The 144,179-nt window shown below is 45.0% G+C and overlaps 1 protein-coding gene and 1 long non-coding RNA gene across 4 annotated transcripts; one reads left to right on the forward strand and one right to left on the reverse strand.

The window, feature by feature from the left end:
* Positions 1 to 4,985: 4,985 nt before the first annotated feature.
* On the forward strand, positions 4,986 to 7,301 carry LOC120640453. The gene is made up of 2 exons (XR_005661808.1): positions 4,986 to 5,734; positions 6,017 to 7,301. It is a non-coding gene; the product is annotated as an uncharacterized LOC120640453 (long non-coding RNA).
* Positions 7,302 to 24,710: 17,409 nt separating this feature from the next.
* Positions 24,711 to 47,583, reverse strand: LOC120640454 (NAD-dependent protein deacetylase SRT1). 3 transcript variants are annotated; one of them, XM_039916293.1, is made up of 15 exons: positions 46,913 to 47,583; positions 44,637 to 44,772; positions 43,718 to 43,747; positions 43,541 to 43,633; positions 42,755 to 42,874; positions 42,402 to 42,502; positions 42,186 to 42,294; positions 36,435 to 36,514; positions 31,360 to 31,438; positions 30,815 to 30,868; positions 30,368 to 30,461; positions 27,041 to 27,120; positions 26,670 to 26,737; positions 26,467 to 26,577; positions 24,711 to 25,341 (listed from the first exon to the last, which is right to left on the reverse strand). In XM_039916293.1, the coding sequence occupies exons 2-15, from the start codon at positions 44,733 to 44,735 to the stop codon at positions 25,305 to 25,307; spliced, it is 1,155 nt and encodes a 384-aa protein (XP_039772227.1). In that variant the 5' UTR covers positions 44,736 to 44,772; positions 46,913 to 47,583; the 3' UTR covers positions 24,711 to 25,304. The 3 variants fall into 3 exon arrangements, with proteins under 3 accessions (XP_039772227.1, XP_039772225.1, XP_039772226.1); XM_039916291.1 differs by having other exon boundaries at positions 24,724 to 25,341; positions 26,475 to 26,577; positions 46,913 to 47,582; XM_039916292.1 differs by lacking the exon at positions 46,913 to 47,583 and adding an exon at positions 44,859 to 45,078 and having other exon boundaries at positions 24,724 to 25,341; positions 26,475 to 26,577.
* Between the last annotated feature and the right edge of the window lie 96,596 nt (positions 47,584 to 144,179).

A 144,179-nucleotide genomic window follows, 5' to 3' on the forward strand; every position in this document is an offset into this window, starting at 1 on the left:
CCCACCGATCCACATCAGGCCCGTTGGGCCCAGCAAGGCCCAGGCATTTATAATTGCACCCACTCCATCTCTAACCCTAATCTCTCCTCCCCCACCCCTGCCTCAGCCATCGCCGGGACGCGCAGCTCTCTCCCGTGCTCCTCCCTCTCTCTCCGGCGGACCCACCGGCGACAGCGCTCCTCCCCGGCTCGGGTCCGGTCGGCGGCGCTCCACTCCGCTCCTCTCGCGGCCGGATCGGGCGGCGGAGGCGCGGATCGAGTAGAGACGCGCACGCGGGCGGACCGGGTGAAAGCATCTAGGCCCCTAATTTGAGTTTTGGTAATTAATGACAACGGTTTGTGGATTAACGATTTCAATTGAGATAATGAGTATAGGTTGATCTACGGATGAAAGAGATTTGGTTGTGAACGTGTGGAGTTTTGGAGATGATGAGCAGAGCTCGGGCTCAAGGCAAAGGTATAAAATAGGGGTTTTGTATTTTACCGGTCACAAGGTGTTTAGTGGATGAAAAGTGACCGGATTTGTTGCATAGATAGCCGTACTATCAAGAGGGGTCGAGTACTCGTGCTTGACGGGTCGTTAGTGCCATTTTGATCAAAATATCTAGGTGCATGCATGAGGGCTAATGGCGTTTTGAAAAGATTTGAAAAAGATCAAGTTTGAGAGCTGACTGCACAAGCGCGGACGGTCCGCACTCGTACCAGAGAGCATGTTTGGCTCTGATGGAAATTAGATGTGACTGGCGGACAGTCCGGCCCAGGTGGGCGGACGGCCCGCAGCTCTAACTCAGTTTGTATCAGAGACATTGTTGTCTCTGCTGGATTTCAAGGATGAACAGCGGACGGTTCGCCGGCCTTTTTCAAAGTTGTACCAGAGACGATGTTCGTCTCTGGTGGTGTGGAACACATAACTGCGGACGGTCCACCCTTGGGGCGCGAACGGTCCGCCAGGGCTGTAACGACTAGTTCTGACACACATTAAATGCACTCTGACTCACTGGTTTATAACGGCGGACGGTCTGGTTTTTGAACCGCGGACGGTCCGCGACTTCGCAGAAAAGAGTGTAATGGCTAGTTTTTGAAGGGATGTCTATATATACCCAATGCCCAGCCATTGGGTCACTCCCTTGGCCATTTGGACTGCATACTTGACACTATAGAGCTAAGGCATCCCTCTCACACACACTTGCATAGAGATTGCATTCTTGAGAGTGTGAGGGCTTTCTAGTGCATTGCATCAATAGTTTGAGCTTTGTGGCACTAGGGAAACTTCAAGCAAGCGTCACGACTTATTACTCTTGGGAGTTGCCGCTCCCTAGACGGCTTGGAGAAGAGGATTTCGTGGAGCTCCTCCAAGGAGATTATTGAGGAGCCCCAATTTCGGTTGTGAGAGGTCTTGTGCTCACCTCACCGGAGTGGTGAAGAGTAACTCTAGTAGAATCGAGGTGTGGAGAGGTTTCTTGATTCAAGCCGGCTCAAGATTAAGAGGTTCTTGATAGAGGAGCGGTTGATTCTTGGAATCCACCTCAACGTGGATTAGGGGTGACCGGCAAGTCATCGACACCACGGGATAAATTCGTGTGTCAAGCTTGGTTACTTCTCTTGCTCACTTTAATTCTTGTTTTTACTTTGAGCAATTTACTTTACTAGAGCTTGTTTTGTATCTTGTCACCCTAGGTTGCAAACCCATTTAGAGATAGTAGTAGCATGACATAGGGACTTCCTTTATTACTAATTAAATTTCTCTAGTGTTGTTAGTCTTAGATTTTAAACCGTGTATTCACCTTCTCTAGTCGGTGTTCTTATCCTACACCGGGGAGAAGGAGGTGGCTGCACGGCAGGAGCTGCGCGGGCGCTCCACGGCACGCGGGGCAAAGGAGCAGTGGCGGCCGCTGCTACAGGAGGCGACGGCAGCGCTGATCGGGCAAGAGGCTGGCGAGCGCGCGCGGCGTGAGCCAGAGCAAGCGCAGCATGGCCCTTGCGAGGCTGCGAAGGAGCGAGGCAGCCAGCGGAGCGCGGGGCGCAGCACGCGAGGAGCTGAGGCGGTGCACAGCACTCGAGGAGACTCGATGGTGGTGGTGCGCAGCATGCGAGGAGCCGAGGCTGTGCGCAGCATTGCGCGCATCAAGCTGTCGAGCTGGAGGGGCCGCCGGAGCCGCGCACGTCGGGCCGTTGGAGTTGCAGCTCCTCCCCTGCACCAGACCCACCCGCGCTGCTGCTGTCCCAAAGGAGGTGGTGGCTCTCATGCTCCGTTGCCGCATTGATGCTCTCCAACTGGAGGAGTTGGTTGCTGTGTGCTGTGCCGCGGTGCTTGCCATGGGAGAGAAGAAGAGTAGTGCCGTGAGGAACAGAGAGAAAGAGGAGAAGGTGCAGGTCGCTAGTTTGCTTGCTTTTTTTTATCAATAGTTTGCTTGCTTGGTGGTGATAGAAGCAAAGAGCGTAGAAAACAATTCACATGGTCATAGTTTTCTTTTGTTCCATGCATACAAATGGGTGGGTGTTTCTATGACATAACAGCGTAGAAAATAATTCATATGGTCATAGTTTTCTTTTGTTCCATTTAGATTCAAAATATTCGTCTCTCGATGTTATGTCTCTTTCTATGCGTGTATGTACATATCTCTATGGCATCTTCGGTATCTGCTTCTATGCTACCATATAAATTATTCTATGACATGTCTATATGACCTATATTTGCTGTCATAACTGCTGGTTATATATGATCTGTATCGCTGCCTTTTATGACATGTCTTATATGAACTGTATCGCTACCTCCTAGAATATAATTTGCCCTTCTAGGACCATATATGATCTGCCTTCTATATATGACCTGCATCGCCGCTGCCTTCTATATATGATCTGTATCGCTGCCTTTTATGACATGTCTTATATGACTTGCTTGATCAATAGGTATTGGCAAGCAGAGGAGCACAGTGATGATGCACACCGTGAATGATTGATGCCACCGTGTATGATTTTTGAATCTGTTGTATGGTTTCTATGCATTTGGGTTGTATGACTTTGTTAATCCAAATGCAGTGAAATAGACACTAGTTCATATACACTAGTTCTATGACACGCTACTTTGATTTCTATGGACTAACTAAATTTGAATTCAAATTTCTGATCCCTAACTATTATGTCTGGGTTTATACGTGTATGTACAAATTTCTGCAGAGGACGTTTGATTATATGCCAATGTTCATGCGTATATATGTCAACGTTCAAACTCTACAGAATACGAATTTGGCTGTGTTTTTCAAATATGATTGATTTGATTACAAAACCTATTGAGGTTTCTATGACAACGATGTTCTGTTTTTATGCAACTTGAGTATGCAATTCAAAGTGAATATAGATTTATATGCTCGAGTCTTAAAGATTCAAGATTCTATGCGCTGGAACGCTCCATGGAACCTCTGCGCATTCAAATTTCAAATTTGTAGCAAAAGGTAGACGTGGTACTATGCGAAGGATCCGTGCATGTATTTCTACGCTACTTGGGCTAAGCTTCTATGATCTGGAATCATCAACAAATCGTTGGATTGTATTTCTACGCTACTTCTGCTATGTTTCTATGATGTGAAATCATGAACAAATTGGACTGTATTCCTAAGCTACTCAGGCTAAGGTTCTATGATCTGAAATGATGAACATATTGTTGGACTCATCACTGGAGGTGCATTCTTAATACTTATGTACTAGTACTAAAATCTATAGATTTTACAAGTCATAGAAAATTAGTTGCCACTGGAATTATATGCTAGTGGAGCGCATCCAATTTATATGCTTGCTCGTCCTAGATTCTATTTTCCGCTAATATTGGTTTCTACACCAGTGTGTACAGCGTTCTATGCCTACGATTTTATAGTAGTTGGATTCAAATTTAAAATTCCAATAAAAAGCCATTGATCTCACGTCTGATTTTATGATGCCTAGATTCAAATTTCAATTTTTTTCAAAAAATTATTCAAAATGGATCTCATATGATGCAAAAAAAAATGTCAGTAATCTAGTGGTGAAAACCGTTTGCGAATTGAATATTCAAGTAAAAAGTTATTGTGAAAAAACCAGCGTGAAAAATCATGTTTTTACTCTCTCTCTTCCTCACCTACGCATGCGGCGGATGCGGCTGGCAGCGAATGCGCGTGGGGGGCGCATGCAGCGGACGCGCCGTGGGGTCCGGCAGGCTCGCATCAGCCGTCAGGTGCCGGGAGTTAGCTCAAATTGGCCGGGGCTTCCGTTTCTTATTGGAAGCTTTATATATATATATATATATATATGACGAGTTTTTTCTACATTCGTGTGTAGCTACTTTCATTATCAATATACCATCGTGTGTATGTCCGCATATTTATTTATCACTTTGAGTATGTTCATATACTTATTCTAAAATATTTCAAAGGTATATACATGAAAAATTTCAAAAACAGCCCTATTTTTTAAATATACTATGATTATACCTTAGTATTAGTATATAAAATAAGTATGTCCATATACTCTATGTATGATCACATACCCAACATATATATCATCATAAATATTCTAGTATGAACACATACTCCGCGTACATATTCTTAGTTGGATCAAGTATCGGCCCTGTTTGTTTTCGCTTAGCTTATAATCTAAGCGTGGCCGAGAGAAGTGAAGATTTTCTCGCTTCTCGATTCTCGCTTCTCGTAGTTCAAATCTCTGAAGCGGATTACTAGAGAAGCGAAAATAATCGAGGCGTTTGGTGGGATTATCACTTATTTCCATCGATAAATTGATTATAATCGAAAACAAACAGGGTCATCATGAGATACACATATGGAAATAGCTACAAGCAGAAATAAAAAATGCATATATATATATATATATATATATATATATAAAGAGCCCATGACTTCCTATAACAATTGGAAGCCCCGGACTAGCTCCCCCTCCCCATGCAGCCCAGGCCCACAGACCACCCAAGGCCCATCAGACCCTCCCCACCTGATATATATATACAGACAACCTAATTCCGCACACCCCTTCCCTCCCTCTCGATTCAAATCGGCGGCGGTGCTGGGTCCGGCCGACAGCGGCAGCTGCCTCCTCCTCAGATTCAGATCCAGTGGTATCAAAAAAAAAAATTCAGATCCAGTGCCTCCCTGGCTCCCTCCCCTCCCGCCCGTTGCTCGACCCCGACCCCGACCGCCTCCTCCGCGGCTCCGGCCGTCGCGCACGCAGCTCCTTCCCTCGCCGCCGGGCGGATCTCTCCACAGCCGTCCGCACGCGCAGCTCCTGCCCACGGTTCCGAGCGGAGCTCTCCTGCGGCCGCTCGCGAGTGGCTCCTACGCGCACCGCTGGGCGGATCTCCCACGGCCGCTCACGCACGCAGCTTCTGCCCACGGTGCCTAGCAGAGCTCTCCCGCTCAGCCTGGCCTTCTACCAGGACAGCTCGACCAAATGGACAGCAAGGGCAAACCAAAAAGCAGGATTTCGTGGCCACGGTCTCTTCACCAGCGGTTCAAATCCCCTTTTCTCTTGCTTGATTTTTCTGATCCATTCATTGGCCATGCAGCTTGAGGTCAAGAGAAGGATGGGACGGGGAAATAAGAAGCCAATCTACGTTTGTCTACTTTCTTTTTCTAATGCTGCTGCTTCTTTTTCTAATGCTGCTGCTTGATTTGGACGGTGATTCCGAGAAGCAAGTCTTGGCATGGAGGGAATCATAGCTGTTCATGGTGCTTGTATATGCCTCTGAATCTGTGAGTACAAGCTCCACTTGTTCATATGGCTATTTGAGGTGGCAAAATGCTATTAGTAGTACTAGGTTTGCTTTCAACAGCAAATATTTGGATAAAATATTATTAAGTGTAGTTCTTCACTGCTTCTCGAATAAACTATGTTGGTAGAGCGCTGATTATCTTAGCATGATAAACTGAACTTTCTTATGCTGTATTTCTGTAATAAAATCAAACATCGAAGTACTCAGAGCCATGATTTTGTTTCTATGACTGTTCTAACTGGATTCTATGCCTCTTGGCTAGTGGAGCAGAGCCTCCTCAACCTCAGTGACTGGCGCTCACATGGATTTCTATTGCATTTATAGAAACCCATCTGGGTGAGTGTAGAATTTCTTTCTATGGTCATGTGTAGAAACCTCATCTGGCAAGCACCATCACTTTGGCCTATTTTTTTAAAATCATATATATGTTTGTGTTTGTGCATAGATACTATTAGTTGACTGTGTGCCCATGCTATTAGTTGATTGTGTGCCCATGCTTGCAATAATATACATGCTAGTGTCTGATCATAGATACTATCTGTTTGCTGGTAGTCTCTTCTATGCATAGATCATAGTATCATACACATGCTACCCATGTTTTTTATGATTACCCTCACTGGTTTTTATGCCTTCTGTTACCGAGGTGGGTTGCTGAGGTGGATCCAATTAATGACAGCTCCCACAATACATCATATATTTGTCTAGTATTTTCCTCCCATGTTTATATGATCGTCCTCACTAGTTTATGATCACATTCCATTTTTGGTACTCCATCGGAGCATCCATTCCTATCAAATGCATGCTTCTATGCCAAAAAAAACCCAGCTCTTAATGTATTGACCTGGCCAGGGCATAAAATTAACCAGCTTACCACCATCCCAACATTTGAATGTATGTGGAGAATTATATACTAGTGTAGAGAGCCTTGTACGATGGCATAAACCTGTAAAGTCAAGCATATAAACATGCATCTAATCAGACATGATGTTTGCCGCTTCAACACGACATCATTTGTTGCTTGAGCCTAACCATGCTTCTATGATTTTCGTCACTGCTTTTTATGCATAGACACTATATATCTTGAGCGTTTGAGCATAGATACTAACCTGTATCTTATGTTTCTATGATTGCCCTCACTGGTTTTTATACCTTTTGTTGCTTCATGTAGTTGCTTAGATGTATGTGATTGCAATTATATATTTGTTTTGTTATTTTTTCTCTCATGTTTCTATGACTGCACTCACTTAATTTTATGCCTTTTTAAATTGCGAGGTGCATTGTTGATGAGGATCTGCCGAATGACGACTTTCATAACTACAAGCTAGCATCATAGTCCTTACCAGCGGAGTGCAAACATCATTGATTTTTGTATTCGTAGTTTGTATATTTCTTATTTCTTTTAGAAAATTTATGGTTCACACAACTGTACATCTCTTTTTGTTTCAAATTCTAGATGGATATTGGTTTATATGCTTCCTTGTGAGGTTTATATGCCATGTGAAAGTATAATTTGGAGATATATGCACATTTATATGTTTGCATGAACAGATTTGAATTTCAACTTAAAAGTAGAAGATATTGATTTTATATGCTTACAAGCATAGGTTTCTATGCACGACGAAACTTTGCCCACGAATAGTCATATCCATATTTCAAATGTGAAAAGAAAACAATAGTGGCTCAACATAATTGGGGGGGTGGGTTGTTGGCATGCATGCATGTGCATCACATGTTCGACAACACCTTAGGTCATAACATGCGCTCGACTGATCGAGCATAGAAACCCAATAACATGATCGTAGACATGTTATTTTTTTATAGCATTTGAAATTTGTATCTTCTCATGGTAAAATATAGAAACCTAATGTTATGATCATAGAATCAAGCATTTTACTTTCTATTTGAAATTTGATTTTAACCGATCGATATACAAAAGGATGTTGTTGAAGTTCAAAATCCACCAGTTGTGTGCAGGTGTAGAATCCTAACGGCATGATTATAGAATCAAGGTTTCTTTATCGTTTACCTGAAATTAGAAATTTGATTAAAAGAGGACGTTACTGAAGTACAAATCACAGGTCGTCCTTAGGTATAGAATCCTAAAGATATGATCATAGAAATCAACCATGACCACTACATATATATAAACACTAGTGCCAAACATAGAAATCCTATGCGCGGTTCTATGGGTGTATGCACAAATTTCTATAACATGCTAGAGATTTGTCTCTATAGTTCAAATTTCTATAGTTGAAATTTCAGATTGCAGAGAGAATTTTGTGCCTCTGCATATATGATTCTATGACTGCACACATATGTTTCTATGTCATTATTCATGACAGATGCATCTATGACTATAACTCTGAGTATCTATGATGTCTAAATTCAAATTTCAAAATTGTGCATAAAAATCTTACAGATCTTATGACAAAAACCGTTTGTGAGTTGGATCCTCGGGTGAAGAAACTACTATATGTATGCTCATGTCCGTATGTTTTTATGCTCGAACATATTCTATTCCTGTCTCTCTACGTTTCTATGCTCATGCCAGTTTGCTTCTATTCTCGAAACATTTTCGATGCTCATGTCTGTATGTTTCTATACTCGTGCTCATATATTTCTATGCTCGAACAGATTCTATGCCTGCATCCCTATGTGTATGCGCTTCCGTCCATATGAGCCACTTAGATTCAAAATTTAAATTTCCCGACCCCCTAGCTGTTATATGCGGTTTTATGCGTGGATGTACAGATTTCTATGACATGTTAGATATTTATTTCTATAGTTCCAATTTTGAATTCCAGAGGGAATTCTATGCTCTGCACATATGTTTCTATTACTACACACATACATTTCTATGACATGTTTCCAAGACAGATGCATCTACGACTATAACTATGGGTTTCTATGATGTCTAAACTCAAATTTCAATTTTTTTCAAAAAGATATTCAAAATGCATCTCCATGGACGCCAGGCTTGCACCTCCATGGACGTATACGGCTTCAGGCTTGGAAAGGCCTTCCTTGGATGGATACGGCTCCAGTTTTATTCAAACAGATGATGAACAGACGACGATATTTATTTTTACAAGCATTCATTCATATTTATATTTTGCTTACAAGCATTCGAGATATTCGTACATTCTGCGGCATAAGCATTGATTCGAGAAAATTTATTCGGTAACCTTCTGCCGGGACATACGTGGCTTACCACACCCGGAGATTTGGTAGTACCACTACCAAATACTGAACGGGGGAGGGTCTTCCCACGCCCAATTATTGATATTCGCGAGAATATTAATATACTTTGACTATATTTCTGGAATATTTCGGATCTTTATCCAGATATTGGTAATATTAAGGTACCTTTGTGATATTTGGATCTTATTTGGTATTCTGGCCATAGCCTCGAATATTATTCATCATTATATTCAAGCATTGGTGCGCATTCAGTTCCATCAATTTCATCGGGTTGCCATATTTCCTGCCATGACAACAATTCCTTATATTCTCTTCTTAATTGCGAATCTTTGCCATATTCTGGCTTTATTAATCTTCCTATACCTCTTGTTATGGTTCCATAACTTCCATGATATTCACAGAGGAATATTCTTTGAATTTTATTTTGATATATCATATTGTATTCAGGATCAAACTTCATATTTCCTTCTAATTCTTTTGCTTCATTGAAGATTCTCCAATTATCATGATTTGTTTCTTTGGAGAACAGCTCTTCATATTCTTGAGATAATTCAGAAGGCCATATGCTTGGAAATGCATAGCATCCTTTGGTAATATAGACATCGTGAGATGCGGGTCTCACAGGATATGTGAATTTTGGTGGATTTGAATAGAATAATATTCTATAAATTCCTTGAAGATAAGATAATTTCTTGCATGCTTCTTTTATTGCTTTTCTCATATCAGAAAATATGATTTGCTGTAAAGACCCATAGATAGCATGGACTAGGCCATGATCTATGAGACATTGTAAAATATTCTCATCTGGAGATATATACATACTTCTGCAGTGTTTTAAATTAATATCAGCTCTTAATATAAGATATTTATGATGAGCTTTAGTTATTAGTTTATCATCAAAATGAATCAAAGGGAAAATATGAGTGTCTATGGAAATACCTTGATGTCTATTTCTTCCTATATATAAATTCATAAAATATTTTTGGATATTCTTAAATATGTTGTATTGTCTTTCAGCATATTTTTTCCAAATTAGATCTTTAATATCTTGCGTGAAGCAAGATAAAGTTTGCTCAGTTTTAAAGCTCATTTTGGGAGTAAGGAATTCATATGGCATGCTAATATTCTGTTTTGATGTATCATGTGAGGTACTTGGATCCCATTTACTTTGTATATTTAGTTTTTTATTTATCTTAGTAGCATAAGGCATATCTTCGTTATGAGGTATAAATGCAATTCCTTGTTCAGTTACCATGAGTCCCTTTGTGGAATATTGTAAAAATCTTAAACCAATTATCATGTCATCATTGATTAATGACAAATCTCTTATTTCTACTTCGGCTATGACATATTTGGCTCCATTTATATATGAATTAATATTATATGCTTTTTGATTATTAATAAATTTTAGTCCTGACATGTCTATGGATACTTCTACCTTATCATCTTCTATAGTTGATATTAATTCTGGACATCTTTCAAAATATTTACTATGAATTATAATTTTAGTGCAACCAGTATCTAATAATGCTAAAAGCTGATATGATAGATTTGGTTTTAAATTTATGATTATTGGAATTCTTATTCCTAGCATATCTTTGATTGGGATTTTTACGATATATTTGCTTCCTAAACTTATATTTATTTTATCCTCCTTTTGATCATCTTCAAAAGCTAATAGTGTAACTCTATTGGGTAAAATCTGTTCTTCATATTTTAACTCAACTTGATTCATCATTTCTATTTTTAGACCAGCTAGTTCTTCAATTAAGTCTATTTCCTCTTCACTAGAGCTATTTTCTAGCTCTTCATTTTCTACTTCATCTATTTCTATGATAGAATATATAGATTCATCATCTTTTATTTCATCATCACAAACCAAAATATTTTCATTGACACTATCAACTATTAGTACTCTTTCTTGTTCTTCATATTTGCTAGAATATTTTTTTTATCTTTGTTTGGGCAAGTTTTACTGAGATGGTCCAGTGAATTGCAAATAAAGCACCTGCAAGTTTTATCATAATTCTTTCTTGGATTATATCTTGTGACATTTCTTTTATGTAAGAAAGGTGCTCTATTGTCTGACCTTCTCAAGAAATACCTCTTCTTTGTTTTAAAATTACTAGTTCCTTTATAAGGTTTATACTGCTTCTTTTTATGTCCATATTCACGGTCTCCATATGTCATGGGGATCTTAACAATATTATTGCAGAAATTATAATCTGACTTTTTCATTGATCTTTGAGCTTGTATGCTTGTGCATATTTTCTTAATTGCTTAAAGACAAAAGTTATAGTTTGAGAAATATTTACATCCATTCCTTCAGATTCCTTTTTATATTCTTCGAATATCATAGATCCTAAAGGATCAGGTAACTTATTAAAATACCTTTCAACTATGCCTTTGTTATAACCTTGCTTTGCAGTTGTAGCATTGTATAAGTAGTGTTGGGAAAATTCCTTTATACCTTTCCAACTTGATAAAGTTAATTTTTCTATTTCTCTAAGTCTTTCATTTTGCAAACTTGTAAAACCTAATTCTAGATCTTCAGCTATAATTATATTGGAGATTAAGTTTGCAAAATTATTAGGATTATTTCCTGCCCTTTTTAATTCTGCATATAAAGTAGGATAATTTTCTACCCATTGTTCCCATAGAACTTTTACTGCTTCTCCTAAGAAAGTTTCTAAATAAGTGATCATATCTTCTACCTTATTTTCTATATTAAATTGGTTTTGTATATATTTTTGTACTATTAGACCTTTCCAAACGCTTATTATATTAGGCCAATCTATAGGATCATGTGCAGCAAGATTTAATACTGCACCATCACTCTTTTGATTTTGAAATTTTACTACCCTTTCAAACTCTCTACAATTGGATCCCATATATCTATATTGTCCTGGGATATAATTATAAGTATGATCTTCCTTTTCTGGAGGCCATTTTCCTGCTGATCTGTGGGGGTTTTCACTTTCACCTTCATTTTTTAATGAAGTTTCTTCATAGGAAAATCTGCCTCTTTTTCTTCCTGCTATATCCATTGCTTCTATAGCATTATCTAAATTATGTAAACTTTCTTCATCTAATTCCATATTTTGATCAGAACTTGTATTATATGTTTCTTCTTTATCTTCTTCTTCGTCTTCAAAACTTTTTAAAAGAAGTTCATTATTAATATCCCACTGTTCTTCTTCACTAATCTCTTCATGTTTCCTTTCTATATGATCAATATTCTCTATCTTATCGGTTTCTATAATTGTGCATGCAGGTTTGCAGTCAGCAGTGGTATTTCTTGTAACTGGGCATGCAGGTTTAGGATCATTGTTTATTATTGGGGTTTCTCTACTAATATTTCTTCTAGATTCCATGCAACTAGTGTTTCTTTCCTGGGTAGATGTAATCATTTTATCTTTCTGTAACTTCTTTAGTCTAGCTATTTCTCTAATAAAGTATAATTCCTTCTCTCTAATTTTGGACCATTCATGTATCATTGACTTATCATATTCCATTCTAACATTTTTTAGAGTTTGTTCATAGTGTTTTATTTGAGTATCTATGTCTGATGTATCCATGCATTCAGATATGCTTGTCCTTCTACATTCAGAGGTTTCTGGTTCTAAGGCTCCTACAGACTTTATTTTATAGTTTGTGAATCTTATGCTAGTTCCTCCTATACAATTACTATAACTGATATAATCTTTAGGCTGCTTCAAAGTTTTACTTTGTATTAATTCACTAATCTCCCATTCTTCACATGCTCTTTCTTCAGAACTTATTTTGAGTGGGCTCATAAATTTTATTCCTTTGGATTGCATACTTTCTATGACATCATTGACATTCACTCTATATTTTGTACTACTATTGGTTAATCTTCCTATGAACTCTATGCTTACTAGCAGATTTGTACCTTTAAAGTCTTCGTATCCCTTTGTCTGGAAACCAAGACTCATCTTTTCTATGAATTCTTTTATTGGCATCATGAGATCTGGAGCTATATATGTGATTAGATTATTCTCATTCATATCACCTTCAACAAAACCTAGTGCTGCTTTGTTCACTGTGTCCCATCTTTTATCTAATAAAGTAACAAGTACCTTTGTTCCTAGCTTTTTCCTGGTCATTCCTTTTATTCCTACAATATACATACCTTGATGAATATATTTGTAACCTGAATATTTTAACTGAGTCTCAATATCTGTATTTACTATTCTTAATTCAACAGGATGTGTTAGGACACTTAATTCAATTTCTCTGGATATTCTGTATAAACCACTTCTGCTTTCAAATATTCCCATATGATAAAGTTGTTGTGGTCTTAAACTTCTCAGTGTATTCTTTTGATATCTTTCTAAATCTCTGTCTACATCTATTACTTCTTCAAGATCATTTATATCATCATTCTTGCATTTTATTCTATTGAATAAAGTCAAAGGCTTTGACTCCTGCCTTATTAATTGGATACTTCTGTCTCTTCTGGTGAAAATTTTAGATAGCTCCATTTTTCTGAATTGATTGCTTTGCTTGATGAGATTATACCTGAAGAGGTTAACATTAATTCTTTATTTTCTTGGCAAACTTCGAGCTTTTCTATTATTTGGATAAGCAATTGGAGGATAGTATTATTTTGCCTTATTATAATATTAGAGTCTTCTTTTGGAGTCTCGTAGTCTGAGAAACCAACAGGTGGATTTAAATATTTTGTTGTTTCCTTTAATGCTCGACTGTATACGGACATATATTCACTTCAAGATTCAAATATTTCAGCCCTTCAAATACTTGACAGTATGAAACCTTAACCTGATACTAGATAAACCAAAATAATATATATATTAAAATATAAATTTGTGTATATGATATTCGGATGGTATGGGGTCTGATTAGCGCCAATCAAGCGCGATCTATATTGTATTCGGGAGTACGGATATTATATTCGTACTGTTTCTTTATTCGGCTTGATTAAGGAATATTGTATTCGGCGCGATTAGGGGATATATAAAGTATTCGGCGGCAGATATAATATTCAGCACATACGTATTCAGCTCCGTATGAATTCGTTCTTATATCAGGATCTTCTTCTCGGGCTGGCGAGGCCAACACGGCTACCGGGCTGCTTGTCTCTCTGTTTGTAAAAGCCCTACTCGGTACTCACCGCACTTCTCGCACACTCCTGGGCCATAAAGGCTCAGCACCTCTCCGCTCCCTGGACATCTACGGACACGGCCGACACGGTGCGGGATCCTGCCGTCTCCCTAGGCAGTTCCACCCGAAGAGAACACTTCTCTGCGGACACCAGCTCTCAAACTAGCCGCACACAGGCACACAAAAGAGCCATCAAACACGGAGGCTTCTCCTATAGGGTCCCTAACGCAGGCGCTCGCACCACGCACGGACATGGACGGTAGACATAGGGGTAACAGAAGGGAGCTACTCCATTAAGACACGAGCGGGCTTACATACGGCTTTCCCTTTTGGGAAGCCCCAAGAACTAGGAAGAATAGAGGAGGCTCAGCTCAACTCGGCTATGTTACTGCAGATGCACTCTGTGGCTATGTATTATATAGTGGAACAGGAATTGGAACACTCTCCCTGCTAGCTACTCTCACTCTGTGCGATGCCTTTCTCTGATGCTTTCTCCGATGTCCTCTCCGATGCTTTTTGCTCGATGTCTCCTTGCATGCAGCAGTGCACAACCTTTTATAGACGCGGCTGGCAGTGGTTGCAGCAGTGCCATCCTAATCCCTGTGCGCATGGGCTTGATTGCCATAGAGTTGAGCACTTCAGCGGCGTCGTCCTAATCTTCGCAGGCATGGGCTTGATTGCCTCGCATGCCACAGAGCTGTGGAGACGCCTGGCTTGCACCTCCATGGACATATACAGCTTTAGGCTTGGAGACGCCTTCCTTGGATGGATACGGCTCCAGTTTTATTCAAACAGATGACGAACAGACGACAATATTTATTTTTACAAGCATTCATTCATATTTATATTTTGCTTACAGGCATTCGAGATATTCGTACATTCTGCAGCATAAGCATGATTCGAGAAAATTTATTCGTACATATGTGGATGTTTATGCCGCAGAATGTACGAATATCTCGATAGTACTACCAAATTTCCGGGCGTGGTAAGCCACGTATGTCCCGGTAGAAGGTCACCGAATAAATATTCTCGAATCATGCTTATGCCGCAGAATGTACGAATATCTCGAATGCCTGTAAGCAAAATATAAATATGAATGAATGCTTGTAAAAATAAATATCGTCGTCTGTTAGTCATCTGTTTGAATAAAACTGGAGCCGTATCCATCCAAGGAAGGCCTCTCCAAGCCTGAAGCCGTATATGTCCATGGAGGTGCAAACCAGGCGTCTCCGCAGCTCCGTGGCACGCGAGGCAATCAAGCCCATGCCCGCAAAGATTAGGACAACGCCGCTGAAGCGCTCAACTCCGTGGCAATCAAGCCCATGCGCGCAGGGATTAGGATGGCACTGCTGCAAGCACTCCCGTCCGCGTCTATAAAAGGCGGTGCACTGCTGCATGCAAGGGGACATCGAGGAAAAAGCATCGGAGAGGACATCGGAGAAAGCATCAGAGAAACGCATTACAAAGAGCGAGAGTAGCTAGCAGGGAGAGAGAGTTACAGTTCCTGTTCCACTGTATAATACATAGCCCAGAGAGTGCGTCCACTGTAACATAGCCGAGTTGAGGTGAGCCTCCTCTGTTCTTCCCGGTTCTTGGGGCTTCCCAAAAGGGAAAGCCGTATGTAAGCCCGCTCGTGTCTTAATGGAGTAGCTCTCTTCTGTTACCCCGTCTTCTGGCCATGTCTGTGCGTGGTGTGAGCGCCTGCGCTAGGGGCCCTATAGGAGAAACCTCCGTGTTTGATGGCTCTTTTGTGTGCCCGTGTGCGGCTAGTTTGAGAGCTGATGTCCGCGGAGAAGTGTTTCCTTCGGGTAGATCTGCCTGGGGAGACGGCAAGATCCCGCGCCGTGTCGGCTGTAACACCGAGAAATTAGCGTATAGCCGTTGACCAGGTACTTTGTAGAAAGATGGAAAAATTGACTTTTTTGAATGATAACTCGTATGGATGATCCGAGACCATAGATGCGTAGAGCTCGACGAGACGAATCCATTTTACTACTCATATGTTTCATTCCGACGGAGCATGAACACATGACCTGTGGATGAAGTTTGGTTCGGTTTGAAAAAAAAAAAGTAACGTGCCTGACCTTGTTACCGTGAGTTTAATAGCCATTTATTCTCTCCCACGACCTGATCTGTGCGCCTTCTTTATTTCCGTTTCCCCCATATCTCCCCAGCGTCTCCTATTTTCTTTCTTGCGTGCGTTTCCCTTGCCCCTGCCAGCCCTAGCTGTGCTTCTCCCTCCTGCCGATCTACTGCTGCTGTCAAGGGAAACTAGAGCATCGAGAGAACAGAAGACAAAAAGAGAAAGGAAGGAAAGGACAGGGCTGCACAAACCCTAGGCCTTTGGGGGATCAAGGTGAGATGGTTTTGATATAATCCCTTTGTTTTGGATGAGATTTAGGGCCTGCAATTACAAAGTTTTGTTGGATTAGATGGGGGATTAGACTTGATCTCGTAGTAGTCTCTGTAGAACGTTGGATCGGGCAGTTTCTGTTCGTCGCATGTTTTGGCTATCTTAGAGGCCGATTTAAATTCTTCACATGTAGAACTTTTTGTAGTGGATTCAGAGATCTTTCCACGAAGTCCTATTTCATAATTTTTAGCCTTATGGTTTAGGTGATATTGCAGTTCAAAGATGACTGTTTTGTTTTTTTTTTTTTTGAGAACAAGATGACTGTTTTGTTCTGACGAGTTCCTGGACCGTAGTAGATCTATTCTGTTTTTGACGACCTTAATGGCAGAATCTGTTCTATCAGTGAATACCAAAGTTGTAGAGTTTTTATTAAGCTTTCCATGTTGGTAAAGTACACTTTTATATGAATTTTGGAGCTCCGGTTATGTCAGTTCTTTTTAAGCTGTTCTGCAGTGGCTGTCAGATTTTCAGAGTATGATTCATCTGGATTTAGCCCATGCTAATGATTTTTCATCCCATTTTGGACAACTAGAAAGTTGTTTTGCTTGAAGTTAACATTCGGATGGTAAAAGATGAAATTTTATTTCCATCAGAATTAAAGTATCCAAAAAAAGAGAATCAACAGTGCTGCTGTTTTGACTAGTTTTGCATATGTTGGTGTGAGGACGTTAGGTTTGAGCATATGAATGCTTTACTCGATATTTTATTTTGAAGTGTGTTTGTTTTGGTGCTGAGCTATACTTGTGAGCAGGTGGTGCACCTTCGGATCGTGCCTAGTCCAAAGCTCTCTTGATCTTCGTCGAAGGCAAGTAAACGTAGCCGTGGTTTTTGCTACAGCTTTAACTTGTTATTTATCCTACCTACACATTAAAATGCAGAACCTTACTCAAAGCAATATGATCTCAATAACTTAATATTAAATTGTTTTGTAAATCTATTTATGTCGTTTTATGAAAAGAATTGTGATTTTCTATCATGAGGTAAGTTGTATCTTCATATATGGGGTTGTGTATGGCACAAATGAGGAGCATACTTGTAGTGCATCATATCATTGCATCATAATGCATTTTGCACAGCATTCATGGATGTCGCCGTCTTATGGCCACGACCGTACCGGTACAGCATCGTACATTGCCTGAGGAGGGGTACGATGCAGCTTCGTACCTTGTTGGGTATGGAGGCAGTAGACATGTCATATGCATTACATTTGCATTCATGGTGACTTATATATTGAAGCATTGGACATTTTTTTTTGAGATGTGGATATCAGGTTCTATGTCTTTATGGTTGAGGTTTGTTTATTTATTTCATATGAAGTTGGATGTCTTAAATGTTATACATCTCCGCTTAAATTGTTGTCTAATGAACCTGTAGTTTAAATAACTTGTTAAAGCAGTTTGCATGCTGAGATTTATTCTCACACCCGTTATCTTTCCAGGTGCTTGAGTGGATGCTTTACTTGAAGGGATGGGATTAGCTACACATCATCACATCTTTGACCACATGCTTTTATAGCAATAATGACAAATTTTGTCTTGGTGTAATAAGTTTTCTAGTAGACCTTGTGTTGGTTTTTCTTGGCTTCATAAGATTGAGTGTGGATGACATTTTTTATTTATCCTTTGTTTAAATTGCTCTTTAATTGCTAAGGTGTGGTTGCTTCCGCACTTTACTCTATTTGTGGGGTTAAGCTGTTGAGTTTTTCATACTCCAGCTTGTGGGAAGGACATGGAGTGACATCTTAGGCTTTGTGGCGCCTGGGTGTTACATCGGCCGTGTCCGTAGATGTCCGGGGAGCAGAGAGGTGCTGAGCCTTTATGGCCCAGGAGCATGCGAGAAGTGCGGTGAGTACCGAGTATGACTTTTACAAACAGAGAGTCAAGCAACTCGACAGCCGTGTTGGCCTCGCTAGCTCGAGAAGAAGATCCTGATATAAGAACGAATTCATACGGAGCTGAATACGTACGTGCTGAATATTATATCCGCCGCCGAATACTTTATATATCCTCTAATCGCGCCGAATACAATACTTCTTAATCAAGTCCAATAAAGAATACATATCCCCTAATCGCGTCGAATACAATATTCCTTAATCAAGCCGAATAAAGAAACAATACGAATATAATATCCATACTCCCGAATACAATATAGATCGCACTTGATTAGCGCTAATCAAAGCCCATACCATCCGAATACCATATACACAAATTTATATTTTAATATATATATTATTTTGGTTTATTTGGTATTAGGTTCAGGTTTCATACTGTCGAATATTTAAAGAGCTGAAATATTTGAATCTTGAAGTGAATATATATGGTCAAGCATTATAGAAAATATTTATCTACATGGTTTGAATTCTCAAGCTATAACTTTTGTCTTTAAGCAATAGTCCGTAGGAGCCTTAGAACCAAAATTATCTGAAGAAATAGCATGATTGAATATATGGATACATCAGATATAGATACTCAAATAAAACACTATGAGCAAACTTTAAAAAATGTTAGAATAGAATATGATAAGTCAATGATACATGAATGGTCCAAAATTAGAGAGAAGGAATTATACTTTATTAGAGAAATAGCTAGGCTAAAGAAGTTACAGAAAGATAAAATGGTTGCATGTATTCAGGAAAGAAACAATAGTTGCATAGAACCTAGAAAATATATTAGTATAAAAGCCCCCCAATAATCAATGATCCTAAGCCTGCATGCACAATTACAATCAATAACCCTGCTGATTCCAAACCAGCATGCACAATAATAGAAGCTGACAAGATAGAAAATATAAAGTTGAATAGTTTAAGTGATGATGAATTAAATATGACTAATGATACACTTGATCTAAAATCTGAAATGATGAATCAAGTAGATTGTAAGCATGACTGGATAAGAGGCAAAGGTGATTACAATATAAAATGTTCTTTCTGCATATATTATCCAAGTCAAGACAATAGAGCTACATGCAGTGTATGCTTTAAGCAAGCATGCATAGAGTGTTTAAAGTCAAAAAATTATAACTGGAGAATGGAAGTAGAATTAGAATCGGAAGAAAAGATACTAGCTAGCAGAGTCGGAACACTAGAGAATAGAATCAATAAGTTTGAAGTAGAATTTGAAGAGTTAAAAAATAAAGTTGAATACAATAATATTAAGCAAAAGGGTGTGGCTATAGAAAATAATGAACAAATGATAACAATAAGAGATCATAAAGGTGACAAACTAATACAACTAAAAGATGCAATAACAAGTTTTGGTAGTAAATATATAGTAAAGTTTCCATTTAAAGATATACTTGGCATAAGAATTCCTATAAAAATAGTTCTAAAACCAAACATATCATATAAGCTTCTAGCGTTAGATACTGGTTGTACTAAGAATATAATCCATGACAAATACTTTGCAAGGTGTCCTGAGTTAGTAACAACCATAAATGATGACAAGGCAGAAGTATCTACAGATATGTCAGAAACTAAAAAGCTCCATAATCAAATAGCATATAATATTTATACATATATTAATGGAACTAAATATGTTATAGATGAAGTTACAATAAAAGACTTGTCACTAATCAATGATGACATGATAATTGGTTTAAGATTTCTACAATATTCTACAAGTGGTTTAATATTAACTGAACAGGGAATAGCATTCATACCCTATCATGATAGTGTTCCCTATATTTTTCAAAAGTGCAAAAAATTAGAAAATCCCCACAACGCTTGCAAATAAAAGATGAAGAATCTGAAGATAGTGAAATATTAGAACTTGGTGATAATATAGAACATGATGTGCTGAAAACTATAATAGAGTATGTATTGGGTTACAATCTTTTGCACCAAACCGGTATAGAGATATAAAATCTAAAAAGGATATAGAAAGAATAATACAAAGGTTAGAAGATATTCAAATAATTGGTGAAATCCCAATGAAGCATTGGGAAAAATGCTATAATCTGTAAAATAAATATTATTAATCCTGATTATATAATTAAAACCAGCCCAATAGAAGCCACTCCAAAAGATATAGAAGAGTTCAAAATGCATATTGAAGAGCTACTAAAGTTAGGAGCAATCAGAGAAAGTAGAAGCCCGCATAGATCAACAGCCTTTATAGTTAGAAACAATAATGAAATAGCTAGAGGGAAGTCGAGAATGGTAATTAATTACAAAAGGCTAAATGATAATACAATAGATGATGCATATAATATACCCAATAAGCAAGAATGGATTAATAGAATACAAGGTAGTAAATACTTCTCCAAATTTGACTTAAAAGCTGGTTTCTGGCAAGTAAAAATGGCAGAAGAATCAATACCTTGGACAACCTTCATTTGTCCACAAGGTCACTATGAATGGCTTGTTATGCCATTAGGATTAAAAAATGCACCTGCTTTATTCCAAAGAAAAATGCAAAATATATTCAATGAATATCATGAGTTTATACTTGTCTATATAGATGATGTACTAGTCTTTTCAAAAACATATAAAGAACATATTGCCCATTTAGAAGTTTTCTTTAGAAAAGTTGAACAACATGGTTTAATTTTATCCAAAAAGAAAATGGAAATATGCAAAAAAAAGGTCAAATTTCTTGGTCATGAAATAGAAGGAAAAATATATCTACAAGAGCATGTTGCCAAAAAGATTTTGGATTTTCCTGATAGAATGGATGAAAGAAAAACTTTACAACAATTTCTTGGAATAGAAAATTATGCCAGAAACTATATAGATAATTTAGCTAAACTAGCTGGTCCTTTGTATGCTAAGCTAAGAAAGAATGGACAGAAATATTTTAACTCTGAAGATGTAAAATTGGTAAAAGAAATTAAAGAAAAAGTGAAAAACATAAAACCCTTAGAATTACCTTTAGATAATAATTATTTTATAATTGAAACTGATGCATCTATATCAGGTTGGGGTGCCATATTAAAACAAAAGCCAAATAAATACTCTCCAAAGTCAGAAGAAAGAATATGTAGATATGCTTCAGGAACCTATAAGCTAAAGATAGTAAACAACACAGATAGAGAGATCTTAGCAGTGATCCATGCGCTGAACTCTTTTAGACTATACTTGGGTTTCAAAGAGTTTACTGTGAGAACAGATTGTGACAGAAGGGAGCTACTCCATTAAGGCGGAAACTGGAAGCAAAAAGGTATGTTTGTGCATGTTTGTGGTGCCTCTATTCTAGATGAGGGTATGTGTATGGCGTCGCCTCGCCACGCGCCTTATTCGCCTAGGCATCTGGAAGGGGGTAGCTTGCCACACCTCGCCTTTCCGCCTTAAAAACCATGCTTGGGAGGAGGTTGTCACCACAACTCGGGAAGCCGACTCGGTTATGTCATCCCTATCCGAGCCTAGGCCTTTCCAGAGAAGGCACCGACCCCCGCAGTTGAAGGCCATGCACAGGTCTTCAAATTCTCACAGGATGGGGCCTAACATCCGCAGAAACTCGGCGCCGAGGATGACCTTGAATCTGCTGAGGTTGATGCTGGAGAGTGTGATGACGAACTCTTCTGTGCCGATGGCAAGCGCGACACCGCGGGCGACCCCGTGGCATGGAACGCGATCCCCAGTTGCCACCAAGACCAGCATCGTGGGGTGTGGCACCTTGACGAGGCGTAGACGACTCATGAGCCACATGTCGATGAAGTTGTGAGTGGAGCCGGAGTTGGAGCCGGAGGCAAGCAGTGCCACCAGCCAGCACCCGTGGATGCTCACGGGTAGGCGCATCGCGATCTCCATTCGAATCCCAACGATGGTGTAGAGGGAGACGGTCGGCTGTGCAGCAGTGGCAGGCCCGATGGACTACTCGCCCACCTCCTCGGGTCGGACCGCAACTACAACGACGTCATTCAGGATGTCATCGTCAACAAAGGCAACACACTCCAAGTAGAACAGGCGCTGACACTGATGACCCCACACATAGGGCGCTTACACTGATGCACGTAGGGCTCATCACAATTGTAGTAGAGACCCAGGCGGCGGCGGCGGCCCAATTATTCCGCTAGCGTTAGGCACCGAAGGGGCGTGATGGGGCGATGCGCCGGCTGCAGGAGGGGCCGGCAGGGCCAGTGGAGCACCTTTGCCGACTGGTGCTGCTATGGGCAGCCGAGGCAGGGCAGGAACGATGGTGTGCTAAGGTGGTCGCGCGGCGAGGGGGCGAAACTGGAGGTATAGCCCATAGTCACAAAGATTCGGGTTGATGGGATCGAGGGACGGGATCGAAGAACGGGATACGATCCTTGTGAGAGGTTTTTATAAGGCGGGGACGAAAATGACCCTGCATTTCCAAAACGGGATCGTTGTTTCCGAGTCGTGGAACGATACCCTTGACCTAGATTTCTATGACTATGGTATAGCCGTCGTGCAGCGCTCGAACGTCCGTGCAAGGTGCACACCGTTTGTAGATCTTGGGGCGCACGCAGTTCCGCATCCACCCGGATGTGGTCGAGAATGCCGCCGATGAACAATTTCACCTCTATGACACGGGCAAGTCCCAAGCATGGCACAAGACGGGATTGAAGCGATCGGCGTAATCTTGGACGGTGGACACGAAAGGCAGCCAAGCTAGCTCGGATAAGCGCATGGACCGCCGGGCCGAAATGGAGATCGCAAAGCTCTCTAAAACAATCCCAGGGAGGCATGCCCTCGTCCTGCTCGAGGGCGTAGTATCAGGTCTGGGCGCCGCCTGTTAGATGGTGCAATGCCAACCAGGTACAGTCCGAGGCTGGCGTGCGTTGGCCACAAAAGAACTGCTCATAGTGATTGAGCCAGTCCAGGGATCGGTCGCGCCGTCGTACGTTGTGAAGTCGAGCTTGTAGTAGCGTGGGGGATGGTGGTCGCGCCATGGCTAGCACTCGGCGTCGGTAACACAAGGGCGCCGCCCTCGTAAAGCAGCGACCCATCGCCTCGTAGAAGACGCCGGCCGCAGGCACGTCGTGCCCCCCTCCCGGTGAGGCGGCGCGGTCGTAATGGTCGGTTGGGAGCTTACCATAGTGAACACCGGCCCTGACGACTGGAGGACCTAGGCCGATATTGGCGACGGAGATGGGATGGCGGCATGGTTAGCCGATGGATTGGGATTGGCATTGTTGATGTGGTCATCGACGGCGGCCATGTTATCGATCCATAGCTGGGCATCCCATAGGGAAACCCCGTCGGCGGAGTGTGTTAAGGCAGCGACGGCCGAGGAATGTGCGGGTGTATGGCCGTCAGGTGTCCGTAATATCGGTGGGCAACTTGAGTAAGGGGTCCTGCTCCGTAACTGAGGACCCCGCGGCCAAGGTAGACATCGGCAACTGCGGTGGAAGCAAAAGGGTGGAGGGCGGCAGCGCAAGGTTGGAGGTGGCCGGCGATATGATGGAGGAAGAAGGGGGACCTGACATCACTAATACCAAATTGATAGGAACTCCAATTCCGCTACATATATTGTATAGGTGTGAGGTTGGAGAGCGAGGACTAGGTGAGCGAGGATGGTGGCCGACGCCGTGAAGCAGAGAAGGAGGGCAGTTGGGGCTCCAAGGGGAAGCCAGCAACAATTAGCTGCTTCTTGCTTAGTTTACAAGATTGATGGTTCTTTAGGGTTTTGCTAAACAGAAATAGAGAATTATATTGAGCCATAGGCCCGCTATGTGGCGTGGCCCTCCTAGCCACTTGGTCAACGGCTAGAATAGGTAATACCAGTAGTGTGGCCCTCCTAGCCACTTGGTCAACGGCTAGAATAGGTAATACCAGTAGTGTTTCACAAGATTGATAGTCCTTTATGGTTTTGCTAAACAGAAATAGAGAATTCCATTGAGCCATAGGCCTGCTATGTGGTGTGGCACTCCTAGCCACTTGATCGACAGCTAGTATAGATAATAACAATCGGGTGACGCCCAACATACTTTCACACTAAGCATCCTCCAATTTTATGTTTTGGACCTAAACTGATCCAACAAAACAGCCCACGTGTATAATTCAATTAAATTTGTTCCAAAACAATTTTTTGTTTCTGAACAATTTTTTAATTGTTCCAACAATAGAAAAAATTTGTTCGAAAAAAATTTGGAACAAAAATAGTTATTGAGCCTTGCGACAATTTCACTACCAGTCACATGTACTACTAGGGATGCATGTAGGTGCTACTAGAGATGAAATGGATACCGTGGATACCCATCGGTGTTTTTGGATTTGTCATTTTAGTTCATTTTCTCTCTCAAACTAATTACGTAGCATATCATTCTAGTTCATTTTATCAAATTTTAGGTCGATCCAATAACCCAAAAGGTGGGACTTCATCCGGTCATCCCTACATGCTACTCTTAATATTTGCGACTCCCCAACATGAGGTAGCTAACCTAGTTGTATCATACAAAAGGTCTGTCAACTTTCCTATGCAACAAAAGAGCTGTTCAGCCTTTTCTTAATCTACACTTTGCACGTCAACTTCTCATGCATCTATGTTATCTAGTCTAACAACCAAAACAAAGATCCATGTTCTACGCATGCCTTCACCTTTCTAGCAGTTTAGCTTCTCATCTTTCAGAAATAAATACTTTAGCTTCTTCGGCGCTGCCAGATGGCAACCAGTGCCTTCCATGTTCCGTTTGGCGGGGTTGCTGCTGCCACAGTTCATTCCGGTGTCCCTGGGTAGTCGAACCTTGTCATCTCCCATGTCGTAACTAACAATGTTTGTTACGATTGCATGAATAGCGGTCTCAGCTCTTGGCGAGCACTCCCTTTCGAGAATCTCTTGTTGCCCAGCGCAAGACTCATGCTCCGCAGCACATTGCAACTCCCGTGTGACTAGAGTTCTATCTCTGACAAAGCTGCCTTTTTGCTTCTGCATTGATAAAATTTGTCATCAATATTTTATGCAAAACAGATCAACGTAATGATAACCAAAGCCTTCACAAGATAGTCATAAAGAACTAGTCTAAAATAAATAAATAAAAAGTAGCGGTAGCAAACTATCAAGGACAGGAGGCACAACCAAATTGCTACCTCCGGATCTGGGTGGCGACCCAACTTTACATGCACGACACAAGTGCTATGTATGGTAAAAATAAGGCAAGCACTACATACATGTGAGGATGCACATGTAAAATATATTTGTTGATCCATAGGTAATATATGACACCATTGACTTCTCATATCTTTACCAACAATACTTATTCAATTAGTTAAGTAAACTAAGTACCACAAGATCTATCATCAAATGTATTTTAGGTTTAACTTGTAGACTTATAGAAAAGAGAAAAAGTCAAATGGATGAAGAAAGTCAATGGCTTCGTGCATTTAAGAACGGAGGTCAAATGAAATGTTGAGGCGCACACACACAAAAAGGCACATCGACATTGACCACAAGCACCTGAAGGCTGAAGTATCGAGATTTCAAGTCAATGTCAGTACCCAGAAACTTTGGGAAGACAAACATCTAGATATTTCAATTTAAATAAAAAATTCAAATTTTCAATGCAACAATGCTTCCACAATTCACAAGCACTTCTATCTACAAACAAACAGTTGCCCACAAACCGTAGATCATAAGGGGATAACCAGAAATATTGGGAAGAAAACCATCCAGAGATTTTCAATATATATTCGAGTTTCAAATTTTCAATGCAACAATGCTTCCACAATTCACGAGCACTTCTATCTACAAACAGTCACCACAAACCTTCGATAATAAGGAGATATATATCGCACTGAAGGCTACATAGCAATAACTGAACAGAGAGGGACTTCAGGATGATTGTAAAAAGAAAAATATGGCACCTATTGTGTAAGGCTAGTTAGTGGTTACTGGCAGCAACCCCTACCTACAGGGTGGTCATTTTTTTTTTTCTCTTCCTATGCTTCTGCAAGCCTTAGAATTAAGGAAAATCACATTCAAGAAAAAAATACACATTATAATTACAATGTCAACTATGGCCAATGAAAGCTGGAAGAAAAGAGTGTCCAGTACCTACTCACCTGAAAATCAACATGCCATCCAATTGCTGAGCTCAAGCAGCTGCAGCCATCACTGAAGTTCAATTTCAGCAGCATGAAAAATGATCTATTCATGGATGTTTCCCTACAAAAGTAGGCAATTCACCTCTGTGAAACACAACAAATAAAACATACTGGAGCAATACATTGATTGGAAATCATTCCCCTCTACTTTACCTCTGCAAAGAAAATGGTTGCTCCCTAAGCACTACAGGCTTCATGTCAGGTCTTTCTGGAAAGGAAACCTGTTGATAGATGAGAATTTTTAATCAGATACCTGAGTATTTATTAAACAGATTTATATGTGGGAAATCATATAGGGTCAAGTTTCCAGAAACTTCAGAAGTATAATTCCTTGAGCAGCAGCATATCCCTAAGATTGCAATGGCAGTACAGTTACACTATTAGTCACTAGTGCACATTCAATTTTCTGTTTAAACCTCAATGTGACATTATATCTGCTTAATCAAGTTTATAATGACAAAAGTGCATAAAGAACACTGCAACATAAGATTGTTGATAAGTTACAGGTGTCATAATGGCACAACCTCAATTGACTGAATAAATGGCAATGGTGCTCGGAGGCCATGAATACTGGTTACTCGGAGAGTCCATCTAACACATTTCTCTGCAAAAAAAAAACGATAATTTGATAAGGGGGAATGCAACTGGTACACGTTCACATAAGATATAAAGATGTAAAAACATTTAATTCTTGCAACAGGTTTGTAGTATATTTGGTAGTTGTAGATATACGTATGGTAGACTGCCATATGTATCCCAAGGAGCCTTGCCCCCCAAGTATTGGATGCTAATATATATATCGGGCCGAGACCTCAATGCAATAAATCAATCCATTATACTCATCTATCTTCCCTTCTACATGGTATCACGAGATTAGGGTTTGGGATCATAGGCTAAACCTTCCGCTACCGCCACCTGCGCCCCTGCCTTCCTCACGTCGCCGGTCGTCCTCCACGGTGCGCCTCCAGCGCGCCCCCTCGATGACCTCCTAGCACGCCCCCGGGGAGGTCGCTCATGATCTCCGCCAGGGGCAGCACCCCTCTCTGGTCATCTAGCGCCAAGCAGCAGCACATCCGAAAGTACCTCATCATCCGCCACGGAGAGGTCGACGACAACTCCGTACCGTGCTGCCGTGGTGGCAGTCGCGGCCTCCAAGCAATGCCCGCGCTCTACCCAGTGCTGCCGTGGTGGCAGCAGGTCCAGTGCGTGGCACATCCACCTCGTCAGCGGCGGACTTCCTGGCAGCCCCTCCGTTTCCACCCCCTCGTCGCTGTCGCTATTGGCGGGGATCTACTCGCCACGGCGGGATCCACCGCCGCCGCTCTTGGTGGTGAGCCGATGGCCAGCGGGATCCGCCGCCGCCGCCGCCGCCGCCGCTCCTGGCGGGGATGACTCCGCTCAAGGCACTCCGCTTGACTCCGCGGGACCCGCCTTGTCCTCCACAATGCCGTTCGCTGGCCCCTCCGTCGACTCCTCTGTTTTTCCTCTCCCGTGGCTGTGTTCACCGTGAGAGGCGGAAAGAGATTAGAGGATGAGGGGTTGTGATAGGCACACCCGGGGTTCTACACGAGATGCTGATGTATCTTTTTCTTTCGCCCGATCCTAATCGGGATTGCGTCGCCCACCGCCCGTCGACCTCGCGCCTCTTCTTCGACGTCGACATCGACTTCACCGGCCTCCTCTTCCTCTCCAACCCTGCGGCATGGCGAGATGGCCGGCACCCTAGGGGGCGCTCTTTGCGTCGCCGCCTTGTCCGCACGTCGATCTTCGCCGACTTGTCGTCGCTTCCACCGATCGAGACGCCTTCACCGACTTTGACCACCATCGTCTCGCCTCACGCTACTCGGTCTGGTCAGCCGACGTGCGTGATCCACCCAGCTCCCGTGACGTCTGTCCTCGTCGAGCGCGTCCCTTCACCAAGTATGAAGGGTTGCCGCTGCATCGCCTCGTCGAGCAGCAGCAGCGCCACCCGTGGTCTTCTCCGCTGTTGCTTACTGCCGCTGACCACATCCACGACTTCGTCGTCGACTATGCGTCGTTGCGCACCCTACGCATATGGTCTTCATCAAGCCGTTCGAGTTCTTCGTCGTCTCCTTCGAGTATCGCCGTCACATCGCCTGGATCGTCCGGCCTTGCGCTGGAAAATCCGAGCTCTCCTACTCGCTTCCTCCAACACAACCATCGCTAGCATTGCCATCACCTCTACTCCAAGCAACAGCAGGAGTCAGCATCTTCTACCCCCGCCGTTCTTCTGCGCCTGCGACCGCCATGGAGGCCTTCTCTGTTGGTCCCCCTCGACGACGGCGTATGGTTATGCATCCTCCCTTGCACGTCTGGTATTGGCAACACCAGTGCGTGCCCATCGTCCCCGACGCATTCCCGAGCCTTGCAAACCCGGGCATGTGTCGCCCGATGGCCGGAATGCATCGACTTCGGCATTGCTCCTCTACGACTGCCTCGACGCGTCGCCATCTTCGTCTATGGTGCCTTCTCCGTCACGCCACCATCATGGCGCCTCCTCGTGTGCCCACGGCTTTCATGTGCGGCTACCTCGTCTAAGTCAACATCAACAGCTCTACATTGACCACGGCTATCCTATGCACAGCATCTGCGACCATGCCTCCTCGCCCTCCAGGTCGGCTACCTTGACATCAGCACAAAGGGCTACTATCCGCATGAGTTACTCGCCGGTTTTCCCTCCAGTCGCAGCATCCACACCACACCGACGTTACGACTGCGGGGGCGTGTTAGTCCGTTGGCTCCAGCTTTCGACTTCTCCAGTCTCACTGTTTGCGGTGCTCCCGCTGTGACTGCAGGGGAGTGTTAGTGTATCCCGGGGAGCCTTGCCCCAAGTCTTGTACTCTAATATATACCGGGCCGAGGCCTCAATGCAATAAATCAATCCATTATTCGCATCTATCTTCCCTTCTACAAGCTTAATCAAATGGTGTTGATAAATGAACAGAAAGATCTTACTGTCAAGAAAAAAATATTTCCAAATCAAGGATGAAAATCATACTACCACTTGTAGTGATTTTACAGTGCACTGAGAATACAACATTTGCAAAAGAAAATGTCAAAATCTTCTCTTGCTGAAAACCATGTGAGTAGGGTCACTTTGGCCACACTAACCCATAGTCACCAAAAAGCCAGGTCCATCAGGCCAAGGAATGGAATCACAGGATGTGGGTTCACTTGAAAACATACTAGGGTTCCAAGTCAACGAGCCAACATAGTGACAGAGAGCGGAATGCATTCACATATTCATGTCATCAGATCAACAAGTCATCCAGCCCTACTCCAGTCACAACCGATCATTTTCCAAAATGGAGCCAGCAGCTATCATTCTCTCCTTGATCCTTTTCCCACCCTCCCATTCATTCCTTCCCTGCAGCAGCCAACTTCCATCACTTACAAATCTGCTGCCACAGGTTCCCATTCGACAATGTTTGCAACATCCCATCCCACTTCCTCTTCTCCCTTCCCTGGAGAATGGTCTAGCCTTAGCCGGAGTTCATGGCTTCTCATCAAAAACTCTCTCAATCTATGTAAACTTCACCTCGTTTTAAGAACTAAGAAGGGGATATTTGTACTGCTCTTCACGTTCTGTCTCACAAGTCACAATCCTGTGGCATGGTGCAGCATACCTGCGTGAAACGGACTCTCATTGATCCAGACCCACAAATCAGGATGAAGTTCCAGGGTTGTAGAACGCAGCTTCGATCCCATTTATTGTGACTATGCACTAGTCATTCCATGTTATTCACTAAATTGATTTATTTTACATAATTGTAAGCATTTTTAAAAGCCAGATAAGAACAATACTGCGAGAAATAGTAAGATGAGCTCACTTTTTAGTGAATGCCGGAGAGTGAGCTGAACAAGGTCAGTTCGTATATATGGAGGAATTCGCAGATTCAACTTGCTCATGACTCCAGCAATTACCTGTTTTCAACACAGTTAAATTATTGTTAGGAGATAAGCTGCTGGATATCAGTGTGATTATAATAAGAATCTGGGATGTTTATTAGGATAAATAGTAAGAAAAAATATTTGGTCCAGAGATACTTTTGTGGGCATCTAAAACGCTGAGAGGTTGCAGGCTATCAGCCTATCACTAAGTAAAACAAGTATTAGTATATTCTCAATGCAAAGGTTATCATTTATGGCCTCATTCGCCTCTTAATGTTCCTCCCTTACTGTCATCACATTCCAGCTCCTTTGTGTTGTGTTTACACCTTGGATAACAATGATAGGAACAACGGATCTTAAGTCTCCAACGTCAAGGTAAGAGCTACCTCATCTACAAGTCCATGGATGACAAGGCTTGCTTTTTTATCCTTTGGAGTTGCCTGAAAGTGAAGGGGAAATAACATTTTAAACCATTGAACATGCATTTGTCAGCAATAATCATATTGCAATACTCTTCTTAATATATTGATACGTAGATCTCCTGCGTGTTCGAGAAAATAATCATATAGCCGTATCATATTTTCAGTTTCGAGCTTGGAATACACAGGAAACCCAACCTAAATTGCATGTCACCTAATTTTAATTTCCCAGAAACAGAATGAAAGTGTTTGTGTTCAGGATTATAGGTTTTAAACCATTATATTGGAGCAACAACCAGAACTCTCAAATGAATCACATATATTCTAATGATTCAAATTTAATCAATGGAAAATAATGGCAATTACGAGTTTGAGTGCAGTCTATATAGTGATGCAGCGAAAAACTCTAACTTTATTAAAGGCAAGTTTAAAATGTATACCGAGTTAGGATTGTATTTAGTGCTTATTTTCTGTATATTGAAGATAATCAAGAATAAATTAATAGCATGCACCTGAAGATTTACAATAGCCACCCTCCCACCGTTCTTGATTGACATCAGAGGCATATTACATGCAGGAGTAATTTGCAAGCTGCATAGTATTGGATATTGGGAATGAAAACAAGACCGAAAGGCATAGTGGCATAAAGTCATTCAACAAGCAATGGCAATTGGATATTCCCTAACTATAACTGAACCAAAGTAGCATAATGAATTGATGTGAAGCAAAATCAATAAAATTGGTCCAAGAGTGATCGGTCATGATTCCATCAATTGGATTATTGTAAAACATATGCATGCTGTAGCAAGTCTTGTTGTGACCTCAGTACCATTCCTACTGTATGCATTATATCCTTGGCAAAGGAGGGAAACCTCACATACATATGTAGGGAAAGCCAGTCTAAAGTTCATTTCCGATGCATAAAGGAAAGCAAACGTGGTGTTTCAACTCGTGCAAAACAAGCAATTTTTACTGCACCCCATCAGTGCAAGCAGACATAAATTGTGGAAAATACCACTCAGTGGGTAGCAGGAATACTGTACCCACCTGGCTGCTGGTGGAAAAAATATGTTCCAGGATTGTAACTCCCGGCTAGAGCTCGTCACATTGAGCTGTTTTCGGCATTAGTTGTCCGCAGTTGAATTATTTTAAAATGCAAAGAAAAAAATGAGAAACATCACGTGCGACAGCTGGACTCTGGTTCCTACCTAAAGCCCAGAATTCTTTTAGAGAAAAAAAATCTGAAACCTTCAGCTGTAAAACTAGGATACAAAAATTGGTATTAATAAGCCAGGCTGGTCTTACCCGCAAAAAAAAAAGGCAGGTCTAACAGCTTTAGGTCATTGTCATTTTAATCTAACCTAAGAAAAGACTAGGATGGCTTCAACTGCTTGCAATTGCCCTAGAAGACATTAAATTGGCACTAGTTATTGCAATCCTGTTGGCAAGCACTTACAAACTCATTTAACCAGCTACAATCATGGACACGAAGTGGGAATTCTCCTCTTGTCAAAATGCCATCTGTATTATAGAAGTGACGCTACAACATTCCAGCCTGTTAGACACATTTGTGCCTTGTGTGTGTGTGGGTCCGAGCCTAGGCCTTGTTATGGCCAGCAACTCCCCTCTCCTGATTCAGTTTGGTTAGAGATAAGGGGGAGATCTTGTTCGGTTCTGTTTCCATAAGCCTCAAGATCTCCCCTCACCCATATATATGTAACCATTTTCTTCTAATCAATACAATCTATTATTCACCGCAATATACCATGCCTATATGGTACCAGACGATCAGGTTCTAACCGACCTCACTTCAGAACCCTAAAGGGACGCCAATCTTCGGTGTCACCCGCCATGCGCGCAATCTGCCGTGGCACACAGCGCACCCTGCACAATCTTCTTCGCGTTGCACCATTGGCCGGCACACCACCTCCTTCCCCTACCACCTCAAGTGCCATGAAGGCCAAAGCTAACGCCCAAGCCATGTTGAGCACGAGGCAGCTGAGGCTGCCAAGGAGCGTGACCACGCGGCCACTCGCTTTTGCGGTGCCCTCGATCAAGCTGTCCGCAAACGCGCCGACGACATGCCTGCTGCTAAAGACAATGACGCTGCCTCCCGTGCCTCGGAGACCACACCGTCTGTGACACTCCTTGTTCATGAAGCAGCTGCCATCATCAACCTTCACGCGCAGGCGGTCATCGTCCAGAACATTCGTTCTCTCGTTCCACTCATCCTCGACTTAAGTCCAGTAACTACACCCGTCGGAGGGAATCGTTCCTCATGGCCGGGAAGTACTCGTTGTAGGAACACATTCTCTCGACGACTGCGCCCCCAACTCTCCCGATTGGGTTCACATGGGCTGCGTCGTCAAGTCAGCACCATCTACACCATCATGGAGAGTGGCGCCACCGCACATGCTACTTGGCTTGCCATCAAGTCACAATTCCTAGGGAAATGTGAAAGGCGCACCCTTTTCCTTGACGCACAGTTCCACAACTTCATCTAGGGCGATCTTTCCATCACCGACAACTACTAGCACTTCAAGAGTATGGACGGCAATCTCAACGAGGTCACGGATTGCACACTCATCCTTAACATGATCCCCGGACTCAACGATCGCTTCTCCACCATTGGTCTTCACCTTAAGTTTCCCTCGTTCCTCGTGGTTTGAAATGATCTGCTCCTTAAGGAACTCACCATGGAGCATCGGACGTCGGCGCCATCTACAGCCTTCATCGCCTTGGCCGAGGATAGCTCCTCAAAGCCGCCTCCTTCCATCAATATGGTACAGCCCTCCCAACTGAAGCAGCAACAGCACCTCCAAATGCACAAAGCAGGGCAAGAGGGGCAGCCACAACTCCAAACCACCTGACGCCTCCTCTGGTAAGCGCGGCAAGAGGGGCAGCCGCAACTCCAAACCACCTGACGCCTCCTCTGGTAGCACCAGAGGTGCTAGGTCTGGTGCCAAGACCGGCATTACTGGTTTAGGACCAGCCCCTACTGGACTTTGGCCGAGTATCTAAAACCTATAGTCCGGGTCCATCCACATGAGACTGGGACCGCGGCCCATTCTGGAGCAGCAGCAGTACCTGCGGCAGGCTGGGCCACAGCCCATGCGCTCTGGCCCAGCAGCCAGCACTCCTTTTCTCACTGGCCGGCAGGCCCAGCACAGCCCACCCTCTACCCCCTGACAACCAGTCTGCCTTCATGGGATCAACAGGCCCTCACCACCAACTTCAACACCATGACATTTCAGCCGCCGCCGCCGCAGAACTAGTGGTATTTCAGCTCTGTCACCTCTAGTCACATGTCATCAGATGTCGGTATCCTCACTGGTTCCCATCCTCCACAGCTCAAGCTCCCTTGAATTATTGTCAGAAAGGGCCATTCCATTCCGGTTACTGCCACTCCCTCTACTGTTCTTCCATGAGTTTAATCTTAATATTGTTCTTGTTTCTCCGAACCTTATTAAAAATCTCATATTTGCTCATCAGTTTACTTTTGACAATAACTATTCTGTGGAGTTTGACCCTCTTCGCTATTCTGTGAAGGATCTTCTATCGTAGAGAGAGATCGACAGATGCAATAGTTCCGAACCTCTTTATCCTCTGAGTCTTCCTGCATCCACCTTCCTCCTTCGCTCTGGCACCAGCATCTTTGGCACCCCGACCATGTTATCTAGTCGTCCGACTAATAACGATTAGTCGAGATTAGTCGGGCTTATCGATCCGGGGACCTCGATAAGGGACACCGAGTAGGTCCGAGCGACTAGTTTTCTAGTCGTCCGACTAGTCGTCGACTAATCACGATTAGTCGCACCGATCAGGTTGAAAAACGATCAGACTTGGGGTTTTTTTGTGGGCTGTTTGAGTTATGGGCCTCGGCCGGTAGTGGGCTGGTGAGGTCGCCCATTAGGTTTTTGGTATATAGAAGAGACAGAGCAGCTCCCAGCTCACCACGAGCCGTCCGCCCGCTCCAGACCACGAGCACCGTTCACCCGCCAAATCGCCAAATCCGCGCCAAAATCGCGCCGCCCCGTGGACCGCCGCCGCCTGCTGCACGTCTGCCAGCGCAGCTGCGGCCTGCTGCTGCTACAGCGGCAGGACCCGGCGGCCGGCGACCCTCTTCCTTCCGCTTCCCGCCTTAGCCTCCGCCTCCGCCAGGCCCTGGGCGTCGGCGGTCCGCAAGGCTGCCACCAGCAGCAGCACTTGAAGATGACCTCCTCTTCCTCCGACGGTAAATGTCATGCTTCTTCTCTGTGCTCTCCCCTCCCCTGCTTTACTGTCTGCTCATGCTTCTTCTCTGTGCTCTCCCCTCCCCTGCTTTACTGTCTGCCTGCTCATGCTCGAATATGGACTATGGGACAGGAATATAGAGTTCTGGATAGTTCACAAATCATATCTCACAGTAAGTCAAAAATCGACCGTCATTGTTGCCTTCATGCTTGCTTGACATTAAGTAATATATAGCATATATATCATATCGGTCATGGGACACATAGGACGACTATAAGACGACTAGGGATCGACTAGGCTCGACTAATCGGCCTGATCGATGACTAATCGCGACTAGTCGTCTGATCGGTCCCATGGCGACTAGGTCCGACTAGACGATTTGAAAACATGGCACCCCGATCATAAGGCCCTGTCTAAACTAGCACAATCATCAGCTATTTTTTGAAATAAAAGTGCTAGTGACTTTGTGATGCTTGTCAACTTGATCGTCCTGTTCGTTTTCCTTTTCATATGTCGTCATCTCATGCTAGTGACTCCTTGTGATTTGACAGCACAGCATTACTTAAGACACCCCCTCACACTGACAGCTCATATCAAGACCATGCCCACTATCAGTGCCGCCATCTGAAAATATTCATTATAGTTTCTTGCCTAGGGTTAGCAAGCCAGTGACAAAGATATCAAGGCAGTCGCAGAAGTACATGAATGAGTTGCAGGAAGTGCCAGCATGAAAATGGAAACATAATCCACCATTATGCAGCCAAATCACCAGGAGACATGAAATTGCAAGACTCTAGCTCAAATCATGCAAAAGAAAAGATCTAAAAACACTGATGCTGGAAGGGCAGGAGCCTAGGCAGAGAAGGGAACATATCGTTCATTCAAGAAGGGAGAGACCACCTGATCTAATGGGTACGGCAATGAAGATTGCACATTGTGGGGATCCTCCAGGCAGTGATCCATATGCCATCAGATAGGATTGCAAAAGTTTCACTTCTAGCTACACAGTCCCAGGAATGTAGCAACAGGCCATTGAGTACATTACAGTGTTTCACAACAATAGCTATGGGTCCAAAGGTTCGAGCAATAGGTTTGCAAATGGTTCAATGGAGTTGTAGATGAACATCTGCCCCTAGATACATGCAATTGGAGAGCTATAGCAACCACCACTCCCTTGTTTACTTCTTGTTTACACAAATATGAGAAGACAACACTACAAGATGTATCAATTATCGCCAAAATATCAAACATTAATTGCCAGGTCAAAAAGTTTGTAATGATACTAATTTCATTGAAGGAGCCTGCAAAAATAATTCCATCAATAACATGATAGTACGGTAAACGGTCGATATACCTAGTTCCTAGACAAAGGACAAGATCAGCTGATCGACAATGCTCCTTGGCAGAGTTCATCTCCTCAAGGGGTAAAGCATCCTGCAAAAATGTGTTTACCATTCGATATAATTGATGAAACTAGCACAATTTCAAAGAATATACAAGATGGTACTGGATTGAACATACAAGTTCTTACCAAACACTTCGCCTCTTAAAAGAAACATATATGGTGTTCAGAAACTAAATTGACACTTCTCTAATAAATATAATGTTAAGCATGCCACTATTGTAGAATCCTGATCCTTAATGAGCAACAGAAAGTTCCATTGTAATTAAAAGAAGGCATGATTGTTTGTCACAGGAAAACACACAAGTTCTGCTGCTATGCATACCTGAAAACCGAAAACACAATTCCTAAGGCAATATTTAGAGTAATTGGCGCAGTGGCTTTTGCAACTTAAGTCATTGATTCACTTTTCACCTTTTTAGAGACAGAACTATTGGAGTATCACTCAAAATGCTTTCTCTTGCAACACATGAGAACACAACATGAATAACAATTATTTCGAGAACTCAAGTGACCTCATTAAATATTGTCTCGCTATGGGTTGTGAAGCAACTTTGAGGAACCAATGGCTTCAGCAATGACTAGGGTTCTAAACGGGCATTAATAAAAAGATAACCATAAGGTAAATAACTAAAGAGAAATATGCAATTTCTATAGCAGGGATTAAGTGAACACTATGGTCAATGGAATAGAATCTATATTGTTTCATAGAACATCCAGTTGACAAAGGTTACTTCTAACTGACAAATGAAATAATTTTGTTAGACAGAAATTTTGTATCTTACTTAACAGGTCGAAGATGTAGTACTCATTGTTAGATATATAGAGTTTGTATTGTGCTTGTATTGTGTTTCTTGTAACCCAAGCCTATACGGCCTATATAATGAAAGGTCACCCCCCCTTCCTAGGGTGTGTGGTGTTTGCCAATTCTCTACATGGTATCACGAGTCCGGGCCCTCTCCCTGCCCTGCCGTGCGCCCCCCCCCCCCTCCGCTGCCCTAGCCGCCGTCCAGGGGCCGCCTCCCCATCGGCGCCACCCCTCCCCTGCGCCCTAACCCTAGGGCGCCTCCATCCTCTTCCTGCACCCTCTCTTGGGCGCCCACCACACCAGCCCTAGGGCCCTTGCTGCGTGCTTCAGATTGCATCTGCAATCATGTCAACCACCTCTGCGACATCAGCAGCCTCTCTCCCTCCTCTAGCGCCCCAACCATGCCCTCCTCTACGGATGCAATGGCCGGCGCCCTCTTCCTCCACCCCTACGCCACGATCTCCGTCACATCCCATGTCCCCATCAAGCTGGAACTCCACAGCTCCAACTACGGGAAGTGGTCGGCCTTCTTCAAGGCGATGTGCGGCAAGTTCGGGCTCCTTCACCACATCAACGGCTCCGTATCTCAAGATGTCCATGACTTCGCCATGGCCGAAGATCAGACGGCGCGCGAGCTTTGAGTTGCCATCTCCAACAAGTTTCAGGCCAACCAGGCTCCCCGCGCCATCTTCCTGAGCAAGGACTTCCACTCCATGACTCAAGGCGATCTGTCTGTCATGGAGTTTGGCAAGAAGATGAAGCTAGCCGCCGACGCCCTACGTGAGGTTGGTCATCCTGTGGCCGAACCCACGGTGGTGCTGAACTTGCTGCGTGGCATCCACCCCAAATTCAGCAACACCAAGGACATCATCGCCGGCACCAAGAACATCACCTTTGATGAAGCCCTAAATCAGTTTGCCCTCAAGGAGCTGCGCTTGGCCAATAAGGCCAAGGTTCTGTCTTCTTCCGCCCTGGTCACCTCCAGCACGGGCTGCGGATCCTCCTGTCGCTCCTCTTCCACCGCTGGCCAGCAGCAGCGCTGGTGCAAGAAAAAGGGCTGGAAGGGCGGCTCCAACTCTGGCGGTGCCCAACAGCAACAGCAGCAGACCCGCGGCCACACTCCTAATGGCTCGTGGTTCTACTTCTCGCCATGGGGTGCTCCCAGCGGCATGGGCTCTTCTACAGGCGGCATGGGCTGGCGCGGTCAAGGCTTGCTGGGATCAGCCCGCAGTAAGCCTACACTGCGTTCGCCCCGTGCATCACTCCATGATGTACCAGCAGCCATTCCAGCAGCCGTACCAGCAGCCGCACAATCATGGGACCAAGCGGGTCTGACTGCGGCTTTGCAGCAGATGCAGCTGCAGGGATCTTCTCCATGGGTGATGGACTCCGGCGCCTCCACCCACATGCACTCCTCGGATGGTATACTTCTCTCTCGCTCACCTGCTTCGCATGTTTCTATTTCGGTAGGCAATGGTTCACATATTCCCGTAACGTCTAGAGGTCATTCTATCCTACCCACCGCTGCATCAAATTTTGCCCTTAATAATGTTCTCATTGTTCCTTCTATCGTTCGCAATCTCCTGTCTGTTCGTCAATTCACCCATGACAACAGCTGCTCGATAGAATTTGATGCCTTTGGTTTTTCTGTGAAGGATCTCAGGACGCGGCACGTGATTCTTCGCTGCAATAGCGATGGCGACCTATACACCATATCCGCTGCCACACCTAGCACCGCCCAAGCCCTCCTTGCTGCATCGTCGTCGCTATGGCATCGGCGTCTTGGTCACCCGGGGTCTGCTGCCATTGTTAGCCTTAGAAATAGTCATTCCATAGCTTGTAATAAATTAGGCAGCACGCTTTGTCATGCCTGTCAGCTTGGCAAACATGCTCGTCTTCCTTTTGCACTTCTACTTCACACATTATTTCTCCTTTTGAGATAGTTCATTGTGATGTTTGGACGTCTCCCGTTCCTAGCATATCAGGCTACTCGTATTATTTGGTTTTGCTGGATGATTTCTCTCACTTTTGCTGGACTTTCCCTCTCCATCGGAAGTCCGATGTGCAAGGTCATTTAGTTGATTTCATTGCCTACGCTCGCACACAGTTTGGCCTTCCTATTAAGTGCTTTCAGGCTAATAATGGAACTGAGTTTGTCAACAAGTCCACCATAACTCACCTAGCAGCTCATGGAATCTTGTTTCGACTCTTGTGCCCTTACACCTCACCCCAGAACAGCAAGGCCGAGCGTGTCCTTTGTACTCTTAATAACTCCATGCGCACACTGCTCATTCATGCATCCATGCCGCCCCCCTACTGGGCTAAGGCCCTTGCAGTAGCCACATATTTGCTAAACTGCCGTCCTTCATCTGTTGGTGGTGAAGTCTCGTACACGTGCCTCCATTGTACTCCTCCCTCCTACGATCATTTATGCATCTTCGGGTGCCTTTGCTACCCAAACCTGCAGGCTACCTCCCCACACAAGCTAGCTCCTCGCTCGACTGCATGCGTGTTTGTGGGGTATCCATCTTCTCACAAAGGGTATCGTTGTCTTGATCTCTCTACTAGACGCATCATCATCTCACGCCATGTCGTATTTGATGAGTTTTCCTTTCCCTTTGCTCGGGATCCTCCTATGCCTCAGTCCTCTCTAGATTTCCTCCTCGATGATGTTTCGGATATTGTGCATTGTCCTACTAACCATGCGACAGGTTCGACACGTCTGAGTTCTACACCTACTTCGACTACGGGCGTCTGCCCTCAATGGATGTTGAGCGTCCGCCCTCAGCTCCAGCGGCAGCTCCATCCTCCATGGATGTTGAGCACCCGATCCCTGCTACTAGTCCAGGCGGGCATGGTCTCGTGCCCCCGTCCGGACCTGCTTCGACTACGGGCGGGTTTCGTCCTGTTAGCGCCCCTGTGCAGGCTGCACACGCGCCTGCAGGACCTTCGGCTGCAGCTCCTGCTGCAGCGCCAGCAACTGCAGCGCCTGTAGGGCCTGCTGCTCGGGCTGGTCGTTTCGGCGCTGTCTACAGCCGTCGTCCTACCAACAGTCCCCTTCCCATTCAACAGCACAGTGTTACAGCGGCAGAACTTCAGCCGCCTATGCCTTCTCCTCAGCCGATGCGCGGCCCTTCACACCGCCTACTCTATGGCGGTTGACTCTGCTTCAGTCTGGTACCATACAGCCTGTCAATTATCGGAACTTGTCTGCTGATCATGTCGTTGCCTCCCCTGTTCCGAGCAATTACCGCAGTGCTCTTGATGATCCTAATTGGCGAGCAGCCATGGCAGATGAGTTGCAGGCCTTGATTGACAATGGTACTTGGCGTCTTGTTCCTTGGCCTCCTGGTGCTAATGTCGTGACAGGAAAGTGGATTTTCAAGCATAAGTATCATTCTGATGGTTCTCTTGCTCGTCACAAAGCTCGTTGGGTGGTTCGGGGATTTTCTCAGCAGCATGGCATTGACTATGATAAGACTTTCAGTCCGATTGTTAAATCAGGAACAATCCGGACAGTTTTGAGTATTGCAGCCTCTCATCATTGGCCTATTCATCAGCTGGATGTCAAGAATGCTTTTCTTCATGGTCATCTTGATGAGAGTCTACTGCCAGCAGCCCCCAGGTTTTGTTGATCCAGCCCTTCCTGATCATGTTTGCCTTTTGCAAAAGTCGTTTTATGGCCTGAAGCAGGCTCCTCGTGCTTGGTACCAACGGTTTGCCACATACATCAAACAGATTGGATTTGTTGCCTTGGTTTCTAACACGTCCTTGTTCGTCTACAAGGATGGCGCCCACATTGCCTATTTGTTATTGTACGTGGATGATATTATGCTGACTGCCTCGTCCACCAGTCTGCTTCATGACATTATTGGTCGTCTTCATACTGAGTTTGCTATGACAGATCTTGGGGCTCTTCATCACTTCTTGGGAATATCAATTACCCGTTCTTCAGATGGCCTATTCCTATCTCAGCGTCAGTATGCTTTGGATCTCCTTCAGCGAGCTGGTATGAGTGTCACTCTACGACGACGCCTGTGGACACCAAGGCAAAACTCTCAGCTACACCAGTTGCTGATCCCTTTGAGTACAGGAGTTTGGCTGGAGCCTTACAGTACCTCACTCTTACTCATCCTGATCTTGCATATGCTGTTCAACAAGTCTGTCTATTTATGCATGATCCTCGCGAGCCTCATATGGCGCTTGTGAAGCGTATCCTACGGTATGTGAAGGGCACGCTGTCTTCTGGCCTTCACATCGGCACTGGACCGGTCGATTCACTTACAGCCTACACAGATGCAGATTGGGCTGGCTATCCTGACTCCAGGCGATCTACTTCTGGATACTGTGTTTTTCTTGGTGACACTCTGGTTTCATGGTCATCCAAGAGACAGACTACAGACAGACTACAGTATCTCGTTCTAGTGCTGAGGCTGAGTACAGGGCTGTTGCACATGCTGTGGCTGAGTGTTGCCGGCTGCGACAGTTACTTCAAGAGCTTCATATACCCCTCTCGAAGGCTACGCTCGTCTATTGTGACAATGTCAGTGTTGTTTATATGACAGCCAATCCTATTCATCATCGACGAACGAAGCACATCGAGATTGACATTCACTTCGTCCGCGAGAAGGTGGCTCTAGGACATGTTTGGGTTCTTCATGTGCCATCTTCACATCAGTTTGCTGACATCATGACTAAGGGTCTTCCTGTACAGTTGTTTACTGATTTTAGGTCCAGTCTTGGAGTCCGTCAGGCTACCACTGCGACTGCGGGCGGGTGTTAGATATATAGAGTTTGTATTGTGTTTCTTGTAACCCAAGCCTATGTGGCTTATATAATGAAAGGTCACCCCCTCTTCCTAGGGTGTGTGGTGTTTGCCAATTCTCTACACTTACTTCCCAGTCAAGAACTGTATCTTTCAATCTAGCTCCACAATTCTTGTCAGAACAACGCCTCGGAGTATCCTTCAGCCCTATTGTCTCAATCTCAAAATCACGAAGGTACCTTCAAAAAAGAAGGGTCTCTTGAATAAATCAAGAAAAGAAAAGGCAACTATTTGGGCAACAGATACATACTCTCCAATAACATGCAGTATAAATAAGTAAACATACTCAGTTTTACAGCATGGGCAGATCTCCTTGAAAGAATTTCCATGTAATTCAGACAACTTCGCCCTTGGAAATCCAGAACGGAGATGTAGACTGTCAACGTTCTGGAAAATACAGAATTACAGACTCCTCAGATTACACATAGAAGAATACTGCAACAACCAAAAAAAAAGAATAAAAGTGCATTGGTATACTGTATATATTCATGATTTCGGTATGTTAAACTCTTGGCAGTAAGATGAAAGAATGAAGAATATCTGCAGCTCATACTGATCTTTCAACAATCAACAGAGCACAAGTTCTTCTCATCATGGTATTGGAAATACAATTAATGAAGCACCACACCTAGTTCACACCTGGCTTATGATGAACTTCAGAATTCCTGCTCTTTCCAATTCAACTAGTGCCATATGGGTCAAGCTTGGAACAGCTCGATGGAAAGGCAGCGATGCATTAGGAATACCTTTGCCTGCACGCTATAACATATATAACATTGAAATTGTTTATTCAAATAACGGTTCGTCATGAAATGTAGTATATTATGTGGGGAAGGTATGAAATTGTAAGTGTGGTTTGTTAACATCATCAAACAGTAAGCATGTCATAATGCGCTCCATCTGGTAAAAAAACAAAAAGCTTGATGTTCTGCACATGAGATGGTTTCCAATGTGAGCTTATGATCACTACTTTCTGTTAGTGATATGCGAGTATTTATATAATCCAACAAACACATAGGATTCAAGTCTCAAGACAAAAATGCAAATGTGACTTTCAAGTTTCCAAACTAAATATTAAAAAGTTATTAACTGTAAAATTTTCAGAAGTTTGACTGGATCTTACCCAAAGCATCAATTATTTGTAACCAGAAGAGTACAACTTTTTGAATGTGAACATGTCAGCTATCATAACCATATGGGAGCACATTTCTATATCATAACCATATGGGAACACATTTCATCATAACCATATGGGAACACATTCCCATACATTATTGACATGCACAAAAATATGGATTGTATGGCATGCAAGTACATGCAGGGAAGTCTAGCTAGCAACTAAGCATCACAAAATCCTGTGAAATAAATAGATTCACATGCTAAGAGGTCCGCATTCAGAGGAAGTAACATAGAAACCAGCACTACCTGCAAGGTCCAGACACCCTTGGGCCCTCGAAAATCAGGTATCCCTGATGAAGTTGATATCCCTGCTCCGGTAAACACCACTAAATGCTTACTCTGCATTGAGAAAGAAAATTAATGCAATTGAGATAGAGAAATCATAACTAAGAGTTTAGGTGAGTACCCAAAAGGTAGCACTACCTTTTGCATCATGACTGCAAGCTCTTCTATCTGCATCAACAATCCAGGGAAAAAGAAAAATATCAAACTACACAAACTATTTGATGTACCTCAATCATTATATAGAAAATATTAAAACAACATGGAGTTGTGTCATTACAAGTTCATTTTACTACATTTTTTCAAAAGGGTGTCATAGACTCTAGTATGGCATTGTCAGAACTTATGACAATAGAGATTCCCTCAGTGCCCTAGTCCATGGGCAACAACCTTACAGAAAATTCCCACATAAGAGAATACAAATCCCCTAGTATTGTTTCCAAAAAAATCTATTCCCTTTAATAACAAAAAAAAAGGCTCAGAACCAAGTTTCTTGTTATAAGGAATTACTTGGAATGAAGGACATAATTCATGCCATCACGTACCATACCCTGAGGAATATTCTCAATTTCTCAGTCATCTAATAAGATCAGGCACATAAAGGTGTCTTTGCTTCATTTGTCTTCGTATAGCGAATGTAATAGTAATACAATAACATATAAGTATACAACAATTCAACACCCAAAGACTATGGTTCTGATGTGTCATAATTCTTCTCCACTTGGGACATTGTTTGATAGAACATATCTAATCTGAACTTATCTGACACAACTCTACAAGCAACCTGCTTGCTTCAAAACGTCACCTAATCTCATATAATTTAGAAAACAAGCACTCAGTAAAATTATTACACCGAAACTTAGCACCAACAAAGCATTTTCAGTAGCTCACTTATATGGCCTAAGATAACAAATGTCTACAAGTCACTATCAAAAATCAAAGTGCACTAACAGTACGACTCAAAAGGGCACAATGTAGTGGTATTTTGCTTGCACCATGGCATATTGAAGCATTTACATCCATAAATCTAAGTAGGACAAAATAGGCCATAGAAATTCACCTTATTCTGGACTAGTTCAGGTGGGTCGAAGATCTCAGGCATACCCACAGTACCCACATCCTCCCTGAAGGACAGCTTCTCCGCGTAGCCCAATGACATCTCTTTTCAAGCTTCCTTCGCTTCCTTCTTGTTCAGTCTAAGAGACAAATAATTTGGTTCAGTTAGTGGAAGATCTAGATGAATTTGCAACAGGGTATATGCTTGGCAGGACCAATGTCTTACACAGTAGACTCATAGTGTCACAATTCCAATATAAATAACTTATTAAAAAAATAGGCATAAGGTCGATTCAAACAATTAAAAGCCCATTACGTTGCATAAACAAAAGATGACTTATAAATATCACGCTTATATTGACAGGCATACTGTTATCAAGATTCAAAAAAATGTGTCAATCAGTAAATAGGCCTAACAATAACTCATGAATCAATTGCTTATAGCTTGTAGTTCAAAATAATCAAGGAGTAAAAGAAATACAATAGCAAATGCAAGACGACCATTTAGAAAACCACATTTCTCATTCGGCCCACTTGGAGAACCTTAGGTCGCTGTCGCCGGCGTCGTCCTCGCCGATCTCTGCGCACCACACGAGCATCAAAACCCATCAAATCCCCCTCCCCATTCCCGAACCAAAAACGGCACGAATCGAAACCCTACCGCGCGATTACCGTGGGAGAGGAAGGGGTTGCGCGGGGAGCCCGCGAGTCTGCCGTGGAGGAGCGCGTAGTAGAGGCAAAGCCAGCCGCCCCAGACCAGCGGGGGGCCCAGACCAGCAGACGCAGCGTCGCTTCTTGAGGCCCCCTACTGGTCTGGGGCGGCCGGCTTTGCCTGTACTACGCGCTCCTCCACGCCGGACTCGCGGGCTCCCCGCGCAACCCCTTCCTCTCCCATGGTAATCGCGCGGTAGGGTTTCGATTCGTTTTTGGTTCGGGAATGGGGAAGGGGATTTGATGGGTTTTGATTCTCATGTGGTGCGCAGAAATCGGCGAGGACGGCGCCGGCGACAGCGACCTAAGGTTCTCCAAGTGGGCCGAATGAGGAATGTGGTTTTCTAAATGGTCGTCTTGCATCTGCTATTGTATTTCTTTCTCTTTGATTATTTTGAACTACAAACTATAAGCAATTGATTCATGAGTTATTGCTAAACATATTTACCGATTGACACATTTTTCTAAATCTTGATAACAGTATGCTTGTCAATATAAACGTGATATTTATAAATCATCTTTTGTTTATGCAACGTAATGCGCTTTTAACTGTTTGAATCGACCTTATGCCTTTTTTTTAATAAGTTATTTGTTTATTTATAAGTCATTTTTAACTATGCCGCGTGGTTGAACAGCAGTTGCTCGCCGCCATCGACGAATCTGGTCACCATCCTGCCTATAGGTGGCCAACCGGGCCGCACGGCACGGGCACGGCCCGAGCACGGCCAGCACGGGCACGCCGAGGCACGGCGGCGCCGCCGTGCCGTGCCGTGCAGTGCCGCCGTGCCGACATCCCGGCCCGGCATGGCCCGGCGAGGGCGCCGGCGTGCCGTGCCGTTGGGCACGCCGGGCCCGAGCGGCGCGGCGGTCTGCGAGGGGTGGCAGCGAACGACCGGCGACGGCAGCGGACGGGGGTGACGGCAGAAGCGGTCGGCGAAGCCGCGGACAGAGGCGAGCGAGCTGAGGTCGAGCCGTCGAGGGGATGCAGACCCGCGTGCCGCGCCGTCTCGGCTCCGGCCGTCGATGTCGCTGAGGAAGGGATGGAGGGAGGACCGGAGGAGAGAAGAGGCTCGATCGACGGCGGCCGGGGGAGCAGCGCTGCGGCGGCGGCCGGGAGGGGCGGAGCAGTGCTGCGGCGCGGGAGAGGAGCGGCGCGAGAGAGAGAGCGGCGGCGCGAGGGAGAAGAGGGAGAGGAGCGAGAGAGAGAGAGTGGCGGCGCGAGGGAGAAGAGGGAGCGGAGCGGCGCTTAAACGGGCCGCAAACATGCCGGCCCACTAACCGGGCCGGGCCCGTACTAGTGCCGCGGGCCGCTTCGCCAGCCCAGGCACAGCCCGGTGCTTGGCACGGGCCCGAACGGCCACAGGTCGGGTCGTTCTCGGGCCGTGCTTTCTCGGGCCGTGCCTGTGCTGGCCCAACGGGCTCGGCCCAGTTGGCCACCTATAATCCTGCCGCCTAGGCCGTGCATCCCCTGCGTCACCAGCGTGCCTATTCCAGTGAACTTCGTGTGCTAGCGGATGGGTTGCAAGTGAGGGGGTGGGAAAGTAAGCAGCTAAGGGGCCCGATTCAAACCGTGTCGAAGACGACGGAGAAGGAGCGCCGCCCCCATGCGCACGGCGATGGGGAGCAGAGGCACCCCACCCCGCGCGCGCGACGATGGGCTGCTGGCTTGCCCACCTGGCGCAGAAGCTGCTGCCTCTGACGTCTGGCTGCCTGGTGTGTTGGAGTCGTCGCCGCACCTGCTAGGCGAGGGAGCACTGCCGAGTTGGGCAGCAAGAGGCGCCTTGGCTTGGTGGCGAGGAGAACCGCCGCCACTCCTAGGGGGGCTGCAGGCGCTGAGATGTCGCGCTATGGATCTGAGAAGGGGACAGAGACTCGAAGAGAGGTGAGGGCGGGTGGCGGCGGGGAGAAACTGGATCTGGGGCGGCGGCGCGGCGGGAGGACGCCCAGGAGGGGCTGGGCACGGAGCAGCACCGCGAGGATGAGCACGAAGGACAGGGGCACGGCGAGGCGGAGGTAGAGGTGGGCCCGCGCACAGTAGCCGGCCGGCGGGAGCGCCGCCACCAGATCTGATGGAGCGTGGAAGGGGGCAGGGTGGGGACGGAAGGAGCGGCGGTGACGGGAGCCGGAGGTGCAGCGCGAGAGCGAGGTGATGGGAGATCGAGATGGAGGGTCGGGGAGGAGGCGGCGGAGGGGGAGTTAGAAGCGGATCTGAGGTGGAAAGAGTGGTGGGATGAAGGGCGAGGTGGCGTTCTAGAGTTTGTGTATGCTTTTTATATGCTAAAGTGGTGTGATCAGAGCTACTCAATTGACAATGAACGGTCAGCAATAATTGAGCCGCTTAGATTGAAATGGGCCTTGTTTTATTTCTAGTGTGTTTAATGTTTTTCTTTTTCTTTTTTATTTTATTGCAATACTATGAAGTAACACATAAAAATATTTATCTTATATGCATCATTGTATTTTTGTAGTTCAATATATTATATATACGTTGTCTTGTGAAAGTTTCAAAAAATTTGGAACTTATTTATTATTTACTATATGTTTAATGAATTTCTACATGTTTATTAAAATTAGTTCCAATTGAACTATGTGTGCAGCTAATAAGATACAAAAAATTGCACAAAAATAATATTTAGTCTCATATGTTCCATTATAGCTCATATCCAAGAGATCAATCAAGAGTTCAATTGTATGTTAAGGATAATTCAACCTTCTATAACAAAATTGTCGTATAATAATTGTAATAATATCTAAACTTGGTCAGAAATTTCTAAAAATTAACATGGTAACATATTTTTTGTCAATAAACTTGCCATAAAAAACATAGACAGTTTTAGTAAAGTTGTACCATATATTGTTCATAAAAGGATAATCTCTCAAATAGTTTCTTATAATTCAAGTGAAACTTTGAGATTTGAGTAACTCGTATTGTTTTTGAACTCATATGCACCTCAAATTTGGACACAAACTTATTTTCACCATAACATTAGAAAATATGAAGTTGCATTACCAGTTGTTATGCAAAAAACATATTTTTCTACTTTCAATTAGGTGGAGGAAAATAAGTCATTTGAAAAAGATCCAAAAAATGGTAATTAAAATAGAAACAAATGCCACTAAATGAAAGATCACGATTTTAGAAAAGTTTAGAAAAAACCCATCAAATTTGAAGTTTTTATGAGGTACAAATACCAATTACAAACTTTCATTTCGGATTAAAAAGAAAAAGATGGATTGTATATGTGTTCATAGTACGATCTTATCCATATATATTAATCCAAAGTTTCTTAGAAAGGACACGTGCAGTCCAGTGGTGTAGTGTAGAGCTTGCACTTGTCATTACTAAGGTTGTGGGATCGATTTCCACTAGTGTAGTACACGTACAGTGTAGTGGTTAAACACAAGTACACGTACAGTGTAGTGGTTAAGGCTCATGACTCCTAAGCGAGCAACCCCCTGTTCCCTTCTTTTTCGGATTTTAGCCCTGCCATTTTAACACTATTGTCGTGGTGCTGCAAACCACAGCCGGGTGGCGGAAGGCACCCGCCCTAACCCAGAGGGTGTGAACTCGGGGGTTAGCTAGTCTTAGTTCGATCTCACTCAAGAACGCGATGAACACAGCTGGTTTAGAGTGGTTCGGGCCGCCGGAGCGTAATACCCTACGTCCACTGTGTGTTGTATTACTTGCGCTCTCTAGCTGAGTCTTGAGAGAGTCTGAGGATTTGTGTTCTAGCGGGTGTGCTCTCCCTTTTATATGTCCAAGGGGAGCACGTACACTGAGCGGGGCCCCGACATGTGGACCCGGCGATGTATTATAAACTACACTTTGGCCTTCAATGCCTCAGATCCGGAGATCATGTCGTCGGCTTCCGTGCGTAGCTTCTGACCAGGGATGGTCTTGAGCTGTCCTGTCAGAGTAGAGTCTAGCCTCTGCAGCCGCGCGTCGAGATCATGATGAAGCACCGAACTACTGACTCAGTCACTGTAGCAGTGTGCACTGTTGCTCCAGTCAGTAGCTGGTCATCATGACTCGTCGCGCATGCGCACGGCGCTGAGTCTTTAATGCTTGTCTTGGTAAATGACGAGCCGCGTCGGTAATTGGCGATCCATAGTGTGTACTGACAAAAGCTGCCCCGTGCCCAGAGGCAGCAGAGCCCACCTCAACCACTCGCACTTAATGCGGGTGGGTGAGGGAGCTTCCAGCGGAAGGCTTGCGCCCGCGTGACACGTGGCGGCTCCGGACCCCTCCCGAGCAGCTAGCTGAGCCGAGAGCTCACGGGGGTCCGGATAGGCACGTGGAGGTCCAGGACCCATCTGCGGGAGTCCGGATGGCACGTGGAGGTCCCGGACCCACCTGTGGGGGTCCGGATGGCACGTGGAGGTCCCGGACCCACCTGCGGGGGTCCGGATGTCACGTGGAGGTCCCGGACCCACCTGCGGGGGTCCGGGTCCGCGGCCACAGGTATTGAACATTTCCACCTCAAGGACACGTGGTGACACCGGACCCGTCCCCGAGCGGGAAGCGGGTCCGGGACCGTTGGTCCGGTGAGATGGAGTCGGACCCCAGGGGTCCGGCTGCTCAGCTCCTTAGGGTGTAGTTACGGATAACTACGCGAGTCTTGGCACAGTAGGAGTGGGTACCCCAGTTGCAGGGTACCGACAACTATCAATATAATTTAATGTAAACTATAAACATAACTTAACCTATAGCATAGTGGTTTAGGCTCCTAACCTCTCAGCAAGCTGGTGTTGGGTTTGAATCAGCTTTTTGCTTCTTTTTTTTGAATTTTAGCCTTTCCATTTTAATACTATCAATAAAATTTAATGTAAAGGAATTTTAGCCCTGCCATTTTAACACTATCAATATAATTTAATGTAAACCATAAACATAACTTAAGCTATAGCGTAGTGGTTTAGGCTCCTAACATCTCAGCAAGCTTGTGTTGGGTTCGAATCAGCTTTTTGCTTCTTTTTTTTTGGATTTTAGCCTTTCCATTTTAATACTATCAATAAAATTTAATGTAAAGTGAAAACAAAACTTCACTAACAGCGTACTCCCTCTGTCCCAATAAAAGTGCATTCCTAGGATTCAAACAACAAAATTAGTGTTGATAGCAAATGACGTTACTACCCCTATGAATAGATAGAGACAGCTAGGCACTGCGGGGTTTGATGCGGGGCAGCAGAAGCGAGCAGCAATGCCAGTGCATCAGAAGAGTGGGGTGTGAAAGACTTGGAAGAATCGAGAGGAGACTTGGAAGAATCGAGAGGTGACAGAGATGCACATGTGGTGCACCGGGGTGTAACATTGCGTCTCACAAACGATAAATACAGGGATGCACAGGGGTGACACAGGTAGGAACATTTCACATTGATGCATTTGTTTTGGGACATTTTTTGAATCTTACAAATGCACTTAAATTGGGACGGAGGGAGTAGTGGTTAAGGCTCTGGGCCTCTGAGCGGACTGGCGTGGGTTCGAACCCTGTTTGCGTCTTTTTTTTAGTGCAGTAGTTATATGCTTAGTATATGAAACGTTAACTTCATAATCCTATGCGACTGCACTACTAGTTGTTGGTGTTCTGTAGACCTAGGTTTAAACCCCTTGTGCGCCACTTTTTATGGCTCTGCAATCTTTTTTTTTAAATTTAGAAATAGCAAACACAACAAAAAAATATTATATTCAAATAATCATTTTTAAAAATTTAGAAATAGCAAACACAACAAAAAATTCTATATTCAAATGAACATATAATAATTAAAACGTGTTTTCCCCTAGCTGGTACTGCGCTCACATTTTTTAAGGAAAAAGAATTACAGATTTTAGTCTTCTAAAGTAAAGAAATTATTTATGGCTCACCATTTTGTGACGACATGAGATGGTGTTCTATGACGCTAATTTTACTATCATCACAATTACGTAGTGGCTAAGAGCTGCTGATGATGAACTATGACGAAACAGATATTATTCTGTGAAGCATGTTTTACTTTCGTCACGGTTGCATAGTGTCCAAAGGCTGCTGCCAAAGACCTATAACGTACCTAGGATTTTTGTCATAGATGTGGTTCTGTTCAATGACAAAATTTGAAACGTCATGCGAAAAAATGTCATGGAAGCTACTATTTCTTCTAGTGTTCCCGATATCTGCTCGAAGTATGTTCTGAGTTATCGGACATATGCTTCTTGATTTGGTTGTGTTATCATTCGATGCTTGCGTTGCAAGATCGTCCTGTGCTTGCGATGGTTAACATATTGGGCTTAGAACTCTATCAACTACTCCAGTATTTATATGTTTGCTCTAGTATGATGTATGTCCATCCGAAGGGTGGGGGGCTCTGTGTGGGATACTAGAGTATCGCTTACTAGTGTAGACATGGTGTCTAGATTAGCTAAGTGTTGCTGGATGTCAACCTTTCCCACGGTTTGTAGAGATAGTCGGCAGGTGGTGACAGCCATGTTCGAGCCCTAGTAATCCTCCATGTTTAGATTGGGGGTAGGCGGTACATAAAGCCGCCGAGGTGTACGGTCTTCTCTCGTTGTTTTGATAGTGATCTCCCGGTTGTGTAGTTTAATCTAGAACGGCTAAGATCCACTCTACACGTTGAGTGAACCACACCTGCTAATTAACTATCTTGCGCTTTCATCCTCGCTTCGCGCAAAAAATTTGAACCAGAGTTAATTAACTCTCCTGGACCTGGTATTTAAGTTGGCCTACTCTCTCCTCGGCAAGCAGTATGAGATCAATCCCATGCAGCTACAGTGCCCCATTGCTACAGTACCGAAACCCTTTACTGCTACAGTAGCCGGCCAGTTTGTCCCAACCCAACAGATTGCAGCCCACTTGGCCCAACACTGACCCATGAGCCGTTCTGTTATAGTTGACTCGAGCTTTAACTCCTGTCTTATTCTCAGCCTATAGTATCCTCTTTTATTTTATTTATCCTGAAAGTAGTTTACTCCGAGCCTGTAGTATCTTCTTTTATTTTATTTATCTTGAAAGCAGTTGTGTGTGTCACACTACCCACAGTTGAAGGAGTACTGACTGTGGCTGCATATTGGAACAGTCAAAGGAGTACTGACTGAGGCGCGACTTCCCAAAATTTATGTCATCAGATAGCTGAACAAAGCGAACTTCACTGCCGGACAGAGACAAACCAAAAGGACGAGATTGGGTGAAGTGATGAGGGCTAACCATTTTTATCTCTCGAGTTGTAAGAGTAAAGTGAAAGGCTGTAAATTAGCTAAATACTGAGATGAGAGACAGAGAGAAGAGGAGAAAGAAGGGGAGTAGGCTGTAAGCTTACAGCCAGCTCGGGCACATAACTAAAAAACTTTGTGAAAAAGATAAGTGAATCATATATTAATGGTGGAGAGCTAAATTAGTATACAAGTAGACCCAGAGATAAACTGCAAAGATTCTTGTAACCAATAGTAGTCTAAATCATTAGCCTTGCTCTAAAAAAATGAAGAAACATATGTAGCTAACACCTGAATGGGTGAGGACCATCCATGGATGAGAATCGATAGACCTCGTAAGATGCGCTCTATAATGACCCAAATATAATTAATGTACTAATTATTGCACTTGAGGATGCTTGTTTGTATTTATAAAAATGTTGTGCTTCCGTTGAATGTATGTGTCACGACCCGCGCTTACACAGGAGTCACATGCGGTATTTCAGTCCCATGAGGTTGGTATACACATTTCGGCAAAATGGATCATTGCCGTTCATATGGTAGCGGTTTATGAATTTCAATCCAAAATAAAAGAAGAATAAAAAGAAAGATAGCTAGTGCTAAAGCTAAAATAACATTGATGAAGCAATCAGCATCGCAACTCAGCATCATGATGTCCCACGCCACAGGCAAATCGGGTGCGGATGCGACGACTATAGGTAGACTTCTCCGGCGATCTGTAAACACAGGCAAAGGTGAGTACAAAAGTACTCAGCAAGTCCAACCCCGCCCTACGGAGGGGGATAAAAATTTCATGCATAATGGAGTACAAGAAAGTGGCTGAGGTTTATTTTGCGAAAAGCTGATTTTTACCCATGCAAGGTTAATTTTTGTTAAGGCATTTTAACAAAAGAGTAATATAGTCATATTTATGAGTATATATAAAAAAAAGTGAGTTCAACTTTTAATGCTACCGGACACCCCGTCCGTGGTAGCCTACGGCACTCTTGCCGGACATTTCCAAAATCAGACCCAAATCCCATTTTATCAAAAAGGTTTTAAAAGCTCTAAAACCGGCTGACTAGTTCAAGCGCTCTTGACCGTGATCACGTCTATTCGAATAGTTGTACACTCTGCAGAGGTTGTACACTTTACCCATACGACATGTTTTGCCTTGATGCCAGCGCGTGATCAGCGCGCATATACATAATTCCTTAGATGTGTCGGCAGGCTAACATGACAAAGCCGTTACATCAGTCGGACCCAAAATATGCTACACGACAGACTGTAGGAGTATCGCGGCTCCGTACATCTGACCGGGTTAGCTACCCCGACACCGACGAACTCCTCGAGCACTCGGGCGGTAGCATCCTCTCGAGCCGATTGACTTAATAAGCTAAGGCCAGTGCCCATTTAGTCGTATGGTTGCACTGTAATACTTGGCTAGAATCCTGCCAATTACCGGTCCTTGATCGAGACAAGGCGGATAACTAAAAGACCCAACCACGCAGACTCGAGTCAAATCTCCAGTAGTCCCACACATGGACCCTATTCCGCCCCATCTCTGGGTAATCACCATCATCATCATCATCATGCTCATTATACTTTATAAATTCAACTCACACCTTTTAAAACAACCATCCAATTTTTCTCATTTGTAAATGATTGTATTTGATAAATGACAGTGAATAATATTGCATAAATAAATCCTAAGCATGCTAGTATCATTTATCAAGGCATTCATCTAAACAGAGCGAATCATGTTTAGAGATAAATCTTAGGTTGTCAAGGGATAATCAGGATTATAAATAATAGCAAGGAATGGCCTTTCAATTGGGTATTTAACTACATCAAGTAGTAAAATGTTTCAAGATTTTATATACAAATTAAATGCACTTTTAAATAGGCTTCTACGGGTTGTGTTTAAAAACTGGGATAAATATGATCAAAAGGGAAAAAAATTGGACTTGCCTTTGCTCAACGAACGGGTAGTACAACTTGCGGTACACGTTTCGTTCTCCGGCTCGCGGTACTAGTTCTCGTGCTCGTGGTACGTACTCCGGGTTTCTGCTTGCGGTACAAATCTCCTATCTCGCGGCACCGGACTCCAGGCTTCTTCTCGTCGTCGCTCGCGAACTCTCGGCGACTATTACGCGGCACAAATCAAACAAACAAAGCACCCATAAATACAAACTGAACTTGTTAATTTATAAAACTAACAAAGACAGTTAGAGCTTGATTTTAGATAATTTTGGAAAGAAGAATCGGGCTAGATAGCATGCAGTGCTTACTAAGAGCACGATGAGCTCGTCAGGATGAGAGAGCGACGAGCAAATCCTTGCTCTGGTGGAAAAGAAAGGGCGAGTGAGCTCGGGTTGGAAAGGTAGCTGAGTTGGTTGGAAATGAGTTGGGAGTGATGGAGGAGCTACGCGAATGCGCCTTTTATTGACCAAGAGGAGGCAGAGGCCGACAGCGGCATGACGGGTACTGGTGCGAGAACAGAGATAACGCTGTAGCGAGGAGCGGCGTTGTCATCGCACGCGCGATGAGACAGCAAAGCCGGCGGAGGCGGCAAAGCGAGATGGGGCCGTAGTACGGAACGACGCCGAAAGCTGCCGAACAGTGACGTGCGGTCTCATCGTGGGGCCAGATTGTCGTGACGTGCGTGAGTGCGGTTTGGCGTGTGTCACTCGTTCAGCGAAAGGGAAGGCACTGCGAGGGGCACCTTGAGCAGGATATTGGTAGGTGGCGGCGAAAGACTCGGTCTTTCGGCCCGGGGTGAAGCGGGCGCGTGTGCTCGCAGTGTCCTGGCACTCCAGGTCCACGGCGTACGGCGGCAAGGCAGCGGCTAGGCGGGCCGGCGGTGAGGTGGCGCACGTTTAGGAGCAGGAAGAGGTCAGCTTGTTTGCATGGGTGCATGCATCATCAGTGGACTGAAACTTGTTGTTCGACTTAGTGGTGATCTGCATGCAGGTAAGTGTGGCTTGCATGCAGGTAAGTGTGGCTTGCATGCAGGAGGCATGGTTAGGCCACGAGTGCTCGGCCATGTGGTGGGGCTGGACGTGAGGTGGAGTGTGTTTATTTAAACAGTGTAATCAGCTTGTATGCTTTTGTCTTAAGTGTGTGTGCGTGTTTCTATCCACTGAGAGAACTAGCGAGGTGCTCTTATTTGCCTCTGCGTAAACATTAGAGAGTGCGCGAGGAGAGCCGGTCATTTTGATCAGTTCCGACACATGCGAGCTCCGGGATCCCGATTCGCGGCGGCCAGCGACTGCGGTGATGGACGCGGGCGACGGCGAGGCAAAGGCAGGGCCCTTTGGTCCCCGGCTCGGGTGGTGCTCGGTGCGTACGAGGGCGGACGCTTGGCAACCCGAGGCCACGGCGGCCGCGTGTGCTCCATGGTGGCCATGATGGAAAAAAGGAGCCGGCACTACTGTGCCGAGCGTGTGCGTGCACGGGCACTCCTCGGCTTCGCCGCGACGCTCGCGGACGGTGTAACCAGGCCGCGATGGCGTCAGGCTGCACTGGAGAAACGGATGGCGACGACTTTCGGCTCTTGCATAAGAACACGGGACGGAGGTCCTAGACTCTACGGAAGGGTCATCGGCGGCCGTAGCTCACACCGGCAGCACTAGGGCATCGGAAGCGGGACGGCGCTCACCGTGGGTCGACGGTGTAGGCGTGGCCGGCGTGACGAAGGCTCGCGGTCCCGGTCAGCTCGTCGTAGCCGTCGGCAACTCGGCGTCGGCGTCGATCTCCGGCTCGGCTTCCTTATGCTTGTGGTCGTCGACGTCGTCGTTGCTCCCGGCAGCGGCTTCAACTCGGCGTCGTTGTCTCCTCGTCGCGGTAGAGAGCAAGGCCATGGTTGGCAGCGTCGTTGTCGAAGCCGAGCTTGGCAGCTTGCAGCGGTGGCCGTCGTCAGAAAAGAACGAGGCTCTGGTTAGTGCTGTGTGTGGGTGAGGGAAGCAGAGAATAGGCACTGCTTGCTTGCTAACCTGTGGAGAGAGAGGAAATGGGATAGAACTGTTGTTTCTAGCTTCTTGATTGCTCGGTGGAAGAGAAATGCAGGGAAAGGGAGGCTGCTGCTGTCTACGTGTGCGCGTGAGTGGGCTGTCCTGCTTGCTCTAGTTTTTTTTGATTAACTGCTTGCTCTAGTTGATAGGAGGGAGATGGCGTGGAGCAGGCTGCTGCTTTTTTTCCCCCCTTGCGCTGCGCGCTTGAGCCAGCCGCCAGGTCTGTCTGATGCTATCATGGCGTGGCATGGTCCGTGTCTCCGGCTCTCCGCACGGATGGTACGTGGCATTGCCGAACTGGGGCCGGGATAGCGCACAGTGACGAAGGACGGTGAGGACAGAAGCTGCGCTGTGCCGCAGGGTGACGAGGCGCGAGGGAGCAGCGCCGGCCGTCGGTGCACGAGGTCATACGCGGGCGGCGCGGAATGGAGCAGCGACCAGCGGAGAGTGCAGGCGTGCATCTTCCATGCGTGAGTGTGCAACGAGTGAGAGAGAAGAGAGTGCTAAATGTGTGCATGCATGTGTGTTGTGCGGCTGCTGTCGTCTCGTGTGCTTTTTTTTTTCCACGACAGAGAGAGAGAGTGAGAGAGCTGCATGTGTTGCACCGACGGAGAGAGAAAAGATATTACTGCTGCTGCTGTTGTCTCAGTAGAGGATATGGCCGTGCAGAAGGGAGCGAGGCACCGGGATGAGCACGGCAGAGCGACCAGCAGCGTGGCGATGCTCCGAGCGAGGAGACGAACTGACCAGATACGAGAAGGTTTCTGGAGGGGAAAAGTGAGGAGGATGACAGGCGGGGCATGGTGGTCAGGGAGAGAAGAAAATAATTTGATGACAGTTATTAGAAAGAAATTAGATAAATTTGGAAAGAATTTTTCATGCAAAGAAAGATGAGCTCAACAATCTTCGATTTAGATTTTTGAAAATAAATTTTGAATTCAAACGATTTTTATTTGTGTGAGATTTTTGGGCTGTTACAGTATGTGAATTTGATTTTGAATTACTAGTACAATTGAAACTCATGCATGTGATGAAACATGCATTTTCCTTGTAGGACTTACGTTGATAATTATTTTGGTAAAATACTACTTCACAAAACATGAATTTATGTGATTTTTCTGGAACATAGTGATTTTTCTGAAACGTAGCGAACCATCTTGAAGCCAAACAACTCAGGCTGAACTCCAAAAATAGTTGGTAAGAATTTTCATTTCAGTGCCTCAATAATTTTTCTAGAAAATCCAAGCAAAATAGGTTGCTGCACAAAATTTGGTGGAACTTTTTGAGCCTTCAAAGATCAATTTTGGAGGATTAAGCAAATGAAGAACTTTGTGATCTTTGTGTTAAAAAATAATATGTCACGTGAATATCTAGCGTTTACTGTCTGCTCCTCCACCATAGATCGCACGCGAGAACGTAATATCTCGAAAATTCGAATTCAAAAATCAACCGAATTTAAAAACAATTTTCAAAACCTATTGCAAAATTTATCTTTTGAGCTCAACTCCTTTATCATCTAATATCCATCTTTTTGCCTAATCACCATCTAATAATTTTCTTCCTTTAGTTCATCGTCAAACCAGCCAGCCTCATTCTTGCTAATTCTTCTTGCTTCTTCTTCATTATGGGATATAGAAATGCTGAAATGCACACGGCAAAAGCTGAAATGCACACAGCAAAACACACAATTCGAACAGGCGTCGGCAAAGGGGCTTTTTGTCGTGTGCAAACATGGCCCCCGGCAAAAAAAGGTTAAATAGAAGCACAATTGACGAGATGGAGTCTTTGTCATGTGCCATAACAGCATGGTACACGACAAAAGTTCAAACTTTGACGTGTGCTCAAAATTGGGCACACGACAAACTTGCGGTTTCCGTAGTGTCTTCCTGCTAGTCCAACGGAGCAGCACCTACGATGCTTTGCATACACAAACCAGCCAAGTACAGGAACCAGGAAGCTAAGCAACACATATGCACACTCACGCACGGTTACTGGCACCTCGTTGCAGCTCCATGCCGCGTGCAGCTCCCCAAGCTAGGTCCAGCTGCCTGTGCTCAGTCCTGCTCCGCTCCCACGCGACGCACGCGCGACACTCCGACCCCGCGATGTGACCGCACGCCACCGCCTCATCACCGTGCTGCCACCACCGTGTTCCCACCTCGCCTGTGCGCGCCGCTGCAGCCGTCCTCGCCGGCTCTATGCCCTCGTCACTCGCGCTTTCAAAATTGCCGGCGCCGCAGCTTCACCACCGACAACCGCCGGCCCGCCGCTCTGTCACAGTACCTTTATTGAAGGAGAGCAGGCGAGCGTTAGCACAGCACGCCCCCCGGCCTATACAAGGTGGCGGTGCCGAGCTCTCCTTGCCGCCTTGCCGGCCACCCAGTCCTCGCAGAGCCATCCCACTCCGCTAGCGAAACCACCGCTTGCACGTTTATCTTGCCCTTGATCTGCTCCACGTACGAACCAAAGCCACCAGCCGAGCCGACCTTCCTCCTAAGCAGTTCTGCGCCAAGGTGAGATTCCCAACAGTTTTTTTGACCATCAGCTCCACTCACACCATCATCCCCATCCCAACCTCCCCACCAGAGTCAAGCTCGACGAGCTCCTGAAGCCACGGCTATAGCTGCCATGCGGCCGGAGCTGACATGCGCCTCTCATACCCGAAGTCACTAAAGTGGAACCTCCTCGCTATTGACGACCGAAATTGGCACGGCTGTGCAGACCAGTCGGACCGGTATGCATAGACCGATCAGACTGGTCATGCTGACTTTGTCAAAATGCAAATTTAACTTCACCATATGCATATATGGAACGTCCGATTTGGACTTCGGATGAGAGAGTTGTGACTTCGGAAAGACTTGATCCAGACTCATACCGATCAAACTGGTTATCTAGGGCGGTCAGACCGGTCCAGACAGCCCAGTACGAGTTAGAAGTTGTTTGACATGAAATTAATTAGGGTTTCGACTCCTAATGAGGTAAGACCATCTTTTCCTATAAATATAATGGGTCACGGCCGATTGACGGAATCCAACCCAACACTACAACATACTATTTATTCTTATGACGATATTTTAGCGATGGTTTCAAAAAATGTTAGCAACTTGCTCTCATGGATATTAAGCCCAATAAACTGTTAGCAACTTGCTCTCATGGATATTAAGCCCAATAAACTGTAACGTTTTATCAATTCTGTCACGATCGGGACCAGTAAACCGTAACGTTTACACAAATCCATCGTGAACATAAATTAAAAATTATCATGTTCCCATATGAAAAAATAAAAAAAATAAAATTGCAACATGAGGAGTTTGAACCCCGATCTTGAGCCCCATCAATAAAGTGACCTACCACTGCACAACACGTTGGGATGTGATAATGTTTAGTGAAAAAAATTAATTCATATTAAATCTTTTAAACAAGCACCGATTCCCCACCTCCGTCCAGTCACCCGACCGCCTACGCCAGCTCCCCGGCCACGTCACCCGCCCGGGCGCCTAGTCAGCCGTGCCCGGAATTTAATCCGGTGTGGCCCGGCCACGTCACTCGCCCGGGCGCCCAGTCAGCCGTGCCCGGAATTTAATCCGGTGTGCCAAAAAAATTGGGTGGACGGTGTCTCGAACCCACGACGTGGAGGTTGGGAGGCGGCTGCGTTACCACTGCGCTACAGGTCCAGTTTTGTGGTACATAAGTTTGGCTTAGATATACTTAAAAATCTGGTTGGTTAAACTCAGGCACTTGGTAATTTTCCTGATTCAGATCCAAGTCCAGTGACGGCGCCGCCTGCCATCCCGACCACCGGTCCCTGCCACGCCGTCGCCTCCTGCCTTCCCAGCCACCGGTACCCCACCACACCGTCGCCGCCGCCCACCACATCTTGCATCGATGGCTGCTAGAGGACAACATCAACGACATCACACGCTTGCCCGCCATTGCCGCCGAGCGTCTCGTCGTCCAGCGACTGGCTGCACGGCATGCGTGAGACAAAGCAGCACGAGGAATAGAGAGCTCCAGCACGCGCCATTGCTGCTGCCACTCGTGCTGCTTGCCATTGCGGTGGCTCGCTGGTGTCAGTGTTGGTGGCTGCTGTGGCTGAAGCATCCTAGGCATTCCAAGGGCATCTAGTGACACTACAGGTATGAAATTTCTTTGAATTTGTTGAATGTATAGCTTTGAATTAGTGTAAAGTTGTTGATTTGTGTCTTTTTCTGTGATGCATTATTAGATGGATCGGAGTTGGGTTCATGGCAGAATGTTTTCCACTGAACACATTGATGGTGTCAGACAATTTATGAGCTTCATTCAAGGAAAGTTTAGTGAGAGCGTTGAAATTTTGTGCCCGTGTGCTAGATGCCTGAATCAGAAGTATCTTTGTCAATCCCTTGTGAAGCACAATTTGATGAATGGCATGGACAACTATACTCGATGGATTCATCATGGAGAGAGCTTCAATGTTAATGTTGTTGAGCACCCTATTGATGTCCATGACAATGCTGATCTTACCGGTTCCAGCCATGGGGGAAATGTGAGAGAGGATGACAGTGCAGATCATGCTGGTTTCAGCCATGGGGAAAATGTGAGAGAGGATGACAGTGCAGATCATCTGCAATCGAATCTATCAAATATATTTATCTTTCATTGTCTTTACCTTTTATATTTACCCTAGATTTTCCAACCTCAACATGTTGTTCTTCCTTCGTCTCCATGACGTTTGAGGACGCCCTAGCTGGCCTGCTGAGCTTAAGGCAACCCAAGGTGTGTCTGCCCCAACTGGGTCCCTCCCGGACAGGCATTCATTGGATCCTCATCGGGCTACCTCGATGAGACTGATCTGATCAGTTGGCGCTACTGCGCTGCAAGGTGCGCAGCTGCTCGCCGCATGTTCTAGTGCATTCGTGTGTTGGTCCGGAATCGATGTGAACATATTTTTGGCAACTCTGTTGGGGAATGAGAATCTGGCTATCATGACCGATTCATCAAGCTCTAACGGTATGATGGAACTTGAAGAATTACTTGAAAAGCTACACAAGGGCATCGACATACATATTCAGTCTCATTGTTATCGGGTAATGGAACAAGGCATTATCATGATGAAGATATCTGTCATCAATGAGTTGAGGATGTATGATCTACCAAAGTACATTAAGCCACAACTAGCATTATAAGTGGTTTTCTTAATTTTGTGGATGATCTGATTAATAAAAGGAAAAGTGTATTCAAAAGTCGGCTATTGAGAAGCTGACTGATAATCCTTGTAATGATTTGCCAACTTGTGATGTTGTTGGTCAAGATGAACTTCGGTCGTTTCAAGCCGAAATTGTTGACCCAAAATCCTTAACAAGAGCATAGAAACAGTATCTAGTAGTTCTATGCTCGGGGGGCAACAAAATAAAGACAAAGGTACCGGTTGCACTGCAACCTGTCTGACTGCCGCTTCTTCGCAAAATAAATTAAAACCTAAGATGGTTAAGCCAAAGAAATATGAGATCGGTGTTTGAAAAACCGTTCAAGCCAAAGTTCATAGCAACCATCAAAAGAAAAAGCCGAAGCATGTTTCTGAGAAGCTTTCCGCTAAATACAAAAGGCAAACAAATGTCAATGATGCTAGTCGGCCTAAAAATTCCAAGCAAGTAAAATCTGGTCCAAAGCAGAAATTCCATGATCAAAATCGGCAATGGAATAATTTTTCTATTCGATGCCGTTTTCATCATATAGGTCACCTATGGATATCATGGGGTGCTTATTTCAGTATGCCTTATTCTTGTCGAGCATGACTTTAATAATTTATATATGCCGCCTCTTCCTATATATTTGTGCCCAAATTATATTACCTATAGGAGCCGACAATTAATAAGTCATCACCTACGAATAATGACCAATTTGATCATGGGAATCGATTTATACAGAAAAAGAAATATAAGGTGATCAAACAAGTCTATCGTGTCAAGAAAGATGGACGCTTGAACAGAAATTCAGATTTGACACATGATAAAGAAAAGTCGACCATTGATGAAACATTGGCTAGTTCTATTGATCGAATTGCCCCTAATGTTGAATATATTTCAAATGATATAGCTGAACAGCAATCAAGTTCGGCTTTTTTTTGGGGGGGGGCGTTGGCAAGGCAAAAAAATGAAGGCCGACAACAAAACAACTAGTCTGACCGGTGCGTCCAGTGAACCTAGAAATTCTTTTGAGGCCACGAGCAGGATAAGGCCAACCTTCAAGGAGCTCCTGGCCAAATATGAGAAGATGGGAGCCACCCAGAAGCAGAGGAGACGACCAAGTGAAGCTGAGGATGAGAAGGCATCATCAAGATTTGATCCTCGTCCATCTCAAGGTAAATGTGCTGCTATGCCATACTTAGGACCGGTTGCTCCATGATTTTGGCCGAATCCTTGCTATTATATGCCTTTGGATTATAGTAGGATGCATATGCAGTCTTATTTTATTGAATATCCTCTTATATATCCAAGTTGTTGTATATCACAAAGACTAACTGTTGCTAGCAATAATCTGGCCAGAAAGGATTTTGATTGCAGTATGGAGGGTGAGAAGAGCATGAAGCAAGATTCAAAATATTTACAGCTGAGGTGGTGTCACTCAGGCTTATCTCACATCCAAAAGAGGAGGCTGCAGCGTATGCGCAAGCAGGAATCAATGAAGCAACAAGCAAAGGTTGAGCCAATGAAATCAGCAACCACGAGGAAAGTATGGTGGCCGAAGTAAGTTGTTTCATCATCAACTTGAGTTAAAGCAACTCTAGTCGATAATTTTATCGCCCTTAGAACAAATATATGAACGGTGTGTTAACCATCACCCTTAGAAAATTTTAGTTCATAAGATTATTTTTTGGTACACGAGCATTGCTAAAAACTAGGGGGAAGCATATGGTCACGACCAAAATTGGCACGGTTGTGCAGGCCGGTCGGACCAGTATGCATAGACCGGTCAGACCAGTCATGGTGACTTTGTCAAAATGCAAATTTGACTTCGAGACGATCAAAATGCACTTATGAAATGTCCGATTTGTACTTCAGATGAGAAAGTTATGACTTCGGGAAGACTTGACCCAGACCCATACCGATCAGGCTGGTTATCTAGGGCGGTCAGACCCATACCGATCAGACTGGTCCAGACAGCCCGGTTCAAGTTAGGAGTTGTATTTTGATATGAAATTAAATAAGGTTTCGACTCCTAATGGGATAAGACCATCCCTCCCTATAAATATAAAGAGCCACGACAAATTGAGGGAATCCGACCCAATCGAATCTATCAAATACATTTATTTTTTATTGTCTTTACCTTTTATCTTTACCCTAGCTTTTCCAACCTCAACATGTTATTCTTCCTTCGTATCCATGACGTTTGAGGACGCCCTAGCTAGCTTGTCGAGTCTACATAAATCCAAGGTGCGCCTGCCCCCGACGTAGTCTCTCCCGAACGAAATCGATGTGTCTTTATGAGACCCTCGATGAAATTTCCCGTCATACACCCTCAATGGATTGGTCAAAGGAGGCAAAGCGTGCTTTCGAAGCAATTCAGATTAGCCCTACCTCTGCAACCATCACTTGTTCTATGAACGGAAATATCGTAGAAGCTCTTCATGACCCTGCTACTGAGGTTCGCATCATACCCGAGTGCCTCTTGGATAGTCTTGTGGGTAACAAGCTGAAAGCATCTATGCCCCTAATTCGAGTTTTGGTAATTAATGAAAACGGTTTGTGGATTAACGATTTCATTTGAGATAATGAGCATAGATTGATCTATGGATGAAAGGGATTTGATTATGAACGTATGAAGTTTTGGAGATGATGTGCAAAGCTCGGGCTCAAGGCAAAGGTATAAACTAGGGCTTTTGCATTTTACCGGTCATGAGGCGTTTAGTGGATGAAAAGTGACCGGATTTGTTGGATAGATAGCCGTACTATCAAGAGGGGTTGTGTACTCGTGCTTGATGGGTCTTTAGTGCCATTTTGCTCAAAATGTCTAGATGCATGCATGAGGGCTAACGATGTTTTGAAATAGTTCGAAAAAGATCTAAAGTTTGAGAGTTAACTGCCTAAAGGCGGACAGTCCACACCTGGGCTGCGGACGGTCCGTGCCTGTACCAGAGAGCATGTTTTGGCTCTGGTGGGGATTAAAATTGGCTGGCGGATAGTCCGGCCCAAGTGGGCGGACGGTCCGCCACACTAATCAAAAGTGTATCAGAGACTTGTGTCATCTCTGGTGGAAAAGAAAGTTCAACGGCGGACAGTCCGCCCCTGGGGCGCGGACGGTCCGCCAGTCTTTTAGAGTATTGTTCCAGAGACGTTGTTTGTCTCTAGTGGTGTGTAACTTTTAACCGCGGACGGTCCGCCCCTAGGGCGCGGACGGTCCGCCAGGGCTCAAACAGTCGTTTCTGACACACATTAAATGCATTTCTAGCCATTGCTTTTGAATGGCGAACGGTCCGGTTTTTGTGAAGCGGACAGTCCGCGATTGCGCAGTTTGAACATAACGGTTGGATTTCGAGGGATGGGCTATATATACCCCCATGGCCGGCCGTGGGGGCTCCCTTGGCTCATTTGAAAGTTTTCTTGACCTTCTAGAGCAAGTTCTCTCCTCTCTTTCACTCACATTGCTTAGTGGTTGCATTCATGAGAGTGTGAGAACATCCTAGTGCATTGCATTAAGTGTTTGAGCTTTGGGGCACTAGGGAGTCTTCAAAGCAAGTGTCATCAACTTGTTACTCTTGGAGGTTGCCGCCTCCTAGATAGCTTGGAGAAGTGAAATTGACGAGCTCACCAAAAAGATTGTGGTGGAGCCTCGATTTGGTTGTGAGAGGTCCTTGTGCTCACCTCGCCAGAGTGGTGAAGAGCAACTCTAGTGGAATCGAGGTTTGGAGAGGTTTGAAGTTCAAGCCGGCTCAAGATCAAGAGGTGTTCTTGATAGAGGAGCGGTTGAAACTTTGAATCCACCTCAACGTGGATTAGGGGTGACCGGCAAGTCATCGACACCACGGGAAAAATTCTTGTCTCCTGTGAGGTGATCTTTTTGCTGTCTTACTTATTGCAATTTACTTTGAGCAATTTACTTTACTAGAGCTTGAATTCATACTTGTCATCCTAGGTTGCAAACCCTCACTAGACATAGGATTTGGTAGAAGTAGGAATTTCCTTGTGGTTCTAATTAAATTTGTGTTGACGCTTCTTAAAGCGCCAATTTACGTACCGCAAGCGCACGGATCGTGGTAGCTTTTCCCTTAGAGTACTCCCCCAAGGTTTATCATCCGTGGATCGGAAGCGAACCGACTAGGGTTTACCATCTAATCTATCAAACCTATCCTAAACATGAAACGAAGATTGCATATAAATTGAACACTTGATAGATATGAATGAAGCATAAGTGTTCATCACACCCACAACTGTAGATGAGATAACACAACCAAGGAGCTAGGGCCTATCGTCTCTAGGTACGGTTCTAGTCAAAAAGGTGATCAAAGCATAGATTGCATCTCAACGAAAGGTACACGAAATCATCTCTCAGAAAGGCAGCTCGCAAGCGGCCTACTTTCCCAAGGTCGCCGGTGCGAGGTGCGTGTCGACGCCTAAGGTTTCCCAAAGCTTTACCCCAAACTCCCATGGTACTCGCCATCGATCCTATTCCACATCATGTTGTCGCTAGAACTTTTCCCTCCGCCATGCTATCACCACACCAGGGTAATAAACCACTAGCTAAAACATGCTACCTCAACGTATCCGCAAGATGTAGACTAATTACCACGAATAGATCTAATCTTACTATGAATATACGGATGCATTACATATGAGAAAGAAAGCATGCATTGAAGTAGACCAAAGTCGAGACAACTAGAATAAAGAGTAGATTGATATCACCATCGTGTGTGTACATACCCCGAAGAATGTTGGGGATGACTCTCGAACCCCACCATGGCACAACCTCGCAGGGAGGCCATGGCGGCTAGGGGTGGCCTAAGCCATCTCCTAGGTACCCTCGAAGACTTGCGGCGGTCGTCGTCTCCCTCCTGTCTTAACCCTAGGTTTTCGTCGAGTTCTGGGTGGATTGGATCCCCTCCCTTGGGCGCCTAGGGGGTTGTATTTATGCCCTTGGGTAGCCTTGGGGCTTGTTCCACCTTGCCTTGCACGAGATCTTTCTTGGGAGAGAAGCAAACTTGGTTTCCATAAAATCAGCCTCGTCCAGATTTTCCTGTTTCGCAGCCCTTCCTTGCCGACGCCATATCTCCTATGTCCGGACTCTAAATAATGCAAATTTGGTGTCTAGATTGTGTGCCACGAAATTATCTCCAACTTTGGTATTCATTTCTTTCCTTGGAAACGAAGATAAGATCCCCAAAACAGCCTCGGAAGAAAATCTATTTGATTTTGGACTTGTCTGCGCAGTAGGTATTTCAGGGGCCATATCTCCTAGCTCCTTGACCCGAATTGGGCCTTCCATATGTCCAAATCAAAGCTCTCATCGAGGCCCACAACTTTGGTATTAGTCTCCGAATTCGCACCGAATGATCATGCTGTTTGCGCGAATATATCTCGGGCTGAGTTGATCTCATGGGTAAACCTCCAAATCTCAAGCCCATCTTCCTCCATGTGGCTTTTCTCGACATTTTGACTTTCTTCACCTTTACATGTGGGCTTTAGACGTCATTATCTCCGCGAATTAGATAGGAGTGCTTGTCGTCCAAGCTCCAGCATCTTCTGTTTAAGTCCCCAGAGTTTTACGGCTTCGTGCTTTGGTTTTTGGGCTCTCTTGGAAGGTGGATATGCATGAATGGGCTTCGAATCAACATGGGCTTTGGTCCTTCCTTTGGACTTTGGCCTTCGTCTTTCTCCGTGTTAGCGCTCGATCACGGGTCTCATTATTTCATGCTCCAAAATAGGCCAAAAACCTGCAAAAAATGAAGTTCCTCCAAAATATATGTGCAAATGTGAAAATGACCAATAATTAGGCCGGGGGTTAGGACGGTTAGTGATTTTGATATTGAATTCATGCCATTATTAAGGATAAACAAGGGATAAAACGGGTACTTAAGGAGCGCCAACATTCCCCCATGCTTAAATCAGCGTTGCCCCTCAATGTCCTCTCTGCACTTAGTCATACATAACAAGACATACTGCTCTCTCAAGTATTTAGCATTTAAGTTCATGTTGTGACCGGCTACTTTTTCATTATGGAAGATAGGCTAGCAATTAAGGAACAAGCCACAATAATAGATAAATGCAATGCTCTCAAACTTAAGCGAACTTCAAACCTTTACCTTGTTTCATCGTGAGGAGTTTTCAAAAGAATGCATATCAAACATAAGTGAGGTTCTCTTGCAAAAGATCATGGAAATACTCATCTCATCAAGTCTCTCAAGTCTAACATTAGATTGTCTTCAACCTATTCTACTCATATATAAAAGTGGAAGGCTTATGTGGAGCTTGGTAGGTAAAAACAATCATAGCAAAATATTATATCTGAAATATTGTCAAACTATGAGAGAGATATAATGGAATTACCGAGACTAGTCAAAAAGGCCATTGGAAAATAATGTTGGAGAGGGAGAAAGATGAAACACACACATTTAGATAGGTGGACATGTGCAAGTGGCAAATGGATGATCCCGAGATACAAATGAAGTTCTCGTTATCAGATTGCACATGGTTGGAAGATTTGAGTATGGAATAGTTCTTCAAAGTAACTTGGAAAATTAATGAAGTCAAAAAGAACTAAGGAGCATTTTATTTTTCTCTTTTTTCTTTTCTTTTTCTTTTCTTTTCTCCTTTTTTTCATTTTTCTCTTTCTTTCTCTTTTTTTCTTTCTTTTTACTCCTTAGAACTTTTGATAACATAGAATACTTACCCAGCCATCCCCCCTTGCTTGAACGAATGCTCGTCCTCGAGTATGAATAGTGGGAGAACCAACTAGCTAGGGTAAGTATCTCAAATTCACCTTCTTCTTCGTAGAACCTCTTGAATCTCCGGGGAGCCTTGTCTCCCAAAACTTTTCTTTTTATGGTGCCCTTGATTTTTTTGATTCCGCCGAAATGATAATTCATACTCAAATTGGGTTGTGGTCAAGGAGGTAATCACAAAAAGATATTTTTGGTTTAGGGTGGATATCCAGCGAGGTTTGCAAAATTTCCGAAGTAGAAACTCACAATGCATGGATAAATAGGCTAGCAAAAAGAAGGTTACACAAAAAAAACAGAATGACCAGCTTCTTAGTCTCGTACCAAAGAAATCAATCTTAATCCAACTCATCAAAATATAAGTTTGCAATCTAAAGGTTTCATCATGAAAGAATATGTATGTATAGGCTTTGGTAGGTAGAACTTTGCAAGACATTCACAAATGTAGATAGCATAGGAATTAAGTTTTCAAATTAAACAACACAAGGTGTAAGGTCATCGGTAGACTTAAATCAAAGAGCAATATAGAATATGTGGGTTTAGAATTTAGTCATTTAACCTCCACAAATAAAAGAGCCGGTATTTAATCATTTTAATTCCATTTAATTGAGAGCAAATGGTCAAGTCATATACAACATAGTGTAGGTAAAACAAAGCAGCAACTTTCATCACTTTTCCATAAGCAAGAGCATATAAGAATATCATCGTGGTGAGCTCAAGGTGATGGTGGTTATCATTCATTGAAAACAAAAACAAATCTAGGTTGTACTCCTAGTAGCCATGTTATTATACGGAGAGATATACAAAGGTTGCATCTTTGGTTGAAGGCATATATGTACAAGCATTTAGAAAAAGAGAGAGTTGAGGAAGAATTACCATCCTTCTCGATGCTCGTAATGAAGTGTAGCGCGGCCTCCTCCATACTTAAGCATTGTGCTAAGCATGGAAGAAGAATCATGAGCATCTTATAGCAACCGTGATTATATTACTCCATGATATCTTTCTTCCTTGTCCATAAAATCCTCCCCCATGCTTAGCATGATGCTAGGCATGGAAGGAGAAGATGGACCATCTTGCAATTCTTGAAGTTCTTCCCTCATGTGTATAAATATCATCTTCAATGTGTCTTCACCATTGTTGCCTTAATTTCCTTCAACTTCTTCTTGTACTAAGTCATGGTCCCAATCCTTGCTTCTCATCGTCGTCGCCTCCTTCAATTCCTCGTTGTCCCATTGCTGCCTCATGTTCACGAATTTTTCTTTCAATTTCCAGAACAGAACATATACTGAAACATTGCTCCATTGCGAAGTGCACAAATTTTTCTTTCCAATGAGTATTCATTCGCCCAAAATTGATTCCGAACAAGAGAGTTATGTCCATTTTATCCCAGCGCTGCAATCTGTTCCGAATTTCAGAACGCGCAGCGTCCAAAGTTTTTGCCATATCTCCTTGTACGGGTCTTCAAATTCATTGATCTTGGATGCGTTGGAATGAGAATTTCATGGAACTTCTGAGTATCAACTTTTTCTTCCTTGTATGTCTCTGTACATGAACAAAATTTGATGAAAACAGCCGGCCTTGCTCTCGAACTTTGGAGATGTTGACGAATTTGATTTATTCTTTGATCACAAATTCATGGGAACGCTTTGTCATGCCTGCAAAACAATTCAAGTGCACAGTCTACCCCCAAGGTGATGGTCGGGAGTAGAAACAAATGCCAACAAACCCACCATTCCTAAGATCTCAATTTGTGGCATAGCTAGCTTAACGAAACTAGTGAGTGTACGGTGTGCTAGTGTAAATGCAAATGAGAGGAAGATATATAAACAAAGACAACGTTTACACCTAGTTCTAAACACCATGTTTACAACTAGGTTGCCGAACTTCTCCATAGCCAAAAAGACTTATTTAACCAAGGTCAAAACACCATGTCTATCCCAAGATCAATAGGCTTTCATAGCACAAGAAAAAATAAAGCGCATTGCAAAGCTTATAAACCAACCAAATGCAACCTCATAGCTTGGTAACTAAATGATGATGGTCTTCAATCATGTCTAAACACCATATTTACACAAGATTGCAAAAGGTAAATACTATCATGATTAGCACTACATAGATAGGAAAGCATACATCAATAAGATTGAGACCAAACTAGCAAAATGAGTGCATGAACAATGGAATGGATGCAAAGTGCAAATGCAAAGTTAGCAAAAACATGTGTTAGCAAGGTTGAAAGGACCTTTCGATGTCGTTCCACAACTAGCTTATTCAAAAACAATTGCTAAGAGTGACAAAAAGCCTTCGCGACACTTCATAAGAAGTGAGGCTTTTGTCAATGAAAAGGTTATTTATCGAAAAAGGATCAAGCAACCGAGCTAACAAGGTTTTAGAAGTAGGTTTATGGGTTTCCTATATTTTTGGCTTAAAACAAAAATTTTGAAGAGAGAGTGTTGGGTATAGAAATTCTATCTAAGGTGGTTTCAAAAAAAACTAGAGAGAAACAAAAGTTAGATTTTTTTTGAATGAAAAACATACCTTATGGTTTTGGGATTGCTCTATGAGTGGTTTTCCTAAGGGTTTTAGGATCTCAAAAGCGAGGCTAGTCAATGTTTTTTTAGAAAAAGTTTTTTTATGCAACATGCAATGCAATGTAAGGGTGAGACGAACAACAAGTTATGCAATTCAACACGGGGTGGGTGAACAAAATGATATGACATGATGAGGTGGTCTAAAACAAAACAAAAAGTTAGCCTAAGTTAATTAGCCACAAGTTTAGAATCAAAGGGTGGTGCAATGCTTCATAAATCTCTCTAAAAAGACACAAAAAAAAGACTCAAAACACTAATAGGCACACAGAAATGTCTACAAGTTTCCCAAGATCAAATAACAAAGTGCTCCCTCAATAACATTTAGAATGAACAACATGAAGTTGTGGTTTTTGTTAGAGCAATGGTACAATGTTACTTGATATTCCGATTAAAGAGTGCAATGTAGACGGTCATATTAATATATATAAAATAAAAGATCGGGTTGCCTCACGCAAAGCGCTTCATTTAAAGTCATAGAGCTTGACTTTCTCACATACCTTCTCATTGATGTGAAGCCATGGTTCTTCGTGCGAGAATCCGAAGTGTCCATGCAACTTGATGTTGCCTCTTGTAATCCATCGTGGTTTGCTTGCAACATTTTCATTTGTCGAAAGTCGACCGCTTGTGTCTTCATTCGCCAATGTCATTGGGGTTCTTCCTCTGCTCCAAACCTCTATCATGTACGCTTGATGAAAGCATCGCCCAAGCTCCCTTTCATTGTTGTCATCGTCATCTTCTCTATCTTGTTCTCATTGCGTTGCTCCTGCCTCTTCTTTGTGGAATCTCTCATGTATACTCAACAGAACATATACCAAAATGTAGCTCTATTGAAAAGTTTATGAAATTTCCTTTCCAACAAGTAGTCATTCGCTTTAAACGGAGTCCAAACGAGAGAGTTATGCCCGTTTCACTTTTGGCGCTGCGTGCTGTCCAGAAATTTTCAGAGTGCACAACCTTCAATGTTTTGGCCATACCCGCTTGTAGGAATCTCTGATTGACTTGGTTCTTGATTCGTCGGAACGGGAACTTCTTGGATCTTTTAATATCCAAAAATATGCCACTAATTGCTTCTGAGGTCGAGCTGGAGATTGATGAGAACAATATCTTCTTGTGAATTCATCCGAAGATGTCAATGATCTCGATCATGTGGTCTTTGGAGCGTAGTGTCGTGCGTCCCTAGGCTTCAAGGTCATCACCATTGATTGACCAGCAAATATCATAGCTTCAATGTTGTGTCTTCTCCATTGTTCTTGCTTTACCCAAGGTGTCGGGATTGGAAGATGCTCCTGTGCTTCGTGTTGATGATCCGAACGGTTTCCTTCCTTGATAGCATTACTCGATTAGAAGTATATCGAGCTTCCCACTGGAGAAGATAGGTGGTGTCGTGGTTCTTCTAATCTTGTTGCCTCCAGCTTTGGTCAACTTCAAATCATCATCTTTTGTGTACACAGCCTTCCAATCATCCTTTGACATCATCATCACCTTCTTCGTCGGTTGCTACTGCCACTGTCCTCGTTGAATTCCCGTTCATCCAGTGTAGAACATGTACCAAACTTCTCCTCCATTGCAAGGTGCATCAAATTATCTTTCCAACAAGTGGTTATTCACCCCAATTAGACTCCGGATAAAGAAGTTATGCTCGTTTTATTACGGCGCTGCAATCTGTCTAGAAGGATTTCAGAACGCGCAATGTTGAAAGATTTTACCATAACTCTTCACACCGATCTCCAAAGTTGATGGTTCTTGATCCGTTGGAAAGAAGACTTGATGGAGCTTCAAAATAATCCATTATTTGCTCATGTTACTTCTCTGATCTTGGATGAAAAACTCATCATAACAGTAACACTTCATAGATGATGATGATCGCACGATTTTCTTCGCGGGCATGCTTCATACATATTGCTTGAACAAACAATTCTTCCCAAAAACATCAGTCTTTAAAATTAATTGACACGGCGGCGTACCTTATTTATCATCTTTTGCTTTGGGGAGTGGGGACTCGATAGCAGATGCTGGGCCACTAACAAAAGTTAGCACCTACCACTAAAGAACGAATCTTGATGTTGTTGCCGTCATGTCGATGTGGACGTTGTCGATGTTCCATATCGAGGTTCCTCGATCATCATGTTGCCGATTGTTGAAATTTGTTGAAGTGGACTATGGACTTCTCGATGTCCAAGTTTGGTGTCTAGCTTTTTCCACCTGCTTTCAAGGACACAAACAAGAAAACAAGGGTATATGCAATAATAAAAAATTAGGGTTAGTCCAAAAAAACTAGATAGATCGCCCTAGGGTTCGAGTTGCCGATCCCCGGCAACGACGCAAGAAAAGCTTGTTGACGCTTCTTAAAGCGCCAATTTACGTACCTCAAGCGCACGGATCGTGGTAGCTTTTCCCTTAGAGTACTCCCCCAAGGTTTATCATCCGTGGATCGGAAGCGAACTGACTAGGGTTTACCATCTAATCTATCAAACATATCCTAAACATGAAGCGAAGATTGCATATAAATTGAACACTTGATAGATATGAATGAAGCATAAGTGTTCATCACACCCACAACCGTAGATGAGATAACACAACCAAGGAGCTAGGGCCTATCGTCTCTAGGTACGGTTCTAGTCAAAAAGGTGATCAAAGCATAGATTGCATCTCAATGAAAGGTACACGAAATCATCTCTCAGAAAGGCAGCTCGCAAGCGGCCTACTTTCCCAAGGTCGCCGGTGCGAGGTGCGTGTCGACGCCTAAGGTTTCCCAAAGCTTTACCCCAAACTCCCATGGTACTCGCCATCGATCCTATTCCACATCATGTCGTCGCTAGAACTTTTCCCTCCGCCATGCTGTCACCACACCAGGGTAATCAACCACTAGCTAAAATATGCTACCTCAACGTATCCGCAAGATGTAGACTAATTACCATGAATAGATCTAATCTTACTATGAACATATGGATGCATTACATATGAGAAAGAAAGCATGCATTGAAGTAGACCAAAGTCGAGACAACTAGAATAAAGAGTAGATTGATATCACCATCGTGTGTGTACATACCCCGACGAATGTTGGGGATGACTCTCGAACCCCACCATGGCACAACCTCGCAGGGAGGCCATGGCGGCTAGGGGTGGCCTAAGCCATCTCCTAGGTACCCTCGAAGACTTGCGGCGGCCGTCGTCTCCCTCCGGTCTTAACCCTAGGTTTTCGTCGAGTTCTGGGTGGATTGGATCCCCTCTCGTGGGCGCCTTGGGGGTTGTATTTATGCCCTTGGTGAGCCTTGGGGCGTGTTCCACCTTGCCTTGCACGAGATCTTCCTTGGGAGAGAAGCAAACTTGGTTTCCATAAAATCAGCCTCGTCCAGATTTTCCTGTTTCGCAGCCCTTCCTTGCCGATGCCATATCTCCTATGTCTGGACTCTAAATAATGCAAATTCTGTGTCTAGATTGTGTGCCACGAAATTATATCCAACTTTGGTATTCATTTCTTTCCTTGGAAATGAAGATAGGATCCCCAAAACAGCCTCCGAAGAAAATCTGTCTGATTTCGGACTTGTCTGCGCAGTAGGTATTTCGGGGGCCATATCTCCTGGCTCCTTGACCCGAATTGGGCCTTCCATATGTCCAAATCAAAGCTCTCATCGAGGCCCACAACTTTGGTATTCAACCTTTTTCCATTAGAGGCCGTTTAAGTCTCCGAATCCGCACCGAAAGATCATGCTGTTTGCGCGAATATCTCTCGGGCTGAGTTGATCTCATGGGTAAACCTCCAAATCTCAAGCCCATCTTCCTCCATGTGGCTTTTCTCTACATTTTGACTTTCTTCACATTTACATGTGGGCTTTAGACGTCATTATCTCCGCGAATTAGATAGGAGTGCTTGTCGTCCAAGCTCCAGCATCTTCTGTTTAAGTCCCCAGAGTTTTACGGCTTCGTCCTTTGGTCCTTGGGCTCTCTTGGAAGGTGGATATGCATGAATGGGCTTCGAATCAACATGGGATTTGGTCATTCCTTTGGGATTTGGCCTTCGTCTTTCTCCGTGTTAGCGCTCGATCACGGGCCTCATCATTTCATGCTCCAAAATAGGCCAAAAACCTGTAAAAACGAAGTTCCTGCAAAATATATGTGCAAATGTGAAAATGACCAATAATTAGGCCGGGGTTAGGACGGTTAGTGATTTTGATATTGAATTCATGCCATTATCAAAGATAAACAAGGGATAAAACGGGTACTTAAGGAGTGCCAACAATTTGTCTAGTGTTTGTGTTTGAAGTTAAAACCGCCTATTCACCCCCTCTCTAGTCGGTGTCCTAGATTCTACAAGTGGTATCAGAGCTAAGTACTCCATAATTGCAAGAATTTGACCATCCCGGAGTTAGGAAAATGACTAGTGACAATGGGGTTCATGTTGGGAAGCGACATTTCTTTGATGGAAACAATTATGATTATTGGAAGGTTAGGATGACGGCTCATCTCAAGGAAATGAGTAGAAAAATTTGGAGAGTTGTCAATGATGGATATGTTATTTTTTATCCCAAAAAGTTGACACCTCTTGATGAAGAAAATGAGCTACTCAATGATCAAGCTATCAATGTTCTTTTTAATGCTCTTGATGTGAGTGAATTCAACTGAGTGAAGAATCTTGACACCGCTAATGGAATTTGGAAAAAAATTCATGGAAATTCATTAAGGCACATCAACCGTCAAGGAAGCAAAATTATATATGCTCAAAGGAAAATTTAGTGAGTTTGTCATGAAGAAGGATGAAAGTGTGCCGGAGATGTTCAACCGGTTGAATGATATTGTGAATGAGCTTAAGGGTCTTGGCTTTGAAGTACCGGATGTGGATTTCTCTCACAAGTTTCTTGGGTCCCTTCCAGAGAGATATGACACAATTGTGACATTGATTGTGAGATCCGACTTGAAGACCTCCACTCCCACACAAGTCTTGGGAGAAGTTCTCACCCATGACATATTCAAAAAATCACAAGATGAAGTACGTGGTGTCACAAGTGATGAGAAGAAGAAGAGTGTGGCATTCAAAGCTCAAAGCTCAAATGAAGAGTGTGAAAATGATGATGAGTCGGATAAGGAGTTTGCTCTATTTGTGAGAAAATTCAAAAGATTCATGAACATGAAAAGCTATGGCAAGAAAGGGCAATCTTCAAAAGAAGAAGAATCCTTTTGAAGATAGAAAGTGCTTTGAGTGTGGAGAACTTGGCCATATTGTCATCAATTATCCAAACAAGAAGAAGAATAAAAAGGATAAGAATGACAATGACAACAAAAAGAAGAAGAAATTTCTCAAGAAGAAGAAAAATGGTAAAGCCTACTATGTGGAGTGGGATTCCGATGCAAGCTCCGATGAAGATGATGATGATGATGACAAGCCTTCCAAGGCAGTTGCCGGAATTGCCATCAAGGGAGCTCCATCACTCTTCACTACACCACATTGTCTTATGGCAAAAGGTGGTGCAAAGGTACAACAAGATGGTGAACTTGATGAACTTTCATATGATGATCTTGTTGAAATGCTCAATGATGCCGATGAATTCATGACTAAAGAAAAGGCTAAGTTGAAGGACTTGAAGTTGAAGTTTACTTCTCTTCAAAATTCCTATGAGGAGATAAAGACTTCTCATGAGAATCTCGAAGAAACTCATGAGAAGTTTGAAGAAGCTCACAATATCTTGCTTAATCATGAAAGAAAAGCAACATTGAGCATTGGTATTAGTTGTGATTTAATTGATGATAAATCTTGTGGCTCTAGCTCTACTAGTTTTTCTTGCACCATAATTGATAACTCATCTTGCAATGAATCTCTCATTACATAAAATGATTTGTTAAAGAAAGAGATTACTTATTTGACTAATGATTTGAGAAAGTGTTATGATAGTAGAGCCAAGTTTAATCATTGTTGGGCAAGCCAAAAGTTCACCTTGAATAAGTAAGGGTTTGGATACATTCCCAAGAAAGGGAAGAAAGATTTTGTGCAAACCAAAACTACTTTTGTGAAGAGTAGTGGCAAGCCATATTATGAAAAATGTAAAAAGGTTGGTCATGATGAGAAGAATTGCACCAACAAGAAAGTCATATCCTTTGATTCTAGTTACATTCTTATGAGAAATTCAAATGGCAATGTTAGTGCAAAATTTGTTGAGTTGCCTATAAATGGTGCTAAAAAGAATGCCATTTGGGTGTTTGGATACCTAAAAGAGCTAATCTCATTTTGTAGGTGAACTACAAGTCCGGAGGGAGGCATTGGGTGCTTGATAGTGGATGCTCCCAACACATGACCGATGAATAAAAAATGTTTGATTCTCTTGATGGAGATGTTAGTGGCTACAACGACATTATTTTTTGTGATAATAGCGAGGTGAAGTGAAGGGAATGGGTAATATCAATGTCTCCCAAGATAATTCTCTTTCAAATGTATTGCTAGTTGACTCTCTCAAGTTCAATTTATTGTCAATTACACAACTTTGTAATCATGGATACAAATGCATATTCACTTGTGATAGTGTGGAAGTTACTAGTTTGGATGAAAATGATCACATCTTTACGGATTTTAGACATGAGGATGTATATCTTGTGGATTTTTCTACTAAAGGGGTAAATTTGTCTACTTGCTTGTTCTCTCAGTCATCTTTGGGTTGGTTATGGCATAGAAGACTTGGTCATGTTGGCATGAAATAACTCAACCGACTCTTGAAGAATGATTTAGTAGTTGGCTTGAAGAATGTGAAATTTGAAAAGGACGAGTTATGTAGTGCATATCAAGCCGGAAAGTAAGTTGCAAATGCTCATCGCACTAAAAGTGTCATGTCAACCAATAGACCATTGGAATTATTGCATATGGATTTATTTGGTCCTACAACATATAGAAGCATTGGTGGGAATTGCTATTGTCTTGTGGTAATAGATGATTATTCCAGATATACATGGGTTTTCTTTCTTCATGACAAGGCTGATACATATGACATATTCAAGAAATTCATAACAAGGGCCGAGAATGAATTTGAACTCAAGGTGAAGAAAGTGAGAAGTGACAATGGGAGTGAGTTTAGAAACACAAGAGTTGAGTGGTGTGATGAAAAAGAAATCAAGCATGAGTTCTCAACCAAGTACACTCCGGAGCAAAATGGTCTTGTTGAAAGGACAAATAGGACCTTGATTGATATGGCAAGATCAATGCTCTCCGAGTATAATGTTTCGGATAATTTTTGGGCCAAAGCAATTAACATAGCTTGTCATGTCTCAAATAGGCTATACTGTCATAGATTTCATAACAAGACCCCATATGAATTGCTCATTGGAAAGAAGCCAAATATCTCATATTTTAAAGTGTTTGGATGCAAATGCTATATTCTCAAGAAGGGAACTCGGTTATCAAAGTTCCAAAGTAAATGTCATAAAGGTTTTCTTCTTGGGTACTCATCTTGTAGCAAAGCTTATCGAGTCTACAACAAAACCCGTAACATTGTTAAAGAAGCATATGATGCGGAGTTTGATGAAACTAATGGGTCTCATGATGAACAAGACAATCTTGATGATGTGAGAAGTGATGGTTTGAGAAATTCAATGAAAAATATGTCAATTGGTGATGTTAGACCAAGAGAAGAAGATGAGGATGAAGATGGTCCTTCTATTTCTATTAGAATAAATCTTTCAACCTCTATTAATGAAGCACAACTAATTGTACAAGATTCAAGTAATGATGATTCTTAAGTACAAGATCAAGTTGATTCAACTACTTCATCTTCTACAACAACTCAAGAGCCCATTGCTCCTCAAAGAATTCATCATGCTCTTGCAAAGGATCACCCCGTGGATCAAATCATGGGTGATATTAGTAAGGGTGTACAGACTCGATCTCGCATTGCTTCATTTTTTGAACACTATTCTTTTGTATCTTTTCTTGAACCTAACCGTATAGATGAAGCATTGAGAGATACGGATTGGGTCAATGCTATGCATGAAGAACTGAATACTTTCACCCGGAATCAAGTTTGGATTCTAGTTGAGAGGCCCAAGAATTATAATGTCATTGGCACTAAATGGGTCTTTAGAAACAAGCAAAATGAAGATGGAATGGTTGTGAGAATGTAACACCCTAATTTAAATTTCAGTATTTAATAATAAATTTAATTGGCTTTATTTAATTTTCTAGAGTTTATTATGATTAGTCTTGCATTTAATCTAATTTTGTTTCACAAGGAATTAAAATTTTTCTAGGTTTAAACATGTTTGTGCATTCATGCTGGTGCATGGTTTTATTTTGGTTGAGTGCATAGGGTTTGAATTCAAATTCAAATTTGAATTCAAATTAGTTGAGTGTTGTTTGGAAAAGAAAAGGGGAAGAAAAACCAAAAAAAGGAGAAAACCAATCCAGCCTAAAACCCCAACCACAGCCGGCCCACTCCCTCCTTTCCTTTTTTCCCGCAGCCCAATCCTGCGCTAAGCCCAGTCGGCCTGTTCTTCCGCGCTGGCCCGCTTCCTCCTCTGCGTCTCCGGCCCAACAACCAGCGTCCGGCCCAGCTCGCGCGCAGCCCGCTCCCGCTCGGCCCGCTTAACGCGCACAGCACAACGCCCACTCCCGCGGACGCCCGCGCCTTCCTTCCCGATCGGCGCCTCCTCACTGACGCGCCGGCCCTACGGGTCAGACCCGTTTTCCTCGCCGTGATGCCCGCTCGCGCTCTCGTCCGCGCAGCTCAGCCCCGCTCGCCCACTCTGCTCCGTGGACCAACCCCGAGCCTAGGGCCCACTGGCCAGTCACGCCCAGCGCCCCCACCTTCTGGAAGCTTCACCACCAGAGCCGGATCACGCCGAGCCGTTGCTCGCGATCCGCTTCCTCCGAGTTGCCTTGTACCTAGATAAGCTTCCTCCGCTTCCTCCGAGTTGCCTCCGAGTTGACTAAATAAGCTTCTATGGCCCTCGTACTGAGTGGCCTCGTCTGTGCTACGTGTCTTGACACCTACTAGACCTGCTCAATCGTCGCCGATCCACCCTCGCGGTTACTCCTTACCAACGAGATTCTTTGTAACGGCCTCGTAGTGTGCTTGCTAGCCATCTCACCTAAGGAAGTGTGATGAACAACTAGCGTAGCTCACGACTTGTGGGTAAAGGTGTGCAACCTCTGCAGAGTGCAAAACTAGTATACTAGCCGTGCTCACGGTCATGGCGGCCCAGATCCTCCTTTTGATTAGTGGGGTTATCTTCCTTTGATTAGGGGGGTTCCCCGGGTGGTTTGGTTTGGTTGGTTCTTAGTAGTTCATAATTAATTTTGATTAATTACTATGCAATTGGGTTTATGGTAAATCATCAATTTGTAGTAATTAGCTTTAATAAAATTTTGCCAAAACTTAAAAGCTAATACAGTTGTGTCAGTCAACCTTAGAGCCTCATAGTTTGTGGTATACTTGTTGAGTACGAGTTGTGTACTCACACTTGCCTCCTCTACACTTTTCCTCTTGTTCTTTTTGGGGACACTCTACTGCTGCTCAGTTCCTGCCGATGTGAAGGAGTTCACCCAGAGCTACCAGGAGTATGAGGACTTCTAGGCATTCGTCTCCCTGTCGACGTCCCTGTATCGCCCAGCTTCTGAGAGTTCCGTATTTGTTTTACGCTTCCGCTGTATCAGACATTTTGTCATTCATGTAATAAATAACATTTGTACTCGCTTTATTATATCTTTTTACGTGATATGTGCTATGATATACTATTCATTCTATTGTATATACGTGTGACTTGATCCTGGCACGTATATGATTGCCCGGTTTATGTCCTTTTGTAAACCAGGTGTTACAGAGTGGTATCAGAACTATATCGACTGTAGGATGAAAGCCTAGATAGAACTGGTCGAGTTTTAGGTCTTCTTCTCTCTAAGCCTTGTCTGCTGAAACTATTTTGCTATTATATTCCTTGAATTCTAAGATTTTTACTCGTCTTGCCTTGATTTTTCTCTATAGAATAGTTTCCGTAGATTTTGGCCTGAAGTAAGTTGACTGACCATCATAGGTGTAAGCTAGATGACCCTTTTCAATAGCACGATAGAACGTTCTGCGACGCGTTGTGTTAGTCGAGTTATGTGTTAAACTCAGCTAAAGTGTAAATTTGTATGCTTGTGATTATGCAAATGTTTGATTTGGATCTTTGGTTGATTGCATAGCTTAGTAGTTAAATTTGTTTAGTGAAAATCAGTTCCTAAGTTAAAGTTTAATCAATTAATAAAATTGAGTTAGATCGTCGGGGTTAAACAAAACACTATGTTTCCCTCTAGCTTATCATGCTTTGGGTTTTCCTGTCTTGCTTGTTGAGAAGAAGGATAGTGCGAAGAGGATGTGATATCCATGGATTCACCGACGAGGATGTCGGTTTCTTTAAGGGGGTAGAGATGTGACACCCAGGCCTACAGATAGTACGGGAGAATTTGAGGATTTCTCAGACGAGGTAGAAGAGTTATGCAGATCTGAGCTAAAGAAGTGCTTGAGAGTGCCAGAAGAACAAGCACCATTGAAAGGGTTAGATGTGCAAGAAGATCTGACTTACAACGAGCACCCGGTGAAAATTTTTGGAGACCGCTGAGAGAGTTACTCGGGACAAGAAGGTCAAGATGTGCAGAATGAAATGGAGTAACCATACCGAGAAGGTGAGCTGAGGAAGACCTATCCTGATCTCTTTGCTAACCAGCCCATCAAAATCTCGGGACAAGATTCCTGTAAGGGGGTAGGATTTGTAACACCCTAATTTAAATTTCAGTATTTAATAATAAATTTAATTGGCTTTATTTAATTTTCTAGGGTTTATTATGATTAGTCTTGCATTTAATCTAATTTTGTTTCACAAGGAATTAAAATTTTTCTAGGTTTAAACATGTTTGTGCATTCATGCTGGTGCACGATTTTATTTTGGTTGAGTGCATAGGGTTTGAATTCAAATTTGAATTTGAATTCAAATTAGTTGAGTGTTGTTTGGAAAAGAAAAGGGGAAGAAAAACCAGAAAAGGAGAAAACCAATCCAGCCCAAAACCGCAACCACAGCTGGCCCACTCCCTCCTTTCCTTTTTTCCCGCAGCCCAATCCCGCGCTAAGCCCAGTCGGCCCGTTCTTCCGCGCCGGCCCGCTTCGTCCTCTGCGTCTCCGGCCTAGCAACTAGCGTCCGGCCCAGCTCGCGCGTAGCCTGCTCCCGCTCGGCCCGCTTAACGCGCACAGCCCAGCGCCCACTCCCGCGGATGCCCGCGCCTTCCTTCCTGATCGACGCCTCCTCACTGACGCGCCGGCCCCACGGGTCAGACCCGTCTTCCTCGCCGTGACGCCCGCTCGCGCTCTCATCCACGCAGCTCAGCCTCGCTCGCCCACTCTGCTCCGTGGACCAACCCCGAGCCCAGGGCCCACTGGCCAGTCACGCCCAGCGCCCCCGTCTTCTGGAAGCTTCACCACCGGAGCCAGATCACACCGAGCCGTTGCTCGAGATCCGCTTCCTCCGCGTTGCGCCCGTCACGCCCGCAATCATCGCCGACCTTTCCATCCGTGGCACGCATGCCCAAAATCCTGGCAGCCTCCTTTAATTGGCGTCCCGCACCTTTGTGAGCCCTCACATCAGCACACTACCCGCCGCCACTGCACCACAACCACCCTGTCCGCCTCGCCATTGCTGCGCAGAGCTCCGCGCCACCGTGGTCACGCTGCTCTACCCCCCCAGCCCCACCAGAGCTGTGCAACAGCCAGGCCCCATGCCCAGGACTGCCCCCGAGCTCGCTGCCCTGACCCCGGTCCACACCTGCGCCGGGATTTCCCCGAAATGCCACCGCAGGTACGTTGGTCCGCCACCGCGATTCCTCGCCACCGGTGGACCGCAGCCCGTCATGACACTCGCTGCACCTCCACAGAGCCTGCGCGGATGTCACTGGTGGGTCCTGAAGCCCGGAGATGCCCTCCTTCGACCCTGTCCCCGAGCTCCGCACCACCCTCGCCGCCGGACATCGCCGTCGCGCCCTCTGCAAGGCAGCACTACTTGAATCCAAGCCTCGGTGAGCACATCCCCGAACCCCTTTTCCGTTTGCTCTAGTTAGCATGGTCCGTGGCACGCCCTAGATGCTAGAACACCGGCCACCGGTTCTCCGCCACCGCGTGCGCCATTGCTCCGTCGTGGCGGAACGCCTGCAGCGTCACCCAGCCCCGCGTAGGCCCAGTTTCAGTGCGCCTTTGCGCTGCGCACACGCCCACACCGCTTTGCACCCAGAACCTAGGCTGGAAATGCGTGAATGCATGCACGCCAGCGATGCCCCGCCGTGCAGAGCCGCCACCGCCACCGCACCTGCGTCCCAGGGCATCCTCGAGCCTAGCTGAGTGCTCAGGTGGATCACGCATGGTGTGATGAACACCCTTGATCCAAGCGCTGGTCGATTTGATCCCCAGAGCATCGGATTCGATGAACTCCAGCGAGAAACCGAGGAGTGCCGCCGCGGGAACAGTTTCCCGGCGAGCTGCGCCGCCACCGTCGGACGGATGAGTCCTGTCCACCCGATCCGAGATCAACGAGCAGGATTAGACCGTGAACCGTTTTGACCTGAGACGCCAGAACCAGATCCAACGGATCAGATCCTAGGATACCGGTCAGCGCTTGACAACTTTGCTAAAGAGCCCCTGGGTTTTCTCGGAATCAACCCGCAGTCCGCGCCTGTACAAAAATAATTCCAGTTTGGCCCAGTTTCTTGCACCGAACCCCCTGAGTTTCCTGGTTTTTGAACCTGCAGTCCTGTTGTCGGTCGAAACCCACCGGCGAGCAGCGACAGGCAACACGAAGAGCCGGGAGGTCACCGGAGCGCTGGCAGGCACTACTCCCTCGTCGACGGCCCGCAATTCTGTCACACGCCCGGAGATTCCGGAGAATGTCGGGCGTGCCACCTGACCTATACTCGATTAGGAGGGTGCGAACGTGCTCCAAACGGTTTGCCTGCGTACAAAGACACGTGTAAACATAAGTCCGAGCCGTGGGGTCGGCTCCCCGGGACGACTCTTGCATCGGCTTTAAAGAGCCGATCGAGTCCCGGTGTCAGATCAGATCTATGTATCTGATATCAATGGATGAAGCATGTAATTATGAAAACTGCTTCAATTAAACCTAGCTAATCTAATCTACGATGGTAAAAGCTTCACTGCTAGATCGAAACATCCTACACATGATTGGGCCTAATGGACATAATAAATAACTAAACCATAGCAAAAAACAGAGGCCTAAGAACTAGCAAGAGCCGATTCCCGGATCAATTCCCTGTTAAGACTAAAGTAAAGCATCTAACACGTCACCGGATCTTCCAATCCGTTTGCATGGCCTAACCTAGTAGATATTACGCTAATTCCCAATCATGAGAACGAACCATAACAGATCAGATCTACTAAACATAAAAGAAGCAGGGTGTTTCCTTTACGCAGCTAACTCTATTCGACAAGAGCTAGTATAAGATGATGACATGATCGCGTAAAGGCAACATGATATTCGTAGACAATAAGCAATGAAAGCACGATAGATCTACTAAAGCTGTACTACGAACATCAAGATAACTAGTATTACTCGCCATAAAAAACGCTTCAGTATGAGTAATACCAAGGTAAAAGCAAGAACAATGCTGCCCTGATCGGGAGAAGCGATTAGGGCAGCATGGCGCTTACTTGGATGAAACCCTAGGATTAGGGGTGGCGATGCGCCGAGATTGTTGTTTGCGAGACGTGATGACGTTCTTTTGTTATGAATAACATAGGGTACATATTTATAGTCCGGAGACTTGGGAAACAATCTAAACTAATCTTGTCCCGATCGGACTCTATCTCTAATCTTGAACTAAATCTAAAGATACATGGCCCATGTGGCCCAAATGCTCACACAGGAGCCGATTTACAAGCCTTCTTAATCTTCTGCTTTAAGCCTATCTTGCTTTCGGCCCATAAATTAACCCTGTTAATTTATGGCGATAACACATGCCCCCCTGGTTTTGGCAATGATAATTCCAAAACCACTCTGTCGTTTCATCTTCCCGTTAATATTCATTAAACACACTGCAACCACCAAGGAAGACGCAACGTCTCTGCAACTGGCTTCTCGTAGAATGTGAAACTGCCGATCCGTCTTCCATCTTTTCACTATTTAATCTCACCCCGAATCGGCTCCTCTTCATGGCAAACTCCTTCCTCCCAAAGCCAAATAGTGTAGAAAACCCCACTCCTCCGCCAGCCATGGCGATCTCTTCTTCCTCTGGCTCCAACTCCTTTGGAGATTCCTCTTCTTCCTCTTCCTCACCCCTTTCCGCCTCTTCCATCGACCCCATCTCCGAAAGTCGAGAGTCGACTCCCGAATGGGACCCAGCAGCAGCCTACAAGGCGCTGGCTCCTCTGCATTGGGATGCAGAGGAGTTCGACTTCGGGGTTGCCTCCGAGGAAGACGAGCCCAAAACCGAAGGAGAGGAAGACCTCCAGTTCCTGTTCCAGGAGGAACTGGAGAACAGCGAAGACGATGGCTTCTCTTGGGAGGGAGCCGACTCCTCCGAAGTGATCGACTCCTCCTCCAGCGACGACACGGCGGCAGGAGGAAACCCCCACCAATTCCTCAAAGCCCCCACGAAGGGTTGTGAAGAAGGAAGCAGCAGCGGCGGCGGACGAAGCAGCAGCAGTGGCGGCGGACGAAGCAGCAGCAGTGCCGACGATGACGACAACAGCGGCAGCGACGACGATGATGATGGCGGGGACGCATCGGCACGAAGCCCCAAGCACCGTAGGCACTCAGATACCTACGATTGGTAGATGTAGGTAGCGTCGTAGGGGTAGGATCACAAAGCCGAAGGATTAATTCCTTTGTAACAATCGGCTTTTCCTTGTAAGAAACCTTTCCTTTTAATGAAATTAATTTCCTTCAATTACTGTGTACTTGTTCACTTTCCAAAAAGCCGATGGCAACGCATCAGGCTTCTATAAATATCCAAGAGCCGACAAAATTTAAACTAGAAGCAACCCGCACAAAAGTAGAGCATCACTTCCACTTTGAACCAAACTCGAAACAAACTCTCAAATTCGAGCGTAATTCGAAAACCCTGCTCTACAAATTCGAGCAAGAACCCCTCCAAGCATCCAGAATTTGAATCAGAGCCCATAGCAATCAAACCCTAAGCCAACATATCTGAACCATGGCGGACTCTGCAGCTCAGACAACAAATCCTACCATTGATGATGCGGCAATCTGCGGCCTGAAGGTAATTTTCAGCCTAATCCTTTAACTTTCTTCAACTTAGCAAGCTTCTAAAACTTTAAACTCTGAAACCTGACACCATATGCATACTTCTGAATTTCTGAACTTCAGGTGTCAGACATCCTTTTACCGCATCCTTCCAATCCAAAATCTTTCTGTCTTGGCCCACGAACCTATGAAAACCCCATAGATTTGATCTCTTGTGAAGCAAATAGGATCCCTTTCGTGAGTCAAAACATTGATTTGAACCTCTGGGCCGATTGCTTAAGAGCCTGGCCTAACCCTCCTGAGAGCTGGATTACATGGTACAGCAGAGTAGCAAAAGCTTATATGCCCTTGTGGCAGGATTTGAACATAGCCGATGCACTTAACTTATCACTGTCTCCTCTCAACAAAGATGAAAATCTTTTGAAAACCATCGGCTATTTTTGGTATGATGCCCTGAATTGTTTTCTCTTCGGTCATGGACCAATGACCATTACTCTGCTAGATGTCACCATGATAACTGGCCTAGACATTGGATCTCCTAATCCTGCTGCCCACAAAATGGCAGAAGTTCCCTTCAAACTTTCATCCAAGGTTAACTGCACAAACTGGGGCACTTACATGAACCAACAAATGAAAACAAAGGCCCAGTGACTGAGAAGGAACACACAGCCTTCTTAAACCTTTGGCTAGAGCACTTCATCTTCTGTGGCCCTTCTTTAGCTCCAACTAAGAACTTTCTTCCCCTGGCCTATCATTTGGCCCATGGCCACCGCACCGGCCTAGGTAAACTTTTCCTTGGAGAAACCTACAGATATCTCCATTTGATGACATCTAACTTGCTTAACCAAAAGAAATTGAGAACTGGAGGCCCTTGGTGGTTCATTCAGTTATGGGGTCAACTGTACTTTCTACACCAGATCCCATACTTCCAAGGCCTGACCAAGAATTCGTTTCCTGATGAAAGTGGCAAACCAATTAGATGTACTAGTTATGGCCAAGCTTTATTTAGTCTTCCTGGCAGTAAACTGAATCCGACAGATGCAGCAAAATGGTTCAGAGTCTTCTACAAAGGACTAGACAATCCACTCTATTTTCCATTCACTGAATCTGAATCCTTCGAGAACCCAACTGCCTTCAGATTAGATAACTTTGCCGATGACAACAGCACTCGACATCTGTATTCTTTAATGATCCGACCTGACTTCCTTCCTGTCGGCATCAGCACCTCCAATAGAATTATCAAGCCAGGTTACGAAACTTACCAACCAGTCATAGTAGCTCGGCAATTCGGCCTAGGATAGGTCCCTCCCCACTTCCATTTTCACCACTTGGTGGAGAGTAGAGCCGATCTGCCTGATGGCCTCACCAGTTCAAGATGTTACAGCATGTTCGATGATCTCCACATTCCAATACCAGCCGATCTGTCTTTTGATCCTTCATCAATCGATTTTAGCACATGGTGGGGAATGTGGAAAACACATTTATTCAGGAAAGCTCTAGGTCCTCGACTGCAGCAAATTGACCCTGAATATGTAATCCCCGAGGAAGAGGTACTGAATTTGTGCACTTTATTCTTTCTAAATCCTCTATCCTTTTACTTGACTAATCCTGTTCACCCTGTTAGCAGCAACAGGATGGTCCAGAACCTATGACCAGCAACGGGGAGCCATTCCACTTTATTCCAACTGCCCCTGATGTACTCTTCTGCAAAGGATCACCATCAATGAAGAAAGTGATAATGACTATTCAGCCAGACTTACTTCAGTCGGCTTCCAAACGAAGACAAGCTTCTGCAATTGTTGCCCCCCGAGTCTTAACCAAGAAAAGGAAGATGATCTCGAGGCGAGTCATCAAGAAATTAGCACCAACTTCCCCGAGTCCATCAGAGTCCAACACCAACCAGGTAACTCATACTTCTCCTTTATTGCACACATATGTACTCTGGTTGACTGTAATTTTATTTTCAGGATGCAGCTGAAGAAATCCCCAATACAGAAAGTCCAGTACAACATGAGATGACTGCAACTCCTAATGTACTGATGGAGGCAAACGAGGAGCAAGCCGATACAGTCGATGTTCTTGATGTCGACACAAGCTCTAACAGGACGATCACTCTTGAACCGCCCAACAATTCTTCTTCAGAACATGTAACATTACAAAAACCAATTCTGAATTAGCCGATAGATTCATAAACGCACCTTGTTCTAACTTCATATATGTCCATAGGGCTTTGACATCTCAGGTTTGCTTTCCTTTGACCCAGCATCAATGGGTCTGACTGTCCTCGGAGCAGAAGCACCATCTTTGCAGTAATCGGCTAACTTGACAAATCAGCTTCATCTCATCAAGGATCTACCATCTGCTCCGATCACTGCTCTGGTTGATGATTCCTGCAAGATAAAAGAAATTCTTGAGCAGATAGAATCCCAGCTTTCAGAATTACTTCGGGTCAAACTTTGGCCAGCCGGCCATCTTCCTTTCTTTTGGGCAGAGGTGAAGGCAGCACAACAAAGAATAGAAGCACGTCGTTCTCAAGTCTCTCTGAAAACTGACATAGCTCAAAAGTGCAAAGCTCTCAACCGAAAGAAGGCAACTCTGGATGCTAAAGTTGATATATCCGAGAGCACAAGACGACTCACCCTCTTGGAAAAGGAACTAATGGAACTTGAAGAAAAGGTCCGCAATACCCAAAGACTAATCCAAGAGGAGAAAACTTCGATCGCAAACTCTAAGCAGGAAGCCCAAGAAATGACCGAACAAATACAGGCAAAGTTTGCAGAGATAAGCACCTTGTGTCAACAGATAATATCAAGCGATGACAAGGATGACGAAGAAATCATTACAAGAGCTGATGCTGTACGTGCAGAAGCCATCCATGCCATAGAAGGATTCCTGAACTAGTAGAACTTATTCAGAAAACATTTGATGTTGCCTGTAAACCTAAAACTTGTACTCATTAAAAAGATCTTAATTCGATGGTTAGACATCGGCTATCTTGCTTTTCATATGTATTTTTACTAGCCAACTCAACGTGTTGTCCTCTCATTCATTTATTTTTTTTACCGGCCAACTCAATGTGTTGGCCTATCCCCCCTTTTTTTTACCGGCCAACTCAACGTGTTGGCCTATCTCTTTCTCTTATTTTTAACCGGCCAACTCAACGTGTTGGCCTATCTCAGTACAGCCGGATGGATGTCATCGGCTCTTGTTACTCGCTTTCCCACATGCTCGGGAAATACTTCTTGAGGTGTTGGCCATTGACAGCAACAGGAAACTTGACGCCGTCCAATTCCTCGAGCAAGTATGCATTCCCAGGCAAAACCTGATCAATCTTGTACGGTCCGTGCCAAGTTGGAGACCACTTGCCATACTTTTTATCTTTAGTTCCCAATGGCAATACTGCTTCCCAAACCAAGTCTCCAACCTGGAAATTCTTTGGCTTGACCTTCTTGTTGTACACACGAGCAACTTTAGCCTTGTTTTCCTTAATCTTCTCCAATGACCAAAGCCTTAGCTCTATCAGGTCCTCCACATTGTCATTCATCAAGGCTGCATATTGTTCAGTTGTTAGATCGTTCTAGAATTCGACACGCCTTGATCCAGCCGTGATTTCCCATGGCAACACAGCGTCTTGGCCATAGACCAAATGGTACGGCGATGTCTTGGTGGACCCGTGACATGAAATACGATATGCCCACAAAGCTTTTGACAACACCTCATGCCAGCGCATAGGATATTCATCGATCTTTCTCTTTATGAGCTTGATGAGGCTCTGGTTGGATGCTTCAGCCTGTCCATTAGCTTGGGCATAGTATGGAGATGATCTGATCAGCTTAATTCCCATGTCATCAGCGAACTTCCTGAATTCCTCTGATATAAAGACCGATCCACCATCGGTTGAAATAGTTTGAGGAATCCCAAATCTGTGAATGATGTGCTCTTTGACAAAGCTGATCACATCTCTTGATGCTACTGACCTCATGGGCACTGCCTCTACCCACTTTGTAAAATAATCTGTAGCAGCTAAGACCCACTGGTGACCCTTGCTAGATGACGGGTTGATCTGACCAATCATATCCATGGCCCAACCTCTGAATGGCCACGATTTGATGATAGGATTCATTACTGACGCTGGTACTATCTGAATTTTGCCAAACCTCTGACATGCCTGACATCCCTTGTAATATTTGAAGCAATCTTCAAGCATAGTGGGCCAGTAATAACCCAATCGCCTAATCAGCCACTTCATCTTATGAGCTGATTGATGAGTACTGCAAGTTCCCTCGTGAACCTCATGCAAGAGCCGATTTGACTCTGAAGGTCCCAGGCATTTAAGCAGTAGTCCTTCCAAGGTTCTGTAAAACATATCATCCCCTATCAGAACATACTTCATAGCCTTGAGTCTTATCCTCCTGGGTGCCCCCCGAGCCGAATCCTTCAAGTAATTGAAGATATCGGCTCTCCAGTCTCTAGGTTCTAGAAACTGAACTTCTACGTTGACCCCATCGGCCGTTTCCTTGTACCCGGAAGCCATCTGTGCCAAATCATTGGCTTCATTGTTCAGAGTCTTGCGTATCCAGTGGAAATTAATGTACCTGAATTGTGACATCAACTCACGGCACTGCATCCATATCGGAAAAAGAGCCTCGCTCTCACACCTATATTCTTCCGTGAGCTGAGAAATCACCAGCTTTGAATCTCCAAAAATTTCCACCGCTTCTGCTCCAGCTTCGAGGAGCAGTTCCATCCCTTTGCGAACGGCTTCATATTCCACCAAATTATTGGTGCATGGGGCAGTCATCCTGATGGAAAAGGAGTAAGTCGCCCCTCGAGGCGAGACCAACAGAATTCCCACACCGCGTCCATCATCACAAGCCGATCCGTCAAAAAACATAGCCCAAGCATGAATAAATAGTGCAGCTATATCAGTGATGATCCTGTCTGCAACAAGATCCGCCAATTCCTGTCATTTGACTGCTTTTGCAGGCTGATATCGAATATCGAACTCTGACAATGCAAACATCCATTTTCCAAGCCGGCCTTTCAGAACAGGAGCCGACAGCATATGCTTTATGACATCCGATTTGCATATGACAATTGTTTCTGCCGAGAGCAAAATATGACGAAGCTTTGTACATGTAAAGAATAAACAAAGGCAAAGCTTCTCGATTTCAGGATACCTGGTCTCAGCGTCTAACATGCGCTTGCTGAGGTAGAAAACCACCCTCTCCTGGCCGTCATGCTTCTGGATTAACACCGAAGCAATAGAAGTGTCACCCACGGATAGGTACACATAGAACGACCTATCTTGCTGAGGAGGAACCAACACTGGAGGCTTTGATATATATTCTTTGATTTCATCGAAAGCTTGCTACTGTTCTGCCCCCCAGCGAAACTCATCATCGGATTTGATCTTCACTAAACCCATGAACAGTTCGATGCGCCCAGACAGATTAGAAATAAATCGTTTGACAAAGTTAATTTTACCGATGAGCTTCTGCAATTCTTTCTTCGTAGTAGGTGGCTTCATCGTTTTCACAGCTTCTTGGCTCTTCAAGCCGATCTCGATTCCCCGTTCATGCACCAAGAATCCCAAAAATTGACCGGCCGATACTCCAAAAGCACATTTCTTTGGGTTCATTTTGAGCCCAAACTTCCGAGTCCGCTCCAAGACTTGACGCAGATCTTCTAGATGCCCCCAGCTGATTTGGACTTGACCACGACATCATCAATATAAATTTCTACTAGTTTGCCGATGAGATCATGAAAAATGTAATTCATGGAACGTTGGTACGTTGCACCGGCATTTTTCAATCCAAAGATCATAACCAAGTACTCGAACAAGCCGACCACGCCTGGTACTCTGAACGCGGTCTTGTTCACGTCTTCTGGGGCCATGAAGATCTGGTTGTAGCCTGCATTACCGTCCATAAAACTCATCATTTTGTGGCCGGCAGCTGCGTTGATCAATGCCGTCAGGACACCACCGTGGGCGATGGTACCTGTCTTCTTCTTCTGGCTCGAGATCACCCTTGGTCGGCCGCTCAACGTGATCGTCGTGACGCACTTTGGGCCCCAGGCGCCGGAACACCGATGTCTCGCCTGACTGGCGTGTCCGAGGCCTGCACTCCAGACAATCATCTATAGTGGGCAATTGGCTCATGCCGGAGTTCCAACAGTACCTGAAGAATGGGCAATGCCAGTGGTCGCGTATAGCCTGGCGCCTTCCCAGCGTCCTCCCTGTGCGGTGCTCATACTCTTCTTCTTCCGACTGATATCGGCGACGCAGCTTGTGCTGATATTCATATTTTTCCAGAAGCCGATCAGAAGCTGGAAGCTGATTACGGATGTGACGCACTTGCTCTTCAGTAATATGCTGTCGTCCTGTCTTATTTTGATCTTGGGGCCGTTTGCCAGAAATGGCCTCTCTTCTTTGCTCGTCACGACGGCGCACAGGCCCCGCCATGTTGATCTGGAATGAAAAATTCTGGCCCGTAGGAGTGAAGTCTGACAACTCTACCACGTTGGCTTGTGGGAAGGGCTTCGTGTCGACCTTATAGTGTGTTGGGCCAGGATTAATCGGTCTTGCTCGATAGCCGATTGAATCTGACGACGCAGCTCCTTACATTCACCCATGGCATGAGTGAACGAGTGATGCCATTTACAGTATAACCTCCCCTGCAACTCTTGTGCGGTTGGCAGCTTGTGATTCTCTGGGAGCTTCAGCTGTTTTTCTTTGAGGAGCAGATCAAATATCTGCTCTGCTTTGGCCACGTCGAAGTCGAAGCCCTTCACAAGCCCCTGCTGTTTGATCCATTTGCATGGAACGGGGTTTGCCCCCCCGAGTCCACTCTGCCACGGCCAGTTCTTGTTCCTCGCCAGAGTCATCAGATTCATCCGCTTGGGCCATGTTCACATGGCGCTTAAACTTGTCCTGATACAGCTCAAGATGATAAAGCTCATACGCCGTAAGCTTCTGCACCAGGTGCGCCAGGGATGCGAACTCCAACTGGAAAGCCATATCCTTGATTGTCTTAGCGAGTCCCAGAATTGCCAGATCGACTGCCTCCTTCTCCGTAATGCGTGATGAGTAGCATCGATTCTTGACTTCTCTGAAGCGCTGTATGTATTCCGATACAGTCTCTCCTCATTTCTGTCTGACTTGGGCGAGGTCGGCAATCCCAGCTTCAGTAGCCTCTGAGTCATACTGGGTATGAAACTGATCTTCCAGCTGCCTCCAAGTTCGAATCGAATCTGGAGCCAATGAAGCGTACCATCCAAAAGCTGGGCCTGTAAGAGATTGGCTGAAGAACCGGACCCTCAGCGGATCCGATACTGAGATCATCCCATGCTGCGTTAAGTATCGACTCTAATGCTCAATGGAGCTGGCTCCTTCTGAACCGTTGAACTTGGTGAACTCAGGGAGCCGATACTTGGGTGGCAATGGGATCAAGTCGTAGTCACTTGGATACGGCTTGGAATAGTCGATCGCTTTTCTCTTGGGCAGGATGCCAAACTGGTCTCTCATTATTGCACTGACCTGCTCCACACTAAGAACTCCTGGGGCCGATGGCTCAGCACTCGGCCCGGTAGCGTACTTTGCCAGCAACGCTTGTTTCTCCGCGTCTGCTCTAGAAGCTCCTGGGTTTACCAGCTGCACCGAGCGTGTTGGGTTGATGCTGTCAGGGATGTATGTGCATGTATAGCCGTGCGTGATCTCCTTGGGTGGCTCGGTCAGGAACTGGCCTTCTCCAGGATCACCGCCGATCTTGTGGATGACGTAGATCGGCGAATTCTGCTGTCCTGCTGCCGTGAGCGAGTAGGACACCAGCGGCCTGGTTTGTAGTGTAGCTTCCCCCCTGTGACTCCCCAGGATTGGTCCCGATGGGGAGTACTGGTTCTTGATCACCTCCTAGACAACGCGATGTGCCATGCGCTGAAGCTTGTTCACCAGGCTTTCTGAGTGCCGATGAAGCGTGTGAGCCACCATGTAGTTCATCTCCTGGCGTAGGGCCCTGGTGCGCTACTCTGACGGCACAGACAGATCAACGTTATCGAGAGCGCCCTCTGGTGAGAACCCCTTCCACCTGATGCCATGGTTGCAGGTCCTCTCAAAAGAGCCGATGAGATCGGCCTCGAACTGAGCCTTGACTTCATCGTATTTTTACTTATGTTCCAGAGTCAGCTCTTCATACGTGACAGGTTTGGTGACCGGCGGAACCGGTGCTTGGTCATGAGCTCCTGTCATCTCTGCGGCGGGCGTTGTTGTTGATGAAGGTCCCACCGGGCGTGCCAGAATGTGTTGTCGGTCGAAACCCACCGGCGAGCAGCGATAGGCAACACGAAGAGCCGGGAGGTCACCGGAGCGCTGGCAGGCACTGCTCCCTCGTCGACGGCCCGCAATTCCGTCACGCGCCCGGAGATTCCGGAGAATGTCGGGCGTGCCACCTGACCTATACCCGATCAGGAGGGTGCGAACATGCTCCAAACGGTTTGCCTACGTACAAAGACACGTGTAAACATAAGTCCGAGCCGTGGGGTCAGCTCCCCGGGACGACTCTTGCATCGGCTTTAAAGAGCCGATCGAGTCCCGGTGTCAGATCAGATCTATGTATCTGATATCAATGGATGAAGCATGTAATTATGGAAACTGCTTCAATTAAACCTAGCTAATCTAATCTACGATGGTAAAAGCTTCACTGCTTGATCGGAACATCCTACACGTGATTGGGCCTAATGGACATAATAAATAACTAAACCATAACAAAAAACAGAGGCCTAAGAACTAGCAAGAGCCGATTCCCGGATCAATTCCCTGTTAAGACTAAAGTAAAGCATCTAACACGTCACCGGATCTTACAATCCGTTTGCAAGGCCTAACCTAACAGATATTACGCTAATTCCCAATCATGAGAACGAACCATAACAGATCAGATCTACTAAACATAAAAGAAGCAGGGTGTTGCCTTTACGCAGCTAACTCTATGCGACAAGAGCTAGTATAAGATGATGACATGATCGCGTAAAGACAACATGATATTCGTAGACAATAAGCAATGAAAGCACGATAGATCTACTAAAGCTGTACTACGAACATCAAGATAACTAGTATTACTCGCCATAAAAAACGCTTCAGTACGAGTAATACCAAGGTAAAAGCAAGAATAATGCTGCCCTGATCGCGAGAAGCGATCAGGGCAGCATGGCGCTTACTTGGATGAAACCCTAGGATTAGGGGTGGCGATGCGCTGAGATTGTTTTTTGCGAGACGTGATGACGTTCTTTTTTTATGAATAACATAGGGTACATATTTATAGTCCGGAGACTTGGGAAACAATCTAAACTAATCTTGTCCCGATCGGACTCTATCTCTAATCTTGAACTAAATCTAAAGATACATAGCCCATGTGGCCCAAATGCTCACGTAGGAGCCGATTTACAAGCCTTCTTAATCTTCTGCTTTAAGCCCATCTTGCTTTCGGCCCATAAATTAACCCTGTTATGTTAATTTATGGCGATAACAAGTCCAGCCCGGTTGTTATAGCGCTTTAGCCCTCGGATCTTTTCTATTTTTATGTTTTAGTCCCTAGTTTTGCGCAGAAGCCCCTGGAACATTAGTTTTTCTCGCAGTTTAGTCCCTAGACCTAGTTTTAGCTCTAGTTTTCGCGTTCTAGCTCCGTTTTAGGTGTTCTTTATGACCACACGATCGTTGTAACACATAGAATAATCTTAGCTTAGTTTGGTTTGCTGTTTTTATGTATTGTTGTTCTGTTTCTTAGTTTTTGTTCTTGTTTGCATGTATGTGTATGTGCTGGGCTTGTTTTGGCGTGGCGATCGTGAGTAGACGTTGATCCATCTGAGGAGTACCAGGAGCCATCTTCAGAGCAGTTTGAGCAGCAGGAGAACTTCGAGGAAGACAAGTATAACATGAACACCACCTATCACTTTTAAATATAATTTCATACTGCATTTTAATACTGTATGCCTATAAGGACTTTCCTAGCCACTTTATTACCTTATATATATCCCTTGGGTTGCATTTTGGTTAGTTGTGCTAGGTGCCGCGCTATAACACACTTGGTACTTTTTAATTAATTTGATTAATGGTATATGCAACTTAATTCTAGAAGTGGCCCGTTTGAGTGGCTCACGTCTCGTTAAAAAGTGGTTTTTCTAGAAACATGGTTTAGGGGGCCAGTACGGTGCTTAGTGCTTGGTTGGCCACTCTCCATAAGGACTGGTTCATAGAGCGACAATCTGGGACAACAGCGCTACCACAAGACAGGAATGGGACGGTCTTGGCTTACTAATTAGGTCTTTATGGTTTGGAGTAACTTACCTGCGGGGCAGGGGTGGTAAGCTTCTATGGCCCTCGTACTGAGTGGCCTCGTCTGTGCTACGTGTCTTGACGCCCACTAGACCTGCTCCATCGTCGCCGATCCACCCTCACGGTTACTCCTTACCAACGAGATTCTTTGTAACGGCCTCGTAGTGTGCTTGCTAGCCATCTCACCTAAGGAAGTGTGATGAACAACTAGCGTAGCTCACGACTTATGGGTAAAGATGTGCAACCTCTACAAAGTGTAAAACTGGTATACTAGCCGTGCTCACGGTCATGAGCGGCCCAGATCCTCCTTTTGATTTGTGGGGTTATCTTCCTTTGATTAGGGGGGTTCCCCGGGTGGTTTGGTTTGGTTGGTTCTCAGTAGTTCATAATTAATTTTGATTAATTACTATGCAACTGGGTTTATGGTAAATCATCAATTTGTAGTAATTAGCTTTAATAAAATTTTGCCAAGACTTAAAAGCTAATGCAGTTGTGTCAGCCAACCTTAGAGCCTCATAGTTTGTGTTATACTTGTTGAGTACGAGTTGTGTACTCACACTTGCCTCCTCTACACTTTTCCTCTTGTTCTTTTTGGGGACACTCTACTGCTGCTCAGTTCCTGCCGACGCGAAGGAGTTCACCCAGAGCTACCAGGAGTACGAGGACTTCTAGGCATTCGTCTCCCAGTCGACATCCCTGTGGCGCCCAGCATCCGAGAGTTCCGTACTTGTTTTACGCTTCTGCTGTATCAGACATTTTGTCATTCATGTAATAAATAAAATTCGTACTCGCTTTATTATATCTTTTTACATGATATGTGCTATGATATACTGTTCATTCTGTTGTATATACGTGTGACTTGATCCTGGCACGTATATGATTGCTCGGTTTATGTCCTTTTGTAAACCGGGTGTTACAGATAAACAAGGCAAGATTGGTGGCTCAAGGCTTAACTCAAGTCGAAGGTTTGGACTTCGGTGAAACTTTTGCTCCCATTGCTAGATTAGAAGCTATTAGAATTTTATTAGCTTATGCTTGCTCTCACAACATAAATTTTTTTCAAATGGATGTGAAAAGTGCTTTCTTGAATGGCAAGATTAGTGAACTTGTTTTTGTTTGAGCAACCTCCAGGTTTTGAAGACCCCAAGAAGCTAAATCATGTATACAAGCTCTCTAAAGCTCTCTATGGTCTTAAGCAAGCTCCACGAGCTTGGTATGAATGATTGAGGGACTTTCTTATTTCTAAGGGTTTCAAAATTGGTAAGGTTGACACTACTTTGTTCACTAAAGCAATTGGTTAGAATTTGTTTGTTTGTCAAATTTATATTGATGATATTATCTTTGGTTCAACTAACCCAAGTTTTTGTGAGGAATTTGGTGAAATGATGTCTAGGGAATTTGAGATGTCCATTGGTGAATTGAGCTTCTTTCTTGGACTTCAAATCAAACAACTCAAGGAAGGCACCTTTGTGTGTCAATCAAAATATGTGAAGGATATCTTGAAGAAATTTGGTATGGAAGATGCAAAGCCAATCAAGACTCCTATGGCCACCAATGGGCATCTTGACCTAGATGAGGGAGGTAACCCGGTTGACCAAAAGCTTTACCGCTCTATGATTGGTAGTTTGCTTTATTTGACCGCATCTAGGCCCGACATCATATTTAGTGTTTGCATGTGTGCATGATTTCAAGCCGCACCTAGAGAATGTCATTTGACCACCGTCAAAAGGATCTTGAGATACTTGAAATATACTCCTAATATTGGCTTGTGGTATCCCAAGGGTGCTCATTTTGACTTAGTTGGTTTTTCGGATTCGGATTATGCCGGGTGCAAGGTTGATAGGAAAAGCACTTCCGGTGGTTGTCAATTTCTTGGAAGGTCTCATGTTTCTTGGACTCTAAAGAAGCAAAATTCCGTGGCTCTTTCAACCGCTAAAGCGGAATATATTTCGGCTGGAAGTTATTGTGCAAAATTATTATGGATGAAGCAAACTCTCCTTGATTTTGGTGTGAAGTTTGATGAGATTCTCTTATTATGTGATAATGAAAGCGCCGTGAAAATTGCAACTAATCCGGTGCAACATTCAAGAACCAAGCATATTGATATCCGTCATCATTTTCTTAGAGATCATGTGAACAAGGGTGATATCAAGATTGATGGAATTGGCACGGATGATCAATTAGCGGATATATTCACCAAGTCTTTGGATGAATCTCGGTTTTACAAGTTGAGAAATGAGCTCAATATCATTGACTTCTCAAATGTGGCTTGAAAACTAGCACATGTGGCATATGGTTCTTTCATGCATCCTTTGTTTCAATTTTCTGAATTTTTGGAGCACTTTTGAGCCATTTATGAGTTTTCATGATTTTACAAGACTTATTTTTTATTTCCTGTTGAAACGGGCTCTTATGAGTCTTTGGAAGGTTTCATGCAAGTTTTGAGATTTTTGGATTTTTATATGAGCAATGATCCCAATTTGAAGTTGAAATGGTGAAAAATGGCAGAATTCAGACTTGTCAGAATGTTGGTAGCGCTGACGGTCCGCGGGTAAGAAGCGGACGGTCCGCCGTTCTCGGATCTTGTTCACCAGAGGCTCTGCAGAGAAGTTTTCAGCTGCAGCAATGAACTGCGGACGGTCCGCCATGGGTCCGCGGACAGTCCGCAAGTGTTTGAAAAATTTACCAGAGGCAGTTCCAGTCAGTTGTCTGTATCAGCATTTTCAGAGGCGGATGGTCCGCCAGGGTATCCCGGACAGTCTGCGCTTGCGCAGAACTGGTGGGGTCGCCAGACTTGATTTATATGGGATGTCTCTTTCTCTCCCCGCACCAAACCGACCCAAATCACCCAAAAGCTCTCTCTCTTTCTCACTCAAGCACGTGGGGGAGACTTCAAGGTCAAGGCTTTTTGGCATGGTTCCCGGACGGTCCGAGAGCATCACCGGACATTCCGCAACAATCTTCATCTTTTCCTCTCGGTATTTCATCAAATCTCTAACTCTTGTTCTTGGATTTCATCTTTACAAAAAGTTAGGGTTAGGGTGCTCTGATATGTTTTTGGACCATGGATTTGTGAAATCAATTGGGGGATCTTGTTGCTAGTGTTGAGAAGATATAGTGGTTAAAATTTGGTTGGTAGATTTGCTCTATAACTCAAATTATGGATGAATCAAGTTTTTGGGTGTTTTTGGGCTCTCTGCACATGAACAGATGCATCGCGGACAGTCCGCGCCTAGCTGGCGGACAGTCCGCCGTTATGCAGAATCATCTCAATGGACGCGGACGGTCCGCGGCTCTCTTGCGGACGGTCCGCGGCTGTCTTGCGGACGGTCCGCCAGTACTCAGTTTGGCTGATTTTTGTTATCTTGTGATGACTTGTTGTGACAACATTCTTGTACTTGAACAATTGTGTTTTATGGTTAATTCTTGATCTCAGGCCACCCCGGAAGACCCTCAAGGCCACTACTTCCAAAATCAAGAAGGCTGTGTCTTCCAAAAGACAAAAAGATGGTGATGATTCAGATGATGAGGACTATGCTCCGAACCCAAGTGATATGGCTGCAGCATCTTCAGTTGGGGGTGTTGGATATGACTCATCAGAGGAGGACATTGAGGGTGAGGAGGATGATGTCACAGACCTCATGGGGCTGAGTCTTCCTAGCAGACAGTGGACAGCTCAGTCCTATTCTAACGCAAGGTCAATCAATCAATTTCATCAGCAAAGTGACACAAATTTTCTCTATTTCAATACTCAGGTACAACAAGATGCCTACTTTGGTCATATGGTTAAGAAAATAGTCTTTAAGCATCAAACCATAGATCTAGCCTATATGAGATCACAACCAGTTATGACTGAGCTAGTTGATAGGTTTGAGCAAATGGGATTAGTCAATTTTCTGCAGCATAGGTGTGATTGGAATGAGACAGTTATTCGTCAATTCTATGCAACTCTAGAAATTAGCATGGAAGAAGAAAAAAATTGGTGGAAAACTGGGTTGAGGGTGTATTATGCTACCTTTGCTCAATTTGCTGCTGCAAACCAGTTAGACAATGACTTTATCACAAATGAGCAAAGTATGAACATCGTATTGGAAAATCCTCTAGATGAAAATGATTATCTTGTTTATTATGAGCCTGCTAACGTGGGGATTGCTAGTGATCAATAAAATTGCAAGAGTCACTTTTATGCCTAAAAGTGGAAACAAGGACAAGGTTAGAGGTCTCTACTGGAATGTGATCTCACATTACATGAATGGAAATAGAATCAATGTGATTGCTCTTATCATGGATCAGCTAGTAGATCTGAGACTCAACCTTGAGATGAACCTGTATTTTGCACCTTACATCATGTCCATCATTAAGGTCAAGACTAGTTTCAGAGGGATTTGTGAGTGTAAACACACTCCATTCGGGCCGTTCAAGAATGACACTACTTTTCTTATGAGGCCATTGACTCCTTTTCCTGGTGATGCTATGGATGAGGAGGAGAATGAGTAGGATGATGATGAGGGTGATGTTGGTGGTCCCATGGGAGGAGCTGCAGCCCAGCATGCCATGCCACCTCCACCACATCCTGTGCAGCCACAGTGGGCTCCTCCAGCTAGGTACTTTGATCCATACTTTGCATCCATGCAGTAGGGGATGTCTACTCAGATTGAGGGATTGGCTACTCAGATGCAGAACCAGATGAATTTGGGTTTTCAGCATATGCAGGAGCACATCAGTCAGACCATGTATCAGCCTATGATGACACAGCTAAGAGGTGTTCACGAGAGTCTACACTCAGACATAGCAGCTTTGGACTCTCGTTTTGAGGACATGCCTTCTTCTGAGCAGATTCAGTAGCTTGAGCAGAGGTTTGACACCTTCAGTGCTGCCTTCACTGGGTTCTCGGATCAGTTCTACTCGGTGTTCCCGACTCCAGTGCCGCCTCCGGAGTTCTACCCGCACCAGCCTTTCTACCCACCGCCACCGCCTCCGCCACCGATGGATCGATCTTTTTGGCAATTGATGCCAAAGGGGGAGAAGAGGCTTGGAGTGATGCTTAGATCTAGGGGGAGCTCATGGATTTCTCTTGGAGATTCTATTTGATTTGGCTTCCGTTTGCTACTCATGTTTATTTGTGTTGAACTCTATTGCATTACATGTTTATGCTTTATATCTTGCATGGACTCGGTTTGTGATTTGTGGTTTGGATTTGAACATTTGGTTTGAAATGTGTGATGAACTATGTTGGCTTGTAATACTCTTATAATTTATGTTCATCTTTGTGGCTTATTGAGGTTGTGCTAATCATATCAAGTTCTATCATATATATATCTTGTATATTGTATGCCTCGATTTCCACTTGTAGGGGAAACTCCATCAAAATTTCAAAATTCATATATATATATATATATATATGTGCTCTTGGTATTCATTCAAATCTATAAGCACATATCAAGGGGGAGTTCTCTCTACTCATCGAACTTAGGTAAATTTATTCATATCATATTCTAAAATTTTCAAGAAAAATGAGTAAGTTCTTCCAAAGTTCAATTTCAAGTCCACCTAGTGCCTTGTGTATAAAGTTGACTTGAACACCTTTTATCACTCCAAAATTAGTGTTGTCATCAATTACCAAAAAAGGGGAGATTGAAAGCATCTATGCCCCTAATTCGAGTTTTGGTAATTAATGACAACGGTTTGTGGATTAACGATTTCATTTGGGATAATGAGCATATGTTGATCTATGGATGAAAGGGATTTGATTGTGAACATATAAAGTTTTGGAGATAATGTGCAAAGCTCGGGCTCAAGGCAAAGGTATAAACTAGGGCTTTTGCATTTTACCGGTCTTAAGGCGTTTAGTGGATGAAAAGTGACCGGATTTGTTGGATAGATAGCCGTACTATCAAGAGGGGTTGTGTACTCGTGCTTGACGGGTCTTTAGTGCCATTTTGCTCAAAATGTCTAGATGCATGCATGAGGGCTAACGACGTTTTGAAATAGTTCAAAAAAGATCTGAAGTTTGAGAGCTGACTGCCTAAAGGCGGACAGTCCACACCTGGGGTGCGGACGGTCCGCGCCTGTACCAGAGAGCATGTTTTGGCTCTAGTGGGAATTAAAATTGGCTGGCGGACAGTCCAGCTCAAGTGGGTGGACGGTCCGTCACACTAATCAAAAGTGTACCAGAGACTTGTGTTGTCTCTGGTGGAAAAAAAAGTTCAACGGCGGATGGTCCGCCCCTGGGGCACGGTAGGTCCGCCGGTCTTTTAGAGTTTTGTTCCAGAGGCGATGTTTGTCTCTGGTGGTGTGGAACTTTTAACCGCAGACGGTCCGCCCCTAGGGCGCGGACGGTCCGCCAGGGCTCAAGCGGTCGTTTCTGACACACATTAAATGCATTTCTAGCCGTTGCTTTTGAATGGCGGACGGTCCGGTTTTTGTGAAGCGGACAGTCCGCGATTGCGCAGTTTGAACATAACGGTTGGATTTCGAGAGAGGGGCTATATATACCCCCATGGCCGGCCGTGGGGGGCTCTCTTGGTTCATTTGAAAGCTTTCTTGACCTTCTAGAGCAAGTTCTCTCCTCTCTCTCACTCACATTGCTTAGTGGTTGCATTCTTGAGAGTGTGAGAGCATCCTAGTGCATTGCATCAAGTGTTTGAGCTTTGGGGCACTACGGAGTCTTCAAGCAAGCATCATCAACTTGTTACTCTTGGAGGTTGCTGCCTCCTAGACGGCTTGGAGAAGTGAAATCTACGAGCTCACCAAGAAGATTGTGGTGGAGCCTCGATTTGGTTGTGAGAGGTCCTTGTGCTCACCTCGCCGCAGTGGTGAAGAGCAACTCTAGTGGAATTGAGGTTTGGAGAGGTTTGAAGTTCAAGCTGGCTCAAGATCAAGAGGTGTTCTTGATAGAGGAGCGGTTGAAACTTTGAATCCACCTCAACGTGGATTAGAGGTGACCGGCAAGTCATCGACACCACGGGAAAAATTCTTGTCTCTTGTGTGGTGATTTTTTTGCTCTCTTACTTATTGCAATTTACTTTGAGCAATTTACTTTACTAGAGCTTGAATTCATACTTGTCATCTTAGATTGCAAACCCTTACTAGACATAGGATTTGGTAGAAGTAGGAATTTCCTTGTGGTTCTAATTAAATTTGTCTAGTGTTTGTGTTTGAAGTTAAAACCGCCTATTCACCCCCCCTCTAGTCGGTGTCCTAGATCCTACACAAGCCTTTAACCCCGACCAATAAATACTTTAAAAGTGCATCCAGACTGTACTTTGAATGTCGGGATCACAAGGGATGTGCCTATTATCATAGTCAAAAGCGAGGTGCGTTTAGATTTTCACATCTACGACATTGTCGATTTTGATCTTCTCCTAGGCCTCCAGCTAGAAAAACTTCTAGCATCTCATGGGAGCCTAGATGAAAAGCTTAGGGAAACTGGCTCTACCACTACTACTCCTCGTTTAGAAAATCTTCTGGCAAAGCCTCTTTTCGAGCAAGACCCGTTCGAAGAGATGATGCATACATCTCCGTTCATATCATCCGAGCCTGTTCTCTTGAGAGTTCTAGAATCCTCTAAAGAATACGGTTCGGAGGGTAGCCTTCACTCTCGTGAAGATGAACAATCATCATCATCCTCGATCAAGTGTGAGCCTCTTTCTAATGGCTTAGAATCTGTTGTTCTCGACCTTGATCGAGATACAACTATGACCTCTTATGATGATTCCCTTGAGATGGAGAATCAATGGGCTATGGAATTTTGTGAGGCGCCGACTCTGGAGTCCAAAGAAAAGGATTCCACAAATGAGTATGAGAGTTTTGATCTTGAGATGCCACAAAAACCATGCTCATTCATTGCCGCTCCAGAGTCAGGCATGCTTAGTGCACTGTGCACACATGAGGACTACAACCAACTTAAGGTCCTCTTCTGCAAAATCTTCAGAAGGTTGGTTGTAGATGTATATATTTATTATAAACATTGCAGATTTCGTGGGTGCACCGTGATACTAACCTTGTAGCTAGCTTCAATGATTGGTGGTGAAACAATGATCCATCACCAATGATATCTGCAAGGGTTATTATGGTCGAGCTTATGACCAGAAACAAAGCACTGCCGGGAGATAGCCCAGACTATTATTTATTTATTTGCTTAATTATTTCCCTTTCAATAAAAAGCAAGAGCATGTTCTAGGATATAGTTTTGATTCGGGTATTTTTGGTCGCTAACCTTTCTAGGGGAAGATCAAGAAGTATGACGGGCAAGCAACACCTACGAACATGAGAGCTACACCGACTACAACACCTCGATATGCCTTGATGAAGGAACAACTACAAAAGGAGACTTGAACTCCATACACTTGCAGTTTTGCAAATTCTAAGTGTGGGGGAGGTATGTGTGTATCCTAAAGTATGTTCCCTTCTCAATTCATATCTTGTCCTGGAATTGGTGTATGTCCTCACATCTTGCTCTACAAAAAAAATGATGAGAGGAGTTGCCATGGTGACAACATTGAGTCTTCATCAACAAACCATCATGGTAAGTACTCTCAATGTCCTGCTTTTGACATTAAAGAAAGCCCTGCCAGGAGGTCGCCCGAGGATCACCAGGTTCGTGCTCATGCTTATCTCTGTTTGAATTCAATCATGATTATCTGGTTTGAATGTGTGTCGCGAAACACACTCATAGGCGTTCTAAATCAAGCATGGTGCTTGGGTTAAAATGTCCTCTTCAGTCAAACTAGACCTTGTATCAAGTTTGATTGATGTTCTAGAGTTGATACTTGTATAGATATTGGTTGTATATATAGACTAACCCATGCAGGAGAAACTTTGAATCCAAAATGGACGAATCATTGAGCTGAATTCAAGCAGAAGGGTAAGACAAGGTTTTGGATTAATGTTGCACAACATACTCATGTTAGTGCAATCTTAGTTTAGCCTTGCTTGAGTAAGTATCTTGGTGAGATTAAATTTTAGTTCAAATAAATTTTAGGAGCTCCCTGTTGACGCTCACTAACGATCATTTCCAGGCATCAACTTGATCATAAAATTATGAGTCTACATTTCTTACGCGCATCCTTATTCAATAAAGTCCCTAAACCACACTTTACCTTTTAGAAAATGCAAGTTATATTTTGGAGCTAATATGCAGGTTGCAAGCAGACTTTGGTCCGACATAAAATCACAAAAAATATCAGAGCAACGATTCAGGCTCAAATGGACCAAGTGTAGTCCAAGAGCCCAATTTAGACAAGTCAAGACAGGCCAACTCCAACGTGGATCAGACAAGGAGGTCCAGGATAGCCTGCCCCAAGAAGTTGGGGGCGATTAGTGGTCTGGGCAGGCCGACCGACCTACCTGGTCAGCCGACCTGGCCCGTGGGCCCCACCGCCTCAACCAAGGCACGTGGCGCCTCCCCATTGGTCCCTTACGTCGGTTGTGAAGGTTCTCATGCGTGGCTCCCTGCAATAAATACAAGGGGGGGTAGAGAATGAGAACACACACACACCACACTTCCTCTCCTCTCTAGCTCATCTTGCATAGTCTTTAGGCTTAGTGGAGTTTAGGAGAAGTCTAGGAGTCATCGAGTTGCCGGAGTTACTCGAGAGTTCTAGTATGGGTTCATCTCTAGCTCTCTCTTGTAATTTTCTGTTGTTTGTAATAGAATTAGACTATGGTTACCGATATATGCTTGAAGTATATTCTGAGTTATCGGATATATGCTTCTTGATATGGTTGCGTTATTATTCAATGCTTGCATTGTATGATTGCCCTGTGCTGGAGATGGTTAGTCTTTTATTCTTAGAAATCTATCAACTGCTCCAGTATTCATATGATTGCCCTAGTGTGATGTCTGTCCATCCTGAGGGTGGGGGCTCTACGCGGGATACTAGAGTATCCCTTACTAGTGTAGACATGGTGTTTAGATTAGCTAAGAGTTGCTAGATGTCAACTATACTGTTGGTATTTTGTAATGTCACGAATAAAATCCGCAAGCTCACGGATACCGCTATAGCTCTCACCCAAGAGTATTCCAGGGTATCGTATCCACTGGGGAATGTGAGCACACTATCTACGGGCTCAGACAGTCCAAGGACACACACACTGGTGTGGCAAGGATAAGATAGAGAGGACTAAGATTTAGAATCTATGTTTAGAAAAAGAGATCACGTCGCCGTCATACTTCGAGCTACCGGTTTCGACCAGGTTATACAAGCCGATAGCTCCAGTAATAGTGCTCTATCCGGTATTCGAACATGGAGGATTACTAGGGCTCGAACAGGGTCGTCACCACCTGCCGGCTACCTCTACAAACCATGGGACTATCGGACAACTGAGTGGTATAGTCTAGTCTAGACAACACGTCTACGCCTTTCCCTACTAACTCTAGAGGCGTACAGGCTTATCCTTTTCTATCCGGAGCCCAACTCTAGAGTCAAATGCTACTCGCTAAGCATACACAACAACTAATATAAGGCAGAGATGATAACTTACGATCTAGACTCTAATTCTAAATAAACAAAGAAAGTCTCGAACACTTACAACCGAATAAGCATCCGTCGAGGTACAAGCGGAGAAGAGCGCCGACAAGCCCGGCACATCCCCCGACTCCTCCTCACTCTCTTGTAGAGGTACAATTTGGAGAAGAGCGCTGTTACCGGCACCCCTCCTGAGTACCTCTACTCCTAAACTCCTACTAAACACAAGCTAGAGAGGCTCTACACTTGGAGGTGAGTGATTGTGGTGTGTGTTCAATTCTCACCCCTCCCCTCATATATATAGGAGGGAGCCACAAGCCTCTTGCCTGGGAAATGAGCCAAACCACCATTGGGGACCGACCACACCTCGCCATGTGTCATCTGAGAGGCGGTGGGGCTCGTGGTCCGCCACCACTGGGTCGGGCGACCTGGGAGGTCGGCCGACCATGGGCTGGGCCCGTTTGGCCCGGTCTTCGGTCAGGTGGCTGCTAGGTGGACCCTCATGTCATGTATATGGGTAAGGGCCTGTCTTAAGTCGGTTGGTAGCTCTGGTAGGCCCGTGGATCCTCGTGAACGTGTCTGATTCATCGAGAAGGTGTTGCCTCGGATCGATGATGTGTCACCTTGCTTATGGGCTGCGTCTCTCTCTCTCATGTGCAGCTGCCAAGTGGACCCCTTTTGGCCTTTGGGCTTGCTTGTGCTTCGCCCAGGAATTTATGCCTTGGATAACATGCTTGTTACATGCATTTTTGGCCCAAATTCACCTACACACATTCTCAGACCAGCATCTGTGGAATTCGTCAAATAATCATCCTGTGCTAACATTTATTCCTTCTGATGCTCGACTTTTGCACGATAGTTGACGGTCAAAATGGGTCGCTAGTGACTGTAACACCCTAATTTAAATTTCAGCATTTCATAATAAATTTAATTGGCCTTATTTAATTTTTAAGGTTTATTATGATTAGTCTTGCATTTAATCTAATTTTGTTTCACAAGGAATTAAAATTTTTCTAGGATAAATATGTTTGTGCATTCATGCTAGTGCATAATTTTATTTTATTTAGTGTGGTTTGAATTCAAATTTGAATTCAAATAGGTTTAGTTTGGTTTCAAATAAGAAATAGGAAAGGAGAAGGAACCCAAACCAGCCCAGCTCCTCTTTCCCTCCCTCTCCCGCGTCCGGTCCAGCCCGCCTCCTCCTCCTCTCCCTCTCCTCCCGGGCCTGCTCCCGCGCGCGGCCCAGCACCCCTGCACGCGCGCGCCCCGGCCTGCCCCGCACGCAGCTCGGCCCAGCTAGCGCCGCACCCCGAGCTCAGCCCGTGTCACGCACGTCGCCGTGTCCCTCCCCTCTCACTGCCAGCCGGGCCCGCCTGTCATCTCCATCCCCTCCGTGCCCTCCGCTCCGCGCAACGGCCGCACCCGACATCACCGGCGCAACTGCCGGGGATTACCTTCCTCATCTGCGCCCCGCGATCCCCGGCGCCCCCTTCAAACACACCCCCGCGACCCCCTGCACCCCATCTCGCCCTCAGCCGCCACCACAAACCCTAGAGCGCAGCCCCGCCGAGCCCCGCCGCGCCGTAGCTCTGCGCCGCCGCGGTCCAGCAGCTCAGCCACGCCACGGCCCCGGAAAATCCCGCAGGAGCTCCGTCCGAGCGCCAGAGACGACCCCACGGCCACCATCCTCGACCACAGCACCAGCACGCGCCGGAATTTCACCGGAGTGCCGCCTCAGGTAACATGGTCCGCCGCCCCAATTCGTCACCGCCGTTGATCGCCGGCCCTCCTTAAACCCCGATGTACATTCGCAGCGACGCCACGAGTCGAGCCGTGCCGCCCAGACGCCTGGAGGAGCCTCGCAGCGACCCGCCCCTGTGCGCAGCACCAACCCTGCCGCCGGACTCCGACGCCAACAACTCTGCGCTGTCTTCCAGCTCACGCCTGAGCCTCGGTGATTACCCACGCGTCACCCTGCTCCTTTAGTGTTGGTTGTTGCAATTCTTAGGCCGTGTTCGAGGCTGGAACGCCCGGTCGCCGGCGTTCCGCCACCGTGGCGGGCATGCTGCAGCACCACTCCGGTCTGCACGACCCTAGCTTTCGTTAGCCCGTGCCTTGCGCAAGCTCCACGAGTTGTTTGCGCCCAGGATCCCGCACTGGTACAGCCGGCACGCCAAGCGCCGTCGAGCGCCACCGCGCAGGGCCGCCGCCGTCGCAGCACGTGCCGCCACAAACCTCCCCGGGCCCAGTTTGGTGCCCAGTTGTGTTACGCACGTCGCGTACTTCACCCATGGCCAAACCGCAGCCCGAACGGACCCCTGGAGCGCCGGATTGGTTTTTTCCGGTGAGCTCCGCCGCGGAGCTCTACTCCGGCGATATTCCGCCGCCGCCCCGCGCGCCCTTTGTCCCTGGCCGCAGGATCCAGATCGGACGGCCCATAACCACCCGAGCCCGAGTCAATGGACTCAGATAACGGTCAGCGCCTGGAAACTTGCTAAAGAGCCCCTGTCCTTTTGGGTAATCAACCCGCAGTCCATATGGTTCAAAAATATTTATAGTTAGGCCCAATTTTTAGCGTTTTAGCCCCTGAGTTTTCCCAGCCTTGGTGTTTTTGTGAGTTAGACCCTAGATCTAAGGTTTAATTATGTTTAGGCCCTCGATTTTTGCACAAAACCCCTAGAACTTTTAGTTTTCTCACAGTTTAGCCCCTGGACTTTGTTTTAGCTCTATATTTCACGTTCTAGCTCCGTTTTAGGCGTTTTTTATGTCCACGCAATCGTTGTAATGCATAGAATAGCTCTAGCTTAGTTTTGTTTGCTGTTTTTATGCATTGTTGTACTATTTCTTAGTGTTAGCCTTTGTTTGCATGTATGTTTATGTTGTTGCCTTGTTTTTGGCCATGTATTCGTGAGTAGACGTTGATCCTTCGGAGGAGTACCAGTACTCGGAGCAGCCACCATCTTCAGAGCAGTTTGAGCAGCAGGGGAACTTTGAGGAAGGCAAGTATAACATGAACACCACCCATCACTTTTAAGTACATTTTCATACTACATTTTAATACTGTATGCCTATAAGGACTTTCCTAGCCACTTTATTACCCTATATATATCCCTTGGGTTGCATTTTGGTTAGTTGTGCTAGGTTGCTGCGCTATAACACAATTGGTCCTTTTTAATTAATTTGATTAATGGTATATGCAACTTAATTTTGGGAGTGGCCCGTTTGAGGGGCTCACGTCTCGTTAAAAATTGGTTTTTATAGAAACTTGGTTTAGACGGCTCGCACTGTGTTTTGTGCAAGCTACTCTCCATAAGGATCATACGTCATTAGAGCGACAACCTGGGACAACCGCGCAACCACAAGACTAGAATGGGACGGTCTTGGCGTAATAATTAGGTCTTTTTGGTTTGGAGTAACTTACCTGCGGGGCAGGGGAGGTAAGCTTCTATGGCCCTCGTACTGAGTGGCCTCGTCTGTGCTTCTATGTCTTGACGCCCACTAGACCTGCTCCATAGTCGCCGATCCACCCTCGCGGTTACTCCTTACCAACAAGATTCTTTGTAAAGGCCTCGTAGTGTGCTTGCTAGCCATCTCACCTAAGGAAGTGTGATGAACAACTAGCGTAGCCCACGACTTGTGGGTAAAGATGTGCAACCTCTGCAGAGTGTAAAACTGGTATACTAGCCGTGCTCACGGTCATGTGCAGCCCGGATCCTCCTTTTGATTAGTGGGGTTACCTTGGTGGTTTCGGTTTGGTTCTCAGTAGTATCATAATTTAATTTTGATTAATTTGTATGTAACTGGGTTTATGGTAAATCATCCACTTGTAGTAATTAGCTTTAATAGAATTTTGCCAAGATTAAAAGCCAATGCAGTTGAGTCATCCAACCTTAGAGCCTCATAGTTTGTGTTATACTTGTTGAGTACAAGTTGTGTACTCACTCTTGCCTACTCTACTCTTTTCCTCTTGTTCTCTTTGGGGACTCCCTACTGCTGCTCAGTTCCTGCCGATGCGGAGGAGTTCACCCGGAGCTACCAGGAGTACGAGGACTTCTAGGCGGTCGTCTCCCAGTCGACGTCCCTGTGGCGCCCAGCTTCCGAGTTTCGTACTTGTTTTATGCTTCCGCATACTCTGTATCAGACATTTTGTCATTAATGTAATAAATAACTTTCGTACTCGCTTTATTATACCTTTTACGTGATATGTGCTATGATATATTGTTCATTCTGTTGTATATACGTGTGACTTGATCGTAGCACGTATATGATTGCTCGGTTTATGTCCTTTTGTAAACCGGGTGTTACAGTGACCGTCAACAAGATCCCCCACATTTAGTTCTTTGCTCGTCCTCGAGTAAAACCAATAACTAAGGCGGACCCGACTTCACATGATATGACACCTGCATACAAATTATTCTAAGCTTCACCCTTACCTGTGAACTTTGATGTGTCTACCATAAATGTTTGAGAAGTTGAAGAGAGGAACATTGTTGACTTCAATCTCCTCCACTTTCCTGCTATATGACTGGGGTTTTAGAAATATTTTTGCAAAGACCAACCATAGCTTTACTTCTCCATAGAATCTCTCATATCGCTCACTGTGTATATATCCTCACCAAGGCATTGCCTTTTTTCGTCCTACTTCTAAAGATGGCTTATGTGGAGCTCAAGGTAGGGAAAAGGAAGCATGCACTTGTGTCACATATATTGCAAAATCAAACAACAGATCCATGGAGATGACAAATCAAATAAGCTGATCAGGATTGTGCACATATGTGGAAGGTGGATGATGGGATGAAATACTCCTTTTATGAATCTCTCTCTCCTTTATTTGGATAACATGAGGACATGGCTATATATTTTTTCTCTCTCTCTTTTTTCATGGACAATGATGTGTCCATTTTTTTTCTTTTTTTGGGTCATGCTTCTTGGGCATGCCATCTTTTTCTTTTTTTTGATAGCCCATGCCTCATTTGAAGGATACTAGAGAGAGAAAGATCATTAAACATGGAGTTTCATTTTGTGGATAGATGGAATGGCATAGCTAACTTCCAGTGTAGAAGTTTAGCTAGTGGAGTGCACATGATCTTGGTCAAACAAGTATGAATGACATCTCACTAGGGTCACAAAGTTTGAAGAAGTTCAAAGTAACAACAAGGCACATATGTGTAAAAGGTTTGTATCATGAAGATCATCATATGACTTTGGTAGGACAAACATGTGGAGTTGTAAAGCTATGGAGATTTTCCTTTTGATAAAAATTTCCCAGACACATAAGCAGATAAAGAAAGGATTCTTCCATCAAACCATATCTCACTGGTCAACAACTTAACAATTATGGGTTCCCTAAAATATGATTCACAAGCTCATGTTTAGCAAAGAATAAAAAGTATGCAAGCCAATCATAGAGAAGCACAAGAACCAGAGGATACCTTGAGTTTAATTTTAATGATTAAGCAAGATTTCATTTAAACTCATAGGCTAGGGACGGTATGAGGGGTAAAGTGCACAAACCGTTGCGATGAAGATGATCGAAGCTTAGTGCTAGTCAGCCAAACCTGAGGTTCCACTGCCCAATACTAGCTTTGATTCGTCTTGGCTTTTTGCATTCTGGTTCGTTCGGTGTTGTGCACGTGTTGTGGGAGATATCGAGTGTATATGCATGAGAGTTCTGAGAGATCTCCCCCACACTTGTTCTTGTACCTGGTGCTTATTCAAAAACAAAAATATGGAAACAAACTAATAGCTCTACCGGTTTTAAGAACCAGGGAGCTTCTAAAATTTATTAAAACTAAAATTTAATCTCACCAAGATACTTACTCATACAAGGCTGAATTAAGATTGCATCAACATGCATATGTTGTGCAACATTAATCCAAAATCTTGGCTTACCTTTCCAGTTGAATTCAGCTCACTGACTCACCCAATTGGATTTGATTTTTCTGCAGGGGTTAGTCCACTCATGCAACCAATATCTATAAAAGTATTAACTCCAGAACATCAATCAAACTTGACACAAGTTCTAGTTTGACTGAAGAGGACATTTTAACCCAAACACCATGCTTGATTTAAAAGGCCTATGAATGTGTTTTCGAACACACATCCAAACTAGAGCATACAAGAATAGATAAAGAAAGCATGAAGCATGATTGAGCTTTATTCAAATAGAGATAAGCATGAGTACAAACCTGGTGATCCTCGGGCGACCACCCAACAAGGCTTTGTTTAATGTCAAAAGCAGGACATTGAGAGTACTTACCATGATGGTTTGTTGATGAAAACTTAATGTTGTCACCATGGCGACTCCTCTCATTTTTTTTCATTTTTTTATAGAGAAAGATGTAAGGACATACACCAATTCCAAGACAAGATATGAATTGAGAAAAGAACTTACTTTGGGGTACTCACATACCTCCCCCACACTTGGTGTTTGCAAAACTCCAAGTGTATGGAGTTCAAGTCTCCTATAGTTGTTCCTTCGTCAAGACATATCGATGTGTTGTAGTCAGTGTAGCTCTCGTGTCCATAGGTATTGTTTGTCCGCTATTCTTCTTTATCTTCCCCTAGAAAGGTTAGGACCAACAATACCCGAAGGGAAACTACATCCTAGAAAGGTATTGTTTGTCTGTAGGTATTGAAAGGGAAATAAAGAAGTAAATAAATAAATGATAGTTCGGACTATCTCCCGATAGTGCTTTGTTTCTAGTCATAAGCTCGACCATGATAACCCTTGTAGCCATCATTGGTGATGGGTCATTGTTTCACCACCAATTGTTGCAGCTAGCTACAAGGTTAGTGTTACGATGCACCCACGAAATCTGCAATGTGTACGATAAACTCTCATGCTCATCTGTGGAATCCTTTTCTTCATACTCCAGAGTCGGTGCCTCAAAAAATTCCTTGGCCCATGATTTCTCCATCTCAAGAGATTCATCGTGAAAGATCATAGTTGTATCTCGATCAAGGTCGAGAATAATAGTTTCTAGGCCATCGGGAAGTGGCTCAAACTCGGTCAAGGATGATGATAATCGTTCATCTTCACAAGAGTGAAGGCCACCCTCTGAGTTGTATTCTTCAGAGGATTCTAGAACTCCCAAGAGAATGGGCTCAGATGATATGAACGGAGTTGTATGCATCATCTTCTTGAGCGGGTTTTGCTCGGAGAGAGGCTTTGCCAAAAAAAATTCTAAACAAGGAGTAGCAGTGGCAGAGCCGGTTTCCCTAAACTTTCCATCTAGGCTCCCATGAGATGCCAAAAGCTTTTCTAGTGGGAGGCCTAGGAGAAGATCAAAATCGAGAATACCATAGATGTAAAAATCTAAATGCATCTCGATTTTGACTATGGTGATAGGAACGTCCCTTGCAATCCCCCGACATTCAAAGTACAGTCCGGATGGACTTTTAAAGTATTTGTCGATCAGGGTTAAAGGCTTGTTACCGACAAGAATATCCAAAAGGCACTTGGGTATGATGCAAACCTCAGCAGCAGGGTCATGAAGAGCTTCTATGACATTTCCTTTCATAGAACAAGGGATGGTTGCAGAGGTTGGGCTAATCCGAATTGCTTCGGAAGCACGCTTTGCCTCCTTTGACCAATCCATTGCGGGTGTATGGCGGAAAATTTTATCGAGTGTCTCATAAGGACACAATGATTCCATAGATTTCTCGTGCCTAAAATGATTCGAGGTGTTTCAGATATTTCCTAAAGGCTCATCCTCGAATCGGAAAGAGAACTCCGAAGGTTGAATTTCTTTTTCCTTCGGTGTTCGTGGTTCGGGAGAGGGCTCAACAAACGAATATTGGGATGTGGAAGATGAAGGCTCAGATTCGGGTGTTGAGAGACTCTCATGGCTTGATGCGGATTCCTCCCGGCGGGGTTCACTATGGTCGGTAGCAAAGAAAGTGTCTTCTAGGAAACTATATAGGATGTCTCTTCCTTCCTCCGGAGTTGTGTGTGCGAACCATCCTCCACTAGCGACATCAAGCTCTAGGGAAGTTTCCATGTCTAAACCCGAGTAGAAAATGTTCAACGATACTTCATCAGGAATAGACATGTTTGCGATAGATGCCAAAAGGAGTGAGAATCTAGCCCATGCTGCACCTATGGACTCCTTCTCTAATTGCTCAAAATCGAGGATGTCGGTGGGTAGGGAGTCTATGCGTTCGGTGAGGGAGAACGAGTAATAAAAGTCATCTCGAAGCTCCTCCCAATCACCGCTCATGTTTCCTATCGTGCAGGTGTACCATTGCTCCGCCCTCTCTATAAGAGAGAAGGGGAACAACTTCCACCGCAAGGCTTCCTGTGTCATGCCTAGGATTACTAGACCCGAACACAGTTCCTCAAATTCTTGCAAATGCTCATAGGGATCTCCATGAATTTCTCCCGAGAAGGGTCGCTTCCGAACCATGGCTATAAAGCTAGGGTCGAGTTCATGGCTAGATGAGGAAGATGATAATGGCTCAGAGAACTCGCCCATTGGGGTAGAGAGCTGTGGAACGGATAGCTGCACCATGGATAGTAGGGGTAAAGGTAGAAGGAAAGAAAATGAAAAAGATACGAAGACAACTGAGTTCGAAGATAATGTAGCAGCCGTTCCCCATCAACGGCGCCAGAAAGCTTGTTGGTATTTTGTAAGGTCACGAATAAAATCCGTAAGCGCACGGATACCGCTGTAGCTTTCACCCAAGAGTATTCCAGGGTATCGTATCCACTGGGAAATGTGAGTACATTATCTACGGGTTCAGACAGTCCAAGGACGCACACACACACTGGTGTGGGAAGGATAGGATAGAGATGACTAAGATTTAGAATCTATGTTTACAAAAAGAGATCATGTCGTAGTTATACTTTGAGCTACCAGTTTCGAAATTCGAGGAAGTAATAGTACTCTATCCGATATTCGAACATGGAGGATTACTAGGGCTCAAAAAGGGCTGTCACCACCTGCCGGCTACCTCTACAAACTGTGGGACTATCGGACAACTGAGTGGTATAGTCTAGCCTAGACACCACGTCTACGTCTTTCCCTACTAATTCTAGAGGTGTATAGGGTTATCCTTTTCTATCCGGAGCCCAACTCTAGAGTCAAATGCTACTCGCTAAGCATACACATCAACTAATATAAGACAGAGATGATAACTTACGATCTAGACTCTAATTCTAAATAAACAAAGAAAGTCTCGAACACTTACAACCAAATAAGCATCCGTCGAGGTACAAGCGGAGAAGAGCGCCGACAAGCCCGGCACATCCCCTAACTCCTCCTCACACTCTTGTAGAGGTACAATTCGGAGAAGAGCGCCATTACCGGCGCCCCTCCTGAGTACCTCTACTCCTAAACTCCTACTAAACACAAGCTAGAGAGGCTCTACACTTTGAGGTGAGTGATTGTGGTGTGTGTGTTCAATTCTCACCCCATCCCCTCATATATATATGGGAGGGTGCCACTAGCATCTTGCCCGAGAAATGAGCCAAACCGCCATTGGGGACCAACCACACCTCACCACGTGTCATCTGAGAGGTGGTGGGGCCCATGGGCCGCCGCCACTGGGTCGGGCGACCTGGGAGGTCGGCCGACCATGGGTTGGGCCCGTTTGGCCTGGTCTTCGGTCAGGTGGCTACTAGGTGGGCTCCCATGTCATGTATATGGATAAGGGCCTGTCTTAAGTCAGTTTGGTAGCTCTGGTGGGCCCGTGGATTCTCGTGAACACGCTGATTCGTCGAGAAGGTGTTGCCTCGGATCGATGATGTGTCACCTTGCTTATGGGCTGCGTCTCTCTCTCATGTGCAGCTGCCAAGTGGGCCCTTTTGGCCTTTGGGCTTCCTTGTGCTTAGCCCAAGAATTTATGCCTTGGATAATATGCTTGTTACATGCATTTTTGGCCCAAATTTACCTGCAAATTTGTCAAATAATCATCCTTTGCTAACATTTATTCCTTCTGATGCTTGACTTTTGCACGATAATTGACGGTCAAAATGGGATGTTAGTGACCGTCAACATATACCCACGGTTCGTAGAGGTAGACGGCAGGTGGTGATAGCCCTGTCCGAGCCCGAATAATCCCCCACATTCGGTATGGGGGGTAGGAGGTACATAAAGTCACCGGGGTGCATGGGCTCCTCCCGTTGCTTCGATAGCGATCTCCCTATTGTGTAGTTTAATCTCTGACGAGCTAACCAATGAGAAAGTATAGATATAGCTAGTCTAGCACAGTTGACTCTTGCTCTAACTTCTGCCTTGCTCCCGGCCTAGAGCATCTTTTATCTTTCTTTTATTTATTTATCCAAGAGGGTAGTTTGTGTGTGTGTCACACTATCTCCTACCATGTTATTATCTTACCCCTATTTATGCATGAGAATATCCAATCAAGATAAAGTTCATAAACTAGTCTATATCTCTTCACTCACTGCCTTCCCTGCGGAAATATAAATGACATCCTGGTATACTCCCGGGTAAAATGCTATTCTTTAGAGAGAGAAATCAAGGCAAGACAAGTAAAAGGCATAGAATTCAAGGGGTATAATAGTAAAATAGTTTCAGCAGGCAAGGGTTGGAGAGAGAAGTCCTAAAACTCGACCAGTTCTATCTAGGCTTCGTCCTACAGTCGATATGGCTCTGATACCACTCTGTAACACCCGGTTTATAAAAGGACATAAACCGAGCAGTTATATACGTGCCAGGATCAAGTCACACGTATATACAACAGAAGGAACAGTATATCACAGCACATATCACGTAAAAAGATATAATAAAGTGAATACGAATGTTATTTATTACATTAATGACAAAAATGTCTAATACAGCAGAAGCGAAGTACAAATACGATAAAAACTCTCTGAAGCTGAGCAGGGCGCCACAGGGACGTCGACTGGGAGACGAACGCCTAGAAGTCCTCGTAGTCCTGGTAGCGCTGAGCGAACTCCCTCGCGTCAGCAGGAACTGAGCAGCAGTAGCGTATCCAAGAGGAAAAAGTAGAGAAGAGGCAAGAGTGAGTACATAACTTGTACTCAACAAGTATAACACAAACTATGAGGCTCTAAGGTTGGCTGACTCAACTGCATTAGCTTTTAAGTCTTGGCAAAATTTTATTAAAGCTAATTACTACAAGTTGATGAATTACCATAAACCCAGTTACATAGTAATTAATCAAAATTAATCATGATACTACTAAGAACCATACCAAACCAAGCCACCCGGGAAACCTGCCTCGTCAAAGGAAGATAACCCCACTAATCAAAAGGAGGATCTGGGCCGCTCATGACCGTGAGGACGGCTAGTATACTAGTTTTACACTCTGCAGAGGTTGCACATCTTTACCCACAAGTCGTGAGCTACGCTAGTTGTTCATCACACTTCCTTAGGTGAGATGACTAGCAAACTCACTACGAGGCCTTTACAAAGAATCTCGTTGGTAAGGAATAACCACGAGGGTTGGATCGACGACTATGGAGCAGGTCTAGTGGGCATCAAGAATACCACAGACGAGGCCACTCAGTACGAGGGACATAGAAGCTTACCACCCTTACCCCGCAGGTAAGTTACCCCAAACCAAAAACCCCTAATTATTACGCCAAGACCATCCCATTCCAGTCTTGTGGTAGCGCTGTTGTCCTAGGTTGTCGCTCTATGAACCGGTCCTTATGGAGAGTGGCCAACCCAGCAGTAAGCACCGTGCTGGCCCTCTAAACCATGTTTCTAACAAAACCATTTTTAACAAGACGTGAGCCCCTCAAACGGGCCACTCCCAGAATTAAGTTGCATATATCATTAATCAAATTAATTAAAAAGGACCAAGTGTGTTATAGCGCGGCACCTAGCACAACTAACCAAAATGCAACCCAAAGGTATATATAAAGGATATAAAGTGGCTAGGAAAGTCCTTATAGGCATACAATATTAAAATGCAGTATGAAAATGTATTTAAAAGTGATAGGTTGTTCAAGTTATACTTGCCTTCCTCATACTGCTCCTGCTGCTGCTCAAACTGGTCAGAAGACGGCTGCTCCGGGTACTTGTACTGGGGCTCCTCAGATGGATCAACGTCTACTCACGAACACATGGCCAAAAACAATATACAACATAAACATACAAGCAAACAATAGCAAACTAAGAAACAATACATCAATAGATAAAAACAGCACACTAAACTAGTCTAAAACTATTCTATGCGTTACAACGATCGCGTGGACATAAAGAACGCCTGAAACGGAGCTAAAACGCATAATCTAGGCCAAAAACAAGTTCCAGGGACCTATTTGTAAGGTTAGATCTGGAGTTCCAGGGGGTTTCTGGGCAAAACCGAGGACTAAAACATAAATAAAGGTTAGATCTGGGGTTTAACTCGTGAAAAAGACAGGTCTGGACTGCGGGTACTAATTTGGGAAAGCTCAGGGGTTAAAACGATGAAAACAGGACCTAACTGGAAATATTTTTGCACTATTATGGACGGCGGGTTGAATCTAGGGAAACCTGGGGTCTCTTTTGCAAGATCGCCAGGCGCTGGCCATTACTTCTCTATTTGACTCAGCTCGGGTGGCTATGGGCCGTTAGATCTAGGTCGTGCGGCCTGCGAAGGACGCGGCGCACGGAGTGGCGGCGCGGCCCGCCGGAGCTCTGGTCCGCGGCGGCGCTCCACCGGAGAAGGCCATCCCGGCATTCCCGTGGCCGATTTGGGCCGCGGTTGGGTCAAGGAGCATCGGCGGGATACGTGTAACCCACCTGTGCACTCAGGTCGGGGGATTGGGGCTTGGTCGGGGCTCGCGGCGGTGTAGGGCGGCACTGCGCGGCGGCGCCCGCCGGCGTGCGGTGTTTGGCCACAGAAGTGGCCCACGTGCCTAGGCAACATGTGAGTAAGATAGAGGGGGATGGGGAGATGCTCTCCAAGCTCTGGAAAAAGGAGAAGAACGGGTGCAGGGGCAACGACGGTGGTGACCGGCGATGGTGAGGACGCGGTGTTCGTGGAGAAAGATGAAGGCAGCGCCTCCGGGTCCCTGGGCTCCGCAGGTCGTCTTGCGGAGTTCCTGCGAGGGAGCCACGGTGGTCAGGGAGGCTCGGCGATGGCCGACGGCGAGGAAATCATGGCGAGCTCCGAGATCACCTGCGATGGCGCTCCTGGCGGAAATCGGCGGCGCTGGTGCTGCTCTCATAGCTAGGGCTGTGGCTGCGGTCTAGATTGGACGCAGGAGGCCGCGGGCGTCAAATAAAGGAGGCCTGGCAACCTGGTGCGCGTGCCCAGTGGAGCCATGGCGGAGATCGCGGTCAGGCCGGTGTGGTGCGGGGAAAACGGATCTGCTCGGCGTGATTCAAGATTGGGGCGCGACTTCTAGAAGGATAAGGGCACTGGGCGGCTGGCCAGTAGGCCTGCGAGGCCGTGCGGTCCACGGTGCAGTGGGGGAGGCGGGGCTGCGGTGGTCCAGCGAGCAAAGGAAGTCGGGCGCGGGGAGGAAGGAAAGTGGAGAAGACAGTGCCGACAGGTGGGCCCGGGGCGTCGGTGGGAGAGGGCGCGAGTGCTGGCGGGGTTTGCTGGGCTGCGGGAGAGGGCGGGCCGAGCGGGGGAAGAAGGCTGGGAGAGAGGAGGAGCCAGCTGGGCCACGCGACTAGGCTGCTGGCGCGGGAGAGAGCTGGGCTGAGCGAGGAGAGAATGGGCTGAGGGGAGAAGGGTTTGGGCTGGTTTGGGTCCGGTTGGGTTTTCTCTTTTCTATTTCCTTTGTTTTTCTAAATCAAACACTACTCCAACCATTTGAATTCAAATGAAAATTCAAACCCCTAAGAAATCAGGCAAGATAAAATATGCACCAGTATGAATGCACAACCATATTTATCCTAGAAAATTTTTAATTCCTTGTGAAACAAAATTAGATTAAATGCAAGGCTAAACATAATAAACCTTAGAAAATTAAGTAAAGCCAATTAAATTTATTATTAAATGCTGGAATTTAAATTAGGGTGTTACAGACCCTACCCCCTTAAAGAAATCTCGTCCCCGAGATTTAGCTGGGCTGGCTAGCAAAGTGATCTGGATAGGTCTTCCTCAGCTCATCTTCTTGCTCCCATGTAGACTCAGCTTCACTATGGTGACTCCACTGTACTCTGCACATCTTGATGCGCTTGTTCCGAGTAACCCTTTCTGATGTCTCCAGAATCTTCACCGGATGCTCAGTATAAGTCAGATCTTCCTGCACATCTACTCCATCCAGTGGTGCCTGCTCCTCGGGTACTCGCAGACACTTCTTCAGCTGAGATATATGGAAGACATCGTGAACTCCTGAGAGGCTGGTGGGCAACTCCAGGCGATAAGCAACTTCGCCTTTCCTCTCTAGCACCTTGAATGGACCAACATACCGAGGTGCTAACTTCCCCTTGACATTAAACCTGCGGATTCCTCTCATCGGAGACACCTTCAGGTATACATGATCACCAACACTGAAAGTCAGGTCTCTCCATTTGCCATCTGCATAGCTCTTTTGCCTACTCTGTGCAATCCTCAGATTTTCCCGCACAGCTTGTACCATCTGCTCTGCATCTTCTATAATATCAGGGCCAAAGAGCTGCTTCTCACCAATCTGATCCCAATAGAGAGGAGTCCTGCACTTTCTGCCATACAATGCATCAAAGGTGGACTTCTTCAAACTGGCCTGGTAGCTGTTGTTATAGGAGAACTCAGCGTACGACAGGCACTTATCCCAACTAGTACCATACTGAATAGCACAAGCTCTCAGCATATCCTCCAACACTTGGTTGGTTCTCTCTGTCTGCCCATCTGTCTGAGGATGATAGGCGGTGCTGAATCGTAGATTCGTATCCAAAGAATCATGAAGCTGCTCCCAGAACCGTGAAGTGAACTGAGATCCTCTGTCAGATATGATCTTCTTGGGCACACCATGCAAACAGACAATCCGGGAGATGTACAACTCTACAAGCCTAGCACCGGAGTAAGTAGTGTTCACTGGAATGAAGTGAGCAACCTTCGTCAGACGATCCACTACTACCCATATGGAGTTGTACCCTTTCTGAGTACGAGGCAATCCAACAATGAAGTCCATAGTGATTTCTTCCCATTTCCACTCTGGAATCTTCAAAGGCTGTAACAGACCTGCTGGCCTCTGATGCTCAGCCTTAACACGCTGACAGGTGTCACAAATAGCCACGTACTCTGCCACTGAACGCTTCATCCCATACCACCAGAAACGTTCCTTCAGATCATAATACATCTTCGTGCTGCCCGGATGAATAGAGTAAGCTGTATCATGGGCCTCACTCAGAATCAACTTCCGGAGATCCTTCACATCTGGCACATAGATCCGGTTCTTGTACCACAAGGTACCCTGATCATCCTCTCTGAAATGAGGAGCCTTGCCCTTCTTGAGCAACTCGCGGATCTCCTGCAGCTTCTCATCTTCTTTCTGATGCTGCCTGATCTCTGCCTCTAGAGTGGGTACTGCCTCGAATGCTGCACTCGAAGTATGATGCAAGAAACCCAGACTCAACTGCTCGAACTCCTCGCATAACTCTGGAGGCATCTGGAAAGCCACGGCCATGTTGACATAACTTCTTCTGCTCAAAGCATCTGCTACAACATTGGCCTTTCCCGGATGATAGTGAATCTCCATGTCATAATCCTTGACTAGCTCTAACCATCTTCTCTGCCGCATGTTCAGCTCGTTCTGCGTGAAAATGTACTTGAGGTTCTTGTGATCAGTGTAGATATCACACTTCTGCCCATACAAGTAATGCCTCCAAATCTTCAGAGCATACACAACTGCGGCTAACTCAAGATCATGAGTGGGATAGTTCAGCTCATGCCGACGTAACTGTCGTGAAGCATAAGCAATCACTCTGCCCTCCTGCATCAGAACACAACCAAGACCATCCTTCGAAGCATCACAATACACCGTGAACCTCTTGCTCTGGTCTGGCAGAGTAAGGACTAGCGCCGTAGTCAACCTCTTCTTCAGCTCATCGAAGGCCATCTGACGCTCATCAGTCCATATGAATGCCGCATTCTTCTCTAGCAAAGAAGTCAAAGGCTTCGCGATCTTGGAGAAATTCTCAATGAACCTCCGATAATATCCTGCTAAGCCCAAGATTGACTGGACTTCCTTCACCGTCTGCGGTGTCTCCCACTCGAGCACATCCTTCACCTTACTCGGATCAACTGCAATACCTCCCTTGGAGATGATATGACCGAGGAATGGAACCTCGTCAATCCAGAACTCACACTTGCTGAACTTAGCATATAGCTGATGCTCTCTCAATCTCTGCAACACGAGCCTTAGATGCTCTACATGCTCTTCCTCTGTCTTGGAGAAGATCAGAATATCATCAATGAAGATCACCACGAAGACATCCAGATAATCCATGAAAACCATGTTCATCAGATGCATGAAGAAAGCCGGGGCATTAGTTAAGCCGAAGGACATGACCGTGTACTCATACAGCCCATAGTTGCAAGTGAATGCCGTCTTCGGAATATCCCCAGGACGGATCCTCTGCTGAAAATAACCCGAACGCAGATCAATCTTCGAGAATATACGAGCACCTCGAAGGAGATCAAAGAGATCCTCAATACGGGGCAGTGGATGCCTGTTCTTGATAGTAACTGCGTTCAGCTCCCAATAATCGACACACATTCTCTTCGAGCCATCCTTCTTATCTACTAGCAACAATGGAAAAGCCCAAGGAGAGAAGCTGTGATGGATATAGCCCTTGGCTAGCAACTCATCGATAGTCTTCTTGACTTCTTCATGCTCCATAGGTGCCATGCGGTAGGGCCGCTTTGCAATAGGAGCAGTGCCGGGCAAGAGATCAATAGAAAACTCGATGTCCCGTTCAGGCGGCATACCTGGCAAATCATCCGGAAAGACATCCGGGAATTCAGACACCACGCGAATACCGTCCGTGGGTCTAGCCTCCATCTGATGAAGAAATCCCGAGGGCTCTTAAGCACTGACTATCACCTCTTGGCCATCAGATGCCGACAAGTGAACTGTCCACTGAGCACAATCAATACGGACTCCCCATCTGGTAAGGGTCTCCATGCCCAAAATCACATCTATCCCCGAGGAATCAATGACGATCAAACCAGTGCGGAACTCTGCCCCCTTTACGACAATATTAATTCTGGAGCATATAGAATATGTGTGTATCTGGCCCCCAGGTGAGGTAACCACCATAGCTGTCCTCATACAAGAAACTGGTATACCATACTTCTCGGCAAATGACTTGGAAATGAAAGAATGAGTAGCACCGGTATCGAAAAGCACTGTAGTGGGGTGAGAGTTGACCATGAACGTACCAATAACCACGTTAGGAGCCTCGGCCGCTGACTCGGCCGTCACGTGGTTCACCCGACCCTGTGCTGGCGCCCTGGGCTGAGCTGGGAGCCCCTACTGTCCCGACTGCGCCTTCCAGGGGCAAGAGTTGGCGTAGTGCTCCGGATGGCCGCAGTGATAGCAGGTGCGAGGGGGTCCCTGAGCCTGCTGTCCGGCAGGAGGAGCTGCTTGCCGTGGAGCCTGCGGTGCTGGCGGAGCTGGTGGAGCAGCACGAGCCGGAGGTGCCGGTAACCTCGGTCCCTGACCTGCCTGCTGCTGCTGTCGAGGCGGGTACTACTGGGGCCTCTGCTGGTACTACTGGGGAGACGGTACTGCTGCTGCTGGTACTGCTGGGGCGGCTGGAGGCGAGGACGAGTGTTGCTGCCGGAAGCAACGGGGACAATCTTCCTCTTCTTGTCCTCCATCTCCAAGTGCTTGCGCTCAGTGTTGAGCGCACTGTCAACCAGATGGTTGAAGTCGTCGAAGCGGAGGTTGAGCAGCGCGTACTGGAGATAGTCCTCAAGGCCCTCCATGAAGTGCTCCTGCTTCTTGCGGTCATCTGCAACCTCAGTAGGGGTGTAGCGAGCAAGCTGCAGGAATCGATCACGATACTCCGTGACTGTCATAGTCCCCTGAAGTGAAAAAAGACAGATAGATATCAAAAGATTAACTCATGATTCAGAAGGATAGAACAAGGGGGCATTAGCTCAAAAGAAACCGCTGAATGATTATATCTGAGATTACCTGCTTCAGTGCAAGGAACTCCTTCTGCTTCATCTTCATAACGCCGGCGGGGACGTTGTGGCTGCGGAACCGCTCCCGGAACTGGAGCCAGGTGAGAGCCTCGCGGTCCTGAACTGCGTGGGACTCCCACCAGTCCAATGCTGCCCCTCGCAACTGTCCTACTGCGTACAAGACTCGCTCTCGATCATCGCACTGGGCGATGTCCAACTGGCGCTCCACTGCACGGAGCCAGTCGTCTGCCTGAAGAGGGTCGGACGTGTGAGAGAATGTCGGCGGGTGACCCCTCAGGAACTCGGCACGCCTGTCGTGGGGCTGCGGCGGTGGAGGAGGCGGAGGCTGAGTGTGAGCCTGCTGAAGTGCCTGAACGGTGTTGTTCAGGGTAGCCATCATCTGCATCTGGAGCAGGAAGTACTCCTCCGGGGTCAGAGGCGGAGGCATCGGGATCCCAGTTCCCTGGTTGTTCTGCCCCTGCTGGTCAGAACTACGCCTGGTGTTCACCATCTGATTTGAACAAAAGATGTATGAGAAAGGATATTGCAGAAATAATTTCAGACGGATATGACATTTTTCTGCAAGAAAGCTTGGGCATGGTAAAGTAGACAGGATAGAGTGGATGGTCTTACCCCCAACGATCTAGCTCATTTTATTAATTAATTTAACTTTAACATAAGAGTGATTTTCTTTAAACAAATTTAAACTATTAAGCTATGCAATCATTCAAAAATCCAAATCAAACATGTAGCATAATAACAAGCATACAAATTTCACAACTTAGCCGAGTTTAACACACGACTCGACTAACACAACGCGTCCAGAACGTACTATCGTATTAATATAAAAGGGTCACCTAGCTTATACTCATGGTGGTTAGCTGACTGATTCAGGCCAAAATCTACGAAAACTATTCTTTAGAGAGAGAAATAAAGGCAAGACGAGTAAAAGGAATAGAATTCAAGGGGTATAATAGTAAAATAGTTTCAGCAGGCAAGGGTTGGAGAGAGAAGTCCTAAAACTCGACCAGTTCTATCTAGGCTTCGTCCTACAGTCGATATGGCTCTGATACCACTCTGTAACACCTGGTTTATAAAAGGACATAAACCGAGCAGTCATATACGTGCCAGGATCAAGTCACACGTATATACAACAGAAGGAACAGTATATCACAGCACATATCACGTAAAAAGATATAATAAAGTGAATACGAATGTTATTTATTACATTAATGACAAAAATGTCTAATACAGCAGAAGCGAAGTACAAATACGATAAAAACTCTCCGAAGCTGAGCAGGGCGCCACAGGGACGTCGACTGGGAGACGAACGCCTAGAAGTCCTCGTAGTCCTGGTAGCGCTGGGCGAACTCCCTCGCATCGGCAGGAATTGAGCAGCAGTAGCGTATCCAAGAGGAAAAAGTAGAGAAAAGGCAAGAGTGAGTACACAACTTGTACTCAACAAGTATGACACAAACTATGAGGCTCTAAGGTTGGCTGACTCAACTGCATTAGCTTTTAAGTCTTGGCAAAATTTTATTAAAGCTAATTACTACAAGTTGATGAATTACCATAAACCCAGTTACATAGTAATTAATCAAAATTAATCATGATACTACTAAGAACCATACCAAACCAAGCCACCCGGGGAAACCTGCCTCGTCAAAGGAAGATAACCCCACTAATCAAAAGGAGGATCTGGGCCGCTCATGACCGTGAGCACGGCTAGTATACCAGTTTTACACTCTGCAGAGGTTGCACATCTTTACCCACAAGTCGTGAGCTACGCTAGTTGTTCATCACACTTCCTTAGGTGAGATGACTAGCAAACTCACTACGAGGCCTTTACAAAGAATCTCGTTGGTAAGGAATAACCGTGAGGGTTGGATCGGCGACTATGGAGCAGGTCTAGTGGGCGTCAAGAATACCACAGACGAGGCCACTCAGTACGAGGGACATAGAAGCTTACCACCCTTGCCCCGCAGGTAAGTTACACCAAACCAAAAAGACCTAATTATTACGCCAAGACCGTCCCATTCCAGTCTTGTGGTAGCGCTGTTGTCCTAGATTGTCGCTCTATGAACCGGTCCTTATGGAGAGTGGCCAACCCAGCAGTAAGCACCGTGCTGGCCCCCTAAACCATGTTTCTAACAAAACCATTTTTAACGAGACGTGAGCCCCTCAAACGGGCCACTCCCAGAATTAAGTTGCATATATCATTAATCAAATTAATTAAAAAGGACCAAGTGTGTTATAGCGCGGCACCTAGCACAACTAACCAAAATGCAACCCAAAGGTATATATAAAGGATATAAAGTGGCTAGGAAAGTCCTTATAGGCATACAATATTAAAATGCAGTATGAAAATGTATTTAAAAGTGATTGATTGTTCATGTTATACTTGCCTTCCTCGTACTGCTCCTGCTGCTGCTCAAACTGGTCGGAAGACGGCTGCTCCGGGTACTGGTACTGGGGCTCCTCAGATGGATCAACGTCTACTCACGAACACATGGCTAAAAACAATATACAACATAAACATACAAGCAAACAATAGCAAACTAAGAAACAGTACATCAATAGATAAAAACAGCACACTAAACTAGTCTAACACTATTCTACGCGTTAGAATGATCACATGGACATAAAGAACGCCTGAAACGGAGCTAAAACGCATAATCTATGCCAAAAACAAGTTCCAGGGACCTATTTGTAAGAAAAATGGAGTTCCAGGGGGTTTCTGGGCAAAACCGAGGACTAAAATATAAATAAAGGTTAGTTCTGGGGTTTAACTCATGAAAAAGATAGGTCTGGACTGCGGGTACTAATTTGGGAAAGCTCAGGGGTTAAAACGATGAAAACAGGACCTAACTGGAAATATTTTTGCACTATTATGGACGGCGGGTTGAATCTAGGGAAACCTGGGGTCTCTTTTGCAAGATCGCTAGGCGCTGGCCGTTACTTCTCTGTTTGACTCAGCTCGGGTGGCTATGGGCCGTTAGATCTAGATCGTGCGGCCTGCGAAGGACGCGGCGCGCGGAGTGGCGGCGCGGCCCGCCGGAGCTCTGCTCCGCGGCGGCGCTCCACCGGAGAAGGCCATCCCGGCGTTCCCGTGGCCGATTTGGGCCGCGGTTGGGTCAAGGAGCATCGGCAGGATACGTGTAACCCACCTGTGCACTCAGGTCGAGGGATTGGGGCTTGGTCGGGGCTCGCGGCGGTGCAGGGCTACACTGCGCGGCGGCGCCCGCCGGCGTGCGGTGTCGCCCGCCGGCGTGCGGTGTCTGGCCACAGAAGTGGCCCACGTGCCTTGGTAATAGGTGAGTAAGATAGAGGGGGATGGGGAGATGCTCATCGGGCTCTGGAAAAAGGAGAAGAACGGGTGCAGGGGCAACGACGGTGGTGACCGGTGACGGCGAGGACACGATGTTCGTGGAGAAAGATGAAGGCAGCGCCTCCGGGTCCCTGGGCTCCGCAGGTCGTCTTGCGGAGTTCCTGCGAGGGAGCCACGGTGGTCAGGGAGGCTCGGCGATGGCCGGCGGCGAGGAAATCGTGGCGAGCTCCGAGATCACCTGCGGCGGTGCTCCTAGTGGAAATCGGTGGCGCTGGTGCTGCTCTCGTGGCTAGGGCGGTGGCTGCGGTGTAGATTGGACGCAGGAGGCCGCGGGCGTCAAATAAAGGAGGCCTGGCAACCTGGTGCGCGTGTGCAGCGGAGCCGTGGCGGAGATCGCAGTCAGGCCGGTGTGGTGCGGGAAAACGGATCTGCTCGGCGTGATTCAAAATCGGGGCGCGGCTTCTAGAAGGATAAGGGCGCTAGGCGGCTGGCCAGTAGGCCTGCGAGGCCAGGCGGTCCACGGCGCAGCGGGGGAGGTGGGGCTGTGGGGGTCCAGCGAGCAGAGGAAGTCGGGCGCGGGGAGGAAGGAAAGTGGAGAAGATAGTGCCGACAGGTGGGCCCGGGGCGTCGGTGGGAGAGGGCGCGAGTGCTGGCGGGGTTTGCTGGGCTGCGGGAGAGGGTGGGCCGAGCAGGGGAAGAAGGCTGGGAGAGAGGAGGAGCCAGCTGGGCCGCGCGACTGGGCTGCTGGCGCGGGAGTGAGCTGGGCTGAGCGAGGAGAGAACGGGCTGAGGGGAGAGGGGTTTGGGCTGGTTTGGGCCCGGTTGGGTTTTCTCTTTTCTATTTCCTTTGTTTTCTAAATCAAACACTACTCCAACCATTTGAATTCAAATGAAATTTGAATTCAAACCCCTAAGAAATCAGGCAAGATAAAATATGCACCAGCATGAATGCACAACCTTTATCCTAGAAAAATTTTAATTCCTTGTGAAACAAAATAGATTAAATGCAAGGCTAAACATAATAAACCTTAGAAAATTAAGTAAAGCCAATTAAATTTATTATTAAATGCTGGAATTTAAATTAGGGTGTTACAACCCGAATCAACTCTAGAGAGCATAAATGTCATCAATGCTATGTGGAAGGGGCCACTTAGCAGGACACCCCTCAGCTATGCAGAGAAGTGTTGGTATTTTGCAACATCACGAATAAAATCCACAAGCGCACGGATACCATTGTAGCTTTCACCCAAGAGTATTCCATGATATCGTATCTACTGAGGAACGTGAGTACGCTATCTATGGGTTTAGGCTCATCCAAGGACACACACGCCGGTGTGGAGAAGACAGAAGAGAGGACTTTTTGTATCTAGAATCTATGCTTAGAAGAAGAGATCACGTCGTCGTTATACTTCGAGCTAAAGGTATCGACCGGCTTAAACAAGCTGATAGATCCAATAATAGTGCTCTATCCAATATCCGAACATGGAGGACTACTAGGGCTCGAACCGGGCTGTCGCCACCAGCCGGCTACCTCTACAAACCGTGGGACTATCAGACAACTGAGTGGTATAGTCCAGGCTAGACACCACGTCTACACCTTTCCCTACTAACCTTAGCACTGGCCAAAACTATCCTTTTCTATCCGCGGTCTTAAGCTAAGTTTAAATGCTACTCGCTAGCATACACATCAACTAATATAAGGTAGAGATGATAACTTGCGATCTATACTCTAATTCTAAATAAACAAACAAAGAAAGTCTCGAACATTTACAACCGAATAAGCATACGTCGAGGTACAAGCCGAGAAGAGTGCCGACAGACCCGGCACTTCCCCCAACTCCCCCTCACTCTCCTCCTCTTCTTCTACACCTCCTAGTCTACGTAAGCATCTAGGCTGAAGGCCTCAAGCTCCAAGAGAGAAGGTGAGTTGAGTTGGGTGTGGTGTGTGTGTGTGTGTTCCATTTCTGCACCCCCCTCTATATTTAAAGGAGGGAGCCACGGCCAAGGGAGGCGTCGTCTATAGGTGATCTTTGGCAAACCGACATACTCATCAAATCAGATTTCTCCACGTGTCCAGCTTAAGTCGGTGGGGCCCACGGGCAAGTCGGCCGGCCTCCCAGTGGGCCCACCGACCTTCCCTTTTGGTCCATGGGTTTCTTCCTAGGCCCACTTGTCATTGGCACGGGTATTGGCTTTTGAACTGTTGGTTTCTTGCTCCGGTGTGCCTTCTATTCCTTGTTTTGACACATGTTGCGTCCTGATTCGCTGGAACGTCATGTCTTGGATCAAGCCACACCATTGTACTGTAAAATCAGCAAGAAATCACCTGCACACATTCTAGAACAACATCTGTGCAATTCGTTAGTAAATAAATCTATTCTAGCATTTATTCCACATTTTGGTTCCTTTTTGTGCAGGAGTTGACGGTCAAAATTGGTCGTTAGTGACCGTCAACAAGATCCCCCACACTTGGCCCTTTGCTCGTCCCGAGTAAAGGTCAGGACTGAGGTGAAGCGGTAGCTTCCTGATAAAATATCCTGCACAAAAGTTATTCCATACCTTGCTCTTGCTTGTGAACTTAAACGTGTCTACCACGATATCTTGAGTCACTGAAGAACGGAATGATCTTGGCTTCAAGTGTCATCATGTCATGCTGCCAGACTTGGGGAATTTTGAAAGAAATTTTGTAGAAAAATATGTTCATGGTCTTACTCTCTTCCATGGGTTTCTCAGAATCGCTCATTGCTTCTTTACCAGCACTTCTCCCCTATTTTACCTCATTGGCTCTGATAGTATATGTGGAGTGATGAATGAGGTAGAGTGGCATCTGCTTGACTCAAATCTGTTGCAAGATCAAAAATTAGATCCACAGGTTGATACTCATTTCTACGAACTGATTAGGTTAGCGCGCAGATAAATACATGCTCCTTTTCATGTCTGACTTTATTTGTTGAGTCATGCTTCTTTGGCATGCCATCTTTTCATCTCTCTTTCTCTCTCTTTTTTTTGAATACTATTGTCAGACAGTATTAAGGAGCATGAGGTTCATTTGAACATATAACCTTTAATAAATAGTGTAAATAAATTAAAACCATGATGGGTCACAAAATTTGATTAAGCTCAACATGTAGCTAAAAGACATAGCATGGGATTGGAAGGTAGTATATGGCTCTGGTAGGATGGTGGATAAAGAGATAAGACCATGAACTCAGTTTTGTTTTGTTTTTTTTATAAATAAAATTCCCAAACTGGTCAACATGAAAGAGACGAACAACTTTAAACCAGACATATCACATTAATCAACAACTAAGCATCATGGGGTCCTATAATATATGATTCACAAACTTAAGCGCAGCATGAAAAACATTTATGCAAGGCATCTATCAAGAACTCCTGCTAGCAGATTTCTTAAACAGATTCAAGGTTTTTGAAAAGATAAGCTCATGTTTTAGAAACGCTAAAGGGAGGAAACAAGTGAGGTAGTGCAAACTCAGGAGTAAGAGCAGGAGGTGCACGTGATGTGTGAATGTGATCATGAATGCGTAGCGCCATGGGATCTCCCCCCCTCCCACACTTGTTTTTGACTTGCTCTTTGATCATAGACAAAACAAACCAAATATTAAAGATAATGGGGCTCTGCCAGCATTAACACCGAGAAGCCAAAGTTCACAATCCTGAATGAATAGAAACTGGGGCGCGACTAAACTGACCTAAACCTAAACGAAATAACTAAGACTAGCGCTTGAACTAAACCTATGATAATGACCCTTTTCAGGAGGTGACTCGTAATAGAGGTCCTTATGACCCGTAGCCTCAAACAAGCGCTTCATCCTAGCGCTCAACCCTCTATGCAGAAGACGGAGGTCGTCTCGAAGCTCCTCCACCTCGATCTTCCTCTCCGCAAGCTGGTCCTCGAGACGCCTATTCTCCAGGCGTAGCTGCTGGACCATCGCGGTGAGGTCGGCGATGGTGGATCCCTCTGAAGTCATGTTGTCTTTAGGCTTTACAGGGGACGACTGGGACCTGGTCTTCTTCAGTGATGGACTGGCTGTGTTCCTCCTCTGCGTGTCCGGAGTCCGAGTCGTGGTCATCCCTTGTGCAGATGCCGAAGCGCTCTTCTGTGGCACGGAGGCAGTCCGCGCAATCTGAGGAGGCGCGGGTGATCCTGTTGCCTCTCTATCTTTGAAGAGCTGTTGAACGATCGGCCTTGATGAGGCCGCGCATGCCCTGGATCTTGCAATATTGAGAGGCGAGGGGGAACGTGCAGCGGAGCGGGGACACTGGATGTCGTAGCCCCTAGTCGGCCGACTAGGCAGGTCGGCCGACCGGAGGGTGGCGCCCACTGGTTCTCCGCTGCTCCTCTCGGATGGGACCATGGCCAGGGGCTGCACGAAGGTCGCCGCGTCTTCCATTGTCACTTCAGTGGTAGAATTCGGGGTGTTGATCGCTGCTGACAGCTCTTATGTACCAAATCTAGGCCGTCAACTCCTGCATAAACACATGAAATGCAAACATCAACATTGTGGTAGGAGTTATTACTAACGTTCCACAAAGTGTTGGTGTATATTTATGTGTAGGTTCTTTAAGCTTGGAAATGAGAGGAGAACGCAGCCCCAAAAGCAAGGTGACACGTCGTTGATCCGAAGCAACAAGTTCTCGATGAATCAGACGCGTTCATAAGGATCTACAGGCCTACCAGAGCTACCAAACCACCTCAAGACAGGCCCTTGCACATGTATATGACATAGGGGCCCACCTAGCAGCCAACAGACAGAAGACCGGGCCAAATGGGCCCAGCCCACGGTCGGCCGACCTTTAGGTCGCCCGACATAGTGGCGACGGTCCACGGGCCCCACTGCCTCTCAGATGACACATGACGAGGTGTTGTTGGTCCTTCATGGCGGTTTGGGTCGGTTCTCGGACGAATGGCTGGTGGCTCCCTCCTATAAATACAAGGGGAGGGGGTGAGAATAGGGACACACCACCAAGTGTGAGCTTCACACCTTCTCTTGCATTTAGAGTTGTCTTCGAATAGGGAGAGGGTAGAGGTACTCAGGAGGGGCACCGGTCTTCGGCGCTCTTCTCCAAATTGTACCTCTACGAGAGTGAGAGGTTAGTTCGGGAGAAGTGCCGGGGTGTCGGCTCTCTGCTCCCAGCTTGTACCTCTACGGATGCTGCCACATTCTCCGATATTTAGTAAGTATTTGTGGTTCCTATCTCTAGTATTTTACTTGGCATAGTAGATGCTAGTAGTGCTTGTAGTTGAGTGCGATCAGTTCTCTTACTCGCGGGTTCGTCGCTCTATATTCATACAGAGTGTTGTAGTTTACTACGGATCGACATATATAGTTACATTGCAGTAGTAATCAATAGCGTAGATGTGGTGTCTAGGCTAGGGGTTATCCTTCCTTTATCTTATATCCCACGGTTTATTAGAAGTAGATCGTAGGTGGTGACAGCCCTATTGGTCCTTCGTAATCCTCCACGTTCAGATATAGCGTAGAGCTGTTGGCCGGAGTCGACTGGCAGACTAGTTGTAAGCCGGTGCCCGAAGTGAGTATTGTGCCCGAGAGATCGACCTTTAACTCAGCAGTAGCTCTATCTTAGGAATCCTCTCTTTCCTTCAACCTATCTTGGTGTGTCCTTGGACCGATTAGAATAGAAAAGAGTGCACACACGTTCCCTGTGGATTCGATAACCCTTGGAATACTCTGAGGTGAAAGCTATAACGGTATCCATGCGCTTGCGGATTTATTCGTGATGCTAAAATACCCAACAAGGTTTCTGGCACCATTGCCGGGGAACAGTTGTTGTATCTTTCTTCGAACCTAGTCGTCCTTGTATCCTTTGCTTTTCTTTTCTTCTACCTTGACCCCCGCTACCCATAGAGGAGCTATCCTTGAAAAGCTTCTCTATCCTACAGAATTTATTCCGTATCATTTTCAATTTCCTCTTTGCTATCTTTACCCCCGCTACCCATGGAGAAGCCGTCCTTTCACAGCCTCTCTGCCCCTAGGGAGGAGTTCCCAGAGCCACCACCCTCTACACGAATAATTCTCACATCCGGCTCTGAACTCTTTCCCGGTCTTATCACTCTGGTTCGGAAGCCTCCCTTCTCTGGGTTAGAAAATGAAAACCCATACTACCATTTGTCGGATTTCGAGCATCTGTGTTCATTATTTGCCATTGCAGGCATGACACAAGATACCCTTAAGTGGAAATTGCTCCCTTTCTCTCTTATAGAGAAGGCCGAACAATGGTACACGTATACCGTAGGCAGTGTACACGACAACTGGGAAGAGCTTAGAGACAAATTCTGTCTTGAGTTCCTCCCGATGTCCCGTATCATTGCTCTACATAGGGATATCCGCTCTTTCCAACAGAAGGAGAGGGAAAGCATTAGAGCGGCTTGGTACAGATTCTTGAGTTTGATAGAATCAGGACCTGTACTATCGATACCCGAGTCCTTGTTGCTTTGCAACTTTTATGAGGGCCTCGACAAGTACTCCGCCTTTCATCTTTATGTTGTCTCTGGAGGATCATTTTCCTGTATGACTCTAGCAGAAGGTAGGAAATTCCTATATGATATCATAGATTCAATCGCCTGCACGATCATGCCCAAAGTCCTCCGGAAAATATGCAAGTCGAACCAAGAGGATCTTCTAGCGGCTGAACCCAATCTTTCATCTTCCACATCCTTAGATTCAGCTCTAGAAACCTCTCCCAAACCAGGAACATCAGAGGGAGAAGAGATTTACCCCTCGAAGTTCTCTTCTAGATTTGATGATGAATCAATGGGAAACCATAGAAACGCTTCGAATCTCATAGATGCCCATTCAAGGAAGGAACCTCCCTCTGTCCACACCGATCAATCTAGAGATCTCTTGACAGAACCTTCCCTTAGGCCTACGGTACCTCCTTCTCCTCCTGATCCCCATAATGAAGCACCACTCGAGGAAGCCATGAATGAGGATTGGTCGGATGGAGAGAAAAGCTTTTCTGAAGCAATTTGGATTAGCTCACCCTCCACGATCACTCCTTGCTCAATAAGGGGAACTACCGTAGAAGCCCACATTAACCCCATCATGGAGGTTAATGTTTTGCCATGGCACTTAGTGTACACTCTTCTGGGCAATGTTACGCTGAGACCATCCGACACACTATTAAGAAGTTGTCCCTTGGGACACATCCTTAAATGTCGGGGGATTGCAAGTGCCGTGCCACTCATAGTAGACAAAATCGAGGTCAACTTAGATTTCCATATCTTCAATATCCTCGATTTTGATATTCTCCTAGGCTCCCCATTTGAAAAACTTCTCATATCTCACGGGAGTCTAGACAAAAATCTTAGGAAAACCGCTTCTGCCACTGTCTCTTGCTTAGAAAATTCTATGGCGAAGCATTTTCCCGAGCCAAACCCACTCAAGGAAATGATGCATGAATCTCCGTTTATATCATCTGAGTCCATTCTCTTCGAGGTTCCAAAATCTGCCACTTCTGAAGAGAACAACTCGGAACAAATCCTTCACTTTTGTGAAGATGAACGATCATTATGCCTCTTGAGCGAGTTTGAGCCTCTTTCCTCTGGCCCCAAGGAGGTTGTTCTCGACCACGATCGAGATTCAACTATGATTTCCCACGATGCATCTCTTGACATGAAGAACCGATGGGCCACGGAATGTTATGAGGCGCCGACTCTGGAGTCCACAGAAAAGGATTCCATATATGAGCATGGGAGCTTCATCCTAGTGATACCTCAAAAATCCATGCTCTTTCAATACCTCTCTAGAGTCAGGCACACATTGTGCCCAGAGCACACATGAGGATTATAACTTCCTTGAGGTCATCTCTTGCAAAACCTTTAGAAGGCTAGTTGTAGATGCATATGTTTACCGTAAACATTGCAAATTTCGTGGATGCTCTGTGGTGCTAACCTTGCAGCTAAACCTTCATGTCACATCAACAATTGGTGATGAAAAGGGGAACACATCATCAACAATAGCTGCAAGAGAATGTTCCCATGGTCGAGCTTATGACCAAAAACAAAGCACTGCCGGGAGATAGCCCGGATTATCATATTTATTTCCCTTCAATAAAAGCAAGAGCATATTCTAGGATGTATTTTTCCTTCGGGTATTTTTGGTCGCTAACCTTTCCTAGGGAAGATCAAGAAGAATGAAGGACAAGCAACACCTACGAATATGAGAGCTACACCAACTACAACCCCTCGATATGCCTTGATGTAGGAACAACTACAGAAGGAAACTTGAACTCCATACACTTGAAGTTTTGCAAACTCCAAGTGTGGGAGAGGTATGTGAGTGCCCCGAAGTAAGTTCTTTCTCAATCCATATCTTGTCTTCGAATTGGTGTTAGTTCCTGCATCTTGCTCCCTATAAAAAAAAGAAAAAAAAGAGAGGAGTTGCCATGGTGACAATATTGAGTTCTCATCAACAAAACACCATGGTAAGTACTTTCAATGTCCTGCTTTTGACATTAAACAAAGCCCTGCCGGGAGGTCACCCGATGTGGCAGAACCGCCAGAATTAATCCAGTTAAAGTGCTCTAACTATCATCTACATGAACTTCAATGGAGTAATCTGACAGTCTGTCGGGTAAAATCCCGATGAAACCACTTGATTTCGGATCGAAACAACATACCTCACAAAAGGTGAGTTCAGAGATTACAATAAACTCAAATTTTACCACACAAACTGCAATAGTAAATATTATTATAAACTGAGTTTGAGAATTCAGTATTTAGGCGGAGTACCTTAGAAGTTTGAAAGAAGGTAAGTTCTTCAGAGTTTATAAACAGCGAAAGAAAATGATAACTAGCGTCGATATATGACATCATGATGAAGCCCGAACATGACGTCAATCTCACCAAGCATTCCAAAGGTTACCTGAAAATAAAGTTAAAATCAAGACTGAGTATACTAATACTCAGCAAGGCTGACCCGTCTCAAGGGTATAACATCCCTTTAACTAAACATGCAAGGTTTGTGAAGGCTTTGGGTTTCTTTTGCTGAAAAGCAATAAAGAGTAGGTCCTCAATTTCAAATTTTAGCTTTTAGATTCTAGTTGGATTAACCATTCTAGGTTTGCACCTATCTATACAAGCATGGTACAGAAATTATTTGCATCCAACAAGATTGAAGTATCACCTTTGTTTCACTTCTTACTCTATGTGGCAAAGAGAATAAGCAGTCTCAATATCCGTGAGAGGCGGAACAGTTCGAACCGAATTTCTATCCTTGCAAGGTAAACCTAACTCACACGCTTGGAGCACCATTGAGTTACTTCCAAGCAACCGTTGGCTTCTCATTCCGGTTCATGGATCAGGGCCACTCTCCCCGACTATAGAGAACCGCTCTTCTCTGTACCCGTGGTTTGTTGTGCAACATAAAATAAACTTTAATTATAATTTAATTTCCTATCTCTAAGAGAGAGTGGGGTAAAGTCCACTTGCCAGGCCGATCAGTTACTAGGCTTGCCGCGTACCATATTTACGGCATGTGGCTAGTACTTTCAAACGCTTAATCAACACTACCACACACTGCGGCCTTATGAGGTTTTACCAACACAGACAGATTACCACCATGAAACTTGTATCCCAATCCGTCCATGGTCCTTATAGTGATTGCATAAAGTAAACAATCAACTCCTATAAGCTCACAAGAGACAGGAAATCACTCGACTTTTACCGGTCCTATTAGCATAGCAGCTATTCGGAACTCTGTTTCTAGTGTTCAAACATTAGGTACCTAAGATTATGCATCTAGGTTTTCATTCAACTCCAATAATTTAAATGCACAAGACAATAGGTATAAAAGTTGCATAAAATAATAGGATTATACACTGGGGCTTGCCTTTAGAAGAGTCTATAGAGTTAATATGTTGTAGTTCTTCTGAGGCGGAGTTCGGGACTTCAGTTAATTCCGTAACGTTGATTGGACTGCATGTAGTTCACTCTTGGACTTCAGGTTCACGTTAAGGTCTTTGTTATCTTCCATAGTGTTGATTTGGACTTCAGAAGTATCCTCGTCTGGTTTCTGAATGAGTTCGTACGTTCCGTCGACTAGTGATATAATTTCTATATGCAATGCAATAATTGAAATTAGTGAAGTGTTTGAGTATAGCTTTTCTTCACTAAATAGTTTGTTTTTTAAAAAAATAAAACTCAAATCAAGAAAGCAACCATTTAAATTTGTACTTACTGGGCAGTCATTTATAGAGTAAAAGGGAACACAAGGAAGTTACATAAAATAACAAGGCTAGCTACACTAAGTAGCATGGTTTGAAAACAAAGGAAAGTAAGGCTAATCCTATTCAGGAACATGGATGGGTTGAATTCAAATTTAGAATTTGAATTCAAAAGAAAATGCACAACTTGGGTTCAAACATCAAACATCAATTCAAAGATAAAAAAAGATACAACCAAGTATATGAATCAAGCCTAAACATAGAATTTATTCTAACAAAAACAAAAACAGTACTAGCATACATGAATTAACCCTAGAACTCAAGAATAAATAAAAAAATCAAGCTAAACAACACAAAAATTCTCCCAAAAAATATCATAAGCTAATTATGATTAGTAGAGCATATGGTACAAATATGACCCCAAGAAATTTATGGAAACATGCTTTAATAAATAAAATAAGTGGATATGCTAGAAATAAACAAACACATGAAATAACGAGCAAAACTCAAGTATTTGAACCACAAATTTTATGCAAGACTATACATGGAAAAAGGATGCTAGGTTCCAAAAATCAAGCATAACAAAGCTATGAATAAAAAGATATAAATAAAATACTCATTTGCAAATAATTAAACTAGAGCACACAAAATAAAGTTCCATACAAACTTTGGTAGCCAAAGTTATAAAGCTAGTCAAGAGGAGCACAACAAAATTTCTTTGGCATTTTTCTGATTTTTCTACTAATTACTAGGATTTCTCAAGGTTCATAGGATTTAAAAGAAAAAAGGACTAACTATTTGCAGAAAGGACCTTAGGAAAACTGAAAGCCAAGCAATCAGGTCCTTGCTCCATTGTTGGCCGTGGGGAGCTCTGCTCCAGTCCGATTCCGATGTCTAGGGTGGTCGGCGGCGAGAGTGGAGCGGCTAGGGGGATTCAGGGAGTCAGGGCGCAACTGTAGGTGGCTCAGACTGGCTTGGGGATGGGCGGATGAGGGGCACGGCGGAACAGTGATCCACCGGCGAGGAGGCGGCGCTGGGCGGTGTTCCGGTGAGGGGTGGAGGGGGTAACTGGGTTGGAAAGCTTCACTGGGAGGAGGTGAAACAAGTGGAGTGTTTGATTTGGGGAAAGAAAGGGCAGGATGGCCACTCCGCGTGCGCCGATGAGCGGCGGCGCAGATGGTGGCCGGCGGTGGGAAATGCCGAGAAATGGCTCGGCCGGGGCTATTTATAGCCTAAGGAAGAGGAGGATGAGCATCTCGGGGAAGGGATGGGCTTCTCCAAGCCATGGGCGAGCTCCAGCGGCGGTGTAGCTGTCCAGCGGCGGCGGCGGTGATGTGGCGCAGCGGGGATGGTGTGGTGGGCACCCGAACGGCCAGCAGAGGTAGCAGAGTGGCGGCGGAGGCCTTCGGGGCAACGCGTGGAGGCGGCGCTCCGGGGTAGCGTAGCATTCCTGGGGGCAGCAACGGCGGCAGTGGGTACACTGGCGGCACCCCTGTTTCGGTAGACCGAGGAGGAAGAAAGGAATACAGTGGGTGGACTTAGTTGTAAATAGAAAAAGTCTAGGGGGTTTTTTGTAAACACAAAATTTCCCGTTGTTTTAGGACTCAACTGAAAAAGTGCTTAACATGAAAATTGCTCAGTTTTTTAAGACCTACAACTTTCATGTTGTGCAAATTTTCACTAGGTCAAATGTTTTGAAATTATTTTGAAATCCGTCAAATCTTTTAATATTTAAAAGAGCACAACTTTAGTTTTGAAATTGCAAGGGTAGCCTTTAACCATAAAAAGATGTTTTTATGAGGGTCAAAGTGAAAACAAAATATATTTTAATCCCTCATAATTTTTGAAATTTTGCCTTTTGCAAGATTATTTTGTAGAAAGGACTTTGTATTTTTTCCAAAATAACAGTAATAACATTGCTCTGGAAATCATGGTTTAAAATTCTAAAACAACACAAAAATTTTATTTTCAAGTGAATGGTTTTTGCCCAAAAACCTGGGTTATCACACCCGAGGATCGCCAGAGTAAGTCTCATGGTGAGAGTAAAGTTTAGTTTGAATAAATTCCAGAGCTCCCTGGTTCTTAAAACTAGCAGAGCCATTATTTTGTTTCCACTATCTCATTGAATACAGCACCAGGTACAAGTACAAGTGTGGGGGAGATCTCTCAAGATCATCATTGTCATACACATTCGAGATCTCCCATAGATGCATCGCACAACATCGTCTGCACCAACATGACAAGAGACAAGGCAAGGACACCAAATTCAGCCAGCCACCTAGTGGTTTGGCTGAATCACCATTGCCTTGATCCCCACCTTCTTAAAGAGCGATAGTATGTGCATCCTCTACCTCTCAACTCCCTTTGGTTCATGAGTTTGAATAATTTCTTTTAAATCTGACTCATTAAAATCAAACTCAAGAATCAATGTGTTGCTCCTGCTCTACATGTCTCCTATGGTTGGCTTGCATATGTTTTATTCCATGCTTATCATCTTGATGCTTGTGAACAATAATCCTTAGGAAACCATGCTTATCTAAGTAGGTGATGTTTGAGATATGGTTTGGATGATATGATCTTCGCTCTTTATTGTTTAAGTGCTTGGGAAATTTATTTGAAAATTTGCAAAACCCATTGCGAAACTCCTCTTTGATATGCCAAAGTCCTACCAAAGACATATGATGATACTCCTTGAAAACCATGTACACATATGCTGCTTGTTTTTGCATTGAGCTTTGTCAAATTGTTGTGGCCCTTGAGAGAATTCTTTTCAAGCTTTCATGATCAAGATTCACGTGCACACCACATACCCCTTGCTATGCTTCTATGAGAAGTTAGCATTATACCATCCATCCATTCCACAAAATAAAAGCTCCATAGTATGTGTTGGTCTCTCTCTCTCTCTCTCCAGTTATTGTTAAAACAAAAAAAAAAGAGAAAGCATGGGCTATCAAAAAAAATGTGGACACATGAAGGTCCAAGTGTTGAAAAAAAAGAAAAAAAATATATGGACACATGATGGTCCATGAAAAAAAAAGAAAAAAAGATAGCCATGCTTTCAAAAAGATTTTATATGTTGGGAGAGAGATCATACAAAAGGAGTTTCCATTCCATCCATCACAATCCATGCACGTGCACATCTTGATCTGATTGTATGACTTATTTTTCTCTTTGGATCCGGTCTTTGAATTTGCAATATATGAAATACAAGTATGCCTTATCCTTCATACCCTACCTTGAGCTCCACATATAGCCATCACTAGAAGTAGGATGAAGAAAAGGCAAGTCAAATGCCTTGGTGAGGACAGATACGCATTGAGTGATCTGAGAGAATCAAATGAGGAGCTAAGCAAGGTTTATTTTGAAAACTTATTGAAAAATCCCAAGCTACTTGACATGAGGAGCAGAAGTGATTTGATTCAAGACCATTCCATTCCTCAACTACCCAAGATGACATGATAGACACTTCAAAGTTCACAAGTGCAAGGTATGGTTTGGAATATCTCTTATGCTCCCTTCATACTTTTGGAAGTCATGTTCCACCTTAGTACTTTCTGCTTTACTCGAGGACGAGCAAAGGCTAAGTGTGGGGGAGTTGTTGATGGCTCTTAAGTACCAAATCTAGGCCGTCAACTCTTGCATAAACACATGAAATGCAAACATCAACATAGTGGTAGGAGTTATTACTAATGAGTTCCACAAAGTGTTGGTGCATATTTATGTGCAGGTTGTTTAAGCTTGGAAATGAGAGGAGAACGTAGCCCCAAAAGCAAGGTGACACGTCATTGATCCGAAGCAACAAGTTCTCGATGAATCAAACACGTTCACAAGGATCTACGGGCCTACCGGAGCTACCAAACCACCTCAAGACAGGCCCTTGCACATGTATATGACATAGGGGCCCACCTAGCAGCCAACAGACCGAAGACCGGGCCAAACGGGCTCAGTCCATGGTCGGCCGACCTTCAGGTTGCCTGACCTAGTGGCGACGGCCCACGGGCCCCACCGCCTCTCAGATGACACGTGGCAAGGTGCTGTTGGTTCTCCATGGCGGTTTGGGTCGGTTCTCGGACGAATGGCTGGTGGCTCCCTCCTATAAATACAAGGGGAGGGGGTGAGAATAGGGACACACCACCAAGTCTGAGCTTCACACCTTCTCTTGCATTTAGAGTTGTCTTAGAATAGGGAGAGGGTAGAGGTATTCAGGAGGGGCGCCGGTCTTCGGCGCTCTTCTCCAAATTGTACCTCTACGAGAGTGAGAGATTAGTTCGGGAGAAGTGCCGGGGTGTCGGCTCTCTACTCCCAGCTTGTACCTCTACGGATGCTGCCACATTCTCTGGTATTTAGTAAGTATTCGTGGTTCCTATCTCTAGTATTTTACTTGGCATAGTAGATGCTAGTAGTGCTTGTAGTTGAGTGAGATCAGTTCTCTTACTCGCGGGTTCGTCGCTCTTTATTCATACAGAGTGCTGTAGTTTGCTACGGGTCGACATACGTAGTTAGATTGCAGTAGTAATCAATAGCGTAGATGTGGTGTCTAGGCTAGGGGTTATCCTTCATTTGCCTTATATCCCACGTTTGTTAGAGGTAGGCCGTAGGTGGTGACAACCCTATTGGTCCCTCGTAATCCTCCACGTTCGGATATAGCGTAGAGCTGTTGGCCGGAGTCGACTGACAGACCAGTTGTAAGCCGGTGCCCGAAGCGAGTATTGTGCCCGAGAGATCGACCTTTAACTTAGCAGTAGCTCTATCTTAGGAATCCTCTCTTCCCTTCAACCTATCTTGGTGTGTCCTTGGACCGATTAGAATAGAAGAGAGTGCACACACGTTCCTTGTGGATTTAATAACCCTTGGAGTACACTGAGGTGAAAGCTACAATGGTATCCATGCGCTTGTGGATTTATTTGTGACGCTAAAATACCCAACAATCGCTGAAGGAATCATTGGATGAGTCATGGCCGGTGTGGTGGCTATGGTTTTGGGATCTCCTTTGCCAGCCATGGGTTGATGGTGATGGGATGCTAGTAGAATCAATGGAGGTTTTGAGGAATAGATGGAAACAAGGTGGAGGGTATAGGTTTTCTGAAGAGAAGAAGAAGGGTGCGAGACTTCTTTTCTCATCGCGAAACGTCGTCGCCCCTCATGGAGTTGAACTCTAGGTAGGTCAAGGAGGCCATGCACCAAAGCTGGGCCTCACTGGAGCTAGCCCAGGTTCGGCCGACCTGGTGGGTCGGCTGACCCAGGCTGGGCCCCAGTGGGCCCCAGCTTGCATGGGTCAGTAGGTGGGGTCAGGTGTTTAAGAGGTAGAACGGGCCCACCTACCCTTTTGGCCTATATGGCTCTTTTTAGATATAAGTGCGTGATCGACTAAGTCAATCACATCTATTTCTTCATCAAGAGCTTTATTATGGTCAAGGAAAAGTTTGAGTCGTTGACCGTTTACCTTATAGGCGTTACCGTCGTCATCTTGTATCGTGATGGCTCCATGCGGCGATGTGTCGATGACGTGATACAGTCCTCGCCATTTGCTTCGCAATTTTCCGTGACCAACTAACTT

Source organism: Panicum virgatum, chromosome 7K, assembly GCF_016808335.1.
Source record: "Panicum virgatum strain AP13 chromosome 7K, P.virgatum_v5, whole genome shotgun sequence".
Classification (NCBI taxonomy): domain Eukaryota; kingdom Viridiplantae; phylum Streptophyta; class Magnoliopsida; order Poales; family Poaceae; genus Panicum; species Panicum virgatum.

Bases quoted from the DNA above. Each gene is read 5' to 3' on its own strand.
- LOC120640454 (XM_039916291.1), bottom strand. From the start codon at position 44,735: ATGTCATTGGGCTACGCGGAGAAGCTGTCCTTCAGGGAGGATGTGGGT. The intron at 43,634-43,717 runs GTAGTGCTACCT...TTCTCAATGCAG, and splicing joins TTGCAGTCATGATGCAAAAG to AGTAAGCATTTAGTGGTGTT. The intron at 31,439-36,434 runs GTATATCGACCG...AATACTATGCAG, and splicing joins GTCCTTTGTCTAGGAACTAG to CTTGCAAATTACTCCTGCAT.